This window comes from Sarcophilus harrisii, chromosome 2 (genome assembly GCF_902635505.1).
Source record: "Sarcophilus harrisii chromosome 2, mSarHar1.11, whole genome shotgun sequence".
In the NCBI taxonomy this organism is placed as follows: domain Eukaryota; kingdom Metazoa; phylum Chordata; class Mammalia; order Dasyuromorphia; family Dasyuridae; genus Sarcophilus; species Sarcophilus harrisii.
In genome coordinates, this window is record NC_045427.1 from 175,672,208 (window position 1) to 175,816,386 (window position 144,179).

Genomic DNA, 144,179 nt, shown 5'->3' on the forward strand with positions numbered 1-144,179 from the left:
AAGATCTTTAGTAGATAAAAAAGAGGGTGGATAATGGTTAAGTGTGAGCAAAAAAGGAAATATAAAAATTAATTACAAAGGGAAAATAATTCAAAAAGTCAAAGAATAGAAATATTCAAAACCAATGATAGTATTGGGGTCTGGAACTGAGGAGAAATGAGACATTAAATCTGTAGCTGAAGAGATATAGGTTTAAAAATTCCAATAAAGTTTTCCCACAGAAAGTGGAGCTAAAGGATATATTCTGCTTTCTAAATGGTACTTCCAAAGAATTTATGTATTTATGAGTGCAAAAAGAAATTTTTACTAAAATTTATCATATACTAGGTCATAGAAATATTACAAATAAATATAATAGTGAGGAAATGTAAATACATCCCTTTAAGATCATAACATACAAAGACACACAAAAAAGGAAATGATTTCAGGAACCAAAAACAAAAAAAAAAATCCAGGAAAATAGAGTCTTGACAAAAAAGTTTTAAAGAATAAGTCATAAATAAATGATATAAATAATAATATTTATAAAGAATAAGCAAATATAAGCATAAATTAAAAAGAATTCTATGATATAAATTGATAATGATGAAAAAATGTACCAAAATTCCCAAGATACAGATAAAACAGTACTTAGAAGAAAAGTCATATTTCTACTAATATAAATAAGAAAACAAAAATGAGAAAATTAATAAATTGAATAAACATTTTTGAAATAGAAAGCAAATAAATCAATAAATCTAAAATGAGTAGAATAGTAGAGGTATTAAAATGTGGACAAGTAAATTAAAGACAAAAATATAGAAATATTCAATAAATTAATAGCCAGCTCTTTAAAAAGATTAACATAACTGAAAAATGTTGAATTAATCAGATTTGAAAGAAGAGAATAGAAATTTTCCAACCAAAAACAACTTAGAAGGTCAGCAAGAAAGGTCTATTGCACCCAGACTGGGACTGGAGCATAGTACTGCAGGGAATGCCAGCATTGTGTGGGCCCCAGTAAATGAGAAGCAGACGTTAGGTCTATGAATGAACAGCTGAACAGACAGAAATCTAGAAACTCACAGAAGCCAAAGATAACTTATTAGGGAAGATTTGTTGCCTTAGGATGTGAGGGGAGCCTTGGCAAACCAGGAATGACCTTTGGTAATCAACAAATCAACTGCAGAAGTAGAAGAAGCAACAGAAATTGTGGTGGCTTCCAAAAGTCTCCAGAGACTGAATACCTAGTGACAAGATTATAAGGGTCTGTTTCCTAATACTGAGCTAGGAATCTTTTGCTTTGCCAGTTCTCAGATCTGTATTGTAATATAGACTTACAGTACAGGTCCTTAGAAAAATCTCTGAAAACAGTTGCACAAAATCCTTGAAGCTTGGGATATTGTATTTTCCTACTTGAAAACAGAGTTCTACTTTAACCAAGAGTTAAAAGCTAAATAAAATTCTGGGGGAAATGTGGAAACAACAGAAAAATATTCTGACCATAGAAGTTATTATGGTGAAAAAAAAGAACAAAATATACTCTCAGAAGAAAAGAACAAAATTTAAGCTTCTATTTCCAAACCTGCAAGAAGAATAAGAATTGGTCTGGTCTTGGGTACCAATATGGTGGAGTGAAGCTAGGTAGCTACTTGAGCTCTCCCAGTTTCTCTTGAAAATCATTTGAAACTAAGCTTCTGAACAGTCTGGAACTACAGAACTGATAGATGGGAAAGATATAAATAAAAGTCATTCTCACTGGGTGAAAGGTGTACACAGTCAAGCTCAGATGTTGTCCTGAAAAGCCAGTGGGAAGATCTTAATCACTGTGAACCAGCAACTGAGATCATTGGTCCTGGCTCAGTAAAACAATAACAGAGCAGAGGAGTGGTTCCTTAAGTCTTAGCCCAGAAGGTAAATTGCAGCCTGGAAAAAAACAGTGAACAATAGACAAAACTAGATCAGGTACCCCAGAGCTGTGAGCAGGACATTAAACACAAATGACTCTTGCACTCAAAGCCAAAGGTCAAAGCTGCACAAGAATCTTGGAACAGTGTTTACTGTCCAGAGGCAAAGCTCAACATGTCATGAAATAAGAAAAAAAAATTGGTCTCAGGTCCTTCTGAAGAGCTCAAAAGGAATTTTGAAAATAAGGGAAGAGAGTTAGAGGAAAAATTGGGAAAATGGCCAAATCAACTGAAGAAAGTAATTCCTTAAAAATTAGAATAGAGGAAATGGAAGATAATGATTTTATGAAAAATTCAGAACCAATAAAATAAAACCAAAAATATGAAAAAAAAAAAGAAAACAATAGAGAATATTTCTTTGACAAAAAAACCCACAACCAACCAAACAAACAAAAAACAAAACAAAACAAAACATCTGACCAGGAAAATAAATAGATATAAGAGAAATACTTTTTAAAATATTGGTCTAGGAGGGATGATAGAAAGTAGGACACATATTAAGTCCTAATGCCACTAATTTATATTCAGAATTTTTTACTGCATTTTAGCTACACGTGATTTGCAAAGGAATATTATGTTTTGAATTGTGTACTCCCTGTAGAGTTACATGAAGTGGCTTATATTGCCCATATACTTGGGCCTCACTGATATCACCAATTGATCATTCTTGTTGCCTGTTCAGTACAAAAAATATTTATATAATGACCTTGACTCTTTTATCTCATACTGGATACAATTTCAAAAAGTTTAACCATTTAAAATACATTGCTTTTATTTTACTGATGACAGTTTTATTTTCTTTCTTTCATTTTATTTTACAGTAGGCTAGCATTTCAGAAAGAATGGTTTTATAGTTCAGTTTGAACTGCTACCTATAGTATATGAAATTGTATTTTAAAGACCTTTTTAAAGACATAAATTTATCTTACTAAAACACTGTAAAAGTAAATATTTGAATGGCAATTTAAAAAAATAAAAATAACAAAAAAATTATTGGTCTGAAGAGTATAATTTTTTAAAAAGCCTAGGCATCATCGTTCTTTTTTTTTTCTTTTTAATTTTTGTTAAAACTTTTTATTTACAAAACATATACATAGGTAATTTTTGCAAAACCTTTGCAAACTTTATGTTCCAAAATTTTTCCCTCCCTTCCCTTTACTACCACCACAGAAAGCAAGAAATCCAATATATGTTTACCATTTATAATTCTTTTATACATATGTCCACAATTGTCATGCTACACAAGCAAAATCAGATCAAAAAGGAAAAAAAATAAGAAAGAAAATAAAATGCAATCAAACAACAACCAAAAGAGTGAAAATATGATGCTGATCTACCTCAGTTTTCATAGTTCTCTCTCTCTCTCTGGGTGGAGATGGCTCTCTTCATCACAAGACTTTTGGAAATGGCCTGAATCCTCTCACTGTTAAAAAGAAACAACATAGACATAATTTTTCAAGAAAACTCACCTGATAATCTCAAGCCAGAGGATGAAATAGAAATTGAAAGAATCCAATGATCCTAAAATAAATCCAAAATGAAAGCTCCCAAGAATTTTATAGCAAAACTCTAGAACTCTCAGGTCAAAGAGAAACTTTTTTAACCATCCAGAAAAAAAACTAATTCAATTATAGTGGAGCCACAGTCAAGACAACACAAGATTTAGCAGCTTGTATATTAAAGTATCAGAGAATTTAGAATAAGATATTCCAGAGAACAATGCAACTGGGAGTATAAACAAGAATCATCTACCCAGTATAATCTTTTGGGGTAAAAAGGGATATTCAATGAAATAGAGGACTTTTAAGCAATTGTGATGAACAGACCAGTGCTGAATGGAAAATTTAATTTTTACATATAGGCCTCAGGAGAAGAGATGGGGGATAATCAGGAAAGAAAAATCATAAGAGAGTTAATATATGTTAATCTGTTTACATTGCTACCTGGGAAGATGATACTTGTAATTCATAGGAACTTATTCATTATTAGGGCAGTTAAGGCAATAAATATAGAAAGAGGATACAGTCTGAGTTGACTATGAAGTGATAATAATGAAAAAAATGTAATTTAGGGGTGATAAAGAATGTATTTGGAGAAAGGAAAAGGGAGAAGGAGGTGGCATAAATTATTTGCCACAAAAGAGACAAGAAAAAAGCTTTTACATTGGAGAAGAAGAGGGTGAAGATCCCTTTACTTAAAAAAAAAAAAAAAAAAAAAAAAAAAAAAAAAAAAAAAAAAAAAAAAAAAAAAAAAAAAAACTATTTTGGAATACATTCCTACTAGTGGTCCTGTTAGATTAAAGGGTATAGAAATGTATCTTATTCTGCTGGAAAGAAGGAGGGAAAGGGGATATAAGAAAAAGGGAGATTGATAGAAAGAAAGGCATATTTGGGGAGAGAGAGATCAGAAGCAAAACACTTTTGAGAAGGTACAGGAAAAAGGAGAGAAAGCAAATAATAAATGGGAAGAAAATACAGTTAGCAATAATAATTTTGAAAAGAATTTTGAAGCAAGCTTCTCTGATGAATTTCTCAAATTTCTCAAATGTAGAGGAAACAGTCAAATGTATATAATAAAAGAGCCATTATCCAATTGATAAGAGATCAAAAGATATTATTTATATCCTAAGGGCTCTAAATCCATGCATATCCTTTAACCTAACAATACTAATATTACACATGTATCCTAAATGAGAATGTGCAAAAATATTTATAAGAGCACTTCTTCCTAGGGCAAAGAATTAGAAATTGAGGGGAAGCCCATCAGTTGTGAAATGGCTGAATAAATTGTGGTATGTGATTCTGATGAAATACTAGTTCTATAAAAGTGATGAGCAAGATGCTCCCAGAAAAACCTGGAAAGTCCTTCATTAACTCATGCAAAGAAACATGTACTGTATCCAAAATAACAGCAGTGTTGTGGAATGATCAGCTGTGAAGGACTTTATTATATTCTGCAATATAATGATCCAAGACTATTCTGAAGGACTTATGATGAAAAATACTATCCATACCCACAGAAAAGAACAGATTTTATATGAATACACACTGGAACATACTTTAAAAATTAAAAAAAAAACCCTGAAATTTTTCTTGAAGCTTTTTTGGGGGCTAGAAAATCTATGTTTTTTCTCAACATGACTTATAGAAATATTTTGCATAATTTCACATGTGCCTTCTCAATGGGGATGGATGAGAAAGGTAAACGGGAGAGAATCTGAAACTCAAAGTTTTGACAACAACAAAAAAATATTTTACATATGAGTGGGAAAATGTTATAAAAAACAAAAGTTTAAAAAAATTAGCTAGACTGCAAGATATATTTGAACATTTGTCCACTTTTTAATAGCCATGGTCTTCAAGTAAATCATATGGTAATATTTATAGACAAAATCAGAGGCATCTTGAAAATAAGTTGACTCTCTCATGCATACTTCTCATTTCCTTTCTCATTTTTTCTTTTACCTCTCTTATTTGGCTTTTAAAATCTTTTATGAGCACTTCCAAGAAGGCTATTTGGGCATGAGACCAATTCATATCATTCTTTAAGATTTCCTCTGTGGACCTTCTATCTTCATCTGAGTTTGTGTTTTGGTCTGCCCTGTCACCATAGTCACTTTCTATAATTAAGGTTCTTTTCTGTTTCTTGCTCATTTTCTTTCCTTTTCTATTGGCATTTCCTCTTTTTTTTTTTGCTCCTAGGATAAAGGAGGTGCTATCCCAAGATTCCTATGCAGCTCGGAGCCTTTGCCTGCTCTTTTAAGGAAACAACCTGTTTTCCCAGATTTTATTTCTGGGCTGGGACTGGAAGGTGCTCCACTGATTTGCTCTTCTCCTGAGTCAGGAATGAAGGTCATAGTTGCTGATCTGCTGTGATTAAGACTCTCATTGGGTTTTGTAGTATGTATCAGAACTCAACTGAACTCCATCTTCACTTCAGTGAGACTGACCTTTCCTGAAGTTTTTTTTTTTTTTTTTTCAGTCTATCTTGAGCTGGAGAGGGGTTTCATTCTGTCAGACTCTTTTCAGAGACTTGATTTTATGTGGTTTTTAAGGGAAACTGAGAAAGCTGAGCAGCTTTCTGGCTTTACCATCTTGGCTCCACCTACAAAAATGTCCCATCTTGATTAGATGATAGAAATAGTGAAGCCAAAAAAATATGGTATGTATATGTGAGATTTAGCATATCACTATGGTTTACATTGGAGATCCATTATAAAACACACATCAAGGACATGCAGAATTTGAAAAGGATACATTCTATTTACTTAGCAAGAAATGGGGATATCAATATACAGCCCAAATGTTGCAACACTATTTATAACAATTTAAAGACCAAAAAACAATTCGGCACAATGAGTATTCATCTATGGAGAATTTATATGTAGTGTAGTGGAACAAAAATTATATTTTCATTTAATGGCCCTGGGTTAATATCCCTTATCTCCTATTATAGTTATGAAGCATTGGGCAGAGCCACTTAACTTCTCTGGGACTAAGTTCCATTTTCTCTGAAATGTGAGTTTGGGGACTAGATGATTTCCAAGGTCCCATCAAGCTTTAAGTACTAAGTTCCTGAGAATACAAGACAAGAATTATAAAGGATTAAAGGGCATTGATGTGTTGAAATCTGCTCCAGTAGAGGAAGATTTCAACCTAACAATACATTATAGTAATATGGGAAGAACTACTTCCTCTGATATCTAACTTATTTGATTTAATAACAAAAAGTAAGAAAGTAATAGAAGTGAAGCTTATGTTAACCACAAAAGTATATCTATGAACTTTTATCCTTTTACACAGTGTGAAAAAAAGTTTATTTGATCCAATTTGAAGGGCAAATAACCATTACAATGCTTGTTTTTTTTTTGGGGGGTGGTATTAGCAGCAAGGGAGATTTTATAAACTGAGTCTTCAAACCTTGATTTAATTAAAGATATGGGGCATTCTCCTTGCATCAGTACAAAGGGGTAGCAAGGGATGAGAAGAATTTTTTTTTCTCCCTTAACATGTAAAGGGCAGGAACTCTGTATGATTGATTTAATCCAACAACAAAGTGTTAACTCACTGGAATTGATAAGACAGTGGTTATCTAGTTTAGCATGTGAGTTCTCTACTTCAGTATGATTGATTTAAGCTTACAACAAATAATGGTTCCCTAGTAATATGATGATTGGTTTATACTCAGTATACAGTGATGTTGTAATTGTAATAGAGTATATAAACTGGGGACAAACTCAGCCAAGGAGAGAGAAGAATTGGCCAGCCTTCTGTTGGGTCTCCTGTCCCTTGTGCTTTGAGAGAGATGAGATTCCATCTTGGACTAACATCTCGTGGCTCTTCTGTCTCCTGGATTTTCTCCACTGAAACCAACATCCATTATGGAGGGCTTTCAGAAAGCTAGCTGGGCCCCAGGTGAAGGAGACAGACTGTGAAGAAGATAACAAAGACTTTGGACTTTATCCCTGACTATTCTCGTGGTTATTATTTTATTGAAATGAAGGCTGGTCCCTAGACTTCCAGAAAGCTAACCAAAAAATCAGACTTCCCAAAAACTATTTTGATGACCTAGAAAAAATAACAACAAAGTTCATATGGAAAAACAAAAGGTCAAGAATTTCAAGGGAATTAATGAAAAAAAAAATCAAATGAAAGTGGCCTAGCTGTACCGGATCTAAAATTATATTATAAAGCAGCGGTTACTAAAACCATCTGGTATTGGCTAAGAAATAGACTAGCTGATCAATGGAATAGGTTAGGTTCAAAGGACAAAACAGCCAATAACTTTAATTATCTAGTGTTTGACAAACCCAAAGACCCCAGTTTTTGGGATAAAAATGCATTATTTGACAAAAATTGCTGGGAAAATTAGAAATTAGTATGGCAGAAATTAGACATTGGCCCACACTTAACACCGTACACCAAGATAAGGTCAAAATGGGTTCATGATCTAGGCATAAAGAATGAGATTATAAATAAATTGGAAGAGCATAGGATAGTTTACCTCTCAGACCTGTGGAAGAGGAAGGAATTTATGACCAAAGAAGAACTAGAGATCACTATTGACTACAAAATAGAAAATTTTGATTATATCAAATTGAAACGTTTTTGTACAAACAAAACTAATGCAGGCAAGATTAGAAGGGAAACAAAAAACGGGGAAAACATTTTTACAGCCAAAGGTTCTGATAAAGGACTCATTTCCAAAATATATAGAGAATTGACTTTAATTTATAAGAAATCAAGCCATTCTCCAATTGATAAATGGTCAAAGGATATGAACAGACAATTTTCAGATGATGAAATTGAAACTATTACCACTCATATGAAAGAGTGTTCCAAATCACTATTGATCAGAGAAATGCAAATTAAGACAACTCTGAGATACCACTACACACCTGTCAGATTGGCTAGAATGACAGAGAAAGATAACACGGAATGTTGAAGGGGATGTGGGAAAACAGGGACACTGATACATTGTTGGTGGAATTGTGAACACATCCAGCCATTCTGGAGAGCAATTTGGAACTATGCTCAAAAAGTTATCAAACTGTGCATACCCTTTGATCCAGCAGTGTTTCTACTGGGCTTATACCCCAAAGAGATACTAAAGAAGGGAAAGGGACCTGTATGTGCCAAAATGTTTGTGGCAGCCCTGTTTGTAGTGGCTAGAAGCTGGAAAATGAATGGATGCCCATCAATTGGAGAATGGTTGAGTAAATTGTGGTATATGAATGTTATGGAATATTATTGTTCTGTAAGAAACGACCAGCAGGATGAATACAGAGAGGATTGGCGAGACTTACATGAACTGATGCTGAGTGAAATGAGCAGAACCAGGAGATCATTATATACCTCAACAACGATACTGTATGAGGATGTATTCTGATGGAAGTGGATTTCTTTGACAAAGAGAAGATCTAACTTAGTTTCAATTGATCAAGGATGGACAGAAGCAGCTACACCCAAAGAAAGAACACTAGGAAATGAATGTAAACTGCTTGCATTTTTGTTCTTCTTCCCGGGTTATTTATACCTTCTAAATCCAATTCTCCCTGAGCAACAAGAGAACTGTTCAGTTCTGCACATATATATTGTATCCAAGATCTACTGCAACCTATTTAACATGTATAGGACTGCTTGCCATCTGGGGGACGGGGTGATGAGAGGGAGGGGAAAAATTGGAACAGAAGTGAGTGCAAGGGATAATGTTGTAAAAAATTACCCTGGCATGGGTTCTGTCAATAAAAAGTTATTTAAAAACAAAACAAAACAAAAAAAAAAAAAAAAAAAAAAAAAGAAGAAGAAGAAGAAGAAGCTGGACCTGCTAATTAGTGTAAGAGTTGTAGCAGATGGCTAGAAAGAAAAGTGTGTGTACTCTCTGCCATTTTGGCTCTGCCCCTGGAAGTCTGCTGATCATTTCTTATAGAATAATGATGTTACATCACATTCATGTACTACATCTTATTCAGCCATTCTACAATTAATGGGTATCCACTCATTTTCCAGTTTCTTGCCACTATAAAAAGAACTGCCACAAATATTTTTGCATACATAGGTTCCTTTCACTTCTTTAAGATCTCTTTGAGATATAATCCTAGTAGAAACATTCCTGGTTCAAAGAGTATTCAGAGTTTGATTACTCTTTGAGCATGGGTCCAAATTCTCTCCAGAATGGTTGACAGATCCACCAACAATGTATTAGTGTACCAGTTTCCCCATATCTCCTCCAATATCCATCATTATCTTTTCCTGTCATCTTAGCCTATTTGTGAGGTATGTAGTCATACCTCAGAGTTGTCTTAATTTTCATTTCTCTGCTGATTAGTGATTTAGAAAACCTTTGCATATGCCTAGAAATTGTTTCAATTTCTTCATCTGAACATGGTTGTTATATTCTTTGACCATTTATCAATTGGAGAATTGCTTAAATTCTTATTAATTTGAGTGAATTATATATTTTAGAAATGAGGCTTTCATTAAAATCTTTGAATATAAAATGTTTTCCCAGTTTATTGCTTTTCTTCTAATCTTGTCTGCATTAGTTTTGTTTGTACAAACATATTTTAACTTAATAAAGTCAAAATTATCAATTTTTTTGTTCAATAATGAATTTCAGTTCTTCTTTGGCCACAAATTCTTCTTTCTCCACAGATCTGAGAGATAAATTATCCTTTATTCTTCTAATTTGCTAATAATATCACTCTTTATTTCTAAATCATGACTCATTTTAATCTTATCTTGATCTAGATTGTGAGGTGTATGTAAATGCTTACTTTCTGCCACATTAGTTTCCAATTTTCCCAGCAATTTTTGTCAAATAATGTGTTTTTAATCCGAAAAGGTGGGATATTTTGGTTTCAAATACTAGATTAATATAGTCATTAACTATGTTGTCCTGTGTGCCTAACCTATTCCACTGATTGACTACTCTGTTTTTTAGCCAATACCAAATGGTTTTGATGACCACTGCTTTATAATATAGTTTTAGTTCTGGTACAGATAGGCCACTTTCATTAGCATTTTTTTCTTCATTAGCTCCTTTGAAATTCTTGACCTTTTGTTCTTACAGATGAACTTAGCCATTGTTTTTTTCTAGATTTGTAAAATATTTTTGGGGAAGTTTGATTGGGATGTCACTGAATAAATACATTAATTTAGGTTGTAAATTAGGTTGAATTTTATTATATTCACTTACCCTACCCATGAACACTTGATTTTTTTTTTTTTACTGTTGATTAGTTCTAAATTTTTGGTGTGTGTGTGGAAAGTGTTTTGTAGTGTTTTCCTATAGTTACTGACTTTGGCTTGGCAGATGGACTCCCAAATATTTTATATTATCATTAGTTATTTTGAAGGGAATTTTTCTTTGTTTATCTCTTGCTATTGGATTTTTTTGGCAATATATAAAAAATGCTAAAAAATTTTGTAGTTTTATTTTATATCTGGCAATTTTGCTAAAGATGTGAATTGTTTCTAGTAGTTTTTTTAGTTGATTTTCTAGAATTTTCTAGGCATACTTTCATATCATCTGCAAAGAATGATAATTTTTTTTCATTACCTACTCTAATTTCTTTAATTTCTTTTTCTTCTCTTATTGACAAAGATAACTTTTCTAATAACAAAACTGAATAGTATTGGTGGTAGTGGGCAACTTTATTTCTCCCCTGATCTTATTGGGAATGGTATTATTTTGTCTTCATTATATGTGATGCTTGCTGACGGTTTTAAATAGATGCTATTGATTATTTTAAGGAAAAGTCCATTTATTCCTATGCTCTCTAGTGTTTTTAATAACAATGGGTGTTGGATTTTGTCAAATGATTTTTTCTGCATCTATTGAGATAATCACATGTTTTTTGTTAGTTTGGTTATTGACATCAATTATGCTAATAATTTTCTTAATATTGAAGCAACCCTGCATTACTGATATAAATCATACCTCGTCATAGTGTAGGTTTTAATTTATTCATCTGGAAATTGTCTATTCATATCCTTTTGACTGTTTATCAATTGGAGATTGGCTTGTGTTCTTGTAAATTTAAGTGAATTCTCTATATATTTTAGAAATGAGGCCTTTATCAGAACACTTAGATATGAATATGTTCTCCCAGTTTTCTGCTTCATTCTAATGTTGGCTGCATTGGATTTGTTTGTACAAAATCTTTTTTTAAAAATTTAATATAACCACATTTATCCATTTTTCATTTCATATTATACTCTGGTTCTTGAATCATGTATTCCTTTCTTCTCCACAGATCTGAGAGACAAACTATCCTTTATTCTTCTAATTTGCTTACTAATTTGCTCACATTATTGATCATTTTAAGGAAAACTCCACTTACTCCTATATTCTCTTGTATTTTTAATAGGAATGGGTGTTGGGTTTTATCAAATGCTTTTTCTGCATCTATTGAGATAATCACATGATTTCTGTTAGTTTACTTATTGTTATAGTCAACTGTTCCAATAGTTTTCCTAATATTGAACTAGCCCTGCATTCCTGGTATAACCCCTATTTGATCATTGTATATTATCCTGGGGAAAACTTGCTGTAATATCTTTGCTAATATTTTATTTAAATTTTTTGCAATATATCCATTAGGAAAACAAATCCAATGCAGCCATATCTGTGTCAAAAAAAAATTTGATTGGACTCCTTCTGTTCCTATTATTCCAAATAGTTGGCATAGTATTGAATTAACTATTCTTTAAATGTTTGCTAGAATTCACTTATAAATCCATCTAGCCCTGGCGATATTTTCTTTTTTTTTTTATTTTCTTAGGAAGCTGATTAATGCCTTGCTCATTTTTTTTTCCCTCTAAAGTGGGACCATTTAAGTAATTTATGCTCTCCTCTGTTAAATCTGGGCAATCTATATTTTTGTAATTTTACATATCTTTTACTGAGATTATCAGATTTATTGGCATGCAGTAGAGCAAAATACCTCTCATTATTCCAATTTTCTCTTCATTGGTGGAAAGTCCACTTTTTCATTTTTGATACTAATAATTTGATTTGCTTCTTTCCCTTTTCTAATCAAATTAAAATGACTATCTATTTCATTGTTGTTGTTTTTTTCATAAAACCAACTCAGTTTTATTAGTTCAATAGTTTCCTTTGTTTCAATTTTATTAAGCTCTCCTTATATTTTCAAAAGTGCAAATTTGATATTAAATTGGGAGGGATAATTTGTTTGCTTATTTTCCTACCTATTTTAGTTGCATACCCACCATATGAATCTTCTCTTTCTCTATCTTAGTCAAGTAAGCATCAAAGTATTAAACTTCTTCTAAGAACTGCTTTGGCTGCATCCCATAACTTTTGGTATATTATCTCATTATTGTCATTCTCTTGGATGAAATTATCAACTGTTTCTATGATTTATTATTTCACCCATTCATTTTTTAGGATTAGAATTTTTTTTTAGTTTCCAATAACTTTTTATTTTTTTGATTCTTTATTACATGTAATTCTTATTGCAGCATGATCTAAAAAAGGTGCATTTACTATCTCTGCATTTGGCTTTAATGTTTTATGCTCTAATACCTGGTCAATTTTTGTGTAGGTTCCATGTATTGCTAAGAAAAAAAATTATATTCCTTTCTGTCCCCATTCATTTTTCTCCAAAGGTCTATCATATCTAAATTTTCTGAAATTCTCTTCATCTCCTTAACTCATTTCATATTTCTTTTTTGGTTCATTTTATGTAGAAATGTAGAAAGAGGTTGACATCCCCTACTCATATATTTGCAGCTCTCTTAACATTTGGATTAGAAATTTGGGTGCTATGCTAATTGGTGCATACAAGTTCAATACTGATATTACTTCATATATAGTGATGTTTAACAAGATGTTTCTCTTTAATTAGATCTATTTTTGCTTTTGCTTGCTCTGAGATCAGAATAGCTACCTCTTTATTTTTTTTACTTCACCTGAAGCATAATAGATTCTGATCCAGTCTTTTACCTTCACTCTGTATGCATTACTCTGCTTTAATGAATTTTTTATAAGTAATATATTGCAGGATTCTACCTCTTAATCCAGTATGTTATCTGATACCCAAGTTCAATTCTTATCTCCAATATTAACTAGCTATGTGATCAAAGGTAACTCAACCTTTCTGGATTTCAATTTCTTATTGCATAAAATAGCTGGCCTCTAATATTCCATGATACTCTTCACCTATTGTCCTATGATTGTAGTGATTAGAGTTCTCAAAAATGACATAGTTGTAAGACAAAATATTTGGAGAAAGTAACCTTAGTTCTGCCTCTTACTACTTTTGTGACTTCGGACAATTCAGTAAACTGTTCCCCAATCATATTAAATTGCATATAAAATGAAAAGCTTTGAGAAAAGAAGAAATTCTCAAACTGTAGTCTAGAGAGTCCTGGAGATACCCGAATCACTTGAAGGGAGTCAGGAAGACCAAACTCTTTTTATAATAATTTTAAATGCTTTAATTTCTAATGTACTTGTTTCAATAGATATGAGTCCCTTTAAGAACTGAACCAATAGAAGCAGCTAGTAGGAGGAGTGAATAGAACACCAGCTCTGAAGTCAGCAAGACCTGAGTTCAAATCTGACCTCAGACACTTAACAATTCCTAGCTGTGTGACCCTAGACAAGTCACTTAACCCCAATTGCTTCAGAAAGAAAAAAAGAAATGTGCCAATAAACAATAGCTTATTAGTGTTCTAATTATTTTTTTTAGAAATGTAAAGGATTAATGAGAAGAAATTTCAATAATCAACAGACTAGAAGATGTATAAAGTTTGTTTCATATTTAAATTCATAATCCTAAGATTCTGGAATTTTTTTTTAGAGAAATGTTTTCAGAGAGTCAAAGTGTTATTTTAGTGAAAAAATTATTGCCTTTAGAGTCAGAAGGTATGAAGTAGAATTTTGGCTTTGCAACTCACTGTTGTCTGTGAATACTTGGAAGTTAAATATCACATTTTAAGCAAATCATTAGAAAATTTTCCATAAATATTAGAAAGTGAAGGTAAATATAGAGCAGGAGAATCTAGAAGAAATTGAAACTCAACTTCAACTAATCTGGGGAATTTGTGATCAAACAATATAATTTTGTTATTGTTGTTGTTTCTTTGTTTGTTTTTTTTTTTTTAACCCATAACCCATAACCATGTCAATTGGCTTTTTTTATTTGGAGGTAATGGGGGTGTGGGCTTAACAATGAGAAGGGGCAGCAGGAGCCACTGGAGAGCTCTGGACAAGTCCACTGCCCCAAATAAAAAACAAAACCAACTAAATGGGGAAGCGAGAGGCTGGGACAGAGCCTGGGGAGAGGGGGCAAAGCTGAAAGGGGAAGCAGTGAAGAGAATTTGCATGTGCTGGGCAGCTGCCAGGTGGCAGCATGGTGGGGGATGGAAGTCTGTGTTCTCTCTCTTTCTCTTTCTTTCTCTCTCTCTCTCTCTCTCCCTCTCTCTCTCTCTCTCTCTATATATATATATATATATATATATATGTATATATATATATACATATATATATATATATATATATGTGTGTGTGTGTGTGTGTGTGTATGTATGTATGTACATGTATATGTATAAATATAGAGACAAGGTGGGGGTCTCTTCAGTCCCCTTCTCTGTTCTGTCTGTGGTCCCAGCTTCTCTTTGCATAGAAAATGGGGGAGGGACAGAGGCTCCCCAAGTCATCATTGAATTGTGATAAGACCCATGTTCATCAGCTTCTATATCTTCTGGGTGATTACAGGGTTCTTTAAGTGCTTGCTGAGCTCCTGTGGGTCCTTCTGCGTCTGCTACAGGATCAACCTATGGCTGGGTCACTCATCATCTGCTGCACCTCGGGATCAGCCATGGCTCACTGCTTTATGTCCTTGGGATTGTCCTGATGGTTGTACTTGCTTATCACACAGCACTGGTAGCTGTTGGTCATCTTTTGCTAGAAGTCCATTGCCTTTGTGTAGTCCTTCATGGCTTTGAGAGCAGCTGCTTTTTGAAGATCAGCTTTGGCTGGATGCATTCTTCTCAGTCCTTGAGCACCAACTGGAACTCCAGAAGCTTGGTGTAACAAACTGTGTGTTTACTGTACAGTTTTGTGTTATGAACCAGAACTCTGTGCTTGAAACAAGAATTCTTACAAGGTGCTAACTAAGTGCAATTGATGAGACAATGGTTATCTGGTTTAGCATGTTGATTAATAGTTTTCCAAATTCATTTTTGATTGATTTAATCTTACAACAAATAATGGTTCCCTAGTGATGTAATGATTGGTTTATACTCAGTATACTGTAAATGATCTAATTATAATAGAGCATTTAAGTTAAGACAAACTCAGTCAGGGTCAGACTCGGAGAAGACAGAGGACTGGAGGCAGGAACTCAAGCTCCCCAAGCCAAGGAGAGAAATTCACTCCATCTTATGCCACCATGGCAAGGAGACGATAAAGTATTTGGACTTTAACACCTGGCCATTCTTGTGGTGATTACTCTGCTGAAACAAAGGCTGCTTAAGAGATCTCCAGATACAGTTTGGCTCCTTGGGGTTCCTCTTGATGGCTTCTGTGTAATGCTTCATGGCCTGAGGGTAGTTTCTTTTTGGAAACACTCATTGCCTCTGCTCTTCTCCTCCAAGGTCAGGTATGGGTTGATTTAAACCAGCCTCTCCTGCTTCTTTAGGATTTTCTCAGCCTGCTAGCATTTCTTGAGGACATCTGAGGTCCTGTGCTGGGTTAGGGACTTGTTATAGAAGTTGATGGTTTCCTTGTATTTTTCCTCTTTGAAGTAAGAGTTGCCAATTTGGGCATAAACTTTTGCAATCTGCTGATAGTCCTCAATTCTCTCTTCCCAGCTCCATGGCTTCCTTACAGAGTTCTCTGCACTTATTGTAGTCTCCTTGTTCAAAGTACACGGCTACCTGATTGGTAAGGTAGGTTACCACATGTTTATGGGGTCAAAGTCCCTGACGTGGTCATAATGTTTCAAGGAATTGGCAAAGCCCCTCTTCTTGTAGGCACCATTTCCTCCCTCTTGTTCTTTCAGAACTTGCTTCTTGTTCTCAGGAAGATCTTCCTCCATGCGTTCCAGCTTGATTTCCTTCTTGGGGGGAGGAGAAAAGGGGAACACCACCTCCTCTTCTTCATCCATGCTGCTCAGATGCACACCAAAGACTACACTCAGTATGGTCATAACATGGGCGTCCTTCAATTTCCTGCTCCATGGTCTGGGCTGGAGCTGAGAATTAGCTCCGAATCAATCAGCCCCCAAGCAAATGACAGAGAACAAATATTTTAATATGCTAAATGAAAAAAAAATCACAAGTCAAAGAAAAGCACTACTAAAAATTCAAGACTATGTTGTAGGTAAATAAGTTAAGATATAAAATATGAAAAAAAGCAATAGCTGTATTAAGATTCACATCCTGAAGTCACATCAAAGCAATCAATCAAAATGCCTGCTATTTGTGAAGAAACAGCAAAATGTTCTGGATCTCTGAACAAAAAAAGTGGAAGTGTTGCTCCTCTCATAAGGCAGATAAATTCGATTTATCTATATACATAATGTAATTTCAGAAGTCAGAAATGAGAGAAGTAATAAGAATAAGTAATAAGAAAAGGAAGTAATAGCATTTAAGGTGAGCATTACAAGGAACTAGAGATTTCAAATATGCTAATAAGCAATGATTTTATTATAGGTATTAAAGACAGCTTGTGCAAATGCAGAGAAAAGTACTTTAATATTATATATGAGGAATTAGTTGACTGGTTACTTACTTTAGAGTATATAAAATGAAACAATGTATAATACTCCAGGAAAAGTGAAAGAAGACAATAATACAGCATTTAAATATTAAAGACATTTAAATTTTCTCCTAGTTTTGTTAGAAGACTTTTGAATAGGGAGATGATATAATCAGAATTGTTATAAAACACATATTTGTCAGTTGTATAATGGAGAAATCGAAGAGAGGAGAGACCTGGAATTATGAGATCAGCTAGTAGAACACTATGATAAGCCAGGAGAGAATTGATAATGACATCAAGTGGTGGCTCTGTGAGTGGAGTCTAGGAAACAAAATGATTGCTGAGCCTAATCATTGAAGAAAAAAGAGGCAAAAAGACACACTTTGAGAAATTTCTTCAAAAGAATCTAAAAGTTTCTTTGGTTATGAGTTACGTGATTTGATTATATAGATACCAAATAAAGAATGATAAAGTTAAATAAATATAGCTACTGAGAAAAAAATAAGCATTTAAATGAATATTTTCCTGATTCTGTGATGCAAAGATCATCTTTGTTATTTTATCTTCTATTTACTCTCACTTTTTAGGACCACTAAATGATAAAAAGTCCATCATTGAGTAAATTTCAAAAGAGGCTAAAATATTTATTTGGAGAAAAGGAGGAAACAGTTGAATAAATATTATGTAGATGAAAATACAGATTTCTTCATGATTGAAACACTATTTGGAGAGAATGGAATGTATAACAAAAATTTCAAAAGAGAAGGAAGGAATGATAATGGTTATATTTCTGCCCAATCATGTTTAAAAGGAGAATTGTTGTCATTGCTGTTAGTTTTATCTCTGCACTCTTCCTTGTTGGCTTTTGGATATGCAGAAAAGAGATAAAGAGAAGAAATTAAGGATAAGGGAAAGATTCCTTTGGAAAGATTAGTTGAAGAAGGCAAGAATCATGTTTTATTCATAAAAGGAAATAGAAGTTTTCCTGAGTTAGAAGTGGTGATAAAATGGAATACATTTTATTCAATGATCAGCATGAGTATTGCTGGCAACATTGTACTTTAGACAGTTTCTAGTATCTCAGTGATGAAGGAATTTAGCATATGTACACTGAGGAAATTTAGATGCATAAAGCTTAAAAATGAATAAGTTGCAATTCAATTCTTTCCTGGATTTAGAGATCTTTCCATCATACTACCCTCCATTTTTCTTAAATTATTCTTTATGTAAACTAAATTATAACATTGTAAATTTGGAATGATTAGTCTGGAAAGTAATTTGGAACTATATTCAAAAAGTTACTAGATATTGCCTTTCATTTAATCCCAGAATAACACTACTCGGTCTATAACCACAATAGATGAAGAGACAAAAAAGAATCAATTTTACACATAGGGGTAGAGATGCAGACATAGAGGTAGATCTATACACACACATACATACATACACACATAAACTGAAAGAGATAGTGAGATAGAGAGATAGAAAGAGAGGAAGAGAGAGACAGAGAGACAGAGAGGGGGGGGGAGGGAGAGAACTAGTTATGCTTTGTTCTGTTAGCAACTCTTTTATAGTATTAATGAACTAATAAACTAAAAATGAAAAAAAAATTGAGGAATGACTAGACAAATTAGGAAATGTTATTTTAACAGTATTATTTTGCTAAAAGCAATGATGGAAGAAGTGGTTTTAGGTATAACTGGTGTGAATTAATATAGAGAGAAATTTGTAAAATTAGGACAGCAATTTAAATCATAATATCAAAATTGCAAAAATAAACAAAAAGATCTAAAAATTTGTTCAACCCAATGTACAATTATCATACCAGATCATTTATTAAGACAGCAATCAATGTCTTGTAAAGAGATATTAGACTAATATGCTTAATGGAACATGTATTTTAGACAGGCCATTTTGGAATTTTTTTGCTTCAATATGCTTATTTGTTTCCAGTATTTTTTTTTTTCTATTTTCCTCGAGTTTTTTCCTTTTTTTTTTTTTTGGTGGAGAGTGAGAGGAAGAAAAATGAATTCTTAATGATTTAAAAAAACACAACAACTTAAAACAAGACTGAAAACATAATGATCACTCAATCAAGTGCATTGTAAAAAAATATATTTTGACGAAATCTACGATTGATCATTTAGATTTGCAATTATTGTTTCTGAGTTCTTCCACTATTTAATTAAATTTTAATGGAATAAAATAAAACTACAAGTGGCATTATATCTAAATATGGTTAAATAGAATCAAAGTAGCTATGACATATTAGAAGAGCTTGTTTTACTTAAACAGTTTTCTTGTTTCTACTATCTGACACAAATATATCCATCTTCCCTCCTTGCTCAATTGAATTAAACTTTGCTTGGTATTTGTCATAGTGTATGTGTGTATGTGTATGTGGGGAGGTGTTTACCCATATTCATCCTAATTAAAATTGTGCTCTACAATAAATGCCACCACATCAAACTTTTGTTGTAATGAGTTTCAAATATAACATTCCAATTTTTTTAAAAAAAGACCTCAGTCAATAATCTCTCTGTCTTCTATACTCTAGGACAATTCTCTCTGGGTATTCTTCAAGAAACTATCTCATAGAATATTATTGTTAGTAAGAAATGACCAACAGGATGATTTCAGAAAGGCCTGGAAAGACTTACATGAACTGATGTTGAGTGAAATGAGCAGGACCAGGAGATCATTATATACTTAAACAACAATACTATTTGATGATCAATTCTGATGGACCTGGCCATCTTCAGCAATGAGATGAACCAAATCAGTTCCAATGGAGCAGTAATGAACTGAACCAGCTACATCCAGCGAAAGAACTCTGGGAGATGACTAAGAACCATTACATAGAATTTTCAATCCCTATATTTTTGTCCACCTGCATTTTTGATTTCCTTCACAAGCTAATTGTACACTATTTCAGAGTCTGGTTCTTTTTATATACCAAAATAACGGTTTGAGCATGTATACTTATTTTGTATTTAATTTATACTTTAACATATTTAATATGTATTGGTCATCCTGCCATCTAGAGGAGGGGGTGGGGGGAAGGAGGGGAAAAATTAGAACAAAGGGTTTGGCAATTGTCAATGCTGTAAAATTACCTGTGCATATAACCTCTAAATAAAAAAAGCTATTAATAAAAAAAAAACATTAAAAAAGAAACTATCTCATAGCTGTTGCACCTTTGACCCATAAGTGACCCTTAGACAAAATTGAAATTAGTTTTGTCTTTTCATTATCTCCTTTTCACGTACTATTTCTTTTTGTATATTTTTATTAAATTTTTTTCACTGAGACTATTTAAAAATCAATTATTATACCTAGTTTTCCCAAGAAGAATAATTATAAGTTCCTGATTCTAATGAAAGTAGTATTCCTTACATAAAGATATATACATCTTTGAAATGCTCATTTTTATTTAGTGGCAGTTATTTAACATGGTTTCTTTATTATAACAAGTCAGTCTTTTCTTGGATGCTATTGTGGAACTAAAGTTCTTTGAAGAAGTTAATTATCTGGCATTTTTGAAAATATTTTCTTTGACTCCATAATTTATAACTTGTTAAAAAGCTTTGTTTTCCTTTTACTTCCCCTTACCTTTGAAGACAAAAGAGCCTCAAGTTAACCAGCTGATCTTTCAAGGATAGAGATTTTGGTTTATAGAAACATTAAGCATTTATCTATTTTTTTTTTACTTTTCTTACTATTTTTATTATGTTTTTGCATTTTTGTATTCTCTCAGCTATTTTCACTGTCTAAGCAACTACAATTTTACTACAGTTTTTAATTTATTATAAACTATTAATTCTGTGTGTCTTTTCAAATCTTTCTTTAAAAGGCAAAGTGAGAGCTTTCAGTTAGGATTTAAATTGTTCTCAATAAATATTCCTTTTATTATATCACTGAGCTTCTGATCTATACCAATGTTAATTTGTTCATTGGTTTGTTATATGTTCTGATTTTTCACTTCTGGGAAACTAATGATTTTAATACGAGATTTGTTCTCTTTCTCTGTAGATGTTATCTTTTTATTTACTCTAAATATTTCCTTATAATATTAGAGACCCTCTTTGTTTTTACCAATTTATTAAAAAATTCTTCTGATTCATCAGAAGGATTTCTTTTTAAGACTTTATTTCATTTATTCTCCCATTTTTCCTTGCTTTAGAGCATTTTTCAATTTTTGAGATGAAGGGGAAATTGGTTTATACATCAAAACTTACTCTGCAATCTTACCAGAAGTCAATAAAAGCATATATTTTAGGAGGAGGGAATCTTTCAAAAATTTGAAAGATCATGTGATGATAGAACCTACAAAGGTTTCATGATAAAAGGATCATGATAACATTTTAAATAAAGATTTATAAAATTCACAGAAATAATAGTTTCATTTCTGTTAAACAATTATATTCTCAATGCAAGGGTAAAATCATGACCCTTGTCTGTATGTGTGTGTGTGTGTGTGTGTGTGTGTGTGTGTGTGTGTGAGAGAGAGAGAGAGAGAAAGAGAGACAGAGAGACACAGAGAGAGGTATATATAGAAGAGAGGAGGGGGCCAAATTAGTTTAGTCATACAACTTTAAATAATTTCACCTGGCTTCTACCAGTGCTAAAATGAAACGTAACACGCTTGATCCTTCTTAGAGAGGCAGTAATGATTCCTTGTCAAGTAGATGCTCAATCAGTAAACTATAAACATCTGGTGGTGCATAACCATACCCCTCATTTGAAATTATAGTATCATTTTATTCTATTTTTGGCCAAATTTCCACATGCTCACAAAATTTTGACTATAAAAATATCTTGATTTGCTTTCAAAATGCCTTAATAAAATTGGGGAGAATGTGGTTATGGTTTAAAATGTGTATAATGGTTATGCATCACCAGCTGTTTACCATTATGTGATTGAAGGCCTGACAAGATATTGTCTTTGACTCTTTGCCTGAATAAGATGTAAACTCTCTTTAGACAGGTATGATCCATTGCTAGAAATTTATATTAAAATGATTGAGGTTGTCAAGAACTTATTTGAAATTATAATTATATATTATATAATTATAAATTATAATTATGTATTTGCTGGGCCCTTGCTAAAAAGAAAATGAACTGTATGAAGCATATGTGATGAGGTCATTAAAAAACATACCTGCAAATAAACATTGAAAACCATTAGCACTTGAATCTAATGCTTGAGGATTGTTGTATTTATTCATTCAGTTGTATCTGAATCTTTGTGACTTTGTAACTTCATGGATAATTACACATCAGGCTCTTTTATCCTTAACTATCTCTCAAAGTCTTTCCAAGCTCATGTTCCTTCCTACCATAATACCATCTATCCCTCTAATTCTCTTCTGTTCCTTCTCTTTTTGTTTTCAATCTTTCCCATCACCAAGGCCTTTTCCAATGCATCTTTTCCTTTCATTTATCATCAAAGATTTTAAGTTTTCAATTCAGTATTTTTCCTTCCAATGAATAACATCAAATAATTTATTATGTATTAACTGATGTGAAATCCTTGCTTTCCAAATTACTCTCAAAAGTAGAAATATCACCACTTAAACATGTTAATTCTTCTTTTTCTGATGACAAGGAATTGAAAATTTAAGGGATGCTCATCAATTGGGAAATGGCTGAATAAGATGTGGTATTTGAATGTAATGGAATATTATTATTTTTTAAGAAATGATGAGCAGATTAATTTTAGAAAAAAGCCTGGAAAGATATGCATGAACTGATGTTGAGGAACCAGAACATGGTACACAGTAACAAGATTATGTGATGATCAACTATCATAAATTTACCTCTTTTCAGTATTACTGATCCAAGATAAATTGAATAGACTGCAGATGGAAAATATCATCAGTATCCAGAAAAAGAACTATGGAGAATGAATGTGGATCAAAGCATACTATTTTCACTTTTTGTTTGCTTCTTTTTTCTCTCACACAGTTTTTCCCTTTTGTTCTGATTTTGCTCTGATCCTTTTACAGTATGGAAATATGTTGAAAATAGTTGTCCATGGGTGACATAGCCAAGATGGCAGAGAGGAGACATGTCTTTTTTTGAGTTCTCTCAGATTTCCCTCAAATTAACAGCAAATCAAGCCTCTGAACTGGTTTTGGAGTGACAGAGCCCCCAAATATTTGGAATGTAACAAATTTCTAGTAGAAGATAATTTGGAAGATATTCAGAAAAGGTCTGTTTCAATCAGGCATGGAGGGAGGTAAGTTAAGTACAGGCAGTGCAGAGACCTAAGGCAGTGTGGTTTCCTCCATGCTGGGGAATCTACTGGCAGGAATCTACAATGTTACTGGCTACTCTGTGCTGGTTGCAAGCCAGTAGATCAGTACATTAGGTGTAAGACATCCAACACAAATGCAAAAGGTAAATAGTGAACCCCTAAACTCCTGAATATCATGAGACCTGGCCACACTCACCCAAAACCAGATGTTAGTCAGCACTAACCTAGCACAGCCACTGTTGCCTGTAGAAGAAGTTTGGACAATCTCCCCTTTGCCTTAAAAGCAGACCTCAATCTTTTAAAAAATGAACAAAAAAGCAAAAAGGACTCTGACCAGAGCTAGTTTTTATGGAGTAAGAGAAGAACATATTTCAAACAATGAGGACACTAAAAGCAGATCATCTCCAGATGAAGCCCCCAAAGGATAATATGAATTGGTTTCCATCTCACAAGGCTCTCTTCAAAGAATTCAAAAAAGTATCCTAAAAGAGAGTTAGAAGAAAAATGGGGAAAGGAAATGACAACTTTGCTAGGGGATTTGGGGAAAGAAATACAGAAATTATCTGAAGAAAACTTACAAAATAGATTGAGTGAAATGGAAAAAGCATATAACTGCTTACAAATTAAATTTGAAAAAATGGAAATAGAAAATAAATCTTTTTTATTATTATAACTTTTTATTGACAGTACATATGCATGGGTAATTTTCTACAACATTATCCCTTGCACTCACTTGTGTTCTGACTTTTGTCTTCCCTCCTTCCATCCCCTCCCCTAGATGGCAGGCAGTTTTATGCATGTTAAATATGTCGTAGTATATCCTAGATACAATGTATGTGTGCAGATGTGAACAGTTCTCTTGTTGCACAGGAAGAATTGGATTCAGAAGGTTAAAAATAACCTGGGAAGAAAAACAAAAATGAAAACAGCTCATACTCATTTCCCAGTGTTCCTTCTCTGGGTGTAGCAGATTCTGTCAATCATTGATCAATTGGAACTGAATTAGATCTTCTCTTTATTGAAGATATCCACTTCCATCAGAATACATCCTCATACAGTATTGTTGTTGAAGTATATAATGATTGCCTGGTTCTGCTCATTTCACTCAGCATCAGTTCATATAAGTCTTTCCAAGCCTCTCTGTATTCATCCTGCTGGTCATTTCTTACAGAACAATAATATTCCATAACATTCGTATACCACAATGTACCCAAAACCATTTTCCATTTGATGGGCATCCATTCATTTTCCAGTTTCTAACTACTATAAAAAGGGCTGCCACAAACATTTTGGCAAATGCAGGTCCCTTTCCCTTCTTTATATCTCTTTGGGATATAAGACCAGTACTAACACTGCAGCATCAAAGGGTATGCACAGTTTGATAACTTTTTGAGCATAGTTCCAAACTGCTCTCCAGAATGGTTGGATTTATCCACAACTCCACCAACAATGCATCAGTGTCCCAGTTTTCCCACATCCCCTCCAACATTCATCATTATTTTTTCCTGTCATTTTAGCCAATCTGTCAGATGTATAATGGTGTCTCAGAGTTGTCTTAATTTGCATTTCTCTAATCAATAGTGATTTGGAACTCTCTTTCATATGAATGGAAATGGTTTCAATTTCATCATCTGAAAATTGTCTGTTCATATCCTTTGACCATTTATCAATTGGAGAATGGCTTGATTTCTTATAAATTAGAGTCAATTCTCTATATATTTGAGAAATTAGACCTTTATCAGAACCTTTAACTGTAAAACTATTATCTGAGTTTGTTGCTTACTTCTAATCTTGTTTTCATTAGTTTTGTTTGTACAAAGGCTTTTAACTTGATATAATCAATTTTTTTTTATTTTGTGATCAATAATAATCTCTAATTTTTCTTTGGTCACAAATTCCTTCCTCCTTCACAAGTCTGAGAGAAAAACTATCCTATGTCCCTCTAATTTATTTATAATTTCATTCTTCATGCCTAAATCATGGACTCATTTTGATCTTATCTTGGTGTACGGTGTTAAGTGTGGGTCCATGCCTAATTTTTGCTATACTAATTTCCAGTTTTCCCAGCAGTTTTTGCAAATAATGAATTCTTATCCCCAAATTTGGGATCTTTCAGTTTGTCAAACACTAGATTGCTATAGTTATTGACTATTTTGTCCTGTGAATCTAACCTATTCCGCTGATCAACTAATCTATTTCTTAGTCAATATCAAATGGTTTTGGTGACTGCTGCTTTATAATATAGAAAACAACTCTTTTGAAAAAAAAAATTCCATGGAACAAAACATTCAATTGGCCAAAGGCAAAAGGAATTTAAAAAGGCAACTGAAGAAAATATTTCACTAAAAATTAAAACTGAACAAATGGAAACCTTTGCATAATAATTACTTCTAATACTAAATATTTTGAAAAATAAACCAAAAAAAGGTTCTACCAAATTCATTTGTGACATAAATATGGTACTGATAACAAAACTAGGATGAATAAGAAGAGAGAAAGAAAACGCTAGACCAGTTTCCGAAATGAATATTGATGCAAAAAATTGAACAAAAGAGTTGTGAGTAGATTACAGTACCATATCATGATCATGCACAAAAGCAGGTAAAATTCATATCAGAAATGTAATAGGGAAACTATCAAGGTAATTGACCAAATCAACAACAAATACAACAAAAATCAAATGATTATCTCAGTAGATATAGAAAAACCTTTTTCATAAAGTATAATAGTCCTGTTAAAACAATAGAGAGCATATGGGCAAATGGAGCTTTCCTTAAAATCAGTAATATATATTTAACACCATTAGCAAGCATTTTCTAAAAAGGGAAAAGGATACCATTAGAATGAGGAGAGATTTAAGAATGTCTATTATCATGTCTATTAGCCACTATGTTAATATAAATTCTAGGTATAACAATTAGAAACAAAAAAAGAAAATAAGTGAATTAGAATAGGAAATGAGGAAACAAAATAATCATCCATGCAAATGATATGATGGAATACTTAGAAAATCCTAGAAATTACTAAATAAATAGTTGAAATGATTAGGAAATTCAGGAACATTACAAGTTATAAAATAAGCCCACATAAATCATCATCACATCTACATTTTAAAAAATCCAACAGAAAGAACATGAAAGAGAAATTCTATTTAAAATAACTATATATCATATAAAATACTTGAGAGTGTACTTGCTGAGACAATTCCAGGAACTATGTGAAAACAATTATAACACATTTCACATAAATAAAGTCAAAGCTAAACAATTAGAAACATGTTAATTGTTTATGGGTAGGCTGTGCAATATAATAAAAATAATAATTTTAACTAAATTAATTTTCTTATTCAGTGCCAAACCAATTAAACTACTAAAATATTTTATAGAACTAGAATAAGTAGTAGTAAAATTTATTTGAAAGAAGCAAAGTTCAAGAATATCAACAGAATTAATTAAAAAATGAAGGGAGGTGTCTTAGCAGTACTAGATCTCAAATGATTACAAAGCAGTATTCATCAAAATAATCTGGCACTGGCTAAGAAATAGGGCGGTGAGAAGTAGAATTCATTAGACGAACAATGTACAGAAGTAAATGATCATATTAATGTAGTATTGGATAAGCCCAAAGACCCATGTTTTGCAGGCAAAACTCACTATTTGACAGAAATTTATGGGAAAACTGGAAAGCAGTTTTTCAAAATCCAGGTAGAGACCAACGTCTCATATCATATACTGAGATACAACCAAAATGGGTATGTGCTTCAGACATAAATTGTCATGTAAGATAATTTGAAGTGCATGGAATATAATGCCTGTCACATTTATGGAAGAATTTATGACAAAACAAGAGTTAGAGACTATTATGAAAGGCAAAATAAATAATAATGAGTAAGTTCACAAAGTTTGTACAAATACAATGCAAATAAGATTAGAAGTAAAAAAAAAAGCAAAAAAGATTAGAAGAAAAAAATACTATAATTTTCTCAAAAGTCTCATTTTTCAAATATATAGAGAACTCAATTTAATCTGTAAGAATATTAATCATTCTTCAATTGAAAAATCAAAGCTATCCTTAGTGATATGAAAAATTAGAGAAATGCAAATTAAAACAATGCTAAGGTAACATGTCAGACTATCAGTTAGATGTATAAGAAAAGGAAAAAGACCAGTGTTGGAAGGAATGTCTAAAAATTGGGTCATTAAATATGCTGTTGGAGAAATTGTGAAATGATCCAACCAGCAATTTGGAACTATCCCCCAAAGAGTATAGAAAGCCTGTTTACCCTTTGATGCTGTAATACCACTATTAAATTGTTCCAAAGAGATAAAGGGGAAAAGACCTATCCATAGAATCATACTTGTAGCAATTCTTTTGTGGCAGTAAACAATTGGAAATTGAAAAGATATCCTTCAACTGAGAAATGACTTAAAAATTTGTTATGTGATTGTGATTGAATATTCTTGTGATATAAGAAATAATGAGCAAAAGGTTTCAGAAAACTCTTCAAAGATTTATATGAGCTAATGCAAAATGAAGTGAAAAGAACCAGGAAAGAATTACACCTAAAAGTGTGATGGAAACATGCTTCATTGGAATATTTGGGAGTGCTATAATAGTTTACTGAGTCTTCTTAGATAAAAAGGAACCTTTTAAAATAAAGCGGCATAATCGATCCCAGTGGGAATGGTTAGAGAAAGGCTTACCATCAGTACAATTTTATAAGAATCTAGTGCTCCCTTGAAGAAAATGGGTTTAATTGGAGGTTCAACATAACATTTATTCTGATTGTCTCCGAATTATCATATAATATATGATGATTAACTGTGTATGATTTGGCTGTTTTTGGAAATGCAATAATAATCTGAAACAATTCCGAAGAACATGAGGAAAAATCCTGTTGACTTTAAGAAGCAGATAAGTAGGTGAATGCTGGTCCTGAAGTCAGGAAGACTCAACTTCATGAATTCAAATTCAGCCTCAGATACATACTTGCTATATGATTGTCATCAAATTATTGAACCATTTGCCTGAGTTTCTTTATGTGTAAAATGAGCTGAAGGAAATGGTGAATCACTCCATTATGTTTGCCAAGAAAACTACAAACGGTAACATGAACTGAAATAATTGAACAACAACAATACTTCCAGAGAAAGAACTTAAGGAGTCTGAAGCACATTATTATTATTATTATTTTGATAAGGCAATTGGGGTTAAGTGACTTACCCAGGGTCACACAGCTAGGAAGTGTTAAGTGTCTGAGGACAGATTTGAATTCAGGTTCTCCTGAGTTCAAAACTGGTCCTCTAACTACTGTATTACCTCGGTATTTCCAAAAGCATATTATTTTTAAATTATATTTTTCTTGTTTTTTTTTAAAGGGGAGAATTTGGATTGCTGTTTCCTTTTGCAACATTTTTAACATGCATTTATGTTTTGCATAACATATAGAGGCTATAACAAATTGCTTTCTTAGGGAGAGGCAAAAGAAGACAGAGAAAGAGAATATGAATCTGAAAAATTTTAAAAATGCTAAAATTGTTTACACATACTTCAAAAATGTACATTTTTAAAATACAGATCCAATTGTTATCACTGAACTACAGAAAGGGGCTTGATGCAAAGTGCCTTCATCATACAAAAGCATAGGTAGACTGTAGAACATCTGTTACTGGGTCATTTTGTATTACCCTAGAAATCACAAATCTTAATTATATAACATATAATTTAATATAATATGTGAGTTAAATTATAATTATGCCATCCCAGTGTTTTAGAACAAAGAGTTCTGTTTTGAGAGAATGAGATTCTAGTTTTTGTTATAAATTTTGAACAAATCATTTAATGTCTATGAATCTCAGCCTTTTTCTTTCTTTGTAAAATGAGGATTGGAGTGGAACATATGAAGCTTTATGTCCCCTGAATTTTTTTTATATTAACAAGATGATTGTCTTTATATTACATGTGTTATGTAAACTTCCAGTTTTTTTTTTTTTTTATATTCACATGACCACTAGAGGTCTCTTCTATCTCTGACATTTTCTGTTAGCAAAACTTAGATTTGCATCCTGGCACTGTTACTACTTCTTGATCAGAAGCAAGTTACAAACCCATTGTAGGTTTTGTTTCACCAATCTCTAAAATGGAAAAATACCACTTATATGATTATCCACTCGAATAATTTGTTAGTAAAAACACTATATATGCATTAAAGGGACAGATAGATCTAAATTATTACATTTTATTAATAGCTAATAATAACCAATGGAAAGGAGATTCAACACTCACATTCTGGTCATATTCCTTGTGGTTTATCCCTTATCCAAAATCTTCATGTAGTGCTTGCTTTTATCAATCATCCTTGTACTTTAAGTAATAAGAACCTAGATGTCAGACTTATTAATAACATCAACAACAACAACAAAAGTATCATATGTCACCATGACTGGTCTTTTATTATGCATGTCCAGAATGCATTAAAATTAGAGTAATAGTAACATTTAATCTTGTAGAACAAACAGTAATAATTCAATTCAATAATCATTTATCATGATTTGGATAATATGAAAAAAGGGAGAACGGGGGAAGAGAGAATGAAATTTGACAGCTCTTCTTACCACTGAAAATTGTATGCAGAAACGTAATTAAAATATTGATATAAAACATAAAAATGTGCTGTAAACATGCTTCATTGGAACATTTGAGAGTGCTACATTAGCCTACTGAATCATCTTAGATAGAAAGGAACCTTTTAGTATAAAATACCATAATTGATCCCAGTGGGAATAGTTAGAGAAAGACCTACCAGCAGTACAACTTTATAATGGTCTAGTGCTCCTTTGAAGAAAATGAATTTAATTGGAGGTTCAACATTACACTGGTAGATGGATACCATTTGGTTTAAATTCTGATTGTGTTCAAATACAGCAACTTTTACAAAGATGGTATATTTTAAGAAATGTGTAATCTAAGCCTATAAAACCAAACATGTCAAATTGTCAAAGAATTGTCAAATTATTACTTAAAATTTCTTTTTAAAAATTGTGTTTACAAGAAGAAAAAAAGAGCATGAAGAAGAGGTGATATAGGAGGAGAAGAAGAGAAAAAGACATAGAAAAACAGAGATTTAAATATATGCCTAAATTGTAAACTCAGAGCAAAATTTTAGAATGAGGACAGGGAACAAATGGGATATAATTGAATTTAGCCTTCTCAAAGCAGGAGAATATAATTAACAGAGTCAAGACTAAGATTCAAATCAGAAATAATAAACCAAAATAAAATTTATTGTCACAAAATATTGGACCTTGTAAAGACCTAAGAGCTAACACAAAACATTTCTTTCACAAATGAAAAAATGAGATCCAAATAGAGAAAATATATATTTTTCTAGGTTATGTGGCTAGTTAGAAGCAGTGATGGGAAAGCATGATAATATGGGGAATCAATCAAACTGGAGAAAGAACATTTCATTTAATAAACAAAATATCAGAAAGTGTGCTTTTTGAACATCCCAGTGTTCCTGGAATTATTTCCCACCTATTAGGTCACATATAAAAATAGAGAAAGGAGCCAACTTCTTTTAAATAATGACTATAAACAATTTTAGAGCATCAGAACACCTTTCTGGCCAAAGGAAATTTAGAAGCTCTGCAGAAAATGTCTGTGACACCAGGATGAGAATTCAGCATTTAGTCCTAGTGCAGGGTGCCCTATGCATCCCCAACCCCAGCTCCAAACCCAGGTCAGGCTTGACTTCTGAATAAGTGATGATATTGCTGGCTTCTAGACCTCTGAGCCCAGAGACACCAAAGAGGACCTGAAAGATCAGCACAAAAGGTCTGTGGAATCAGAGTGGTGCCCCAAGGCACAATTCCAGTGCAAATCCAACTTTGGCCCCAGCTACCACCCAGACCCCACTGTCAATGAGATGGTGTAGAGGTCTGGAACGCTGAAAAGGTGTACTTGATTCTAAAGACAGCAGAATGATTGTGCTAAGTACCTCCTCAATGTGAGATAATGATTCTATAAGCATACTTAGATGATAAGATGATGTAATGACTCTCCTCACATCGGTGCTTGCTGAATGTGTTGTGGTGAGATAATTGTAGGCAAGGATTAGAGGGCTGAGAGAGAGTGTCAGAGTCTCTCTGCTGCAGCACACTGAGGAGAGAAGACTTCAAGTTCCAGACTCCAGAGTCCAGCATTCATCTTTGATGAGTCGCATGGCAGTTTGCCTGCCTCCTTCACTTCTCCTCCTAAAGACGAAGGAATTTGACTTATCCTGACTCTGATTGATCCTGAGGCCCTCCAGAGAGCTAGCCCAGACATAAGATGGGATCTCTGAATCAGCAGTGGGGTACTGGAGGCTTCTGGACCTCTCAGCTCAATCAGTGGAGGGAGGACTCAGAAGGTCAGTGGAGAGGATCTGTGCAATGAGTTGGTAGTCTGGTGTGCAGTCACAGTGCAACCTCAATCAGAGCATTCCCAACTCCAGCCAGCACACTAGAACTTATAGCTACAATAGAGCTAGGACACACCTAACAGCTCCAGGATGGAAAAGAGTGCTTATGGTCACATTCTTAGAAACATTTCTGAAAACAGCTGCACAAAATCCCTGAATCTTGAGACAGTTCATCTTGTACCCTGAAAAGAGCCCTACTTTAACAAAGAGTGAAAAGTTGAATAAGAGTAAGAAAATGAGCAGAAAACAAAACAAAAAAAAAAGTTTCTGACCACTGAAAGTTATTATGGTGACAAGGAGGATCAAACACACACTCAGAAGATGATTACAAAGTTAAACCTTCCATATACAAAGACTCCAAGAAAAATAAGAATTAGAATCAGGCCATGGAAGAGCTCAAAAGGGATTTTGAAAATCAAGTAAGAGAGATAGAGGAAAAATTAGGGAAAAAATTGAGAGAAGTGCAAAAGGAAATAATGGAGAAGAATGCCTTAAAAAGCAAAAATGGCAAATTGTGAAAGAAGGTAAAAAGCTCATTGAGGAAAATAATTATGTAAAAAAAATTAAATTGAGCTAATGGAAGATAATTATGAGAAATCAAAATGCAATAAAACAAAAGCTTCCAAAATGAAAAAAAAATAGAAAAAATTGAAATATGTCTTTGACAAAAAATCTGACCTGGAAAATATATTCAGGAGAGAAAATTTTAAAATTTTTATCTACCTGAAAGCCATGATCAGAGAGAGAGAGAGATAGAGAGAGAGAGAGAGAGAGAGACAGAGAGAGAGAGAAAGAGACACAGAGAGAGAGAGAGAGAGACAGACAGACAGACAGACAGAGACAGACAGAGAGAGACAGAGATAGACTAGGGATCATTTTTCAAGAAATTATTAAGGAAAACTGTCCTGATATTCAAGAACAAGAGTGTGAAGTAGAAATTAAAAGAGTTGATCAATCACTTCTTAAAAGAGATTCCAAAATAAAAAATCCCAGAAATATTATAGCCAAATTCTGGAACTCCCAGGTAAAGGAGAAAATTTTGTGAGCCTCCAGAAAGAAACAATTCATGTAAAGTGGAGCCACCATTAGGATAACATGAGATTTAGCAGCTACTACATTAATTATAGGGCTTAGAATATGATATTTTGAAGAGAAATAGGGCTAGAATTGCAACCAAGAATCACTTACCCAACAAAACAGTATGAATTCTTCAAAGGAAAAGGTACTCATTCAATGAAACAGAGGATTTACAAGCATTCATGATTTAAAAGACCAAAGCTAAATGGAAAATTTGATTTTCAAATATAGGACTCTGGAGAATCATAAAGAGGTAACCAAAAAAGTTATATCATAAGGAATTAATAATATTTTATCTATTTACATTCTTACATGTGAGGATGATATTTATAACTCATTAGAATGTTCTCATTATTATGACAATGAAAAGGAGTATATATAAATAAAGGGCACAGGCATGAGTTGAATATGAAGTAATAGTATCTCTTTTAAAAATATTTTTTAAATTTATTTAAAATTAAAGGGTGAGAAAAAATGCACTGGGAAAAGGGGAAAGGTAAAAGTAGAATGATGCAAATTATCTGCCTTTAAAAAGAGGCAAGAAAAAATATTTTATAACTTACTTACACACAACAGAATTGGCTCAAATAGGAAATAACATACATACTCAATAGGGGTATAGAATTTATCTTACCCTGCAGGAAAACAGGAGGAGTATGGGATATGGAAAGCAGAGAAGGGTGATAAGAGAAAGGGCATATTTGTACAGGGAGTGGTCAGTAACAAAACACTTTTGAGGAGGTTCAGGGTAAAAAAAGAGAAAATAAATGAGGAGGAAATAAAATTAGCAATAGTAATTATATAAAAAAAAAATTGAAGCAAGTTCCTCTGATGGGATATTATTGTTCTCTGGGAAATGACAAGCTGGGTGCTCTCAGGAAAAACAAAAACAAAAATAAAAAACAAACCTGGAAAATTTACAAAGTGAAATATACTGTATACAAAGTAATAGCAATGTTCTGGAATGACCAGCTGTAAATGACTTTGTTATTCTCAGTAGTATAATCATCCACAACTACACTGAAGGACTTATAATGGAAAATTCTATCCATATGCAGAGAAGGAATATAGATCAAAGCATTCTCTATTTCTCTATTTTTATTTTTAGCTTTGTTTTTCTTGAGGGTTTTTTGTTTTCATTAGGTTGGAAGATCTATTTTTGTTTCTTTAGGCAATTAGGGTTAAATGACTTGCCTGATCACACAGCTAGGAAGTGTTAAATGTCTGAGAACAGATTTGAACTCCTGTCCTCCTGACTTCAGGGCTGGTGGTCTATCCACTGTGCCACCTAGCTGCCCCCTAAGATTTACGTTTTCTTTCACAAATTGACTTTTATGGAAATGTTTTATATAACTTCATATGTGGTTTTTTAATTGTGGGTGGAGATAAGAAAGGGAAACTAGAACTCAAAAATATCAACAACAAATGTAAAAAATGTTTTGAATATAATTGAGGAAAATATTAAATAGACAAGCTAATTAAATGAAATTTTAAAATATTGAAAGGCATTATGGTGAAAGGAAATGTCAAAAAAAAAAAAAACTCAGAAGAGGACAACACTTTCAAAATGCCTACATGTGCAGCCACAAAAGAGAATATGAATTAGTTTCATACCCCCAAAACATGAATTAGTTTCAAGCTTTTGGAAGCCCTGGATTTAAAAAGTTAAAAAAAATATGAGAGGTAGAAGAAAAATTGATGAAAGAAATGAATTTATACAGGAAAATTATGGGGGAAAGTCAATAGCTTGCAAAAGCAAACACAAAATTTCATTGAAAAAAATAGCAATTTCTTAAAAAACTGAATTGGCAACCAGCAACCATTATATGTAATGGGGATAAGGTAGAAGCATTCCTAATAAGATTAGAAGAGAAACAAAGTTGCCCATTATCACTACTATTATTCAATACTGTATTACAAATATTATCTTTAGAAATAAAAGAAGAAAAAGAAATTGAAGAAACTCAGAGTAGGTAATGAGAAAACAAAACCAACATTCCTTGCCAATGATATAATGGTATATTTAGAGAATCAACCAAAAGTAGTAGAAATAATTAACAACTTTACCAAAATTGTAGAATATAAAATAAATCCACATAAATCATTGACATTACTATATATCACCAACCAAATATAGCAACAAGAGATAGAAAAATACTACTTAAATAAGTTAATAATACAAAATATTTTGGGGTCTACCTGCCAAGACAATGTCAGGAACTATGTGAATACAATAACAAAACACATTTCAAATAAATAAAGTTAGATCTAAACAATTGGAATATCAAATGCTCATAGACAGGCTGATAATTCTACCTAAATTAATGTATTTATTTAGTGCCATAACAATCATCTGCCAAGAAATCACTTTATAGAGCTAGAAAAAAATAATAACAAAATCCATTTGGAAGAGCAAAAAGTAAAAAAAAAAAAAAAAAAAATCAAAAGAATTTCTGGGAAAAAGTATAAATAAAGTGCCCTAGCTATACCAAACATAAAACTATAGTATAAATCAGGTGTTACCAAACCATTTGGTACTGTCTGAAAAACAGACTAGTGGATCAGTGGAATAGGTGATCTTATGCTAATATGCTAATCTTAGCATAGGCTTTTCACCATGTTAGAAATTTGCTTGACCAATAAATCTTAAAATCATAAGCTTTACTTGACTCAGGTCAAGTGTTGCCTTCTCTTCAAAGATATTCATGATTTCTTAAAATATTAATGTTCTCTCTGTCCCCTCAAATTATTTCACACTAATAGGTATGTGCATAGATATTTTATATCCCTTTTAAATTTTAAATCACTCTTAGGAAGCAACTATTTCCTATTTGTTTGTTTTGTTTTTTAAATCTTTGCATCCTGTGTGTCTGACATATAATGCAATTGATGATCAATAAATATGTTGAAATAAATTTCTAGATCAGACATATTCAAAAAGAAAATCATTATCTATATTCTACTAAATTCACTCCTCCTCTAGCTCTCATAGTTTCTATTTATGGGTCCCCTATATTCCAGTAACCGATTGACACTAGAAACAGATTGAGTTTGGAATAATTCTTGTCTCTTCTTTTATGCTACTCTCCCATCCAGTTAGTTTCTGAATCTTGTCAATTCTATCTCCAACTGTGTTTTTCACATCCTGCTTCTCTAAACTCACATACTCATGGCTTAGTTCATGTTTTATCATTTATTGCTGGGAAAAGTATAATTACTTTACAATTAGTCCCAACTTTTCATTTTATTGCTTTCTCTAATTGATCTTGCACAGAATCACCAAAGTTATTATTCTAAACCATAGCTCTATTTTTTTTCCCCTGGGGTATCTAGTGATACCCCATTGTCTGCAGGAACAAAAATATTAATGCTCTCCTGTCTCGTTGCTTCTACCATGATTCTGTTCTTATGAATATTTCGTTCTTGAAGTGTGAGATATCCACCAGACAAAGTTTGTTTCATGATTTTATGAACAGGCCCTATTATGGGACCATCTTAACTAGAAGTCCCAAACTGAGAGACTCATTAGGTTTGCCCTAGAATAAATATGCATCCTGGGAGGGAAGTGTCAGGGGGAAACCACATAAGTTATTTCTTATATCATATTTTCCATTCTGGAAGTTCTAGTCAAACCAAAAAGAACAAACATCTAAAGAGCACACACTGCCAGTTTGAACTATGAAAATGTAAGAGATGCAAAACTCTAACTTTGCCTTTAAAAAAAAAAAAAAGAGTTCTGCAGAATTCAAGGTCTGTTACAACTAGGAAAGGTATTCCTTACAATAGGTTTGAAATTTTCCATTTTTATTGCTGCCTTTTTTGAGTGCTTAATAAAACATTCAGTTGAAAACAATGTACTCTATTTGCTATAAACAAATACTTTAATTTCCAGGGCTTAGTAATAAAGACCTTGATTATCTGGATCCTACCTAGATTTCTAGCATTGTTTCATACTACTCCTCTCATGAAATTGTAAATTACAGGCAAACTGAATATGGAAGAGACTTACATACTGTATTCCAGAAATAATTTATAACTAGAATTCACTTTCTGCTAAAGTCTGTCTCTGTGTTTTTAATTTTTGTTTGCCTGTAGGGCTCAGCTTAGGTGAGGCTTTTTCACCTGAAGTATTTCCTTATCCTTTCTTAGTGATGCTCCTTTAAACTTATTTTTATATATTTATTTGTTTTGTATTCTTCCATCCCAGGAGAATATAAACTCCCTAAAGATAAAAAAAAACCCAAAAAACTTTCACTTTTTTCTTCTAAATACTAGTAACAGACTTGCACATAGAAGATTCTTAATAACCACACACAAACATGCATATATTTGTGTATTATATATATATATATGTGTGTGTGTGTATATATATATATATATATATATATATATATATATATATGCATAGTGTATTAGTAGCTTTACACAGTGCTTTACAATTATCTCATTTCATCTTCTCAACAATAGTGGGAGGTAAGTGCTATTATTATCACTATTTTACTGATGAGGAAACTGAGACTTGTAGAACTTATATGACTTGCCCAAGTCTATACATATAATCTTTATGACTAGATTTGAATTTGGGTCTTCATGACTCTAGATCCATTGGTCTGACCAATATTTTGCTTACTGTTAAATAAGTTTAATAATATTTTTATTCTTTTATATCCTTACTACGACTTAATTTTCTTATGTTTTGTCTGCAAATACCTTATTGCCTCTACTGGATTACAAATTCCATTCAGGTTAAGGAATCATGTCTTATTTTTTATATCTTCCAGAGACTTAGTGAAGTTTTTTTTTTTCCTTAAATCATAGTAGGCACCCGATAAATGTGTTGCCTGAATGTAGAAATTATTTTTATTCCATATTAGTACAAACAAAATTATATATTATCAAGAAGGTTTCTGAACAGGATAAAATTATGAAGCTGCCAAAGTTCAGGATCAATGGTTTCCCAACTTTGGGCTACTGCTTCCCCATGGCTATATCCATACTTTCTTGTCTCTCCTTTACAAAACCCACTTTCAGATTTTTTATTCACACTGGCATCTAAATGACTAAAACATCAATGAATACTTCTCCAAGGAGCACCTACAATCTAGCAAATCTGATGCTTATGGAACAGAGTTCAAAAAAAAAAAAAAGAAAGAAAGAAAGAAAGAAATTACAAATAGTAGACTATAGGTAGAAAAACAGGGCATTTCCAGGTCACTACTTTTCTTTTAGAGGAAAACTTAGAATATATAAGGTGACTAGCTAACTTGATGGCCAGTAGAAAGGATTGGTAGACCTTATCCTTGCTTTTTTAGGTTGAGTAACTTCAAATAACATTCATGTTCATATTAATACCTAATCTTCCTTTGAAATTTACAGGCTCACTTATTTACCTAGGAAATATCCTGTGGAGATGAATTCCACATTAATTGCAAATTCTGTTTATTTCCATTTCAAATATGTGCCTTTTAATTTCATTTGTGCCATCTAATCATAATATTAGTCAAAAGGACAGGAAAGTTGATACTTTTTGGTCTTATCTTAAACCACACACACACACACACACACACACACACACACACTCACACACACACACATACATACACAATCATGTTCTTAGACATTTGAGCAATTACAAGTTTTATGGGTTTTTTTCTCTCAGTTCTGATATTGCAGTATTTAGTCATTATCATTATTACTCTAATACACTAATAATACACTACATGTCAGCATAAAGCTGGCAAATTTTAATATGGTTGTCCCCCAAGAAAAATTGTCATTTAGGTTAGGCAATATGGCCATATTTTATTACATTATAATTAGACAAACATGTAATAAAATTGACCTTATTCAATTTCACCTTGCTTTTTAGACTTTTCTGTAAAGACACTCTTTCAAAAACCTATTAACACATGAGAGTAATTTAAATTATTCTTTCAGAAATCATTAGTTGCATTCTTGTCTTCTAACTTTGTCATCTTTCACATTATCCAATTTTGTCAGGCCCTTGGCACTCCAAAAATACACTTGTACTTTCAAGGTTACTGAGGCTTAATTTGGTTACCCTGATTTGAAGTGACTTTTCCCAACACATCCCACAGGCAAATGTCTTGAGAGAATGAATCACTTATAGACACCTGCCTGGCACCCAGGTGTGGAGGCATGCTACACTAACTTCACTTCTGGAAATGGCCACCATGGGAAAAGTTGTCTGCTGCCTAGCAACAGTCACCAAAGAGGGAATGGCAGCCTTTTCTTAGGATTATTTCAGAAATTCTGAAAATTTTAGTTTGGGGGTACAGTAACACAAATAGAAAACATAACCAAAATATACATTGAAGATCTAATTCAAGCAAAAGGGTTTGAGATTTTTTTGGCAACAATATCTTAGATGAGTTATGTTTCATGGAAATTCTTATAGAATTTATTGAACACATAACTGGTTCACAGGATCAACTCTGTTATATAACATTTGAGGGAATTATGGTATTAAAAGGGAAGGTAGAGGATGATTTGAATCTTAGCCCTGTGATCTACTTACCTTTGTTACCTTGAGGAAATTAAATTCCTCCCTAGTCTTTTTTTCCTTAATCATAAATTAAGGTTTTAAATTATATAATCTTTTACTTTGGATAATCCAAAACCTTTCTTTACTCTCTTTTTTTCCCCTATTCCTGTTTTATGCCTTCAGGCTATTTCACAGATCATTAGCATACCATTAGCAGGCAAGGGTAAAGAAAGTGGTAAAATTCAAATCAGTACCTTTGCTGATTAATGACAGTTCTCAAAAGAACACTGAAAGTAACAGGACACAACAATTCACCACAATAAAAATTTCCTTTTCTATGGATATTGCCTATGCTGTCTCTTTCACCTACTGTAATGCATGATAAAGAATTAACAGTCAATAACTTTTGAGATTTTTAATCAGAAGATGTCCAAGTCAAATAACATGTATTCAGTCTAGAGAATTTTTCAAAACAATAGTCTTTGAAAGTTGAAATTTAAAAAAAAAGCTTGAATTTAAATTATTTATAGGTCTCAGATAATAGAAAGAAAATTAGATTCACTAAAAATATGGACTTCACTAAAATACAGTGGGAAAAGAAGAGTATTTGTGCCCTTCAAAAAAAGGTAGATCCAAGGGTGAGCAACCTAGGATCAAGGATCAAGTCCCAGCTCTGATGTACTTTGATGTTTTTTCTTGAGAAAATCATTTCTGTACTTCAGACTATGATTTTTTTATCTCTAAAAGAAGTGGAAGGATTAGAAGATTGCTAAAAATATTTCCATCTCTAAAATTTTAGATGTAAAAATATAGGATCTGAGAATTTTTTCAACTATGTGTGGTCTTATACCTATTTATAAATTCCATATTATTTGGTTATGCAACTAAGTAGTTACTGCTTTGGATTCAAGATATACTATTGGAGAAATAAATGTGCTATTCCTCTATTACAGGTCCTTATTTCAAAACAGTATCATATGTCCTACAACTTGACACTGAAAAGCTCCTTAATCTGTAACACTTATAGTCCACTGTGATTCCCCCTATAGAAACAACAACAAATACAAACTTTCTCTTTGCCATTAAATCCTATATGCCCTGGATCCCACTTCCTGAGAAATGTAGTTGGTGTGTTCAAGCTTATCTGGTCAGTGTGGGGAAATGATTTAGTTAACTAATAATCAATTAATAATCTCTCAATTTAAAGTGAACATCAAGATGCTCAGATGCATTGTCATGTGAAAACAATAAATTATTCAGTTTTTATAACTAAGTACAAGAAAGAAAATAATATTCCTTGATTCATTTAAATGTCCCAAAAGGCCAGTGGAAGAACTGGAATGATTTTATATAGCTAGTTCATTTGTATTAATTCAAGAGGAAAGGAAATGAAAATGCCTATTCTATGCTAGATATTATGATAAGTACTTTACTAATATTATCTTTCTGATTCTCACAACAACCTTGAGAGATAGATATTATTATCTCAATTTTAAAAGTGTGGTAAGCTAGAAATTAAATGATTTGCCTGAGGTCATACAACTAATAAGTGTCTGAAGCTGGATTTGAACATAGATCATCCTTGCTCCAGGCCCAACATTTTTTTCCACTGCATCACCTAGTTGTCTCTTAAAACAAGAGTAGATTTGGTGGTACCATGTGAGTCATTTTATAATGACTTACAAGTCAACTTAGGATCCAGGAGATTCAAGTATTTGGCAATTCCTTGAGAAAGAATCTCTGGAAAGAGAAAAGTCTTGGATTTTGCCTTAGTGCCAACTCTCATTTTCCTCTTGACTGGGCAAGGATCTTGTAAAGTTTTAGAGGGCCAGAGGATTTGAACTTCATCCTAACATCCTCATTATTACAATATTCTCATAATAGCTGACAAAGTACATGCACCTGGTACACTAAAAGAAAACAGTTTCAAGATTCTTCAAGAGTCCAACAAAAAAGTTATACCATAGCTAAGGGAAATTTCATTGATATCCTAAAAATGGGAAGAAAATACTTCCTATGACCAAAAATATTTCCAATGGTTTTGTGATTATTCCCTTTCTCATGTGAATTCTCTAAAATTGAAGTGGCTTTTTTTTTTTTTTAACTAGGTAGAGTTAGAGTTATTTCAACCAACTATTCTTGCTATATCACCTGTTTCTAAAGGCCAATTAATTCTAACACATATAAATTGAACAGTAATTTCAAACTGTATTTCTAATAGAATTACTAGTTACTCTTCTATATTACCACCCTTTAAATACATGAAAAAAAATCATCATGTCACCCTCCAAATGTTTTCCTGTTCTAAATATCAAAACTTATTTTAATGAATCATTATATGACATTTACTCAAAGCCTTTCACACTTCCTTTCCCTGAGAATTCTCTAGTCATCTCTGTTTGTATATATGTATGCATATATACATGTATATGTATCTACACACACGTGAACTTGCATATATACATATGTATATGTGTGTTTGTAATGTCTTCATATAAAAGTACTCAGACCATGTGATTGAAAGTAAGGGAGGAAGGGAAGGAAGAAGAAAAAAGGAAAGAAAGGAAGGAAGGAAAATATAGACAGAAAAGAAAAGAGGAATAAGAAAAGGAAGAAAAGAAGGAAAGAAGAAAAAAATTCAATAGTCCCATGTGCCAGTAGAGAAGGAGTAAAGAAAAACTTCTTCTGTTTCAAGTACTGACTTCCTTTAGCTATATTTAGATATAGATCTTCATAGTTATAGGTTTGTAACAGTACCAAAAGAGTCTTATTTCTAGAAACTTTACTTCTGAAGGTATATGTTCTGTTCAACTTCAAAGAAGGACAAAATCCAGGTAATCCCTTTAATTAGTCTCATTTAGATAAGACTATAAAAGGAAGTTAATTGGCTGAAATCTAAGTAGCAAATTTCTGGCATATAATAAATTCTAAGCTTCAATTGTCTAGAGGAAGAGAAAATGAATGAAGGAGCAGGGATATCTAAGTATCAATCAAATCAGTAAATGTGCTTACAGAGAGAATATCTCATTTTTCTATTGGAGGAATTTTTTTTCACTGTATGCTTTTTGTTTTAAACTTATCTTTGCCTTTTAAAAATGATACTTATTTCTAAGAATTTCATGATCAAGATTGATATTAGAACATATCTGGAAATTTCTATAATTTTTCAATTGCGTTACACTGCTCTTTTTGACACCATTTGGAGTTTTCTTGTTAAAGATACTAGAATGGTTTGACATTTTTTTACTCCAGCTCTGTGAGAAAAATGATGAGAAGACTGAGGCAAACAGGATAAAATGATTTTTCCAGAGTTATAGGGCTAGTAAGTGTCTGAGACCAGGTTTGAACTCAGGAAGATAAGCTTTCCGGACTCAAGGCTCAGCATTCAATCCACTTTGTGAGCCAGCTGTACATTCTGATACTGTGACTATCAAATACCAATGAAGTGCTAGTGCATTTCCTTTAGCGTATTGACATGGAAGAAATAATTGCTTTTCTCTGGGTAGCTAGACTACACTGTATGACCCTCTTATACTATTTCATATTTTCAGAGGAATAAACATCTTAAGACTGTTCCCAAGAACAAATGATGAGAGCATATTAAATCTCTGGTAGATTCTCCATCTTATTATATTTTTTTAATGTTCCATCACTTGCTTAGAAATCATTTATGCCTTTACCATTTTTGGAAACATATCTGAGGGAATTTAGTAGGAATTACATATTCTAGGGGATTAAATATACCTACTAATTTTCTGGGAAACCTAGTTATTTCAAAAGATTTTAGCTTCAAATAATAGCAACATAAAATTTCAGTGTTAGAAAGGATCCTAATGAATATCTAGTTTAACTCTTATCTGAAGAATTCCTCTATGATAACTCTAATAATGTCCATTTTGCATTCCCTTGAAAATGTCTAAGGAAGGGGAACTTACTGCCTCCAAAAGCCACTTTTTCGATTTCTGAATTACTTGAATTATTATGAAGACTTTCTTTAAGTTAAATCAAAATTTTCTATTTCACAATTCTCCATCAAAATGAGTTCTTCCTTTGGGGCAAAGCAGAATAATTCTAAAGCTTCTTTCCATTTAAGATCCTTTAAATATACAAAGAAATTATCATATCTTCACATACAATATCACATCAATGAACCAAAAGTTCTATTCTTCAAGCTAAACATCTATAATTTCTTCAACTACTCCTATATAGTATTCATTTAAAAAAAATCACCATTTTTTTTTACCACCTGTTAGGTTCTTTTGTTTTTATTAATATTGCTCTGATGCTCTAAACTAACTAAATAAAATCATATGCAATCTGGCTAAGCCAGAACATGGAGATAATAACATTTCCTTATTCCCCAAATCTATATCTCTATCCATCAAAAGACATTAATATTCTCAGTTGCTGTATTACAATATTGACTTTCTAGTACACAACTTCAAATAAATTGACAAATAGATCCAAGAGTTGGATTTTTAAACACCAGTGTGGAAGGGTTTGAGCAAACAAATGGAGTGAAAACACTCTGTGTGTGTATGTGTTTGCATACAAATACAAATTGTATTTGTACCATTAGAATGACTCCAAACATCAATATCTTTGCTCCAAATTGATGGCTATCTGTACCTACATGTTTATAGGTCCATTCATTTAGTGCATTCAAATTATTATTTGATTAGATTTAGAATTATGAATGTTGGATACTATTTCCCTTCGCCACATATTAAGAAAAATGATATAGTTACATTTTATCAATATCTCAATACTTTAATGAAGCTGTGAGTAAAAATATGGGAAATTATGAATTGGTGAAAATCTTAATCTGTTCACATTTCTCCTACAGTGTATTTCTTGTCCATGCTTTCTAAGAACTTTTCCAGAAAACTCAATATTAATAAAGATTTTTTTACTAGATTGTTTTTAGATTTTTAAAAAAAATATTTCAGGGTACAAACAGAGAAACTATATGAACACAATGACAGCACACTTCTCACACAATGAGGTCTAAACAATTGGAAAAATATCAATTGATCATGGATAGGCCTGAAATAATATAATAAAAAAGGACAATTTTACCTAAATTGTGTACTTGTTCAGTGCCATAATAAACTGCCAAAAATTATTTTATAGAACTGTAAAAAAATAATAAAATTCATCTGGAAGAATATCAATGGAAATGATACAAATTGAGCTTCTAGATGATATAGTGGATAGAGCATTGACCCTGGAGTCTGATGGACCTGAGTTCAAATCTGACCTCAGACTGTTAATAGTTGTTAGATATGTAACCTTGGGCAAGTCACTTAACCCAAACTTCCTCACAAAAAAATTACAAAGGATGGTTACCTCACAGTACCATTCCTAAAATTGTGTCATAAAGCAACAGTCATAGAAACCATTTAGTAGTGGCTAAGATGGATCAGTGGAATAAATTAGATACATATGAAACAATAAAATCAATGGTTAAACTCCAACTTCTTGGATAAGAACTTAATTTCACAAAAATTGTTGGGAAAACTAGAAAATGATATGCCAGAAACTTGGCATAGACCTATATATCATACCCCACATCAAAATAAGGTCAAAAAGGATAAATGATTTGGACATAAAAGGTGATATGATCAGCAAATTGGGAGAACAAGGAATAATTTACCAATTGAGATCTTTGAAAAGGGAGGAATTTGTGACCAAAAAAGAACTAGAGAACATTATAAAATGAAAAATGGACAACACTGATTACATTAAATTAAAATTTTTTTTCACAAAAAAATTAATCAGAAATAAGATTAAAAGGGAAGTACAAAGCTAGGAAAACATTTTTACAGTCAATATTTCTGATAAAGGTATCATTTCTAAATATATATAAAGAATGGTGTCAAATTTATGAGTACAAGTCATTCCCCTATTTATAGATGGCCAGAGAGTATGAAAAGACAATTTTCAGATGATGAAATTAAAGCCATCTATAGTCATTTGAAAAAATACTCCAAATAACTATTGATTAGAGAAATACAAATTGAAACAACTCTGAGTTACCACCTTACACATATCAGAATGGCTATGAAAAGAGTAAAAGGTAATGATAAATGTTGGAGGGGATGTGGGAAAATTGGGACACTAATGCATTGTTGGTGGAGTTGCAAAATGATCCAACCATTCTGGAGAGATATTTGGACTATACTCAAAGGTTTATTAAACTGTGCATATCATTTGATTCAGCAATGCCACTACCAAGGAAATCATAAAGGAGGGAAAAGGCCTCACATGTGATAAAATATTTGTGCTTCCTCTTTTTGTGATAGCAATATTTGGAATATGAGCAGATGCCAATCAATTGGGGAATGGCTGAATAAGTTGAGGTAAATGAAGATAATGGAATATTATTGTTTATATAAAATGAGGACCAAGATGATTTTACAAAAGCAGGAAAAATTTACATGAACTGATGCTAGGTAAAACAATAGAACCAGGAATATATTGAACACAGTAACAGCAAAATCTTGCAATGGTCAATATGAAAGATTTGGTTCTTCTCAGTGGTTCAGTGATCCAAGACAATCCCAATAAACTTAGAACAGAAAACTCCATCTGCATCCAGTAAAAGACAATGGAGATTGAATGTAAATCAACACATGGTATGTTCACTTCTTTTTTCCTGGTTTTTTTTTTTTTTTCTTCTGTGTTTTTTCCCTTTTGTTCTGATAGTTCTTTCCCAACAACATGATTCATAAAGAAATGTGTATTTAAAAATTTAATGTAGATGTATAACCAGAAAAAGTAAAGTAATTAATAAATTAAAAAATAAAACCAATCAGGGTAATAGAACAGTATATGGATTGCCTATGTCCTTTTCTGGAAAAAAAATACACACATACATACCAAATTGTACATATTTATTTTCATGCTATCTCCACCATTACATTGTAAACTCCTTGAGGGAAAAGACTTTCTTTGGACTCTTTTTGTATCTTTAGCACCTAGAAGAGTATCTGACACATATTAGGCCGTTAATATATATTGATTCATTCTTTTTATCATATGTTTTTGAAATATAATAGAAAATTGTATGTACATAGGGTGAGTAGAAGAAAGCAACCTGGCGTGTCCTAAGTGCATGATAAGGGTATGGGGTTAGTTGAGGAGGTTGTGCAGCATTTTGAACATTCTTAACTCATTCCTTATACAAGCATTAAGCATGATTTCCTTGAATTATAGGAATATAATAAATATTACAATTTCTGAGGGATCAAATTGGCAGATGAAACAATGGTCAAAGGGAGACATATGGTAACAATAAGTATCCTATATCATATTTTCATTATCTATGTTAAAACAAAAACATTGTATCATTAAGTTGCTCCCACAGAGTTGTTAGTTGTTACTATCAAAAAGTAAAATAAATCATCTAAATTTTCATAGTCACATGTAACGTAAGGTAAAATAATTTATATATATTTGTAAAATTTTTCACATTTTCTTCTCTTTTTAGTGTGATACTTGTAAATTTTATTCTGATGCTATAATTATGACTTAGTATTATGATAATAGTTTGATTTTATATTTCTAATGAGAACACTCAATATATAATCTCTTAATCTAATTGGTCCTAATAGTCATAGAAGCCTATTGTCAGGGGGATAAGGCTTATAGCATTGTGATAAGATGGATTCTTGACCTTTTGCAGGGGTCTTGAGTTATTTTCATTCTATTATCTTAGATGACTAATCTACCACCAGTTTGTTATCCCAATAAACTCCCTTCAACATAGGTTTTATAAAAGCCTTGTATTGACAGTTGACCTCATGTCTTCTGACACTTGATAAATTCAGTTTAATAAATATTTTTATAATAAACACTTAATATGTATAAAACTATTTTCCCCCTCAAGAGTAGAACTACTGGTTAGAAGTTTTCATTTAGTTACACTATTTAATAAAATTAAATGATAGAACATTTAGAATGGGTAAATAAGTGAGATATATACAATACATATATATGCATATAAGTATATATGTGTATACATAGTTTTAAGATGCCTATCTTTCTGTTCCTAAGACCTATATCTTATTTTAGCTAAATAGCAATTTAGCAATTTAACTATGATTTTTATCATTTTCATGTTCAAAGAAATGTAATCCTTGCTGATGAGACTAAATGATAAGATTCCAATTACTTTAGAAATTGGGATGTTTGTCTTATACTACAAATTTCATAATGTGGTGCTATCACTACTCTAAGAAGCAAAAACATATAAACAGTAATTTTAGGATTATTAAATTATAATTTAAACATCAATTATTTTAACATTATGATGTTAAGATGCAATTACTCTTAAATGATATAATTTTATAAGAGTAATTTAAAATGTAAGGAAAGGGAAATAAAAGTTTTTTTTTTTTTTTAGTTTTGGCCATTAAGAATAAAAAAAAGGTTATTTTGTATATACCATATGATAAATTAACAATTAATCATCATAGTCGATAATATTGTTATATTACTATTATTTGCACTTTATTTTAGTGAATATTCTTCTAGGAAGCAAATAAATATCAAGACAAATGAGTAATGAAAAAATAAATAAGGGAAGACTAGTAACTATGGATGACTAACAATAATATAAAACAGTAATCATCAAAAATAACAAGCACTTATTTGTGCATGTACACACATATATGTATACATACATACATATACAGACATATATAGCAAATACATAGACACATATATAAATGTATACATACATGTGTAAATATGCACACACATATACATACACATATTTATAGATACATTTGTATATTTTCTATAATTTTATTTCATTAAATAGTATAACTGAAATAATGATATATATGGACACATTCATTTCATCAATTGAATTAGCATGGTAAGAACAAAATAAACAAAAGCAATTGATTAATGTATCCAATATCTGACAAGCACAAGCAAATTACTAATTGAAAATTCTTTTGGGGAAATGAGAAAAATTTTAGCTGAATTTAAGTTTAGACATATCTATGTCTCACTCTTCTTCAAAAAATCCTCAATCTTTTTATTCCACCCTCGTTGTATATCTTTTCTGGTCTGTATGGCTAACCTCTCTGGGAAGGCCATTTAAAATACGTTAGCTCTACTTCCTTTCCTCTCATTCTCTTCCTATCTCCCTAGACTCAGACATTTTTAACTTATCATTTCATTGAAACCATTTTCTCCAATTACTAATTATTTCTTAAGCAAATGCAGACTTTTCTTGTTTCTCTTTTTGTACTTCTTTGTAGCCTTTTATAAATTTATTCTCTTCTTTCTGAAGGGTCAACATCCCTTCTTAATAGATATTAAAGGATATGGACAATGAGGTTTTTGTTTGTTTTTAATTTTGTTTTATTTTGTAATACTGTTTTTTTTTTTTTAACCTTGCCCAGGCTAGGCAGTCAAACACCTGCATTGATCTGCACTGTAACTTTGACCTGTTCTACTTATTACCTAGGGCTATTCACACTTCCTTGGGCAATCTGGCTTTCTTCTGCCCTCATGAACTTTCACATGATTGACACTAAACTTAGGGGAAACTTGAGATCTACAAAGCTCATTGAAGCTCAGTACTAAAGTTCAATAGAGCCACCAGCCTAAAATTCCCAGATAGTTGGCATTCTAATAGTCAATCATAATTCCTGGGAACAGTAAACTTTAACAAAAAGAAGAAATAAAACTCAGTAATCATATACAATAATGCATATGCAAATGATTAATAATAAGAAAAAATGAAAATTTAAATAACTCTTCTTGAGCTCATATCTAAGACTGAAAAAACAAAAGTGAAAATAATCTTATGAGTTGAGGGAAGAGATTCACTAAAACACTATTTTTGGAGCTATAAATTGGCTAGATTTCTATGAAAATAATTCAGAGTTGTAGTTACTAAACTACCTATATCACATACTCACTCCTTGATAAATCTACTAATATGCCAAGGAAATCAAAGAAAACACAAATTTTCATACTTTCAAGTATATTTATAAATGTACATCTTAGCTTCTTTTGTAGTAGCAAAGAACTGGAAGAAGAGCTGTTGCATATTGATTAAGGCATGACTAAAAAAATGTGTTGTATACATGTATACAATAGCATTGTTTTTTAGAATAATAGGATTCAGAGAAATTAGTAAGAAATATAGGTGTAATCAGAAGCAACACAAAAAATTGACCCAAAGATCATAGTGATGTAATGGGAAACAACATCAAAAGAAATAAGATAACTAATAACCTGTAATCACAAATTATTAATTACAAAACTGATAATGAATTATTTTAGCAAAGAAATTTTCTATTATAGATGTAAAATGAGACATGTTTTAGACATAGAAGACATGTTAAGTTACTTTTAAAATTATATTTTGTTAAAAATTAGAGTTAGAGTGCTACAAGATAGAAAGAAAACAGTAAAATAGGATGATTGGAGAGTAGGAACAGTGAGAAAAAATAAAATAATTTTAAGAGGTTATAAATTTTCTTGAATGTGTAGTAAATTAGGCATGATCTGTTTGTATGTTTAATGACATTAGGTTAAATTAATAACTATCTATATCCAATGTCTTTAGAACATTTATACTTGTAGAAGAGACAATGTTCCCAACAGAGAAATCAGGCAAATTTAATTAATAAAGAAAACTATATGTGGGATGGGTCAGGCAAATACAAATATTCTCAGTTAGAACTGAGAGGAGCTATATAAAGTATGTTTCATAATCGATACGGTTTCCAAGGTGAACCCAATCAAATCAACAATTAACCTCATCAGAGAATGGGGGAAACAGTAAAAGTACTCTCCTTCTTATTCCTTTTTTATGCTATTGCAGTTATAGGTGGTAAAGTGGATATAGTACATGACCTGAAGTCAGGAAGACTCATATTCTTAGATTTATATCTGGTCTGAGATACTTACTAGCTTTGTGCCCCTGAGCAAATAACATAACTCTAAAGAAACTCAATTTCTTCATCTGAAAAATGACGTAGAACAGGAAATGCCAAATCCAGTTCAGTATCTTTGCTAAGAAATGGGGTCACAAAACACAACTGAAAACAACTTTTTTTCACATTTCATTTTTCAGTACAGAGGTTTATGGATGTTGGTTTCTTTAAAACATACAATTAAGTATTGTTTCATAGTCCCAATTACCCATTAAACAAAAGCCAAAAAGCAATCACTTGACAGCCTGTTTGCAAAATGATGACTGGATCCTTCACTTTAATGTTCCTCATTTGTTTTCTTCTGCGTCTCTGAATATCCCCCTTTAGTCAACTCAGATCATGTTTGCTGACATTTCTGTCCGCTTTCTTTGTCTTTGGTTCTTCTAATTTTTCCCTCATTTCTACATATACCCAGTTTGATCTTTGGTTGCTGACTTCAGCAATCATAACTTTCCCACTGGCACTTTTGCAGTTCTGGCCTCCACAGAATTTGTGGCTTGTTAACTCTTCACATACAACTGGTAAATGCTGGTCCAGACTCCAAAACTACTAAATTATACTACCAAGGATAAGACCTATAAGGCAAAGGTAAAGGACAATTGGGAGGGAGAGCATAGTGTCAGGAAAGCATTATACATTATGTTTAAGGTATAATGTAAAACAGCTTGTATATATAATACTAGATATATTTATGAGATCATATAGAACAAGGCTTTTGCATGTTAGAAAAAATGTGCTAAAGAATAAATTACTTAAACTTCATCACAAAATGGGATTTCCTACCTTCTTCACCAATAATTGCTGTCAGGTATTTTCTCTGGATTAGATGTTGCCAGAAAATCAATACCTAGTACATTTGACAATCAGATCACAGAACTTCTGTTGAGCCATTATTCAGTTGAGTTTATAATTACTGTCAATATCAGAAAGCTATAAGATGTCCTCAGAATCAAGTGAAGGGCAGGATTTTCAGAGCTCTCAGAAAGTTTTCTTACTTTGAAGGGGGAAAGAGCACATCAATTTGATGAGAAGTAACCCAGGGAATAAATTAATTGAAAGAGAGCTAAGTAACTAAAATCAATCTTCTGTGCAGATACAATATGTTCTGTTATAGTTCAGGAGTGATGGAGAATGAGAATCAGATTCACAAGTTCCTTCCTGTTGCTATTGAAGACTATTGAAGATTCACTGAGAAAGTTTTGTCAATCAATAGAGAATCATTTGTTATCAATCCTAACAATATGCTTGTTTGCAGAAAAAAGCTAATGGTACTATAAATACTCAATTAACTACAAAGGGCCTATTAAGAATGATGCTATCTGTATGCAAAAAGGAAACCTGATAAATAGATGTATAGGATTATTTGTATGTGTATATAGCTAGGTATAGATTTAAATACACACATATTTGTGTATAATGGTGGCCATGTGAGGAGGAGGAAGAAAAAAAAGAAAAAGAAAGTTATATGATAATTTTTTTTATATATTGAAAAGGAAGAGCAAGTTGTACATGATGGATTTGCATTCTTATGTGCAAAACCAAAATAAAACAAAATAGTAATTGAGGCAGTAGAGTATCATCAAAAGTGTTGAGAACAACTGATTTCCATTATTAAAAATTTCCTTTTCCCAGATAACATTTTATTTTTAAAAATTCTGCATGCTTTTAACTAAAGCTGCCTCACTGGACAGCCCTTGCCTAACAAAAAATTCATATCATTCCTATTGTTCAGGATTTTTACTGTCTACAAGTTTTGATTCTTAGAATGTTCTTCATGATTTTTCCCTTTTGAATTCCTACCCAGATATTAAAGGCAAATTAAAAATCTATTTACTCTCTTAAACTTTTCTTCTTGCACCTAATTACTCAGTTTGGGCACCTAAATAGTGAAGGAGAAAAAAGAACAGCCCTGGAATCAGGAGGACGAGAATTCAAATATGGCCTCAAATACTTACTACCTGTGTGACCCTGATCAAGTCACTTAACCCAGTTTGCCTCAGATCCTTATTTGTAATTGAGAATGAAATGAATATAAACTCTATGTTTGCCTAGAAAACCACATGGAGAGTTGTTCATGACAGAAATGATGTAACAATTCATTTTATTGAACATTTTAATAGGGTTATTATAAAATATTATTATCTATTATATTTTTCATGTTTTTATCTTGGGCTCCCAAAAGACACCTTCATAAAGGCATGGATTAAGACATATAAAAACAAAAACTATATTATAGGACTTTTGGGGGCAAAGACAAAATGATGGAAACAACACATGTTTCTTTCTGACCTTCCCTACAACCCTCACACTGATTATGTAATACCGACCCTGAATTAACTCTGGACCAGCAGAACCCACAAATATTGGGAGTGTAACTCTGATGACCGTGTATTTTAAAATCAGCCAGAGTTAAGAATTCAGGTTAAGGGAAAATCTTCAATCTTTATTCTCAGTAGAGGTGAAGAAAGATCATAGGTGAAGGGGGATCGGAGGTGAAGGGAGGATCACAATAGCAATGTGTGCAGCTACATCAAGAACCCAGCCAGCAGTCTCTCTCCACTCCTCTCCGCCCCTCTGCCTCCACCCACCAAAATCATCATTTCCTGTACAACACATCAGGACTTGCACAAAGAGTGGGTGGGGGTCATTCTTTCTCCAAGCATATATATTAATAGAGTATGGTCCAATTACTATTTAGCCTCACATGCTTGGACCTCACTGCATCAACTCAAGCTTCAGCCCATTACATGTAACAATTTTTTCAGTAGAAGACAATTCCAAAGATCTCCAGAAAAGGTCTGTTTCAACTGGAAACAGGAGAGAGGCCACCAAGTAAGGCTGAGCACAAATGCCAGCACAGACAGCACAGAATCTCAGGATGGTGCAGTCTCTGCAGGCAGGGCAGTCTCCACATAGTGGAGAATCTACAGTGAGGAAACAGACCAGAAAAAGTCTGTTTCAATTGGAAATGGGAGGCAGGCAGCAAAGTACAATCACCAGGGCAGAGAGCACAGAGTCCTAGGGTAGTACAGACTCCATGGGGCAGAGAATCTATAAGGATGCATCTACAGGAATCTACAGCAATATTGGCCAATCTGCCCTGTTTGCAAGCTTGTAGATCAGCAGAGAAGTTATAAAGCATCAAACACAAAAACAAAAAATCGATAGTGAACCCCAAAACACCAGAAGCTCACAGGACCTGGTTACGCTTACCCAGCACTAGGAGTGAATCAGCACTGACCCAATGCAACTTCAGCCACTTGGAAAACCTGCCCCGTCCTATAGGCAGACCTTAACTTAAAAAAAAATGAGTAAAAAAATAAAGAGGATTCTGATAATAGACAGCATTTATGGTGAAAGAGAAGAACAAATTTCAAACCTTGAGGAGAGTAAAAGGAGATTGTCTCAAGATGAAGCCCCAAAAAGTGATATAGCATTGTCCCCATTGCCAAAGGCTCTCCTAAAAATTTAAAAGGATGATAGAAGAGAACTAGAAGAAAAATGTGGAAAGGAAAGGAAAAATTTACAAGAGGGTTTGAAAAAGGCATATAACTCATTGAAAAATAGATTTGATAAAATGGAAAAAGAAAGTAACTTCCAGAAAAGCAGAATTTGTGAAACAGAAAAAAAGAAAATAACTCCTTAAAAAACAGAATTTGTGAAATGGAAAAAATTCCACATAACAAAGCAACTCATTTAAAAATGCAATTGGACAAATACAAAAAAAAAGAAGTAAAAATATATAAATGAAGGAAAAATTCACTAAAATTCAGCACTGAACAAATGGAAATGAATGACTCAATGAGACAAGAAGAATCAGTCAAGTAAAACCAAAAATGGAAAAAAAATAGAAAAAATGTAAAATACCTAATTGGGGATACAACCGACCTGGAAAACAGATCCAGAAGAGACAATCTAAGAATTATTGGACTTCTGAAATACATGATGAAAAAAAGAGCCTAGACACTATCAGGAAATCATCAAAGAGAACTGCCTGAATATCATAGAATCAGAAGGTAAAATGACCATTGATAGAATTCATTGAACACCTCCTGAAAGAGACCCCCAAATTATCATGGAAATCTTTGAGAACTGTCAGACCAAGGAAAAATATTAGAAGCAGACAGGAAAAAAAACCAATTTAAATACCAAGCAGCCATAATAAGCATTACTCAGGACTTAGAAGCTTCCATTTTATAGCATCAAAGAGCCTGTAATGTGACATTCCAAAAAGCCAAGGAACTTGGAATGTAGCCAAGAATAAATTACCTACCCTGCTAAACTGAGCATTTTATTCCATAGAAGAAGATGGACATTCGATGAAACTGGTAAATTCCATTTATTTTTGATAAAAAGACAAAAAAAATTGACCTCCAAATATTGAACTCAAGAGAAACATTAAAAAAGGTAAAAAGGAAAAAAAAAAACTCTTGAGAACTGTATTTCTGTTATGGGTATACATTGAGAGTACGTGTATAAACTGATTTTACTGTTATATAAAAAAGAAACTAAAGATGGAAAGCAGTTTGTAACAGACAAAGAGGGAAAAGTGAAGGTAAAATGAGGAAAATGACATCTCAGGAATAGGCAAAGAAAACATAACTGAGGAAAAGAAGAGAGGGTGACAAATGTTGTGTGAATCTTACTCTCATCAGATTTGGCTCAAAAAAAAGAATATTAGCTATATTAGGTTTCAGTGAGAAACATCTCTCATTTTAAAGAAAAGAGGGAAGGGAAAGGGGAAAAGGGAAGGGACAGGCTAAATAGCAGGGAAAAGAGGAATTGTGGGGGAAAGATATAAGAAAGGGGAAGGGTCTCTAAAGGGGGAGGATTGCTTAAGGCAAGTAGTGCTCATAACTAAGATGTTGGGAAGGGGGGAAAGGGGAAAAAGAAAGAGAAAAGTATAATTTGGGGTTAATAAGATGACAGGAAATACAGGATTAATAATTTTAACTGTAAATGTGAATGGGGTGAACTCTCCCATAAATCATAAGCAGATAACAGACTGGATTAAAAGCCAGAATCCTACAAAATGTTGTTTACAAGAAACACATTTAAAACAGAGTGATACATACAGAGTAAAGATAAAAGGCTATAGCAGAATCTATTTTGCTTAGGGTGAAGTAAAAAAAAAAAAAAAAAAAAAAAAAAAAAGCAGAGGTAGCGATACTGATGTCAGATCAAGCCAAAGCAAAAATTGATCTAAGGAAAAAAACAATATCTTGCTAAAGGGTACCATAGATAATGAAGCAATATCAATATTAAACATATATGCACCAAGTGTTGTAGCATCTAAATTCCTAAAGGAGAAGTTAAAAGAGTTGCAAGAAGAAATAGTAAAACTATAATAGTGGGAGATCTTAAACTTGCTCTCTCAGAACTAGATAAATCAAACCACAAAATAAATAAGAAAGATGTTAAAGAGGTAAATAGAATACTAGAAATACTAGATATCATACAGAAAGGCATATACTTTCTTCTCAGCAGTTCATGGAACCTATACAAAAATTGACCATATATCAGGACATAAAGACCTCAAAATCAAATGCAGAAAGGCAAAAATAGTAAATGCATTTTTTTCAGATCATGATGCAATAAAAATTACATTCAATAAAGGACCAGGGAAAAATAAACCAAAAACAAATTGGAAACTAAATAATCTCATCCTAAAGAATGAATGGGGGAGGGCAGAGCCAAGATGGTGTAGAAGACACAGGCAACAGTCTAAGCTCCTCTCATACCCTCACTACTAATTACCAAATCCAACCTCAAAAATAGTGCTTGAATGGTAAAATCCATGAGTACTGCAAGTACAACAACTTTCCAGCAGAAAATAATCTGGAAGATCACCAGAAAAGGTTTGTCCTGATCGGTGGGAGCAGGCTAGCACAAGCAGGGAGATAGAATCAGAGTCTAGCATACTGAGTGGATCAAGGCAGAGGCTATCTCTGGGGGGTGGAGATTTTACAGGGAAGACTCTACTACAGATTGGCTGCTCTCCTTTGACTTCAAAGCAGTAGATCAGCAGAGAAGTTACAAAAAGGCCAAAGGAACTCCAAAAAACACCAGACTCTAAGAGGATCTGGCTACATCCACACAGCACCAGAAGTGACTCAGCACAGACCACAGCACAGCTGTGCAGCTGCATTCTGCAGCAAAGAGGTTTTGCCCAGGGCACTAACAGTTTTGCAAGATAGAAGGGCTCAGCCTGGGGCAGGCTCTACTATGCACAGTGTGGGGGGGGAGGGTCTGCCCAGAGCAGCCACAAATCTGCATAGCAAGAGGGTTCTGCCCAGGGCAATAGAACTTCCACAGCACAGCTGTGCTTCCCAGGGCAGAAACATTACCAGCGTGGAGCTCTTCCCAGGGTAGCCACTAATCTGCACACAATGGGATTCTGCCTGGGGCAGTGACACTATCACCTCTCAGCTGCTAGCCCCAGAGTAGCCACTGATCTGTGAGACTATTTCCAGGGCAGAGACACTTTCTGTGTGGGGCTTTTCAAAGGGCACTCCTGTAGTTCGGCCTTTCTTAGCAGCCCATTTGCAGGACAACTACTGTCCATATATCTATCCCTGTTCTGCAGAGGAAGCTAGTAACCTCCTTATGTTGAAGGCAGACCCTAAGGATTTTTTAAAAAGCCAAAAGAACTCTAGCCATTGATAGTTTCAATACAGAAAAAGAACAGGTTTTCAAACCTGAGGAGACTATTAGCAGACAGTCTCCAGACAAAACCCCAAAGGGGGACGTAACCTTCACACAAGGCTCTTTTAGAAGAAATTATAAAAAATCTTTTAAAAAGAGCTAGAAGAAGAATGGGGAAAGGGAAGAAAAGCTATGCAAGAGAGTCCAGAAAAGGCTTATAACTCACTTAAAGAAAAATTTGATAAAGTGGAAAAAGAAAACAACTTCCTGAAATATGAATTGGAAAAAGGTAAAAAAAAAAAAAAAAAAAAAAAAAAAAAAAAAAAAAAAAAAAAAAAAAAAAAAAAACTCCCAGGGACTTCAGGGAAGCAGAATTTGTGAATTGGAAAAGATAAAGAACTCCCAGGAAAGCTGGACTGGACTGATGCATTGGAAAAGATGAAGAACTCCAGGAAAGTAGGATTTGTGAATTAAAAAAAAAAAAAAAAAAAAAAGAAAGAAAAAACTCAGTAAAAAAAAAAAAAGTGAAATGGAAAAAAAAAATTCCATAGAGCAAAACAACTCACTTAAAAACTCAACTGGTGTATCTAAGATATACTGTAACCTATTTAACATGTATAAAACTGCTTGCCATCTGGGGGAGGGGGTGGAGGGGAAAATTGGAACAGAAGTGAGTGCAAGGGATAATGTTGTAAAAAATTACCCTGGTATGGGTTCTGTCAATAAAACGATATTTAAAAAAACTCAATTGCACATATACAAAAAGAAATTTAAAAAGCTAATGAACAAAATAAGTCATTAAAAATCGTAACTGAACAAATAGAAATGAATGATTTGTTGAGATACCAAGAATCAGTCAAGTAAAAGTAAAAAAATGAAAAATTAGAAAAAAAAGTTCAATATCTACTCAGAAAAACAACAGACCTGGAAAATAGATCTAGGAGAGATAATATGAGGATTACTTAACTTCCTGAAAATTATGGTGAAAAAAAGAGCCTAGACACTATTTTATAGGAAATAATCAAAGAGAACTGCCAAAGGTAATAGAATCAGAAGGTAAAATAGGCATTGAAAGAAATAATCAAACACCTTCTGAAAAAGACCCTAAAATAAAAACCACAAGGAATATTGTGACTAAATTTCTGAACTATCAGACTAAGGGAAAAAATATTACAAGCAGCCAGAACAAAAACAATTTAAATACTGAGGAGCCACAATAAGGATCACTCAGGATCCAGCTGCTTCCACATTAAAGGATTGAAGGGCCTGGAATTTGATATTCTGAAGGGCAAAAGAGGTTGGAATGCAGCCAAGAATAAACTACTCACCTAAGCTGAGGATTTTTTTTCAGGGAAAAAGATGGACATTTAATGAAACAAGTGAATTAAATTTGTTTATAAAGAAAAAGCAGTACTAAACAAAAATTTGACCTCCAAATATAGGACTCAAAAGAAGCAGAAAAAGGTAAAAAGAACCCTTGACAAGTGTTTTTCTGTTATGGACATACATAAAGAGTGCATGTATAATTTGATTTTACTTATATAATATAGAAATGGAAGGAGGAGTGGGAAAGGGATAGTATCAGAAAAGGGGAAAAGGGGAGATAAAAAGAGGGAAACTACATCCCACAAAAAGGCAAAGGAAACCTATCATATCTGAGGGAACTTAGGGAGGGGGAGGAACATTGTGTGAATCTTACTCTCATTGGATTTGGCTCAAAGAGAAAATAATTGACATATTTGGAATATAGAGAAACTTCTCTCACCTTGTTAAAAAATGGAGAGGAAAAGGGAAAAGAAAAAGAGTAAAAAAGGAAAAGTATAAGAAAAGGGAAAGGATTCAAAGAGGATGGGAGGAATTATAAAGAGGGAGAGCTGTGTGAGGCAAGTGTTGTCCATAAGTATAATATTGGGGAGGAGGGTAAGGGTAGTAAGAAAAAGAAAATCATAATCTGAGGATAATAAGATTTCAGGAAATAAAGAATTAGTAATTTTACCTGTAAATGTGAATGGGATAAACTCTCCCATAAAGCAGAGGCGGATAGCAGACTGGATCAAAAGCCAGAACCCAACAATAGTTGTTTACATGAAACACATTTAAAGCAGGGTGATAAATACAGAATAAAGGTAAAAGGCTCGAGCAGAATCTATTATGCTTCAAGTGAAGTCAGAAAAGCAGAGTAGCCATTTTTATCTCAGATCAAGCAAAAGGAAAAATTGATCTAATTAAAAGAAATAAGGAAATTATACCTTGCTAAAGGGTAGCATAGACAATAAAGCAATATCAATACTAAACATATATGCACCAAGTAGTATAGCATCTAACTTTCTAAAGGAGAAGTTAAGAGAGTTGCAAGAAGAAATAGACAGCAAAATTATAATAATAGGAGATCTCAATCTTGCACTCTCAGAATTAGATAAATCAAACCACAAAACAGGAAATTATAAACACAATAATTTCACCTAAGAGAATGACAACAATGAGAAAACATACCAAAATTTGTAGGATGCAGCCAAAGCGTTAATAAGGGGAAATTTTATATCTTTAGTGGCTTACTTGAATAAAATAGAAAAACATTTTGAATCATCAATGAATTGGGTTTGCAACTTAAAAAGCTAGAAAAAGACCAAATTAAAAACCCCAATCAAATACTAAACTTGAAATTCTAAAATTAAAAGAAGAAATTAATAATATTGAAAGTAAAAAAAATTATTGAATTAATAAATAAAACTAAGAGTTGGTTTTATAAAAAAATCCTCCCAAAATAAATAAACCTTTAGTTAATTTAATTAGAAAAAGAAAGAGAAAAACCAAATTCTTAGTCTCAAAAATGAAAAGAGAGAACTATCCACTACTGAAGAGGAAACTAGAGCAATTATCAGGAGTTACTTTGCAGAACTTTATGCCAATAAATTTGACAACCTAAGTGAAATGGAGGAATGCCTAAAAATATAGATCGCCCAGATTAAGAGAAAAGGAAATAAATTACTTAAATAGTCCCATTTTATAAAAAGAAATATAGTGAGCTATTAATCAGTTCTTTACTAAAAAATCCCCAGGACCAGGAGGATTTACATGTGAGTTCTACCAAACATTTAAAGAACAATTAACTCCAATATTATATAAATTATTTGAAAAAATAGGGAATGAAGGACTCCTTCCAAATTTCTTTTATGACACAGACATGGTACTGATAACCAAACCAGTAACTTGAAGACACAGAAACAACATTAAAAAAAATCTCCCTAATGAATATTGATGCAAAAATTTTAAATATAATATTAGCAAAGAGATTACAGCTAATCATCCCCAAGATAATAAACCTCAACCAAGTAGCATTTGAACCAGGAATGCAGAGCTGTTCAATATTAGGAAAAACTCTTAGCATAATTGACTATATCAATAACCAAATTAACAAAAAACTTATGATTATCTCAATAGATGCAGAAAAAACATTTGATATAATTTAACATCCATTCATATTAAAAACACTAGAGATTATAGGAATAAATTGACTTTTCCTTAAAATAGTAGCATCTATTTTAAACCATCAGAAAGCATCATATGTAATGGGGATAAACTAGAACCATTCTCAATAAAACCAAGGGTGAAACAACTTTGCCCACTATCACCACTTCTATTCAATATTGTATTAGAAATGCTATCCTTGAAAATAAGAGAAGAAAAAGATATTAAAGGAATTCGAGTAGGTAATTAGGAAACCAAATTATCACTCTTTGCAGATGTTATGATGATATACTTAGAGAATCCCAGAGGATCAACTAAAAACCTATAGAAATAATCTACAACATTAGCCAAGTTACAGGATACAAAATAATTCCACATAAATCATTAACATTCTTCTACATCACTAACAAAATCCAGCAGCAAGAGATACAAAGATAAATTCCATTTAAAAAAACTGTTCATAATATAAAATATTTGGGAGTGTAACTGCCTAGCAAAAGTCAGAAACTATATAAGCAAAACTACAAAATACTTTCCACATAAATAAAGTCACATAAAAGCAATTGGAATAATATCAAGTGTTCAATAGTTGACCAAGCAAATATAATAAATATGACAATACTCCTGAAACTAATCTATGTATTTAGTGCCATACCAATCAAACTCCTAAGACACTCTTTTACTGAACTAGAAAAAATAACAACAAAATTCATTTGGAAGAATAAAAAGATTAAGAATTTCAAAAGAATTAATGAAGAGAAAAGGAAATGAAGATGGCCTAGCTGTACCAGATCTAAAACTATATTACAAACAGCATTCATCAAAACTATTTGGTACTGGCTAAGAAATAGAGAAGTTGATCAGTGGAATAAGTTAGGTTCATAGAACAAAATAGCCAATGACTATAACAATCTAGTATTTGACAAACCCAAAGGCTTCATTTTTGGGATAAGAATTCACTATTTGATAAAAACTGCTGGGAAAATTAGAAACTAGTATGGCAGAAAGTAAGCATAAACCTACACCTAACATCATCTACTAAGATAAAATTGAAATGAGTTCATGATCTAGACATAAAGTATGATATTATACACAAATTAGAAGAACATAAGATAGTTTACCTCTCCAGTTTGTTGAGGAGGAATAAATTTTTGACCAAAGAAGAACTAGAAATCATTATTAATCATAAAAAAGAAAATTTTGATTTTATTAAGTTAAAATTTTTTTGTACAAAGAAAACTAATGCAGACAAGAGTAGAAGTGAAGCAATAAACTGGGAAAACAATTTTACATCCAAAGGATCTGATAAAGGCCTCATTTCCAAAATATAAAGAGAATTGACTCAAATTTGTAATAGTTGAAGCCATTCTCCAATTAATAAAAGGTCAAAGGATATGAAAAAATTTATTTATTTATTTATTTTGAAAAAATAATTATAACTTTTTATTGACAGAACCCATACCTGAGTAATTTTTTACAATATTATTCCTTGCACTCACTTCTGTTCCGACTTTTCCCCTCCCTTAATACATATCTGCCCCAAGATGGCAAGCAGTCCTATACATGTTAAATATGTCACAGCATATCCTAGGTACAATATATGTGTTCAGAATCAAACAGTTCTCTTGTTTGCACAGGAAGAATTGGATTCAGTAGGTAAAAATAACCCAGGAAGAAAAACAAAAATGCAAACAGTTTACATTCATTTCTCAGTGTTCTTTCTTTGGGTGTAGTTGCTTCTGTCCATCATTGATCAATTGAAACTGAGTTAGATCTTCTCTTTGTCGAAGAAATCCACTTCCATCAGAATACATCCTCATACAATATCATTGTTGAAGTATATAATGATCTCCTGGTTCTGCTCATTTCACTCAGCATCAGTTCATGTCAGTCTCTCCAGGCCTCTCTGTATTCATGAACAATAATATTCTATAACATTCATATACCACAATTTAGCCAACCATTCTCCAATTGATGGGCATCCACTCATTTTCCAGTTTCTAACTATTACAAACAGGGCTGCCACAAACATTTTGGCACATACAGGTACCTTTCCCTTCTTTAGTATCTCTTTGGGATATAAGCCCAGAAATAACATTGCTGGATCAAAGGGTATGCAGTTTGATAACTTTTGGGGCATAATTCCAGATTGCTCTCCAGAATGGTTGGATTCATTCACAACTCCACCAACAATGCATCAATGTCCCAGTTTTTCTGCATCCCCTCCAACATTCATCATTATTTTTTCCTGTCATCTTAGCCAATCTGACTGTGTGTAGTGATATCTCACAGTTGTCTTAATTTGCATTTCTCTGATCAATAGTGATTTGGAACACTCTTTCATATGAATGGAAATAGTTTCAATTTCATCATTTATATATACATATATATATATATATATATATATATATATATATATATATTAATCTTCACTAAGACATACAAATGTTCCAGGTAAATGTGATATATTGTGAAGTCATAGTTGTTATATCAGATTGGTTATGTAGATGAATCCTTTATAGATAATTGGTAAATCAGAGAGTACCTAGAAAGAGAAAACCATAGTAGTGTGTGGTTCCATCTCTTGAAGGAACTAGGAATGTTTAGTGTAAAGAATAAAACACATAGGAATGACATGAGAGTTTTTTTCAAACATTTTAAGGGCTGTCAGATGAAAGACCCAGCCTTCCCTTCTTTGATAAGAGGGTCAAGAAATAGTTGCAATTAATAGAACTCTACTAATGTAGAACAAATGTATTTATACTGTATTCTGCATTTATGCAAAAGTATTCATTTAATTTACTATCATTTTATGAGTATAAATTTTTATGAGAGAAAGAGAAAGTGAGAGAGACAGAAATCGGAAACAGAGACAAAGACAGAAATCAGAGAGAGAGAAACAAAGACAGAGAAAGACATATATACACAGAGAGAGCAAGTGAAAATTGGAGATGGTCCAGGTTCTAAGTACCTAATTAGAATTTTAGAAGAATTTTACTTTTTATTTTGTCATTTTTAGAGGAATTTTAGAAAATATTCTTTACACCTTTATTGTTGAGGACAGATATTTTGGAAACTTGGTATTCAGAAAATTCCAGAATGGTGAATTATCAACTTCTGGCAATTCATCCAGATGCTATGTTTGGGATAGGGTGGATGGGGGAACAGCTGTATCAGATTAAGTAAGAAGGCTGAAGTATTGCCATTACTTAATTTTGAAAATCAGGATGAAGTGCAACATGTCCCATACCTGTTCCTATTATACCTACAGTGATCACAGCGCAGTTTTCTTTTCTTTTTTAGGAAAAAAGTTTTTACAATAAAAATTGAGGCAAAATCTCTCTTGGGAAAATGTTCTGTTACTTTTCTACTATGTAAAGATTGCATGCAGACATTGTTCTTAGGATCAGTAATCATTACTGAATTGCCTGGACCCCACAGATGGCTCCTGTGATGTTCTCTATCTGGTCCAACAAATGAACCTAAGTGTACAATTCAGTGTAGAGAAATTAGCATAAGAATAGGACCTTGTTGCTAATTCCCTTCTTGAGAAGATTCCTGTTTATCTGGTCACAGTGACAATAGAAGTAGGAGTACACAGAGGGAAAGGACACATGGAAAGGGGGAAGGACAGAAATAAATGGAAAAGGAGACAATGGCAAAGATGGAAAATATAATCAAGAGAATGAATAGCCAATAGGACATAATGGATCAGAGATTAATGTCTAACAATTGGAAGAGACAGTGGAGAACATTTAGTGTAAGCCCTTCATTTTGTGGATGAGGCCCAAAAATATTAAAACATTGATCTAAGGCCCAAAATTAGCATAAGATTCCAACTGAGGGTTTAACAAGATTTAACTAGTCTCATACTGTTTTGGTAGTTGGAATTCTTGTTTGTATTTTACAGACACAATAGTGATAATAATATTGTGTACCTCTATCAAGACAATTCTGAGGCTTCAGTGATATAATAAATGTAATTCTCTTTGATAACTTTAAATTTGGACATAAATGTCAGTCAGGACTAAGAACTATCCAAGATGCTAATGGTAGATAACTTCATGAGAAAGAGAAAAAAATAAGGCAACCTAAACTGGCTAGTCAGAATAAATCATTGTTCATAGGAAGAGAGATAGACTTTAGAGATAGAGTGCCAGAGTTCATATCTGAAGAATTATACTGCTTCTGTGACCTCAGACAATTTCCCTTTTGTTTCTAGTACTCCCTTTTCTTCAATTCTTAAATGAAACATTAGAAAAGGCTATGGAATCCAAGGTCCTCCAGATTTATATTTGTAATACTATTTTATTTGGTTGTAGGGCAGCTATGGACTCACTGGATACAGTGCTGGCCCTAGAGTCAGGAAGACTCATCTTCATAAGTTCAAAGCTGGGCTCTATCACTGACTAGCTATGTAACTCTGAGCAAAGTAACTTAATCCTGTTTGCCTTATTTTCCTCATTTTTAAAATGAGCTGGAGAAGGAAATAGCAATTCTCTCTAGTAGCTTTGTCACATGGGGTCCCAATGAGGTAGACATTACTGAAAGAGATCACATACTTTCATGTACTTTAAATTTCTTTATCTGTGCTCCTGGTTTTCCCTTCCTCCCAGTATAACATAAATTCCTTGAGGATAATCACTGTTTCACTTGTTATTGTTATCATTGTTACTCTTAATCCTCCTGACTTCTAGACTTCAAAAATATTTCCCTCATGTTATCTTATGTTGGAATTTTCCTCAGAATCTTGGGTCTGTTTGACTTGGGACACTACAAAATCTCACTACCTTCCTAAGTTTAAATATACTTCAGTGAGAGCTGCACCCTTCTCCCATTGGTGAGTTCCTCCTGAGGAACTTTTATATTTTGTCATGAGACTCAACCTAACTGTCATTTATCTCCTGGACCTATTTCCAAATATCCAGACTTCAAAAGATTTCATTCACCCTGGGTAGCTTCATCTATTCCCAAACACTATTCCAGGTCTCTCTTATTTATTGTATCTGCATCACTAGAATATAAATTCATTGAGGGTAGGAACCCTCTGCTTACAGTTATAAAACTAAAGAGCTTAATATAGGACCCAAAGTATTTCCTTCCTCTTTCCTTTCTCCCTTCTCTCCTTCTCTCTCTCACTCTCCCCTTCCCTTTCTCCCTTTATTCCTTCCTTCCTTGCTTGCTTCCTTCTTTCCTTGCTTGCTTTCTTCCTTCCTTTCTTCCTATTTTTTCTTCCTTTCCTTTCTACCTTCATTCCTACTTTATTTTTCCCTTCCTTGCTTCCTTCCATTCATATTTTCTTTCTTCCTTCTTTCCTTCCTTCCATCTCCTCTGACCAGAACAATGCCTGAAATGTAGCAGTTACTTTATACTTACACAATATAGTTACCTTTTGCAAATTTATTGTTTTAGCTGATCTTCAACATTTCTAAGTATTGAGCAATCTGTCTGCATGAGTATACTATCACAGATGCCAATTATGCCTGAGTAGATTATTTATTAATTATGACAGACAGTATAAAAAGAAAATAAATTCACTTCTTAACCTACCTTTAGCTCTACCTACATAGTCAGTGATTTGCAACTTAAAATGCATTCAATATATGTGATCATTGTCATTTTAACTTTTTAATTTTCTTTGTAATATGAACTTTAAAAAGAATTAGAATTCTATTTTTACATCGCATGTATGATCTACAAGCAAAGAAACTATATGGAATTGATAAGTAAAGGAATGATATGCAATTCAAAAATTTGAAAACTCATGAATTAATTTGTTTCCAATTTTAAAGACGAGGAAATGTAATTTAATTTCCAACAGCCATCTAGCCACCAATGAAGGCTACATTTTATTTTATTATTATTTTTTTTTACTTAGGCACTGAGAAGGAAAAAAAAAATGCTCTCGATGAGTGGACTGCTGATTTCATGTTCTTGAGAATATTCTCTCTATGAGTTTAGTAAGCAAGGTCAATCAGCTTTACCATCATACCCCTTCAATAGCCTTCAACTATTAATAAAGTGCAATATAAACTGGTTTCTATTTTTTAAAGTAGGTCTTACCTTCATGAATCCACTCAATCACCCTATAAATTAAAAAAAAGCTGCTTCATTAGTTTTGAGATTTCCATATATCTATATCGATATCTATATCAATATCTCTAAATATCCATTGAAAGGAATTTTGGTAGACCTTGACAACTAATGAAATGATTATTTAAAAAGGAAAAATAGATATAGTTCCTTTTTTCTCTCATTTCTCTCTCTCTCTCTGTCTCTCTCTCTCTCTCTGTGTCTGTCTCTGTCTCTCTCTCTCTCTCTCTCTCTCTCTCAGTGAATAATGAGTGTATTTATCTTTAGTTTCAATCTATTATACTTTTTTTCTTTGAAGATTCTTGTCAATCTTGATTTCATGAAATTATAAACTTTTAATTCTAGAGAAAGAAAAAAAAAGCCATAGAAATCATTAGGGCAATTATATTGCCCTAGTATATGTACTCAGTCCCACAGAATAAATGAATAACTGACTTTGTGGTCCTAAAGAGATATGGTAAAAAATCAAGTCAAGGTACCCCAAATTAATGATAGTATAACATTTCTTTCTGGGATGGTATATCTCTGGCCATGAATCTGAAGAGTGATGAAAAAAATTCTGTGCTGGTAAAACTTTAGGTTGTTCTTTTTCTGGATAGAATATTAAACCCATCTTCTGGACAGCATAATAGAGAAGTAGATATTAAATATCTTGTGACAACAGTTCTATGACTGTGGTTGACTCCTTCTAGCAGAAAAATGAAGGAGATCTGAGAGGATTGAAGGATTAAAAAAATAACTCTCCGTTATTTCAAAAGGGATTGAAAAATTTGGACAGAGATGTTACAATAGAATTGTGTCAGTTTATTCTTCCCTAGCTTTATCAGGAAGAATGAAGTTTTTGCCAGCAATAGATCAGAAATGTACTGGGTGGTTAAAACCATTTTTGTCCTATGTTTTTCTCGAGTCCATGCCTTTTTTCCATGAGGAAGAGCTATAACTTTTTCTAAAATCTTCTAAAATGTTTCTTCTAAGTGTTAATATAAATAAGTCAGCATCTGTGGACAATTGCGTATTTTATACATTTGATAGACAATAACCAGAAGAGAAACCAGGCATTTTATACAACCAAAATATGTTTTTTCTGGAACTACTGAGATTAGAAAGGCTTGTATACTAACCAGAAATAGTTGCAGGCACATAATGAAGTACTAAATGTTTTGTTATATAGTATTTATGATTCTTCTTTCCTTCCTTTCTTTTTTCCTTCATTCCTTTCTTTCTTTCTCCCTCCATCTCCTCATTTTTTCTTTTGTTTTCTTTGTTTCCCTTTCCCTACCTTTGTCTTCCATTCCTTCTTTTCCAAATAGTACCAGGTTTGTGGCTTGCAGTGCTACTTGGTAATTAAAACAGTACAATTCACTAGATCATGTGGTGAGAAATAAATAATTTTAATAAATAAGTTGTGAAAGCAGAGTAAATTCAAAATATACTTTGGGCATATATACTTGAACAGCTCAGATCTAACTCCACTTTCAAAACTATTGTTTAATCTCACTTTGGTATTAAAAAGAATATAAAAAATGGTCTCTTCTTAGATTATGTTTTAGTGTGCTGCCAAAAATTGATAATTAGTCAGGGAAAATTATCAGCTACAATATCAGGACTTAGAATGGGAAGGATTCAGCCCCACTCACAGAATTTAAGAGTAGACAGGAACATTGACAGCAAAATAGTCCAACTCCTATGTGAAAAGAATATCTACTACAATATACACAACAAGTAGTCAACTAGGTATTTCTTAAATATTATTAAGTATAATCTATTACCTCTTGAGATATATCTTTCTACTTTGAGACATATTTAAGTGTCAGAAAATTTTTGTTTGGGTTCTTACTTTAAAAATAATATTCACTGTAATAATATCTCTATTCTACTTTGATAAACACTTCCTCCAAGGTTTGCCCCTCTGAAGCTAAACAGGATAAATATAATGATCTATTCCATCATTTACTACATGTTTTAATATTTAAAATACACATCAAGTACTTCACTGCCACCTCCTTCTCTTCTACTTCCTTGAATTTTTTTTAATATTTTGTATAGTTATCAATCACTTTAAAGCTCATTAAGAATGAAGTAAAATATTCTAGATGAGGATGGACAAAGGAAGAACATTGGGACTACTGAAGGAAAATAAGATAACCTACCTAACAATAACTGGGGGGAAGATAAGGCAAAATAAACCCTAGGAGATCTAGAATGCCAAGCTTTTAGAATATTTATTTAATAACTGGAACTGGGAAAGATAAAAGAAAAGCAATTTCCTCCTAAAAGGGAGTCATAGTCTGAGTTGCGGTACAATCTTGCATAAATCAAAATGGGGAAGAAGGAATAGTTTTTCTGGAGAAAAAATAATTCCAAAATAGAGACATAAGAAAGGAAGCACAATTTAAGCTTGGGTTTTGGGGAATACATATCAGGACTAGTTGAAGAAAAAAGTTTCTGAATGTCATGTTTTTGACTGTGTAATTCAAACTGTATCTCAGGATTTTTTTCCCTTTTAAATTAAGTTTATTTTTCCTTATCATTTCCCTTCAGATCTGTTAGTCTAGCCACCTAAGGACATCCTATATCCTCTCCCCACAGCCTTGATTCAACAATATGCACTTGGATAGTAGCCAAAATATCTACTGGAATTGTCCAAAAGCATTGAAAATGGAAATGCTAGACTAGGTCATTCAGTCAAGTTGGACCCAAGATCAAGGCCCAGTAAGATATTAAAGTCAAATGTTCAGGAAGCATTTCAATATGATTTTCAGCATATTGAAAGATAACTTGTTTTTCTTTTATTGGAAAATAAAAATATCCTGGATATATGCTATAACTTTTATTTTATGAAGGAATAGTTTAATCCAAAATCAAGAGGCAGGTGGATATAAATATAATCCTTCCAGAAAATGGCTCTCCATCCAGGTAACTCTTTTATTTTTTTTAATCTATTAGGAAGCCAAGAGACTCCAGGCATGCACACCACTCAGAAAGTAAAGTAGCTTTCCTGACCTTTGCAACATGAAGCACTCTACTTAAATGAGATTCATTTCTGGTAGGGTCAGTAATTTAATGCAGCCATGGGTTAAAACCATTAATAATAAAAATGATGCAGATCCTGTTATGCTCAGAATTTGGATTAGATTACACATTGGGATTCAATGTTTTTTAATCAATTTGATTATTACATTGATTTTATATAGTTGAGGATGGAAAGCCTTTAAATTCTTGATGTGAAATATAATTAACAGTTATTTTGGATAGAGTAATAGATAAAATGGCACATTTATCTCCCAGGAAATAAGAATTGCTCTAACATGGTGTGGTGGTGGGAAAGACAGGGTTGGTTCTTTGAAGTCAATTACTTGATTTATATCCTGGAAAAGCCATAACTTGAAAGGAATATTTAGGACTTTGCCCCCAGAGTGATGCATTTATAGAAAAGTTAATGTAAATGCCATTTGCAACCTCTGGAATTAAAAACAAAACAAAAGAGAACATAATAAACAGCATATAATTAAAGATAATAATTAGTTGAAAAAGGAAAATACCAAATGCAATTTTGAGCTGGGATGAACCCTCGCGAAATTTGTCTTGCTTCCCCTCTCTTTACCCGACATATTAAATGGGCTCACAACAATTACATGGGGCTTTTATTTCTCTTCTCTCGTGCTTCCTTTAGCCTCAAATGAAGATGTGCTTTGCTTTTCTGGCTACGGTCAGATTTGTTTTTTGCTAAAATAAACAACTAAATAAATTTCTAGATTCAGCTCTACTTTCTGCTTCAACTTGCTGCCCCCCCCTTAATATTGTTCACTAAAAGACATGCATTGCTATACATGATTGTACATTGTTGTTTTGGTGTGTACTCCAACGAATGTGATATAAAAATAAAGAGGAATAGAATATGAGTGCTAAATTTAGGGTCGGAAAGGCCAAAATTCAAATTCTATCTAGCTATTTCAATCTGTGTGAACAATGTCAAGTAACTTCTTCTTTGGGACTAAGCTTCCCTATATGTAAAGCTGACTTCACTGACCTCTAACTTCCTGTCTAATTCTAAATTTCTAATCTTATTATTTTAAGACCTTTTTTTTTTCTCTATGCATCAAGTGGAGGCAAATTGAATTTACTTTATTTATACAAGATTTTCATTCCACTAAACATGTTCTAGTCAAAAGTGAAGATCAACTGAAATATTTGAAAACGTTTTATTAGAAGAAGAATTGACACATTATGTTGCAATGAAACTAGGGAGACAGTCTGCCCATCAACTGTAGGTTTTTGTTGTTGTTGTTGTTATTGTTGTTGTTGTTGTTATTTTGAATAATATTTGACATCAGAAAGCAAAGAACAAAAAGGAGAAAATATGCTATCCCCAAATTAGCCTCAAAGTTGTCTGTAAAACTTAAGTGGATTCATAAAAAATAAATTAAAAAAAAAAACTAACTAACTAACAAAAGACCCAGGCAGTTTTCTCTTCAAGCATATGTTTGGATTAGGAGTGAATAAAATTCAATTGAAAGGGGAGAGAGGATTCAAAAATACTCTGTAGTTTATGTATGGAGAATGAAAATCCCAGTTTGGATGGGGAATTCTTGGCTTGATAATAATTAATTCAGACCCATCTCACTGGGGTAGTTTGTAGATTAATGAGACAGCATCTGGGAAGTACTAGCCAATCATCACAGAAAGGTATTGTATGTGAATAAATTGCCTAGCAGAATCACTTTTTTGCATAAACATTTTGAGAATGTTAAAAGGCTGACATAAGAAATATTTTATACATATGTGATTTTTCATGGAGAAATTAGTTTCTCTAAATAGTAATATTTTCCCAAGTAGGTATTTTACATTTTCTTGTATTTTTCTTTCTTTTTTTTTGGTTTTGCTTGACTGATTCTTGATTTTTCATTGAGTCATTCATTTCCATTTATTCACTTCTGATTTTTAGTGAATAATTTTCTTCATTTACTTTTTTAGTTCTTTTTGTATTTATCCAATTGAAGTTTTTAATAAGTTGTTTTGATCTGGGGAATTTTCTTCCATTTTACAAATACTGTTTTTCAGGGAGATGTTTTCTTTTTACATTTCACAAATTCCATTTTCAGGGAGTTGTTTTCTTTTTCCATTTTGTCAACTCTATTTTTTAAACAGCTAGTTATGTGCTTCCATTTTACTGTGTATTTTCTAATGAATTTTCTTCAGATAATTTCTGTTTGAGAAATGCAAGTTAAGAAACTCTTAGATACCACTACACACCTGTCAGATAGGCTAAGATGAAGGAAAAGATAATGATGATTTTTGGAGGGGATGTGGGAAAAATGGGACCCTGATAGATAGTTGGTGGAACTGTGAATGGATCCAACCATTCTAGAGAGCAGTTTGGAACTATGCTCAAAAAATTATCAAACTGTACATACCCTTTGATCCAGCAGTGTTTCTACTGGGATTATATCCCAAAGAGATCTTAATGGAGGGAAAGGGACCCATGTATGCAAAAATGTTTTTGGTAGCTCTCTTTGTAGTAGCAAGAAAATGGAAAGTGAGTGGATGCCCATCAATTGGAGAATGGTTGAATAAATTATGGTATATGAATGCTATGAAATACTATTGTTCTGTATAAAATGACCAGCAGGATAATTTCAGAGAGGCCTGTAGAGATTTGCATGAACTGATGCTAAGTGAAATGAGGAGAACCAGAAGATCATTATACATGGTAACAACAAGACATTATGATGACCAATTCTGACAGTCATGGCTCTCTTCAACAATGAGACAATTCAAACCAGTTCCACTTGTGCAGTGATGAAGAGAGCAATCCACAGCCAAAGAGAGTGTGGAACACAACATAGTATTCCCAGTCTCTCTGTTGTTATTTGTTCAGTTTTTCTCTTTCTTCCTTCTTGATCGGATTTTTCTTGTGCAACAAGATAACTGTATAAATATATATACATATATTGGGTCTAATATATATTTCAACATATTTGATATGTATTGGACTGTCAGCTATGGGATGTGGTAAGGGAAAGGAGGGGAAAATTTGAAACAAAAGGTTATGCAAGGATTAATGCTGGAAAAATTACCCATTCATATGCTTTGTAAATAAAAAAAACTTTTATATTAATAAAAAACATAATTTCTGTTTTCCTTTCCAATCCCTATTATAAAGTTCTCATTCCTTTTCCCCATTTTTCTTCCAACTCCCTTTTAAGATCTTTTATAATTTCTTTTAGGAGAGCCTTGTGTGATGGGGACCAATTTATATCACCCTTTAGGGCTTTCTCTGAAGACAACCTGCTTTTAGTCTCTTCAGGGTTTCAAATCTATTCTTGTCTTTCATCATAAAAATTATGTATAATCAGAGTTCTTTTTGCTTTTTTACTCATTTTTTAAAGTTGAGATCTTCTTTTAGTTCAAGGGAAATTGTCCAAGCTTCCTCTACAACTGGTAGCAGCTGCACTGATTGACTGACTTTAAAGGTTGGGTGGGCATGGACAGGTTTCATGGAGTTTTGCCGTTTTGGGGTTCTCTATTTACTTTTTGTATTTGTGTTAGATGTTATAAAACATCTTTACATCTTCTCCATTGATCTACTAGATTGCATCTAGAGCAGAGTAACCAACATTGCTGTAGGTTCCTGATAGTAGATTTTCCAGCATGTGGAGCTCCTACCACCCCGAGTCTACACTGCCTGCACTCAGTATCTGTGCTCAGCCTTCTTGCACTTCGGTTGCTTCTCTCTATGCCAATTGAAACAGACCTTTTCTGTCTATCTTCAAAATTATCTTCTGCTGTTAATTTGTTGAACTCCCAATATTTTTGGATTCTGTAAGTCCAGAATTAATTCAGAGACTGGATTTTGTAATTAGTATGAGGGTCATTGGAAAAGATCAGAAAGAAACATATCCTATCCACCATCTTGGCTCTACCTCCTAATAGTAATATTTGTTAGAAATATTGCTTACTCTAGTATAGGGTATAACTATAATTATATTAATTGTCCTAGTATTCTCTGACACCTCATTCTAAGATAGAGATGATGCAATATTAATGTTAGTCAAAAAAATTAAACATATTTATTAAGAATTTACTATGTGCCAGGCACTGTACACATCTTCTGGGGATGCAAAAAAATGGAAAAAAAAACATTTCTTGCCTTCAGGGATTGCCTACAATCTGATGTAGGAAAAAAAAAACAAGTAAAAAAATTAGATATAGGATAAATAGAGAACAATTTAAAACAGGAAGATATTAGATCTAAAACTTATTAGAAAAGATTTTCAGTAGAAAAACAGGATTTTAATTGGGATTGAAAGGAAGCCAAGGAAATACATATGCAAAGATGAAGAAGGAGACAATTACAGACATGGAAAAAAATTAAAAGGATATGCCTAGACTTTAAAAATAGAATAGATGCAGCTAGGTAGTCTAGTATTTAGAGTACTGAGTTTGTAATTCAGAAGACCGATCTTAATGAGTTCAAATATGACCTCAGACACTTACTACCTGTTTGGTCTTGGGCAAATCACTTAACCATGTTTGCCTCATTTTCCTCATCTGTAAAATAAACTGGAGAAGAAAATTGCAAACCACTCCTGTGTTTTTGCCAAAAAAATCACCAAATAGAGTCAAAAAGAGTAAAACACAACAGAAAAATGACTGAACAAAAATAAAAATAATAAAGGCAAACTGATAGTTGTAAAAGAAGAAAAAAGTTCAGTAACACTGTATTAAAGATTATATGGTGTTTCAAAAGTATATAGTGGTAAGGGACCAGAATTTTGTCCTCCAAAATATAAATAATTCTAACAAAAAAAAGTAGAAAATAAAAAAATGAATAACATTTGGGCAAAAGTTAGATGTGATAGATCTCTGGAGAAAATTGAATGAAAATAGCAATATATCCTTTTTTTCAGAAGTACATAACACCTACACAATAACTGGTAGTTTTTTGGTATTTCACGTTTGGTATTTGATTAGTGGGTTTATTTGTTCTTTTTCTAGATTTTTCAGTTGCAAGTCCAATTCATGGATTTTCTTCTTCTTTATTTTATGCAAGTAAGCATCTAGATATCTAAAATTTCCCCTTAATACTGCTTTAGCTGTATCCCACAAATTTGGTATGTTGTCTCATTATTGTCATTCTTATGAATGAAATCATTAATTATGTCTATGATTTGCTGTTTTACCTATTCATTCTTGAGGTTGTGATTATTTAGTTTCCACTTAGTTTTTGGTCTATTTTCCCCTGCCTTTTTATTGAATATAATTTTTATTGTTTAGTGATCTGAAAAATGCATTTACTATTTCTGCCTTTCTTCATTTGATTTTGAGATCTTTATGTCCTAATATGGTCAATTTTTGCACAGGTTCCATAAATCGCCAAAAAGAAAGTATTTTATGGGCCAGAATTCTGTATTTAAAACAAAGATTCTTACAAAGTATTAAGTCAGTGAAATTGATAAAGACAATGGTTATCTAGTTTAGTATGGTGTTTAATAGTTTTCTAGTTCAGTACATGAACTTAGTACTTAATATAGCTCCACAAGATTCACACCTCTCAATGTAATTATAATAGAGTATATAACAGTCAGCAGTGATGCAGAGACAGATTCATTGTCCACCTATGTGATGATTAGAGGCTGAGCACAAGCCCTCAAACTCAAAGAGATTCATTCCATCTTTGGTCAGGCTCCTAGTGGCTCTCCGGGGGGACTTTTAACTACTTTCTTATTTATTTTATGGTTTGATTTATTTAGTTGTGAGAGAGCAAATTTGAGATCTCCCACTATTATATCTTATTAACCCCAAATTATATTTTTCTTCTTCCTTTTCCCCTTTCCTTCCTTCCCAGTATTTTAGTTATGAGCACTACTTGCCTTAAGCAGTCCTCCCCCTTTAGAGACCCTTCCCCTTTCTTATACCTTTCCCCTACAATTTCTCTTTACCCTTCTATTTAGCTTTTCCCCTTTCCTCTCCTGCTTTTCTATAAGGTGAGAGAAGTTTCGCGGTGAAACCAAATACACCTCATAGTATTTTTTAGCCAAATCTGATGAGAGTAAGAATCACACAATATTCATCACCCTCCCTTCTTTTGCTCAATTATAATAGGTTTTCTTTGCCTATTCCTGAGATGTAACTTCCCTTATTTTACCTTCACTTTCCCTTTACAATTCCCTTTCCCCCTCTAGTTTCTTTTTTATATTATAACAGTAAAATCAGATTATACATGTACTCTCTATGTATACCCATAACAGAAAAATAGTTATCAAGAATTTTTCTTTTTGCCTTTTTTATGCTTCTCTTGAGTTCTGTATTTGGAGATTAAAATTTTTGTTTAGCATTGGTCTTTTCATCAAAAATAAATGGAATTCGCCAGATTCAATAAATGTCCATCTTCTTCCCTTAAAGAAAATGCTCAGTTTAGCAGGATAATTTATTCTCCGCTGCATTCCAAGTTCCTGTACCTTTTGGAATACCAGATTCCAGGCCCTTTGATCCTTTTGGAAGCTGCTAGGTCCTGAGTAATCATTATTGTGCCTCCTCAGTATCTGATTTTTTTCTTTCTGGCTGCTTGTAATATTTTTTTCCTTGGTGTGATAACTCTTAAATTTAGCCACAATATTCCTTGGAGTTTTAATTTTGGGGTCTCTTTCAGAAGGTGTTTGGTGAATTCTTTGAGTGCTTATTTTACCTTGTGATACTATGACATCTGGGTAGTTCTTTTTAATGATTTCCTGAAAAATATTATCTAGGCTCTTTTTTTTTCATCAAGGTTTTCAAGAAGTCCAATAATCCTTAGATTGTCTCTCCTAGATCTATTTTTCATATCACTTGTTTTCCCAATTAGGTATTTTTTTTCCTATTTTTTCATTTTTTAAAATTTTGCTTGATTGACTCTTGTCTCATTGAGTCATTCATTTCCATTTGTTCAATTCTGAATTTTAGTGAAATATTTTCTTCATTTACTTTTTTTTACTTCTTTTTTGTATTTGTCCAATTGAATTTTTAAATGAGTTGTTTGGGTTCATGGAATTTTTTTCTATTTCACAAATTCTGTTTTTTTGAGGAGTTTTTTTTCTTTTCACAAATTCTGTTTTTTAAAGAATTATTTCCTTTTTCTGTTTCACAAATTATTTTTGGGGGGTTGTTTTCTTTTTCCATTTTATCAATTCTATCTTTTAATGAGTTATATGCTTTTTCTAAGCCTTCTTGCAAAGTTTTCATTTCATTTTCCCATTTTTCTTTTAGCTCTCTTTTAAGAACCTTTGAAATTTCTTCAAAGAGAGCCTTGTGTTATGGGGAACAGATTATAGCACTTTTTGGGGCTTCATCTGGAGATGATCTGCATTTAGTGTTCTCAGGATTTGAAATCTGTTTTTCTCTTTTACCATAACAACTGTTTATGGTCAGAGTTCTCTTTGCATTTTTACTCATTAAAAAAAAATAAAGTTAAGGTGTGCTTTTAGGGCAAGGGAGGTTTTTCAAGCTTCCTCTACAAGCAGCAACTTCCTCTATAAGTGCCCATCTGCACTGGGTCAGTGCTGACTCATTCCTGGTGCTAGGTGAGTGTGCCCAGGTTCCATGAGATTCCCACATTTCGGGATTCACTATTTACCTATTATGTTGGTGTTGAATGTTTTAAACTTCTCTGCTGATCTACTGGCTTGAAACCAGAGCAGAATAGCCAACACTGTCATAGATTCCTGTAGATTCCTCCCCATTGATTCTCTTCCATATAGGGTCAGCATCATCCCCAGACTTCATGCTGTCTATGCTGGCATTTGTTCTCAGCCTGCTTGCACTTGGTTGCCTCTCCCAGCTTCCCATATTGGAATAGATCTTTTCTGGAGATCTTTGAAATTATATTCTACTGTAATTTGTTGCACTCCTAATATTTGTGAATTCTGCCAGTCCAAAGCTAATTCAGAGGCTGGATTTGCTAATTAGTCTAAAGGTTGTAGGGGAAGGACAGAAAAAAAAAACATGTCTTCGTCACCATCTTGTCTTCATGCCTGGAAGTGCTACATTTTATTTTCAAAATACATGGAAAGATAGTTTTCCATATTCACCATTGCAAAATCTTGAATTCCAAGTGTTTTCTTCCCCCTTTCCTCTCTCTTCCCTTATCAGAAAATAATTCAATGTGTGTTAAACATGTACATGTTATGCTGCACAAGAAGAATCAGATTAAAAAACACAATGAGAAAAAAGAAAAACAAGCACACAACACCAAAAAGATTAAAATGTATAATTTGATCCACATTCAGTCCCTACAATCCACTTTTTTGATGCAGATAGCTTTCTTTAGCACAAGGCCATAAAAAGTGACCCAAATTACCTCATTGTTGAAAATCTATTCCATCAGAATAGATCATCATATAATCTTGTTACTGTGTATAATGTTCTCTTGGTTCTACTCAATTCATTAAGCATCAGTTCATGTAAGTCTTTCCAGGCCCTTTCTTAAATAAACCTGATAATTGTTTCTTATAGAACAAAATATTCCTTAACATTCATATACCATAACTTATTCAATAATTGCCCAAATGATGGGCATCTATTGAGTTTCCAGTTCCTTGTTAATACAAAAAGGGTTGCTAACAAACATTTTTGCGCATATGGGTCATTTTCCTTTTTGTATGTTCTCTTTGCTATACAGGCCTTAGTAGAGACATTGCTAGATTAAAAGGTATATAAAGTTTGTTAGCTCTTTGGGCATAATTCCATATTACTCTCCAGAATGGTTGGATCAGTTCACAAGTCCATCAACAATATATTAGTGTCACACTTTTCCTACATTTCCTCCAACATTCATTATTACCCATACCTATCATTTAGTCAATTTGAGAGGTGTATAATGGTACCTCAGAGTTGTCTTAATTTGCATTTCTCTGATCAATAATGATTTAGAGCATTTCATATGACTATAAATGGTTTTAATTTCATCTGAAAATTGTCTGTTCATATAGTTTGATTATTTATCAATTGGCAAATGGCTTGAATTCTTATAAATTTGAGTTGATTCTCTATCTATTATAGAAATGAGTTCTTTTTAAAAATTCTTAGGTTTAAGTGTTTTTCTCTGTTCATTGCTTCCCTTCTAATCTTGTATGCATTGTAAAACCTTTTTTTTAAATTTAGCATTATCAAAATTATCCATTTTGCACTCCTTAATGTACTCTAGTTCTTCTTTGACCACAAATTCCTTCCTTCTCCACATCTGATAGGTAAACTATACTTTGTTCCTCTGATTGCTAATAGTATCTCTCTTTATATCTAAATAATGAATGCATTCTGATCTTATCTTGCTATAGGGTGTTAAGTGTGGTTGATTCCCTGGTTTTTGCTATACCAGTTTTCAGTTTTCCCATTTGCAATTTTTCGTTAATACCTGGACATACAAATGTTTTAAGAGATGTTATTAATTTATTTTTATTAAAGCTTTTTATTTCCCAATGATATATGTAGATAATTTTCAACATTCATCTCTAGAAAACCTATTCTAAATTTTTTCTCTTCCTTACCTTCATCCCTTCCTCTAGTCAGCAAGTAATCCAATATATGTTAAATATGCACAATTCTTCTAAACATATTTCTACAATTTTCATGATTTGTGAGAAAAATCAGATCAAAAAAGAAAAAAAATTGAGAAAAAAATAAAACGAAATCAAACAACAATAAAAAGAGTAAAAATATTAGGTTATGATCTACACTCAATCCTCACAGTCCTTTCTCTGGGTACAGATGACTCTCTTTGTTACAAAACCATTGGAACTAACACGAATCATCTCATTGTTGAAAAGAGTCACATCCATTACAATTTTTCATCACATATTCTCGCTATTCCATGAACAATGATCTTTTGGTTGTGCTCATTTCACTTAGCTTCAGTTTATTTATGTCTCTCTAGGCTTTTCTGAAATCATTCCGCTGATCATTTCATACTGAACAATAATATTCCATAACATTCACATAACATAACTTATTCAGTCTTCCCGCAACTGATGGACGTCCACTCAGTTTCCACTTTCTTTCTGGACATGTAAATTTAAAGAACTGACGAGAAAAAGAATAAATTAAAATTAACCATTTTTTTCTTTAACACAAAATTGGAAATCCTGCAAAGGAGAAATTAATAAAATTTTTAAAAAACTGAACAAATAAATAAAAATTGTATTATGTATCATAATATCATAATAATGTAATGAAAAATGCCATGAAAAAGTTAAACAATTGGTTCATTTTATTTTTAAAAGGATAGAAGAAAACCATTTTTTTTTTTATGAAACATGAAAGGGAGAAACTCAGTACCAAAAAAGAGATAATTAAAATTATTCTTAGGAGTTATTTTGTCTAAGTATATGGCAATAAATTTGACAACTTAAATGAAATAAAGATCTACAAAATTATAAATTAGTAATATTAACAAAAGATGCACTAAAATGCTTAAATAGCGCAGTCATATGAAAAAGATCTAAAGAAGCTATCAATGAACTTTCTGAGGAAAAATCTACCAGAATCAGATGGATTCACAAATGAATTCTATCAAATATTTAAAGAAAAATTTTGTCAATATTATATAAATTTATTGTCAATATTCTATATTCTATATTTCTAAAAATATGCTTGGAAAGGGTCATAAAATTTTCTTTTATAACAAATATGAGGCTGATACCCAAACACAGGAACCCCCCCAAAAAAAAAGAAAATCCTCCACAAATGTCCTTAATTTAATAATTATGCAAAATTTCAAATAAAATTACAGCAAAGAAATTATAGCAATATATTGCAAACATCATATGTTACAATCAAGTGGAATTTATTCCAGGAATGCTGAGCTGATTCAATATTAGTAAAACTTGTAGTATAATTGACCATATCAATTAAAAATCAAGTGAAATGGTATAATTATGTTAATAGATGCAGAAAAAAACACTTTGACAAAATAACAATACTATTAAAATATAGAGTATAGGAATAAATGAAACTTACATTAAAATGATAAGCAACATTTGCACTAAATTTTCAGGAAGCATTATGTATAATGGACAAAGCTAGAAGCTTTCCCAATTCAAACAGAGATGAAGCAAAATTGCCTGTTCTCACATCTATTATTTAATACAGGACTAGAAATGGTAGTTACAGCAATAAGAAGAAAAATAAATAAAAACAGTTAAATAGGAAATGAGGAAACAAAATTGGCACTCTTCAGAAAATATGATGTTACAGTTAGAAAAACACTTTTTTATACTTAATGGAAAATTGACTTGAAATTATTAACAACTTTAGCAAACCATCACACAAATCATCAGCATTAGAGTTTTTATTATATTAAACTATATTTTGCCCTATTAAATATAGTTTCAAAAATAGTTTTCAAGATTCAAATTCCTCCCTCCTTTTCCTCCCCCCTCCTCAATATACCAAACAATTAGAAAAGGGTAAATATGTTCAATCTTCTAAATATATTTCCATATTTTTCATGCTGAACAAAAATATCAAATCAAAAGAAAAAAAACAAGAAAGGAAAAAAAAACAAAAACAAGCAAACAAACAACAAAAATAATATTAAAATATTATGATTTGATCCACATTAAGTCTCCATAGATATCTCTCTGGATGTGGATGGCACTTTCGATCACAAGCCTATTGAAACTGTCTTAAATCGCCTCATTGTTTTTTTTAAGTGTTTTATTTTCAAAACATATGCATAGATTATTTTCAACATTCACTCTTGCAAAATCTTATGTTCCAATTTTTTTCCCTCCCTTTCCCCACTTTCTCCCCTAGACAGCAAGTAATACAATATATGTTAAACATGTGCAATTAAGCTTCCAGGAATAAAGCCAAGATGGTGGAGTAAAGCCAGGAAGTTAATCAAGCTCTCCCAGTTCCCTTCAAAAAAAAACACATGAAACCAAGTTTCTGAATAGAGTCTGACAGAATAACACCATTCTCCAGTTCCAGATGGACTAGAAAAATTGCAAGAAAGGTCAATCTCAATGGGATGAAAAGGATGTTTACCCCAATTCAGATACTCTCTGGGAAAGATGGTGAAAGGGTCTTAACCACAGCAAAACAGCAACTAAGACCCTCAGTTCTGGCTCAGCAGAAGACCAAATCAGTGGGAAAATTTCTAGTCTCAGCTCAATACACAAAATCTAAGAAACCAGGTTATTTCCTGAAAACAACAGCAGGCTACACTATGTCCTGCAACCACAAGGGGCCCTTGTGCTCAAAGCCGAGGCTCAGAGCTGCATAGGAAGCTTGGGACAGAGCCCACTCTATCAGAAGAGAATGGCTCAACCTTAAAAGAAAAAAAAAAAAAAAACACATGATATACCAAAAACAAAACAAAACAAAACAAAAATCAAAAACAAACAAACAAATAAAAAAAAAAATTGGGTAAGGAAAAGAAAAGAAGCTTGACCAGAGAAAAATATTATGATGGGAAAAAAAAAAGAACAAAACACCAATTGAATGCAGGACAAAATGTCCACAAAGAAAATCTTAAAGTGATATGATTAGGTCTCAACCCCAAAGACTCTTTTAGGAAATGCACGTAAAATACTTTAAAAGCAAATAAAAGAGGGAGAAGAAAAAAATGAGAAAGGAAATGAGTTATACATGAGAGGCAATGGTTTGAAAGAAGAAGGAAAATAATTGTCTGAAGAAAACAACTCCTTAAAAGTAGAATAAACCAAATTAAAAAAACATGCAAAAGATATCTGATGAAAATCACACATCAAAATCTAAAAGATGGCAAATGGAAGATAATGACTTTTGAGAAAGGGGGGATCAGTCAAATAAACTAAAAAGAATGAAAAAATGGAAGAACATTTCAAATACCTCATTGAAAAAGCCACGTGGAAAATAGATCCAGAAAACAAAATTTGAAAATTATTGGCCTTCCTGAATGCTTTGGTACACCATATTCCAGAAGGCAAAGGACCTTGCATTACAATCAAGAATTAACTACCTAGCTAGCTGCAGCATCATGTTTCAGGGGAGGCAATGGAAAAAAAAAAAAGCAGAACTTAAGAGAAAATTCATTGTACCAACACAAGACTCAAGAGAAGATTACAAAGCCAAACAGGGGAAAATACATATTATTTAAAGTTTAAACTGTTTACATCCCTAGACATAAAAATAATATCTGTAACTATTAAAAATTGCATCTGGCACTGGGGGAGATGAATGGGGGGATCACATGGACTCAGGGTGTGGTTGTGAATGGACTCTAATGTGATGACATTAAAGAAAAAGACATTGAGGGTTGGGAAAAGATTTGTATTTGAAAAAGTGGAAAGAAGAAGTATGATGGGAAAAATGGTTCATATGAACAGGTATAAAAGATCTATTACAATGGAGGGAAAGGGGGGGAATAATCATTGTCTGAACCTTGATCTCATCAGTTTTGGTTCAAAAAGGGAATAACTTCATAATTCACCTTGATATAGAAATTTATCTAACCTTACAAAGAAGTAGGAGGAGAAAGTGGAAAGAAAAGAAAGGGACAGAATAGAAATGAGGGCAAAAACACTATGGAAAAGGTAAAAGAAGAGGGAAAGAAGTAATATAAGATAAAGTAGTGGATGGAGAGGGTAAAAATAAACATTACTAAGACAAAGAGGGAGGGGTGATAAGAGATAAGGTAGTGGATGGAGTGGGTGAAAAATACAAGACTAAGGACAGCTTGGAAAGACAGAACAAATGTATATATAGTGAAGAGAATAGAATGGAGGAAAATGCAGAGCTGGGAATCTTAACTGTAAATGTGAATGCGATTGACTTTCCCATAAAAGGGAAATGAATATTAGAGTGGATTAAGAAACAGAATCCTACAATATGTTGTTTACAAGAAACACATTTGAGGAAATAGACACATACACAATAAAGGTAAAAGACTGAAACAGAATTTATTATGCTTCAACTGAAGTAAAAAAAAAAAGGCAAGGATGCAATTCTGAGCTCAGATACAGTCAAAGTAAAAATACATTTTATTAAAAGAGAGAAGGAAGGAAAGTACATCTTGATAAATTATACTGTAAACAATGAAGTAATAACAATGCTAAATGTGTATATATCAAGTATTAGGGTGGCCAAATTCCTAGGGAAAATAGTTATAGGAAGAAACAGATAGCAATACTGTATTAGTGTGAACCTCAACCTTCACTCCTTTTTTTAAAAATAGCTTTTTATTTACAAGATATATGCATGGGTAATTTTTCAGCACTGACAATTGCAAAACCTTTTGTCCCAATTTTTCTTCTCCCCACTACCTCCCCCAGATGACAGGTAGACCAATATATTTTAAATATGTTAAAATATATTAAATACAATATAGAAAGGAATACAACTTTTTTTCTCAGCAGTACATGGCACCTTCTAAAAAAACTGACCAAGTAATAGAGAATACAAATCTCACAATCAAATGCATAAAGGCAGAAATAGTAAATGCTTCTTTTTCATACCACAATGAAATAAAAACTATATTCAATAAAGGGGCAGGCAAAGATAGACTTTAAAAACAATTAGAAAATAAATCATCTAATTCTAAAAATGAGTGGTTCAAACAACAAATCAGAGAAACTATCCCAAAAATGGCAAATAATGAGAAAACTTACCAAAATCTATGGGATGTAGTCAAAGAAGTTCTTAGATAAAATTTTATGTCTCTAAATAGCTACATAAATAAAAGAAAGAGGCTATCAATGAATTAGGCATGCAACAAAAAAAACTATAAAAATAACAAATTAAAATCCCTAATTAAAAATCAAATTTGAAATTCTGAAACTCAAAGGAGAGATTAATAAATCTAAAACTAAGAAAACTATTGAACTAATAAATAAAATTAAGAGTTGGTTTTATGAACAAACAACAAAATATACAAACTATAGGCTAATTGGATTAGAAAAAAGTCCCAAATGAACAGCATCAAAAATGAAAAAGTGGATTTTTTTAAAATAGCCTTTTATTTACAAGTTATATGCATGGGTAACTTTATAGCATTAACAATTGCCAAACCTCTTGATCCAATTTTTCACCTCTTACCTCCCGCCCCCTCCCCCAGATGGCAGGATGACCAATAGATGTTAAATATATTAAAATATAAATTAGATACACAATAAGTATACATGACCAAACCATTATTTTTCTGTACAAAAAGAATCAGACTCTGAAATATTGTACAATTAGCTTGTGAAGGAAATCGAAAATGCAGGTGGGCATAAATATAGGGATTGGGAGTTCAATGTAATGGTTTTTAGTCATCACCCAGAGTTCTTTTTTCTGGGCATAGCTAGTTCAGTTCATTACTGCTCCATTAGAAATGATTTGGTTGATCTCGTTGCTGAGGATGGCCAGGTCCATCAGAACTGGTCATCATCTAGTATTGTTGTTGAAGTATATAATGATCTCCTGGTCCTGCTCATTTCACTCAGCATCAGTTCGTGTCAATCTCTCCAGGCCTTTCTGAAATCATCCTGTTGGTCATTTCTTACAGAACAGTAATATTCCATAATTTTCATATACCACAATTTATTCAGCCATTCTCCAACTGATGGGCATCCATTCAGTTTCCAGTTTCTAGCCACTACAAAAAGGGCTGCCACAAACATTCGTGCACATACAGGTCCCTTTCCCTTCTTTATGATCTTTTTGGCATATAAGCCCAGTAGTAACACTGCTGGATCAAAGGATATGCACAGTTTATAACTTTTTGAGCATAGTTCCAAACTAGTCTCCAGAATGGTTGGATTCATTCACAACTCCACCAACAATGCATCAATGTCCCAGTTTTCCCGCATCCCCTCCAATAATCATCATTATTTTTTCCTGTCATCTTAGCCAATCTGACAGGTATGTAGTGGTATCTGAGAGTTGTCTTAATTTGCATTTCTCTGATTAATAATGACTTGGAGCATCTTTTCATATGACTAGAAATAGTTTCAATTTCTTCATCTGAGAATTGTCTGTTCATATCCTTTGACCATTTTTCAATTGGAGAATGGCTTGATTTTTTTATAAATTAGAGTTAATTCTCTATATATTTTGAAAATGAGGCCTTTAGCAGAACCTTTGACTATAAAAATATTTTCCCAGTTTATTGCTTCCCTTCAAATCTTGTCTGCATTCGTTTTGTTTGTACAAAAACTTTTCAGTTTGGTATAGTCGAAATTTTCTATTTTGTGATCAGTAATGATCTCTAGTTCTTCTTTGGTCATAAAGTCCATCCCCTTCCACAGATCTGAGAAGTAAACTATCCTGTGTTCCTCTAATTTATTAATAATTTCATTCTTTATGCCTAAGTCATGAACCCATTTTGACCTTATCTTGGTGTACAGTGTTAAGTGTGGATCAATGCCTAGTTTTTGCCATATTAGTTTCCAATTTTCCCAGCAATTTTTATCAAACAGTAAGTTCTTATCCCAAAAGCTGGGGTCTTTGGGTTTGTCAAAGACTAGGTTGCTATATTTGTTGACTGTGAAAAGGTGGATTTATCAAAAAAATTAAAGAAATAATTAGGAGCCATTTTGTCCAACTACATGGTAGCAAGTCTAAAAAACTAAATGAAATGGATGAACATTTACAAAATTATAAATTACTCAGATTAGCAGAAAAGGAAATAAATGATTTATGCAGTCCAAATTTAGAAAAAGAAATTGAACAAAACATTAATGAACTCCCTAAGAAAAAATCTCCAGGGCCACATGGATTCATGAGTGAATTCCCCCAGACATTTAAGAATAATTAATTTTAGTAGTATGTAAACTATTTGGGAAAACAAGTAAAGAAAGGATGAAACAAAAATGCCCATTATCACCATTATTATTCAGCATTGTATTAGAAATGAAAAAAAATACAAAGGATGGTGGCTTAGCAGTAGCAAATCTAAAACTATATTAGAAAACAACAATCAGCAAAACAATTTGTTACTGGTTAACAAAAAGAGGGTTGGATAAGTGACATAGATTAGTTATATACAATAATCAAGATCTATAGTAATTTACTATGTGATATACACCCAAACTTCAATTTTTGGAATAAGAACTCATTATTTGACAAAAAGTGCTGTCAAAATTGGGAAATAATATGTTAGAAATGGCATAGACCTATATCTCACATCCCATACCAAAATAAAAGCAAAATGGTTATGATTGTGGCATAAAGGATGATACTATAAACAAATTGGGAGAATAAGTAATAATTTACCCATCAGGTCTTTGGAGAAGGGTGGAATTTATGACTACAGAAATAGAAAACATTATGAAAGGCAAAATGGACAACTTTGATTACATGAAATTAAAAAGGTTTCACATAAACAAAACAAGATGAAAGGGGAAGTACAAAGTTGGGAAAACATTTAAAGCCAGTATTTCACATAAAGATTTTATTTCTAAAATAATAAATAACTTTGTCATTTTTTTATTATAATAACTTTTTATTGACAGAACCCATGCCAGGGTAATTTTTTACATTATCTATTGCACTCACTTCTCTTCCGATTTTTCCCCTCCCTCCCTCCACCCCCACCCCTCAATGGCAAACAGTCCTATATTTGTTGAATATGTTGTAGTATATCCTAGATACAATATATGTATGCAGAACCAAACAGTTTTCTTGTTGCACAGGGAGAATTGGATTCAGAAGGTAAAAATAACCCGGTAAGAAAAACAAAAATGCAAACAGTTTACATTCATTTCCCAGTGTTCTTTCTTTGGGTGTAGCTGCTTCTATCTGAAATGAGCAGAATCAGGAGATCATTATATACGTCAACAATGATACTGTATGAAGATGTATTCTGATGGAAGTGGATTTCTTTGACAAAGAGACCTAATTCAATTTCAATTGATCAATGATGGACAGAAGCAACTTTGTCAAATTTTTAAGAATACAAGTCATTTAACAATTGAAAAATGGTCAAAGACAATTTTCAGATGACCAAATTAAAGCTTTGATCTCAAGGAACTTACAGTATAATGGGGGACACAGCATATGACAAATATGTGTATGTGTGTATACATACAGATACACAATACCCATATATTTCATATTTGATGTGTGTATATATGAATACATATACCTTGATGTAGAGGTTTATATGTATGTATGCGTATACTTGTGTATGTATAATAAATTAAAAGCAATCATCAAAGGAAAGACACTAGAATTAAAAGAAAATGAGAGGGTTTCCTGTAGAAGGTGATATTTCAGCTGGCACTTGAGGGAAGTCAAGATGGAGAAATTAATAAAGTTGAAAAGAAGAAAATTATTGAAATAAATAAAACTAAAAGTTAATTTTATGGAAAAAAATTGACAAAATAGATAAACTATTGGTTAAGTTGATTAGAATAAATAAAGAAAAAACAGAACAAATCACCAGCATCAAAAATGAAAAGATTGAATTTACCAACAATAAAAAAGAAATTAAAGCTATTAGTACAGGTTATTTTACCCAACTACATGGCAAGTCTGACAATTGAATAAATTGGATAAATATTTACAAAAAATATAAGTTGCCCATATTAACTGAAGAGGAAATAAATTACTTAAATTTCATTTTAGAAAAAGAAATTCAACAAGCCATCAATGAATTCTACCAAACATTAAAAGAATAATTCATTCCAATACTATGTAAACTATTTGGAAAAACAGGTAAAGGAGTGCTGCCAAATTCTTTCTATGACACAATATGGCACTAATAGCTAAACCAGAAGAACCAAAAAAGAGAAGCAAAATTACAGGCCAATTTCCCTAATGCATATTGATGCAAACTTTTAAAATAAAATATTAGTAAAGAAATTACATTAATTTATCAGAAGAATAATACACTATGACCAAATGGGATTTATAACAGGAATTCATGGCTTGTTCAATGTCAGGAAAATGATTTAACCGATCATATCGATAACAAAACCAGCAGAAATCATGTGATAATCTCATAATAGATGCAGAGAAAGCTTTTTACCCATTCCTATTAAAAATACTAGAGACCACAATTATGAAGAGAGGAGTTTTCCTTAAAATAATAAGCAGTATCTATTTAAAATCAACGGCAAACATTATTTGTAATAGAGATAATTGAACACATTCCCAATAAGATCAAGGATGAAACAAGGATGCTCATTATGACCACTATTATTCAATATTGGTGAATACAATGGAAATGTTGGCTTTAGCAACAAGAAAAAGAAAGTAAATAAATTACAATAGGCCATCAGGATGTAAAACTCTCCGTCTTTGTAGATGATATGATGATAGAAAATCCCAGAAAATCATCCAATAACATACTAGAAATAATTCACAGCTTTAGAAAAGTTGCAGGATATAAAATAAACCCACACAAATCATCAGCATTTCTTTATATTAGTTTCAAATATCATCAGCAAGAGATAGAAAGAGAAATTCCATTAAAAATTACTGTGGACAAAATAAAGTACTTGGAGTCAACCTGCCAAGTTAAACCCAAGAACTGTATGAACACAGTTACTAAACACTTCTCACACAAAGTCAGATCTAAAAAAACAGGAAAAACAACAATCTATCATGTGCAGAATGAGCTAATATAATTAAAAATAACAATTCTGCTTAAATTGGGCTACTTGTTCAGTGACATATAGCCAATAAACTGTCAAAATTATTTTATAAACTGGAAAAACAATAACAAAATTCATCTGGAAGAACAAAAGGTCAATAATATCAAAGGAATTAATGGAAAAAAGACCAAAGATGGCAATTTAGCAGTATTAAATCTAAAACTATATTATAAAGCAGAAGTCATCAAAACCATTGGTACTATCAAAAATTATAGTGGTTCAGTGGCATAGACTGGATATGCATGACACTATAATCAAAATTTATAGTCATCTAGTATTTGACAAAACCAAACTCCAACTTCTAGAATAAGAATTCAGTATTTGAAAAAAATTGCTGGGAAAAATGAAAATAATATATCAGAAACTCAGCATAGACCTACATCCCACACCCCATACCAAGATAAGGTGTAAACGAGTGCATGATTTGGGCATTAATATAATACTATAAAAATTATGAGAGCAAGGGAAATTTTACCTATTAGATCTTTGGAAAAGGGAGAAATCTATGAGTAAAGAACCAGAGAACATTATGAAAGGCAAAATGGACAACTTTGATTACATTAAACTAAAAAGTTTTTGCACAAATAAAACCAACATAGCCAAGATTAAAAGGGAAATACAAAGCTGGGAAAAATATTTACAAATAGTGCATCTGATAAAGGTCTCATTTATAAAATATATAATGAACTATGTCAAATGCATAAGACTAAATGGATTTATGCATTGATAAATAGTCAAAGGATATGAATAGACAATTTTCAGAAGATGAAATCAAAACCATGTATAGTTAGTTATATGAAAAAAAATGCTCCAAATCAATATTTATTGAAATGCAAATTAAAACAACTCAGATATTACCTTACACCTCACAAAATGGCTAAGATAACAGAAAAAGATAAGGATAAATGTTAGAGAGGATGTGAGAAACCTGGAACATTAATTCATTACTGGTGGAGTTGTGAAATGATCTAACCATTCTGGAGAGTAATCTAGAATTTTGTGTCCAGAGAGTTATAAGACTGTGACCCTTTGATTAAGAAGTACGATTTACTGACTTGTATCTCAAAGGAATCATAAACAAGGGAAAAATATCCACATGTGTAAAAATGTCTGTGGCAACTCTTTCAATTGGGGTAATGAATATGAAAGTAATAGAGTATTATTGTTCTATAAAAAATAAGAACAAGGTTATTTTAGAAAGGCCTGGAAAGATTTTCATGAACTTATGCTGAGCAGACAAATATGATTTGGAATACATTATACACAATAATAGAAATAATATGGAGGAGGAGCTGTAAAACAGGGTATAATATATTTTAAACATTTATTTTAAAGGCTTAATTGGGATAACGTTTAGTAGAACTGTGAGAGAAGTTTCCTACATTAGAAATCTTTGAAGTGAAGAACCATAGAATACTAAAAATCAAAGTTGGGCCCCTTTAACTCTCTCACTAAAAGAATATAAAGATAAAGGTCAATGGGATTTAGAACTATGAGGGATCACAGCCTTTAATTTATTGTTAGTCAATCAACATGAAAGTTGTAGTCATTTTAAAGTGAGAATGGTGTAATGTAGATAAAGGATTTTTTAATTGAAATATAACAAACAAATATATACATGTATGTAGAGGACCAGAACTATGAAAAGTTGTACTTTAACCTAGGTCAGCACGGTGCTTATAGTTAAGTACCTACTCAGTGTGAGATAATGGTTCTCTGGTGATGTAATGGTTGTGCATGCTCAGTGTGTTACAGTAATGTAATCCTACTGAGGTATTTAAGGGAATCTCAGATACAGAAAGTTCTCTCAGCCACAGACACAGAGAAGATTTCAGACTCCAGACTTCAGATGCCAGATTCTATCTTTGACCTACCTCATGGTGGCTGTCCTGCCTCCTTTATTTCTCTACCTAAAGACCAAGGACTGGGACTGATCCTGAGGTCCTCCAGAGAGATAATTTGGACATTACATTTTGGCACCACCCTACACATGTATATATAATAATCATGAGATTCCATAACTAATATGTTTTTTGTGACTCAAATTGCAGCAATACATATGCAGGCCTGAGATTAGGAACTTTTAAAGGAATAAGACTATATATTTTAGATGATCTCCAGATCAAAAGCTTCAACTATGAACACTCAAACTGTTAATGACTCATTATATTATTAGTTCATTCCTTTACTGTGTTCAGCAAAAATTTTATGTGTATATTCTGATATTTACATATAAATAACTAATGCCACATTTTTGTTAATGAATTAATTAGTATGAGACCATCTAATTTATAGAATTCAGAGAAATGTATTTTCATAAGTTTGTTTTCTTGCAGCCTAAAATTCTAAAATCATAGGCTTATATAACTAATTTGTCAACAGTAATGAGTAATACAGAAACATAGAACATTTCAACATTTTATCATCTATTAGAAAAGAGAAACTCAGAATCTTCTTTCACTAATACCTGCAATTGTGGAATCTTCTCCAACAAAGTATACCAGTTCATTTCTTTTAGGATCACAGTTAGAGACACAAAATTCCTTCAGAACTGTGAAGAAGTCACTTCATACTCTTTGAAAGATGACACTTAGGGAGTGGGTGGAGGGAAGGAGGGGAAAAATCAGAACAGAAGTGAGTGCAAGGGATAATGTTGTAAAAAATTATCCTGGCATGGGTTCTGGCAATAAAAAGTTATTTTTTTAAAAAAAAAGAAAGATGACACTTAGCACTCCAAGTCTCTCATAGACTTTTTGTCATTGACAATTCATTCTACTCGTCTCCTCAGAAAAGACTTTATCTTAGGCTTCTTTCTGGAATCCCAAAAACTCACAAAATGACTAATAACTAATATTCTTCAAAATGTTATTTCTCTGGGAAAGGTTATTTAAATTGGACAACAGTTAGCTAAGAAAAAAAATAAGTCTATAGTGGGGGTAATCTGGCAAAGCTTTAATGAAAGACAAAAATGAGGAAAGTATAGTGTCTTCAGGGAAACATTTTTTTCCTTCTGTAGAACAGAGAAAGTAAAAAGGTATGAATTGGGAGGAAAGAAGAATTAAGAGAAAATTTGCCCAAAGGAAAAGATAAGGAAATAAATGAAAGCTTAATGAATTTGGAGAATTAAAGTATAAATGAAGTTATACAGCAATGTTTAATAATTCCCACAAAAATCTTTAGAGATGCATATGAGTAAGGCACTAATAAGGCTCCAAGTCTTCTATCACAAAAGATAGTAGAGTAATTCCAATGGGAGAATTTCACTTTCTATAATCTAAAATGGGACAATCTTCTTAGAGCATTGCCATAAACCTTTGGAATAAAAATAAACTGTTATAGTTGGTGACAGGTTTTCCAATCCTTATCTTTTCCATGCAGCTCAGGGCCTTCATTTTGTAGCTTGGGGAAAGGCATTCAAATGATTTTTCTTTATTCTCTTAGAGACTTGGTATGTGTTCCTAGTTTAGACCTTTTATCTATCATGCTTTTTGGAGGATTTGTTCTATGACACTCATGCCAAGCATCAAATCTAGCCATCTCCAATTTACAATTGTTCAATGGCTAGATTTTGATATAAGAACTATACATGCTTTATTGCACTGGTGAATTAAAACAAATATCCTTGAAACTTGGCTGAGTTTTTGACAGCCTGTCATCAATTTATAGCACTGTTCAACCCCAGAGGAAAAAGATCTCTGAGTTGTGGAGTGTCATTCAAATATTTCACTGGGCATTTTGGTCCAATTCTACTTTAGTAGGAAATGGGTTAGGGCTTTTCAGGATGGAGTGCTGCATTGAAGTGGAGTGGCCTACCTGTTATGATAATTTCTTATATTCTTTTGCCTTCATGTTGAAGCAAAAATACACTCTTCCATTAATACACAGGCCTTGCTCAAATAACCAAAATGTGATAGGACTTCAGAAGAGCCCTTATCCATATCTATGTATTTCATCTACCTTTAAGGTTTGGCATATCACAAATTGACATATTCTTCTGGAAATAGGGAATGTTTTTAGAGTCTCAGTATGATAATCCTTAATAAAATAGGAATGATGCTTTGATATGCTCATATGTTAATGAGGCATCATAATATCTGTCCCAATCACCTTAAAGAATAATTAATTCATTTAAAATGTATTTTAACCTATATTTTCATAAACCATTTTTTGTGTTCTGGGAATATACAGAAAAATTATTTTTTAAAAAGTCTCTACCATTAATGAGTTTGAATTATGTTAGGAAAATACTATAGAGTTTCAAAGAAGTAAGGACAATAATCCTAAGAGGGAGGAATTGCTATCGGTGATGGGGGATTTGTAAATGTTTCCAAAAAGTGATGGCACCTGAACTGAGCTGGAAGAATTTGTGGGTTCTAAGAAACAGAAATTATAAGGGAAAGTGTTCTAAACATAGGTGATAATCTACATATAGGGACTAGATAATGGAGTGCTAAGTAAATGGAACAGCAAATACAAACAGTCCACTTTGTCAGGAATGTGGAATGCATGAATGAGAATACTGAGAAATGACAGGAAAGATGGCTAGTACCAGAATTTACATGTTAAGGTGAGAAATTTAAATTGTTATTCTATAGGAAATAGAGGAAACAATCAAGAACAATAAGGGGGAGACTAGTAATGTAAGATTTATTCTTTAAGAACATGTAAGTTCTTCTAAAGCAGAAAAGGAGCCCTACGTGCCTCAAATATTTAAATAAGCTTTTTATAATAGCAAATAATTCATGCAAACAAAGGGTGTGCTCATCCATTTGTGGGAAATGAAAAAAATTATTGTATCTGCATATAATGCAATATTATTGTTCCATAAATAATGATGAAAAGTGAAATATCTGAAGATTTTTTGGAAACGATGAAGAGTAAAATTAATGAAACAAAAAGAACAATTTATATGATAACAAATAACCTGTGACTCTATAGAATTCTCTTCAATGAAATGATCAACCATGTAGTGTTCTCTTTTCTAATTTATATCATTCTCTGAAAGCAGGTTTCTTGGGGGCTTCTGGAAGCATCCTTGGGTTCAATTCAAAGTAATAATCACCTCAAATGCAGCCAGCTGTTAAAGTTCAGATCCTTTATTGTCTCCTTCAAAATAACTAGGTTAGCTTTCTTTGAAACCTATCTCTCTTTTTGGTTCTGAGAGCTCTTGCCACTAGTCCTTTGCCTCTGTTAACTTCAGCATCTCGCTCTCAGAATCCAAAGCCTCCAGCCAGCACAAAGATGGAAGTTGGAATTAATTGACTCTGCCTCCCAGAGAGTGGGCTTGTGGGTTTCTGACTTGTGAATCTCCTGGACTTGTGAATCTCACACTGAAACCTGGCTCAGAATCTCCTGGGGTCCCTAGTGGGCTTGTTCTTTAATGGGTTCCTCCTTATATAAATTTTCTTAAAGGTGTGAACTCTAAAGGTGTGAACTAAGTACATAAGCATTGTCTATCATTTCCAGTGACTTAGCACCTTGTTTCAAGTTCTGGCCCATGACACAACCATGATTCCAGAAGACTGATAATTGTGTATGCTTTCCTGACAGATGATCAGCTCAGGGTGTGGAATAAGACTGTTTTGGGACATAGTCAATATGGGATTTTTTTTTTTTAATTCACTATGCATATTTCTCACAAGGCATTGGTCTTTCCTTTTGAATTTATTTTCACAAGAATAGGAAGAATAAAGAGAGAAGATTGGTTTTTATTTCATTGAAAATAAATTGTAAAATTTGTTTTTCTTTCATCTTTTATTTTTAAAATACTTTTTATTTCTCAAAATACATGCAAAGATAGTTTTCAACATTCACCCTTGCAAAACCTAATGCTGTATTTTTTTTCCTCTCTCCCTTCCCAACTCACACCTCCCCTAGACAGCAAGAAAACCAATAGAGGTTAAATATTTGCAATATTTCCACATTTATAATGTGGCACAAGAAAAAATCACATCAAAAAAGGAAAATGAGAGGGGAAAAAAGCAAGTAAACAACAATATCAACAATAATGAATGCTTGGATCAGATATTCAATATTCATCATTAGCTTTTCCTGTCATGTTAACCAATCTGAAATGTATGAGGTGGTACCTCAGAGTTCTTTTAATTTGCATTTCTCAAATCAATAATGATTTTTTTAAATGACTAGAAATTGTTTTAATTTTAATTTTAATTTCTTCTTCTAAAATTAGTCTGTTCATATCTTTAGCCATTTATTAATTGTAGAATGGTTTTTATTGTTATAAATTGAGTCAATTCTTTATATATTTTAGAAATGAGGCCTTTATCAGAATCATTGGGTATGAACATTTTGCATCATTTTTCTGGTTCGCTTATAATTCTTACTGCATTGATTTTGTTTGTACAAAAAATTTTGAACTTAACATGATCAAAATTATGCATTTGCATTTCAAAAAGTCTTTTAGTTTTTCTTTAGCCATAAATTCATTATTTCTTCCCAGATAGGAGAGATAAATTACCCCTTGTTATCCTAATTTGCTTATAGTATTACTATTTATATTTAAGTCATGAGCCCATTTTGACCTTATTTTGCAATAGAGTGTTAGATGTTGGTCAATGCCTAGTTTCTGTCAAGAGAGCAAAGAGGAGAGGGTCCCCATTACCCTCACACTAATCCAATCTGTGAAATGGTTTTGGAGTGACAGAACCCACAATTTTTAGAAGTATAACAAATTACCAGTAGGAGATAATTTCAAAGCTCTCCTGAAAATGTCTATTTCAATCAGGCATGGAGGGAGGCTGGCCAAGTGCAAACAGGCTGAGCATAGACACACAGTTAAGAGAGCAAATGATTCTGGTACAGTATGGGATCTACGCTGGAGAATCTACTGGGAGGAATCAATAGGAGTGTTGGCTACTCTGCCTTGGTTGCAAGCCAGTAGATCAGCAGACTAGTTATAAAACTATCATCAAAAATATCATTGAAAAAAGCTGCCCTGCTGTTCTAGAATCAAAGGTAAAATAGCCATTGAAACAATTCACAGATCACCTCGTGAAAGAGACCCTAAAATGGCAACTCCAAGGACTATTGTGGCTAAATTTTAGAGTTATCAGACCAAGGCAAAAAACTATTGCAATCAGCCAAAAATCAACAATTCAAATACCAAGGAGCCAATATTAGGATTATCCAATACTTAGCAGCTTCCACCCAAAAAGGATTGAAGGGCTTGGAATCCGATATTTCAAAAGGCAAAGGAACTTGGAATGCAGCCAAGAATTAACTACCCAGATAAATTGAGCATTTTTTTCAGGGAAGAAGATGGATATTCAATAATACAGGTGAATTTCATTTGTTTCTGGTGAAAAGACCAGAGCTGAACAAAAATATTGACCTCTGAATATAGAACTCAAGAGAAGCATAAAAAGGCAAAAAGGAAAGAACTCTTGAGAACTATATCTCTATTATGGATATACATAGAGAGTGGAGGGATAATTTGATTTTCCTGTCATAATATAAAAAAGAAAGTAGAGGTGGAAAGGGAAAAATGGAAGTAAAATGAGGGAAATTACATCTCATGAAGAGACAAAGAAAACCTAGTATAATTGAAGGAAAGAAAGGAGGGGAATGAACATTGTGTAAATCTTATTCACATCATATTTGACTCAAAGAGAGAATAGTACACATATTTAGTTTCATAGAGAAACTTGTTTCACCTTACAATGAAGTGAGAGGGGAAAAGGGAAATGAAAAAGCAGGTTAATGGAAGAGAAAGCAGAAGTAGTAGGTAAAAGTTAAAAGAAAGGGGGGGGGGGTGAAAAAGAGAAGGGATATTTGAGGGATGGGATGATTAGTGTCAAAATACTGGTGAGGAGGGAAAAGGAAAAAGAAAAACATAATTGGGGGTAAACAAGATGGCAGAAAATGCAGAGTTAGTAATTTTATCTGTGAATGTGAATGGGATGAACTCTCCCATAAAACAGAAGTGGATAGCAGATTAGGTTAAAAGCCAGAATCCTATAATTTGTTGTTTATTTTATTTTATTTTTTGTTTTATTTTATTATAGCTTTTTAATTATAGAACATATGCATGAGTAATTTTTCAATGTTGACCCTTCTGTTCTAAATTTTCCCCTCCATCACCCATTCTCTCCCCTAGATGGCAGGTAGCCCAATTCAGGTTAAATATGTTAAAATATATATGTCAAATCCAAATATATATATATATATATATATATATATATATTTATATATTTATATTTATTCAGTTATTTTGTTTCACAAGAAACATTGGATCTAGAAAAAAAAAAACCTGAGAAGGAAAACAAAAATGCAATCAAACAATAACTGAAAGAATGAAAATGCTATACTGTGGTCTACACTCAATTCCCATAGTCCTCTTTCTGGGTGTAAATAACTCTCTTCATTACTGAAAATTCGAACTAGTTTGGACCATCTCATTGTTAAAGACTTTTTTCTTCAGCCATTCTCCAACTGATGGGCATCCATTCAGTTTCCAGTTTTTAGCCACTACAAAAATGGCTGTCACAAACATTTTTGCACATATGGGTCCTTTTCCCTTTTTTAAGATCTCTTTGGGATATAAGCCCAGTAGTAACACTGCTGGGTCAAAGGGCATAAACAGTTAGATAACTTTTTGAGCATAGTTCCAAATTGCTCTTCAGAATGTTTGGATCTGTCCCCAGTTCCACCAACAATGTATCAGTGCCCCAGTTTTCCTACATCCTATCCAATATTCATCATTATTTTTCCTTATCATTTTATCCAATGTGAGAGGTATGTAGCAGTATCTCAGAGTTGCCTTAATTTGCACTTTTCAGATCAATCGTGATTTGGAGTGTCTTTTCTTGTGGCTACAAATATTTTCAATTTCTTTGAAAAATGTTTATTCATATCATTTGACCATTTATCAATTGGAAAATGACTTGATTTCTTATAAATTTGAGTCAATTCTCTCTATGTTTTGGAAATGGGGTCTTGATCTTGACCTTTGAATCTAAAACTATTTTCCCAGTTTATTGTTTTCCTTCTAGTCTTGTCTGCATTAGTTTTGTTTGTACAAATATAATACTTCATATAATCAAAATTTTTAACTTAATATAATCAAAATTATCTATTTTATAATCAATAATGATCTCTAGTTCTTCTTTGGTCACAAATTCCTTCCTCCTCCACAGGTCTGAGAGGTAAACTATCCTATGTTCTAATTTATTTATAATATCATTCTTCATGTCTAAATCATGAATCCTTTTGACCTTATTTTGGTATACTGTATTAGATGAGGGTCAATGCCTACTTTCTGCCATATTAGTTTCAAATTTTCCCAGCAGTTTGAATTCTTATCCCAAAAGCTGGGGTCTTTGAGTTTATCAAACACTAGATTGAGATAGCTATTGACTAATTTGTCCATTGAACCTAACCTACTCCATTGATAAACTTCTCTATTTTTTAACCAGTACCAAATGGTTTTGATGACTGCTGCTTTATAATATAGTTTTAGATCTGGTACAACTAGGTGTTGTACTACCAGGAACTGTTGGAATAGACAGGACCCACCTGACAGTGGCTGCTGGAGATCCAACCAAGACATGCAGAATGGATCTCGCAAGTGAGAGGATGATACAAGAAGAGTGAGAGGCCATTGCATTGTTTGAGCTCTCTCCTCTTTCCTCTGCCTCCAATTTATCTCATGCCCAATCTGCTACATCTAAGTCAGCAAAGGCAGCCTTGCAACTCATTCAGGGATGTTATGATTCACAGCTGTGGAGGCTCTCGGAGAATTGACCTGGCCCTTAACAATTCCCTGTTTTTTTTGGGTTTTTTCCTGTTATTTTCCCTTACAGCATGGTCCTCACATTGAGGAATGCAAGCAGCACTATCATTTCTGGATGGTTATAGCAGGTGTTGATCTTATCATAGAGGCGAACTTTCAAACAGAGAAGAGGACTATAGTCAGAACAGACATTTAAGTCTCTCATCAGTCTCCTGGCTTGGCCCTTTGATGTATTGGCCCATTTGATTACCCAGACTAAAAAAGTCTTACCAAGGCTCTTCTACCTTTCCTTCCCCATGGGTTACTGAAGGAACTCTGGAAGGATCCTTTTCATGAACAGCTCTGGTTGTTCTTGTAATTCTTATGCTTTTTATACCCTATGTTCAAACACCATATGCTGGAATACACAGGAACTGTTGGAATATCCTGGAGCCTGAATATCCTGGAATATCCTGGAGCCACCTGACAGTGGCTGCTGGAGATCCAACCCAGACCTGCAGAATGGATCTCCTTTTGTGAGAGGATGATACAAGGAGACTGAGGCAGTTGCTGTTCTTTGACTTCTCTGACTGAGAGGCCATTGCATTGTCTGACCTCAATCCTCTTCCCTCTGCCTCCAATTTATCTCATTCCCAGTCTGTAATACCTTTGTCAGCAAAGGCTGCCTTGCAACTCCTTCAGATGTTATGATCCACAGTTATGGAAACTCTTGGAGAATTGACCTATCCCTTAACAGCTAGGCCACCTTCATTTGATTTTTTTTAATTCCCTTTAAATTCTTGATTTTTTCTTTTTCAGATGAATTTTGTTGTTCTTTTTTTTTTTTCTAGGCCAGTAAAATAGTTTCTTGGGAGTTTGATTATTATAGCACTAAATAAATAGGTTATTTTTGGTAGTATTATCATCTTTATTATATTTACCTGACCTATTCAAGAGCACTAGATATTTTTCCAATTGTATAAATCTGACTTTATTTGTTTGGAAAGTAATTTGTAGTTTTGTTTTTGTTTTTTTTTTTTTTTTTTTTTTTTTTTTTTTTTTTTTTTTTTTTTTTTTTTTTTTTTTTTTTTTTTTTTTTATACAGTTCCTGACTTTCCCTTGGCAGATCAAATCCCAAGTATTGCATATGATCTACAATTATTTTAAATCCATTTTGTATCTCTTACTGTTGGATTTTGTTAGTGATGTCTAAAAATGCTGATGATTTATGTGGATTTATTTTATATTCTGAAAATTTGCTAAAATTGTGGATTATTTCTAATAGCTTTTTAGTTGATTCTCTGGGGTTCTCTAAATATATCCTCATATCATCTGCCAAGAGTGATAATTTGGTTTCCTCATTACCTATTCTAATTCCTTTAATCTATTTTTCTTTTCTTACTGTCAAAGTTAGCATTCCTAATAAAATATTGAATATTAATGATAACATGGGCAACCTTGTTTCACCTCTGATTTTATTGGCAATGGTCCTAGTTTATCCCCATTACATATGATATTTGCCGATCATTTTTAATAGATGCTACTGACTATTTTAAATAAAAGTCCACTTATTCCTATATATTTTTTGTATTTTGAATAGGAATGGGTTTGGGATTTTATCAAATGCCTTTTCTGCATCTATTGAGATAATCATATGCTTTTCATTAATTTGATTATTGATATAGTCAATTATGCTAATATTTTTCACAATATTGAACCAGCCTTGCATTCCTGGAATAAATCCTATTTAGTCATGGTGTATTATCTAGGGAATGATTTTTTTGTAATCTCTTTGATAATATTTTTATTTAAGATTTTTGCATCTATTCATTAGGGAGATTGATCTATAATTTTCTTTCTCTGTTTTTGTTCCACCTGGTTTAAATATCAGTACCATGGTGGTGTCATAAAAGGAATCTGGTAGGAGTCCTTCATTCCCTATTTTTTCAAATAATTTAAATATTATTGGAGTTAATTGTTCTTTAAATGTTTGGTAGAATTTACATGTAAATCCATCTGGACCTGGGGATTTTTCTGAGGATGTTGATTAGTAGCTTGTTCTATTTCTTTTTTTCTAAAATGAGACTATTAATTTGTTTCCTCTTTTGTTAATCTGGACAATCTTTATTTTTGTAGGTGTTCATCCATTTCACTTTGGTGTTCAAATTTATTGGCATAAAATTGGGTAAAGTAACTCCTAATTATTGTTATAATTTCCTATTCATTGGTGGATAGTGCTCCCTTTTTATTTTTAAGACTAACAATTTGATTTTCCTCTTTCCTTTTTCTAATCAAATTTACTAAAGGTTTATCTATTTTGTTATTTTTTTCACAAAATTAACTCAGTTTTATTAATTCAATAATTTTTAAAATTTTCAATTTTATTAAAGTATTTTTTTTATTTTTTAGAATTTCACATTGGGTATTTGATTGGGGATTTTTAATTTGCTTTTTATAGTTTTTCTTTAGTTGCAAGCCCAATTTATTGATCTTATCTTTCTCCCTTTTATGCAAGTAAGCATCTAGTGATATAAAATTTCCCCTTATTACTGTTTTGGCTGCATCCCCAAAATTTTGGTATGTTGTCTCATTATTGTTATTATTTTGGATGAAATTATTAATTGTGTATATGATTTGCTGTTTCACCCATTCATTCTTTAGGATGAGATTATTTAGTTTCCAATTACTTTTTGGTCTATTTTCCCCTGGCTTTTTATTGAATGTAATTTTTCTTGCATCATAATGTGAAAAAAAATTCATTTACTACATATGTAGACATCTGATTTTGCAGTCTTTATGTCCTAATATATGTTCAATTTTTGGACAGATTTCAAGAATTGCTGAGAAGAAAGTATACTCCTTTCTTTCTCCATTCAATTTTCTCCAGATTTACCATAACTAATTTTTTCTTGTATTCTATTTACCTCTTTAATTTCATTCTTGTTTATTTTTGTGGTTTGATTTATCGAGGTCTGAGAGAGCAAGATTTTTTGAGATCTCCTACTATTGTAGTTTCACTGTCTATTTCTTCTTGCAGCTCTCTTAACTTTTCCTTTAGAAATTTCCATGCTATACTTCTTAATGCATATATATATATATATATATATATATATATATATATATATATATATATTTAGTATTGATATTGCTTCATTATCTTTGGTACTCTTTAGAGAAATATAGTTTCCTTCCTTATCTCTTTTAATTAGATCAATTTTTCCTTTTGCTTGATCTGAGATCAGGATGGCTACCCTTTTTTTTCTTATTTTTTTTTTACTTCAGCTGAACCATAATAGATTCTGTTCTAGCCTTTTACCTTTACTTTGTATGTAGCACTCTGCTTTAAGTGTGTTTCTTGTAAATAACATATTGTAGAAATCTTGCTTTTAATCCAGTCAGCTATCCGCTTGCACTTTATAGGAGAGTTCACCCCATTCACATTTACAGTTAAAACTATTAAAATAAAATTAATTATTTTCTTCTGTCTTATTATCCCCAGATTATACTTTTCTCTTTCCTTTTCCCCTTCTTCTCCCCATTATTTTACTTATGAGCACCTCTTGCCTCAAGCAGCACTCCCCCTTTTGAGTCTCTTCCTCTTCCTTATCCCTTTCCTCTACTATTTCTGTTTTCCTTTCTATTAGCTTATCCCTTCCATTCTCACCTTTCCCCTCTCATTTTTCAATAAGGTAAGAGAAATTTCTCTGTAAACCAAATGTGTCTAATATTTTCTCTTTGAGACAAATCTGATGAGAGTAAGATTCATACAAGGTTCATTCCCCTCCCTTCTTTCTCTCAAATATGATAGATTCCCTTTGCTTCTTTGTGAGATGTAATTTCTTTAATTTTACCTCCACTTTTCCCCTTTTCTGGTATAATCCCCTTTCTACCTCTAATTCCTTTTTTATATTAAACCAGTAAAATCAAATCATACATGCACTCTCTCTGTATATCCATAACAGAAATATAGTTCTTAATACAGTTCTGCATATCCATAACAGAAATACAGTCCAATAATCCTTAGGCTGTCTCTCCTAGATTTATTTTCCATGTCAGTTGTTTTCCCAAGTAGGCATTTTACTTTTTTTTTCAATTTTTTTTTTTTTGGTTTTGCTTGACTGATTCTTGAGGTGTCATTGAGTCATTCTTTTCCATTAGTTCAGTTCTGATTTTTAGTGAGTTATTTTCTTCATTTACTTTTTTTTTTTACTTCTTTTGGTATTTGTCCAATTGAGTTATTAAATGAATTGTTTTCTTCTATGGAATTATTTTACACTCCTCTAATTCTGTTTTTTAAGAAGTTATTTTCTTTTTCCATGTCATAAATTTTGTTTTTCTATGAGTTGTTTTCTTTTTTCATTTTGTGAAATCCATCTTTTAATGTGGTAAATGCTTTTTTCCATTTCACTGTCTGTTTTGTGTTGCCTTTTTCAAACCCTCTTGTAAAGTTCTAATTTTCTTTTCCCATTTTTCTTCCAGCTCTCTTTTTAGATTTTTTATAATTTCTTCTAGGAGAGCCTTGTGTGATATGTCACCCTTTGGGGCTTCATGTGGAAATGATCTGGTTTTTGCCTCCTCAAGATTTGAAATCTGTGCTTCTCTTTTTCCATAAAACTATCTATGCTCAGAGTTCTCTTTGCCTTTTTACTCATTTTAAAAAAAAAAAGTTGGGATCTGCTTTTAAGGCAAGGGTTTTTTTTTCCCCAAATTTCCTCTACAAGCAGCTGTGTTGGGTTCATGCTGACTCACTCCTGATGCTAGGTGGGCTTAGGTAGGTCCTGTGAGACTCCAATGCTTTGGGATTCACTATTTACCTTTTGTGTTTATGTTGATGTTTTATAATGTCTCTGCTCATCTACTGTGTTGCAACTGGTGCAGTGTAGTTAACACTGCTGTAGAATCTTCCCCTTATATTATCCGCTGCACAGAATCTGCACCACCTGGCAGAGTCTGTTCCCAGTCACAGGTCTGCACAGCATGAGATTGTGTCCATGGTCGGCCAGTTTGGGCCTGGCCACCTCCTTCCATGTCCATCCAAAACAGACCTTTACTGGTCATTGTTGAAATTTTCTTCTGCTGGTAATTTGCTGCACTCCCAATATTTGTAGATTCTGCCAGTACAAACTAATTCATTGGCTGGATTTTGGAATTACCTGAGGATCATGGGAGAATATCATAAAGAAACTTGTGTCCTCTCTGCCATCTTCCCCTGATTTGTTGTTTAAAAGAAACTCATTTAAAACAGAGTATATATATCAAGGTAAAATGATGGAGCAGAATCTATTATGCTTCAGGTGAAGTTAAAAAAAAAAAAAAGCAGGGGTTAGCAACCCTGATCTCAGATCAAGAAAAAGCAAAAAATGATCTAATTAAAAGAGATAAGGAAATTGTATCGTGCTAAAAGTACCATAGATAATTAAGTAATATCAATAGTTAACATCTATGCAGCATGTGTTATAATTTTTACATTCCTAAAGGAGAAGTTAAGAGAGTTGCAAGAAGAAATAAATAAAAAAAAAAGTTAATGTGGTAAATAGAATATTAGAATATTTAGGTATAATAGATCTTTGGAGAAAATTGAATGGTGACAAAAAGGAATACATTTTTTCTTGGCTGCTCATGGAACCTACAAAAATGGACCATGTATTAGGGCATAAAGACCTCAAAATGAAATGCACAAAGGCAGAAATAGTAAATGTACTTTTTTTTCTGATCATGATGCAATAAAAATTACTTTCAATAAAAAGGAAAATTGAAAACTAAATAATCTCATCCTAAAAAAAGGAACAGGTGAAATAGCAAATCATAGACACAATCAATAATTTCATCCAAAAGAATGACAATAATGAGATAACATACCAAAACTTGTGGGATGCAATGAAAGCAGTAATAATGAGAAATTTTATATCTCTAGAAACTCACTTACATGAAAGAGAGAGAAGATCAATGAATTGGCCTTGTGACTAAAAAAAGCTAGAAAAATTACAAATTAAAACCACCTAATAAAATATCAAACTTGAAATCCTAAAAATAAAAGAAGAGATTAATAAAATTGACAGTAAAAAATGAATTAATAAATAAAACTAAGAGTAGGTTTTATGAAAAAAAGAACAAAATAGATGAACCTTTAGTTAATTTTGTTAGAAAAAGGAAAACCAAATTGTTAGGCTCAAATATGAAATGACAGAACTTTTCAACAATGAAAGGAAATTAGAGCAGTAATTAGGGATTATTTTGCTCAGCTATATGTTAATAAATTTGATAATATAAGTGAAATGGAGGAATAGCTACAAAAAAATCGTCCAGATTAACAGAAAAGGAAATAAATTATTTAAATGATCCCATTTTAGAAAAAGAAATACAATAAATTTTCAAATCAACTATCTAAGAAAAAATGTCCAGTGCCAGATGGAGTTATATGTGAATTCTACCAAATATTTAAAGAACAATTAACTCCAATATTATACAAATGATTTGGGGGAAAAAAGGGAAAGAAGGATTTCTATCAAATTCCTTTTGTGACACAGGCATGTACCAGATATTTAAACCAGATAGGATGAAAACAGAGAAAGAAAATTATAGACCAATTTCCCTAATGAATATTGATGCAAATAAAATATTAGCAAAGAAATTACAGAAATTCATCCCGAGGATAATGCCACTGTGACCAAGTAGAATTCATACCAGGAATCTAGAGCTGGTTCAATATTAGGAAAACTATTAGCATAATTGACTATAGCAATAACTAAACTAATAAAAACCATATCTCAATTGATGCAAAAAAAGCATTTGATAAAATCTAACAACCTTATTAAAAACACTAGAGAGTATAGGAATAAGTGGACTTTTTCTTAGCATCTATTTAAAATGATCAGCAAGCATCATATGTAATGGGGACAAACTAAAACCACTCTCAATAAGATTGGGGGCAAAACAAGGTTGCCCATTATCATTATTGCTATTCAATACTGTATTAGAAATGTTAGCTTTGGCAACAAGAGAAGAAAAAGAGATTATAAGAATTAGAGTAAGTAATGAGGAGACCAAATTATCACTCTTTGAAAATGATATGATGGTATACTTAGAGTATCCTAGAGAATCAATTAAAAAACTGCTAGAAACAATCCCCAACTTCAGTAAAGTTTCACAATATAAAGTAAATCCCCCAAAATCATAAGCATTTTTATATATTATCAACAAAGTACAGTAGGAAGAGATACCAAACAAAATTTCATTCAAAATAACTATTGATAGTATAAAATATTTGGACGTCTACTTGCCAAGGCAAAGTGAGGAAATATATGAACACAAGTACAAAATATTTTCTACGCAAAGTCAGATCTAAATATTTTGAAACATATCAAGTGTTTTTGGGTAGGCCAAACAAATATAATAAAATGACAATACTACCTAAATTAATCTACTTATTTTGTGCCATATCAATCAAATTCCCAAGACTTAGAAAAAATTAATAATAAAGTTCACCTGAAAGAACAAAAAGTCAAGAATTTTAAGAGAATTAATGAAAAAAATTTCCAATGAATGTGGCCTAGCATTGCCAGACCTAAAATTATATTATGAAGTAGTGGTCATCAAACCATTTGGTATTGGCTAAGAAATAGAGTAGTTGATCAGTGAAATAGTTTAGGTTCACGAAACAAAATAGTCAATGACTATAGCAATCTAATGTTTGACACACCTCAAAACTCCAGCTTCTGTGATAAGAATTTGTAATGTTCTCTTCTGAGTTTTCTTGGGGTCTCTGGGAGCAGCCTTTGTTTCAGTTCAGAGTAATAATCACACACACAGGATAGGCAGGAGGACTACCACTACTTCTCTGTCTTCCCTAGCTCTGATTCTGGCCGAGGTTATCTGAGTTTATGCATTCTCTTATCATAGGTATGAAACTTATAGAACTATATTAAGTACTAAGTACATGTACTGAACTATCATTGTCTTTATCAATTCCACTACTTAACACCTTGTTTCAAGTTCAGAGTTCTGGCCTATAACAAGAACTCACTATTTGACAGAATCTGCTGGGAAAATTGAAAAATAGTATGGCAGAAATTAGTCATTGACCCACAGGTAACATCCTATACCAAGGTAAGGTCAAAATGGATTGATGATTTAGACATAAAGAGTTGTATTATAAGCAAATTAGAAGCACAGGATGGTTTATCTCTTTGATTTGTGGAGAATGAAGGAATTTATGACCAAAGATGACCAAAGGAATTCATATTGAACACCAAAAAGGTAATTTTTATTACATTAAATTAAAAAGTTTTTGTACAAACAAAACTAATGCAGACAAGAGTAGATGGGAAGCAGTAAACTGGAAAATATTTTTACATTTAAGGGTTTGATAAAGGTCTCATTTTTTTATTATACCTTTTCATTGACCTAATATATTCATGGATAATTTTCACAACGTTGTTCCTTGCACTCACTTCTGTTCCAACTTTTCCCTTCCCTCCCTTCACCCCCTCCTCTAGATGGGAGGCAGTCTTATATATGTTAAACATGTTAAAGTATATCCTAGATACAATATATGTGTGCAGATCTGTACAGTTGCACAAGAAATATTGGATTCAAAAGATAAAAACAACCTGGAAGAAAAACAAAAATGAAAGTAATTCACATTCGTTCCCAGTATTCCTTCTCTGAGTGTAGCTGATTCTATCCATCACTGATGAACTGGAACTGAATTGGATAATCTCATTGCAGAAGATATCCACTTCCATCAAAATATATCCTCATATATTATTGCAGTTGAAGTGTATAATGATTTCCTGATTCTGCTTATTTCACTTAGCATAACTTCATGCAAGTCTCTCCAAGCCTCTCTGTATCCATCCTGCTGGTCATGTCTCACAGAACAATAATATTCCATAACATTTATATGCCACAATTTACCAAACCATTTTCCAATTGATGGGCATCCATTCATTTTCCAGTTTCTAGCCACTATGAAAAAGGGTTGCCACAAACTTTTTAGCACATAAGGTCCCTTTCCCTTCTTTAGTGTCTCTTTGGGATATAAGCCCAGTAGTAGTACTGATGGATCAAAGGGTATGCACAGTTTGATAACTTTTTGGGCATAATTCCAGATTGCTCTCCAGAATGGTTGGATTTGTTCACAACTCCACCAGCAATGCAGCAATGTCCCAGTTTTCCCACATCCCCTCCAACATTCATCATTTGAAAGATTAGGAAAATAATAGGAAAAGATAACAATGAATGATGGAGTGCATGTGGGAAAACTGGGACACTAATCCATTATTGGTGGAATTGTGAATAGATCCAATTATTATGAACAGCAATTTGGAACTATGCTCAAAAAGCTGTCAAACTGTGCATAGACCTTTGATCCAGCAGTGTTACTACTGGGCTTATATCCCAAAGAGATCTTAAAGGCATTAAAGGGACCCACATGAGCAAAAATATTTGTGGCCATGCTTTTTGTAGTATCTAGAAATTGAAAACTGAGTGGATTCCCATTAGTTTGAGAATGGTTGAATTAATTATGGTATATGAATGATATGGAATATTATTGTCCCATAAGAAATGATAAGCAGAATGATTTTAGAGATTTAGAGATAGAGATTTTCCTGGAGAGAGTTACATTAACTGATGCTTAGTGAAATGAGCAGAACCAGGATTTCATTGTACTTGACAATGGCAAGATTAAACAATGATCAATTCTGATGGATGTACCTATGCTCCACGATGTGACAATTCAGGACAGTTCTAAAAATCTTGTGATAATGAAAACACCCAGAGAAAGAATTGTAGGACCTAAGTGTGGATAACAACATAGTATTTATACTTCTTTTGTTGTTGTTTGCTTAAATTTAATTTTCTTTCTCACTCATTTTCCTTTTTGATCTGATTCTTCTTGTGCAGCTAGATAATTGTATAAATATGTATACCTATATTGAATTTACATATATTTTTACCATATTTAAAATTGTAATGTCTGGGCTAGCTCTCTGGAGAGCCTCTTTATCAGTCAGAGTCAGGATTAGTCAAAATCTTTGGTCTTTAGGAGGAGAAGTGAAGGAAGTAGGGAACCTGCCATGTGGCTCATTAAAGATGAATCTTGGACTCTGAAGTCTGGATCCTGAAATTTCCCTTCCAAATCAGCTGCAACAGAGAGGTTCTGACTCTCTCCCTCCACCCTTCAATCCTCCCCTAAGATTACCTCACCACAACACATTCAGCAGGTGTCAATTTTGAAGAGAGCTATCACATCACTATATCATCTAAGTATATGTTTATAGAACCATTATCTCACATTGAGTAGGTACTTAGCCTTAAGTACTCTCGTGTCTTAAATTCAAGTACACCTTTTCAGAGTTCCAGTCCTCTGCAATCCTTCCAGCTCTCTATAATGTATTTTGGATTATTTGCCATCTGGGAGAGGGGGTGGGGGTTAAGAGGGAGAATTGGAACACAAGGTTTTGCAAGGATCAGTGGTGAAAAACTATCCTTTCATATGTTTTGAAAATAAAAAATCTTTGATAAAAAACAACAAACATGATTTTAAAGGGTTCTAGCACACATTAAGTATGAATAGTCTGTATTAACATTTGAGAGAGAGATGTTTCTAAATTTGCCTAATCTTTTTTTTTTGAACTACATAAATTCTGCACTGTCCAAAAATGTCTTATTACTCATTTCAATCTATACTTTTTTAGTATGACATGGGTTGTATGTCTCATTTTCGATCCTTCATACATTTTATGTGTTCTAAAGTTTTTTGAAATTAGCGTTTCTCTTTAATATTAGTATTTTTGTATAAATTGCATTTTCTCTCTGCTTTGAATCTATTGAAATTGACTCAATTTCAGTCACAGGACCTCAGTGTTTTCATTTATAAAATGAAAGATTTGGAACAAATATTCTCTAAGGCCCTGATTAATTCTAAATCCAACAATTTTCTGTTTAAAGGAATGATAAGCAAAAGACAGAAATAGCTAGTTCTGAACATCACAACTTAGGTACCAAATTCTAAAGAAGCGCCGTATAGAGAACCCTGAATCCCCCTGTCAGCTTTAAAAAGTCTGAGAAATTAGAATTACTTTTTAAACTCAATCCACATGCCATGGAGAAACTAGCAAAGCAAACAAGTCAGCATGGGAGCACAGTTCTCCTTTGAGAGCACTAATAACCACCCTGCTGCTGTATCTATGTCAGGTGGTATTTTCTTCTTCCACTTCTCTTTCTGCTCTGCATCTCTTTTTTTTTTTTTTTTTCTCTTTCATGTAACTCCAGTGGTGCTGACTGCTGATGATAAGGGGTAGCATTTGAAGTGAGAAAAACCCATCTTAGTCACATAGTTTAATATATTTTTTTAAAGATTTAGGATACATAGTGGGTTGAGAGGACATAATTTTTTTTTTTGAGAAAAAAAGATTAGTTATAACTCCAGCCCCAGTAGTTTAGAAATATAGAGATTTGGTAACCTAGAAGTGCTGATTTTGCAAAGTTCTCTCCATTTCTAAATTCACCACCACTTGAGAGAAAAATACAAAGAGAGAAAAAGAGAGAGAGAAAGAGAAAGAGAGAGAGAGAGAGAGAGAGAGAGAGAGAGAGAGAGAGAAGGAGTGGAGAGAAGGGTAGAGGGAGAGGGGAGAGAGGAAGGGAAAGAGAGGCAGGAGAGAGATTCATAATGTCATGTGGGGACTTGGAAGCTCTCCTCTGAAATGGAGAATATAAAGCAGTTTCTTGGTGAAGGTATTTTTGTAAGCTATTTTTGAGGAAAAATTAAGTCATAGTTCCAATTGTATGCTATCCTTCCTTTAGAAGCATGTCACCACTCCCAATGTAGTATAGATTTGAATATTATTCTGTAGGATGATTTGGGGTTCTTTAAAAAGCAATGCATATTCATCATTGTGATTATAAAATAAGAATTAGGCAAAACAGAGGTTGTATCTGGAAAAACAGTCTCCAGGCTTGGGAGTATTCTGTGATAGCTGAAACAATGAACTTTTACTTTATTTCTTCCCCCCTTTGAATTATTAAAGATAAGAAAAATGAATTAAATTTAAATTAAATGAATTTGTTTTACTATTTCATTTTCTTAAAAAGGGTGGAGAGAGTGAGACTGAGAATATAGAAACAAATTGAGGTAAAGAAAACAGGTAATATTGTTTGTCCGATATGTGTAAAACACTCAAAACTTTATAAAGTACAACAAGGTGCATCATTTCTTATAATAAAATAGTGCTAATATAGGTAATTGGAAAAGAAAAGGATTCTTCTCTTCTATCTTCTTTTATGATCAGATTTCAACAGGCCAACCAAAATTGTTAGTATTTCAATGCCAGCTCCTCTCTCTCTCTCTCTCTCTCTCTCTCTCTTTCTCTCTCTCTCTTTTAACATTAGCACTTCTCCTGAATCATATTTCTTTGTTTGTTTAGGTATTGTGTTATGTTACACAACTAAAATGTAGCAGAATGAAGGGTGTAATATGATTTTTAAAAATTTCCCCACCTCTACCAATTTATTCTAAATTATATCTTTGGGCTTTCTAATAAATGGGTCTTTTGTACTATGGAAAAGTATACACTAAAACTAATCAGTTGCAGATTATAGTCCTTAAAATACTTAAAGAAAAAAATCATGTGCTCTAGTCTTTTCTTCCCAAGACCAATATCCCTAGTTCTTTTAAACTGTTTTCAAAAGTATGACCTGAAGGAATTAAGTTTCTGATTACTCTCCAGTTCAACAATATTTCATAGAACTGAGAAACTTACAAATTTTGTGTGAGTAGGGCAGAATGAAATATAATAGTTTTCCTTATTGGATCCTTGCAACAAAATGTGAGTACATGCTATTATTATGCACATCTTATAGATAAAGTTGATTTTGAGAGAAATTAAGTAATTTGTTTACCTTAACAAAGTTAGATAATGTCTGTGACAAGTCTGGAATTTAGATCTTCTTGACAATGCCAACATCAAAAAAAAATTATTATAAGACTAATATAAAGCATCAATATGATAAATTAGGTGTCATGTCATGGCATAGGGGAAACTGAGTCAGGTTAACTTTAATTCATTCTCTGAATATGGTTCTGTGACCTCATGCAGTTCATGTATTTATGGTAGACATGGTGGTCAATTATGACAGTAAGTTACAGAGAAAGTGCTAACATGTCTTTTTGGAAGAAGTTTCCTCATAAGGAAATTTTCTACGTAAGTCAATGTACAGATCTATTCTCTTCCTCTGGCATTTATTAGAAATGAAATGTACATTTTAGTTATTTTCATTCAAGAATTAACATTTATTGTAAAATGCAATAAATATTTAATTTAGTCATGTTATAGCTTGTTTATGTATTCATTTTATTTAATTTTGCATTCTATTTGTTTCCCTTAGTGCAGTGTTTGTCCTTTAATTTGAGTTTTTACAATTTTTATAAAATATAGTTTTTTTCTGTAGGTTTTTTAAAATAATTTTCATAATTTCATGTTAATTGAAATGTCATTTACTTATATCATTGTATCAGAATGCATTTAACCATTCCTCTATTATGAATAAAATCTAATGATTCTAGATTTTTCTAATTATAAATAATGGTTCTAAAAATAATCTTGAAGAGAATGTTGATTTGGAAATAATTTGCATTTAGTTATATGCATATTTTTGGACAGTCTTTAAAGTTTTATTTTCAATACATATGCAAGGATAATTTTTCAACACTGTCCTTTGCACAGTCTTGTGTTTCAGATTCCCCCCATCCCCTACACTCTCACCTAGATAGTAAGCAATCCAATATATATTATACATGTTAAAATATATTGCTTTATGTCTGATCTTGTTTGCATTAGTTTTGTTTGTGCAAACACTATTTAACTTAAAATAATTAAAATGATCTATTTGGTGTTCAATTATGAGTTACAGTTCTTTGGGCACAAATTCCTTCCTTCTCCACAGATCTGAGAGGTAAACTATCCTATGTTCTTCTACTTTGTTTATAATATCACTCTTTATGTCTAAATCACGAACCCATTTGACCTTATCTTGGTATGTGATGCTAGGTATGGGTCAATGTCTAGTTTCTTCCCTACTATTTTCCCAGCAGTTTTTGTCAAATAATGTGTTCTTATTCCAAAAGCCGGGGTCTTTGGATTTGTCAAACACTAGATTGCTTTAGTTATTGATTATTTTGTCCTGTGATCCTAACTTATTCCACTGATCAACTACTCTATTTCATACCCAGTCCCAAATGGTTTTGATGACTGGTGCTTTGTAATATAGTTTTAGGTCTGGCACATCCTAGCAAAATTCATTGGCATTTTTTGTCATTAATTTTCTTGAAATTCTTGGCTTTTTGTTCTTCCAGATGAACTTTGTTTTATTTTTTTCTAGGTCTATAAAATAATTTGTTGGGAGTTTGATTGGTATGGCACTATATAAGTATATTAATTTAGGTAGAATTGTCATTTTTATTATATTTTCTACCCATGAGCAGCTGATATATTTTACAACTGATTACATCTGATTTGATTTATGTGGAAAGTGTTTTATAGTTGTGTTCATATAGTTCCTCACTTTCCCTTAGTAGATAGATGCCAAAATATTTTATATTGTTGACAGCTATTTGGAATAGAATTTCTTATTGTATCTCTTGCTGAAGGACTTTGTTGGTAATATATAAAATGCATATAATTTCTGTGGATTTATTTTGTGTCCTCTAACTTTGCTAAAGTTGTGTATGCCATCATATCATCTGGAAAGAGTGATAGTTTGGTTTCTTCATTACATATTATAATTCTTTGGATCTCTTTTTCTTCTCTTATTGCCAAAGCTAACATTTCTAATACAATATTGCATAGTGATGGTGATAGTGGGCAGGTTTCTTTGACCCCCTATTTTATTGGGAATGGTTTTAGTTTGTCCCCACTACATATGATACTTACTGATTGTTTTTAATACATGCTAATGGCCAGTTTAAGGAATAGTCCATTTATTCCTATACACTCTAGTGTTTTAATAGGAATGGGTGTTGGATTTTATTAAATGCTTTTTAAACATCTATTTGGATAACCATATGACTTTTATTAGTTTGGCTATTGTTATAGTCAATTATGATAATATTTTCCTTAATATTGAACCAGCCCTGCATTCTTGGTATCAATCCTACTTTTTTATAGCATATTATCCTATGGATGACTTTTTGTAATCTTGCTAATATTTTATTTAAGATCTTTTGCATAAATATTCATTAGAGAAATTGGTCTATAATTTCCATTCTCTTTTTCACCCTACCTGGTACTACAATTGTGTCAAAAGGAATTTGGTAGAACTCTTTTCCTTTTTCAAATAGTTTATATAGTATTGGAATGATTGTTCCTTAAACGTTTGGTAGAATTCATGTGTAAATCCATTGGGCCCTGGAGATATTTTTCCTAGGGAATTGATTAATAACTTGTTCTATTTATTTTTCTAAAATGGGACAATTTAAATAATTTATTTCCTCTTCTGTTAATACGGGAAATCTATATTTTTATAGATATTCCATTTCATTTAGATTATTATATTGACATACACTTGGACAAAATAACTCCTAATTATTGTCCTTATTTCCCCTTTATGGATGGAAAATTCTCCCATTTCATTTTTGAGACTAACAATTTGATTTTGTTCTTTACTTTTTCTAATCAAATTAACTAAAAGTTTTTCTATTTTTTCCCATAAAACCAATGCTTAGTTTTATTTAGTAATTCAATACTTGTCTTATTTTCAATTTTATTAATCTCCCTTTTTATTTTCAGAATTTCAAATTTGGTATTTAATTGAGAGTTTTTAGTTAGTTCTTTTACTAGCTTTTTTAGTTCAAAGCCCAATTCATTGATTTTCTCTTTCTCTATTTTATGCATGTGAGCATCTAGAGATATAACATTTCTCATTATTCCTGCTTTTGCTGCATCCCACAAATTTTGGTACGTTGTCTCATTATTGTCATTCTCTTCGATGAAATTATTGATTGTGTCTATGATTTGTTGTTTCACCCATTCATTTTTTTAGAATTAGATTTTTTAATTTCCAATTAATTTTTGGTCTATTTTTCTCCTGACCTTATATTGCATGTGATTTTTATTGCATCATGATCTGAAAAAAAAATATTTGTTTACTATTTCTGCCTTTCTGCTTTTGATTTTGAGGTTTTTATGTTCTAATACATGGTAAATTTTTGTGTAAGTTCTATGAACCACTGAGAAAAAAAGTAAACTCCTTTCTATCTCCATTTAATTTTCCCCAAAAATCTACCATACCTAACTTTACTAATATTACCTTTTGCCTCCTTAACTTCTTTCTTATTTAGTTTGTGGTTTGATTTATCTAGTTCTGAGAGAGCCAGGTTAAGATTCCCCACTAGTGTAGTCTTGCTGTCTTTTTCTTCTTGCATCTCTCTTAACTTTTTCTCTAGGAATTTGGATGCTATTCCACTTGCATATCTGTTTAGTATTAATATTGCTTCATTATCTGTGGTACCCTTTAGCAAGATATACTCTCCTTCCTTATCTCTTTTAATTTTCATCTACCTTTGCTTTTACTTGATCTGAGATCAGGATTGTACCTACGCCTGATTTTTTAACTTCATAATATATACTGCTCCACCCCTTTACCTTCACTTTGTAGGTATCACTCTGTTTTAAATGAGTTTCTTATAAACAGCATATTGTAGGATTCTGGCTTTTAATCCAGTCTGCTGTCTACTTCCATTTTATGCAATAGTTCATCCCATTCACATTAACAGTTAAAATAACTGATTCTGTATTTACTGCCATTTTATTTACCTTATGGTATGCTTTTTTCTTTTCTTTCCCCTTCCATCCTTCCCAGACTTTTGCTTTTGATGTTCACCTCCCTCAAACAGCCCAACCCCCTTAGAGCCCCTTCACCTTTTTTATACCTTTTCCCTATCACTTCTGTTTTCCCTTCTATTATGCTTTACATTTATTTTTCCTTTTCCTCTCCCACTTCCCTATAAGGTGAGACAAGTTTCTTTGTGAAACCAAATATATATGATATTCTCTCTTACAGCCAAATCTGATGAGAGTAAGATTTACACAATGTTCATCATCCCCCTTCTTTCTTTTCCTCAATTTTGCCTCTTCATGAGATTTAATTTCCCTTATTTTACCTCTTTTTGTCTCTTTTTCCAGTGCAATTCCCTTTCCATCTCTACTTTCTTTTTTATATTATGACAGAAAAATCAAATTATACCCACACTCTGTAAGTATACACATAAAAAATATAGATCTCAACAGTTCTTTCCTTTTTACCTTTTTATGCTTCTCATGAGTTTTGAATTTGAAGATCATTTTTTTTTTGGTTCAGTTCTGGTCTTTTCATTAGAAATAGGTGAAAGGGGTTCAAAGGTTATTTTTACCTTCTGATTCTAAGGCATCAGGGCAGTTTTCCTTTATGTTTTCCTGTAACATGTTTTCTAGGTTCTTTTTTTCCTTATGCCTTTCAGGAATTCCAATAATCCTTGGATTGTTTCTCCTAGATCTATTTTCCAAGTCTGTTGTTTTTCCTAGGAAGTATTTCATATTTTCTTGTATTTTTTCATTTTTTTGTGTTTGTTTGACTTATTCTTGAAATATTATTGAGTCACCCACTTCTATTTGTTTAATTCTAATGTTTAGTGCATTATTTTCTTCAGTTACCTTTTTTAATCTCCTTTTGTATTTGGCCAATTGAATTGTTTTGTTCATTGCATTTTTTTTTTTTTTTTGGTTTCACAAATTTTATTTTTCAACGAATTGGTATTTTTCATATATCTTTTGTAAGGAGTTCTATGCTTTTTTCCATTTCATCAGATCTATTTTGTAGGGAATTGTAATATTCTCCTCCAAGATATAATATTCTCTTGTTGGGGTTTCCTTGGGTTCTCTGGAGCAACCTTCATTTCAGTTCTGTAATCACTCCAAATGCAGTCAGTATTTAAAGTCCAAATCCTTTATTGTCTCCTTCAAAGTCTTGTCTCCTTCACGTGGGACTTGTCTAGTTTTCTGGAGGCCTTCCAAATCTTGGTTTCAGTGTTCTCAACGGGACAGCTTGCCACCACTTCTTTGTCTTCCTTAGTTCTGCCCAACTGAATCCTGGTTGAGGGTCTTAGCTTATATATGCTGTCTTAAAGGTGTGAATATTGTGGAATTATAGTAAGTACTAAGTACATGTACTGAACTAAAGAACTGTTAAGCACCCTGCTAAACAACCATTGTCTCTATCAATTCCACTTAGCACCTTGTTTCAAGTTCTGGACCATAACATCTCCCACTTTCTTTTGTTTTTAGAACATAGGTGGTTATGACCTCCCTGACTTCTCAAGGAGGTGAGAACCCCAAAAAGGAGGTGATCATGCCTTCTGTGACTGCTCAAAAAAGGGATGAAACACAATAAAAGGAGGTGATCATGCCCTCCCTGACATCTCAGGAAGGGAGATGAAAACACCAAAGGAAATGGGAAATAAAATCAGATTAGCAGCTTTGTGAAGGGGCTCATTCTTAAAACAGGTATACATAAATTTATCAATATGGTAGGTATTACATATAATTACATAAATTACATAAGCACATAGCAATATAACACAGGCTAGTAGTGATGTACCAAATAATATGAATCAACATGAGGATATTATACATGTCCATAAGTCCTACAAATAGTCCAAAAGGAATCTATTGTCCATTACTTCATGTGCCAGGAATGCAGCAATTCCTGAAAGCTTTGAAGTCCTGCAATAGTCTCTTTTTGTCTTAGGGAATCCAATGATTCTTGCAGATTTTGTTCTTAGGTCTTCTCCTTTGTTTTGAGGTTTTTCTCTTTTTCTGTCTCTCTCCAGGTGCTCGTTAGCAATCATCTGATTCCTTCTCCATCTGTAGAGATACAAGCAAACCCTTTCTCCCAAGCAGTTAACCTATCTAATTCCCTTCTATTTACCACTTTCTAGATCTCTCCTCATCAACTGGCAATTACATTGGGGCTGCTCATTATATTGGAGCTGCTCTTACTGGACACTGCCCTTCTGTTGGATTAAAAAGCCTGTATTCTCTCCAATTGTAATCCCTTTTTCCTATCTGATTGCTTTTCTGCCTATTGACCAGTCATCTGATTGCTATTTTGATCATTGATTACATCAGAGCCCTAAACTTCTAAAGACTCTCTGGGTGTAAATTCAGCTACCATCATGCCCCACCTATCTTTTGTATGATATTTTTGGGCTGGGCCCTGCCTCTCATTTCATTGGGTCAATCTACATTTTGAGGCCCAGCTGAAGCTCTTGTGGCATTTTGGATATAGGGTTTTAGGTCTTCTCTCTCTCTTTCCTCTCACTCTATCTCTTTGCCTACATTGGGCTCTCAGATGTCCTATTTTTCCACATTGAAAACATCTACGAATCTCTTTAGAAGTCCCTTGCCAAAAGAAACTCTGTCTTCCCATGTTCCTCATAATCTGGATATAATAAGCATCTGAGCCCATTGTGGCACAGCATCTTATGATCTTTTTTTAAAGGATCATATTTGTGTAGTCCCCATATAATTCTTCTGCAAACCTCATTGGCATTTTTCTTAGCCAACTGTCTGATCATTATTTCTGTAGCTGCATTTTCTCCAATAGTTCTTGTAACAGCTATCTGCAGATGTCCCAAAAATCCTCAAAGGGTTCATAAGGACCTTGCTCTATTTTTGTGAAGGCTTCCCCTCAATCTTTTCCTGGGACGGAACCTCAAACTTTTACAGCAGCAGTTACAATTTGCTCATAAGCTCCTATGGGACAATTAATCTGTGCTGAATTCTCTGCATACTGACCTTCACCTGCTAGTTGGTCAAAGGTGATTTGTACATTAACTCCAGTTTGCTTATTGCATTGGGTTTGAACTCTACATAATTCATGATACTCCAAAAGCTACAATAAGTTTTATCCAGTTTCTAAATATGTCCTTGATATGGATTTCCAATCACTAGAGGTTAGTATTTCATCAGCCAAATTATCTAGTAACATCTTTTTTTTTAAAAAATAGCTTTTTATTTACAAGAAATATACATAGGTAATTTTTCAGCATTGGCAGTTGCGAATTCTTTTGTTCCAACTTTTTCCACCTTCCTCCCACCCCTTTCCCCCAGATGGCAGGTTGACCAATACATGGTAAATATGCTAAAGTATAAGTTAAATACAATATATGTATACATGTTCAAACAGTTAATTTGTTGTATAAAAAGTTGAACTTTGAAATAGTATACAATTAGTCTGTGAAGGAAATCAAAAATGCAGGCAGACAAAATTAGGGGGATTTGGAATTCTATGTAATGGTTCATATCATCTCCCAGAGTTCTTTCCCTGGGTGTAGCTGCTTCAGTTCATTACTGCTCTATTGTAACTGATTTGGTTCACCTTCATTGTTGAAGAGGGCCATATCCATCAGAATTGATCATAATATAGTATTGTTGTTGAAGTATATAATGATCTTCTGGTCCTGCTCATTTCACTCAGCATCAGTTCATGTAAGTCTCTCCAGGCCTTTCTGAAATCATCCTGCTGGCCATTTCTTACAGAACAATAATATTTACATACCACAATTTATTCAGCCATTCTCTAATTGATAGGCATCCACTCAGTTTCCAGTTTCTGGCCACTACAAAGAGACCTGCCACAAACATTCTTGCACATACCCGCCCCTTTCCTTTCTGTAAGATCTCTTTGGGATATAAGCCCAGTAGTAACACTGCTGGGTCAAAGGGTATGCACAGTTTGATAGCTTTTTGAGCATAGTTCCAAATTGCTCTCCAGAATGACTGGATGTCTTCACAATTTGATGAACAATGTATCAGTATCCCAGTTGTCCTACATCCTCTCCAGCATTCTGCATTATCTTTCCCTGTCATTCTAACCAATCTGATAGGTGTGTAGTGTTATCTCAGAATTGTCTTAATTTGCATTTCTCTGATTAATAATGACTTGGAGCATCTTTTCATATGGCTAGAAATAGTTTCAATTTTTCATCTGAGAATTGTCTGTTCATATCCTTTGACCATTTATCAATTGCAGAATGGCTTGGTTTCTTATAAATTAGAATCAATCCTCTATATATTTTGGAGATGAGGCCTTTGTCAGAATTGTTAACTGTAAAAATGTTTTCCCAGTTTATTGCTTCAATTCTAATCTTGTCTGAATTAGTTTTGTTTGTACAAAAACTTTCCAATTTGATGTAATCAATTTTTTTTGTTTTGTGATCAATAATGATCTCTAGTTCTTCTTTGGTCATAAATAGTTATTATTTGCAAATTCTGTTTCTTGGAGAGTTTATTTTTTATCCACTCTATCTTTTTTTTTTAATTAAAGCTTTTTATTTTTCAAAATACACATGTGATCAATTCTTCAACATTAGCCCTTGCAAAACACTGTGTACCATTTTCCACCCTCCCCCCAAGCCCTACCCTAGATGGCAAGTAGTCCAATATATGGTAAGCATAGTAGAAATATATGTTAAATCCAATATATACATACCTATTTATACTATTATCATGCCACACAAGAGAAAAAGTGAAGCAAAATAAAATGCAAGCAAATAACAAAAAAGAGTGGAAATGCTATGTTGTGAACCACTCAGTTCCTGCAGTCCTCTCTCTGTAGATAGCTCTCTTCGTCAATGAACAATTGGAACTGTTTTGAATGATCTCATTACTGAAGAGAGCCATGTCCATCAGAACTGATCATCATATGATCTTGTTGCCGTGTATAATTATCTCCTGGTTCTGCTCATTTCACTTAATATCAGTTCATGTAAGTCTCTCCAGGCCTCTCTGAAATCATTCTGTTGGTCATTTCTTAGAGAACAATAATATTCCATAGCATCCATTTATCATAATTTATTCAGCCATTCTCCAATCGATGCTCATCCAGTCAGTTTCCAGTTTCTTGCCACTACAAAAAGAGCTGCCACAAACATTTTTGTATATATGGTATCTCTTTGGGATATAAGCCCAGTAGAAACACTGCTGGATCAAAGGATAATGCACAGTTTGATGACTTTTTGAGCATAGTTCCAAGTTGTTCTCCAGAATGGTTGGATCCATTCACAGTTCCACCAACTGTGTATTATCCACTCTATCTTTTAATAAGTAACATGTCTTATCCTGCCCCTCTTGCAAAGCTTTCCTTTCCCTATTTTTCTTATAGCTCTCTTTTAAAATCCTTTTTAATTTCTTCTATGAGAGCCTTGTGTGATGGGGATCATATAATATCCACCTTTGGACCTAGAGATAAACTGTTTTTAGTCTACTAAGGGTTTGAAATCTGCTCTCTTTCCATATAGAAGGTATCTATAGTTAGAACCTGCTTTGTCTTTTTGCTCATTTTGAAAACAAAAAGCATATGGGGGGCAGTGGGGTATTTCCAAGCTGCTTCTACAGACAACAGGAAGTGGTAGTATAGGGGCAGTGGAATAGCACCCACCCCAGTTGTGCTGAAATAAGCGGCAGCAGAAAAGCGGTAACAGGGACTGTACTGGTACCAAAAACTGCAGCTGCACTGGGAACAGCAACTGTGGCTGCACTTGGATCACGCTGAATCACATCAGGTATTGGGTGTGTGGGGCCAGGTCCCAAGAGACTCTAATGTTTTGGGGTTATAGTCTTTACTCTCTGTTAAATTTAGTCTTTACCCTCTGTTGACTTTTTGGCTTATCTACTGGCTTGCTGCCAGGGCAAAGTAGCTCATACTGGTGTAGAGTTTTCCCCTCAGATTTTCCATCAGCAGAGACATACCCTGTCCCTCCTCTGATCTGCTCAGCATGAGCTGTTCTCCATTGCCTGCCTGAGGTCTGTGCCTAGCCTAACCCCATTTTTTTCCACAAGAAAAATAAACTTTTTCTGTTGAATTTTGAGATTATATTCAGTTAGTAATGTGTTTTACTCCCAATATTCATAGGTTCTGACAATCAAACACTAATTCCGAGGCTGAGTTTTGTTAAAATAGATTAAAGGTAAAGGAGAGTTTAGGAAGACACACGTGTCCTTTCTGCCATCTTCGCTCCACCCCCCACCCAATAGATTTTTAATAGAAAATGTCATTTGCATCCACAAAAAGAACTATGGAGATTGAATGTCAATTAAAGAATGTTCAATTATTTTTCTGTTTTTTTTTCCTCTAACATGGTTTTTCCCTTTTCTTCTGCTTTTTCTCTCCCTGCATAATTTATTAAGCAAAGTGTATTAAAATAAATAAAGTAATTAATAAAATTAATAAAAAATAAATTATGTAATTAAAATTAAATTTAAACATTAATAAAAATAAAGTAATTAAGTTTTAAAAGAAAATCCACTTCATTAAAAAAAAACAAAGAAAGAAAGAGAATAAAAGTAACAGAAGCTGTATAGTTTAGAATTAAACAAATAAAATACAAGAGTTGGGGGCACCTAGGTGATGCAGTGGAGAAATCACCAGCCCTGAAGTCAGGAGGATCTGAAGTCAAATATGACACTTTTAACACTTCCTAGCTGTGTGACCCAGGTCAAGTCACTTAATCCCAATTTCCTCAGGAAAAAAAAAAAACAGAAAGAAATAAAAGAAAAAAGAGAGAAAGAAAGAAAAAGAAAATGAATCCTTACCTCAAAGCAAGAGAAGGAATAATGTCAACCAAAGAAGGATCACTCTTTTCCAGTTTTAGATTTGCAAGCTTCTGAATCCCAGGCATTTCCCTTTACTATAAGGGCAGGCTCCAAGGACTCAGTACTAACATTTGAAAAGGCTGGTGGTCTGTGTCTTCTGCTCTCTTTTTTTTTTTTTTTAAATATTAGTTTTATTTTAAAAAAATGAAGCTAATTAATTCAGTGACAATAATCCTTATACTTAGGGGAACTTTGTTAAAGCATTTCATTTAACAACACAACTTATTTGTTTAATACTGAAGTATTAAAACTGAAGATAATGATAGAATGAGTTCTATTTTCTAAAGACCTGGAAGGAAATATCCCAGGAAATAATGCACTTTTGATGAATGTGTGCTTCATTTTACCCTAAACTGTCTAGTTGATAGTTTTAGGCCTGTCTTTTCTTTTTTTCACTTTATCTTCCATGACTCTTAACTTAATCCCTGGCAATATAAAGCCCTCAACTTGATGGCTCTGCTTTATTGGTTGTTTTCATGCCAAGTCAACAAAATTCCAAAGTAAAGAGATGGCTCATTTCCAGGGAATTCTAGCCACTTACCAAACTAATCTGAACAATTAAGGTCAATAAATTCACTTCTTTTTCATCAGTCATCTCGGAAATTTTGGACAAAAGCCAATGTAGAATATTTTTTTCATGAATTACTACAGCTAAGTAAGTCTGTTGTAGAATAAAAGAATTTCACAATTAAGAAGGATCATAGAAATCATCTTGCCTGATTTTATTTTGAGAAAACAGTCTCAGTGAGAAACTGATAAGACCAAGTTCACTCATGGGTTTGACAAATCAGCCAAAGAAAGTGAAAAACTGTGATCCACATTCAGTCCCTAGAGTCCCCAAAGCACAGCTTTTCATGAGCAATTTTAATTTTTCTGTGAGCTGAAATAATCTCTCTCACTAATAAAATTATTCCATGCTTCAGGTTATAAAAACTTATTTTATTTGCTCTGTAGAATCTGCATGCCTTTGTGTATAAACTTATTATCTCCCTTGATTTTTTAATAGACATTTTTTTTCTGCATTAAAGCCCCATGCTTTAAAACTTTCTGTCAAAGTGATCATGTCAGGGGAACATATGACTAGAAAAATGGTTAATTATGTATTAAGAATAAGTAATCACCAAATGGTATCCTTTATGCTCCATTGATGTCAACCCAATGCCAAAGCATATTATAGAAGGAACACAGTGAAATAAATCAACATTCTGATATGGATTTATGAGAGAACATGATCAAGAATCCCATGATATGAATGGACTATGAGAAAGGATCTGCATCACTAGCGCTATTGATAAACTTACAGTAAAGCAGCATAGTATTAGAATCATATGGGGCTCTTCATTAATATTAAAGAAGTGACAGAAATTGGAATTTGTTAAAATATTTGAAAAATAAACATGTAAAACAGAAATATATTCTTGTTTAAATATTTATTTAAAATATTAAATATTAGAATAATAAATAAAAATGATAGTGTTGGATAAGGACTAATTTTAGCCTTTTACAACTGAACTCTTTTATTGCAGGGTTTTTTTTTAATATTACCCACAGTATTGTATATGTTATGATGTTACACATGATTTAATTGCATGATAATGACTAGCATTAAAAAAGTGATCTGTTTTCGGTTATGGAATAATAATATCAATGGTAACATTCTTTCAACAATTTGAATTTCATTAGTTCTAAACAACTAGGTAACTTTTAATGGTTACTTCTCTTGTTAATCAAGAAATCAATAAACATTTATTAATTAGATACTATGAGAGAAGCACTGAGATAAATGATGGACCAATCTCCTGTTTGACTACTTTAATGTTTCAGTTTAAGTAGTTTGGCAGTCTTATTCAAACATGCAAGTGTTATTCAAACATGCAAATCTTATTCCAGTACTTGTGTTGAATTAGTTCCTGTAATGAAGTACAGAAAGATCTACTAAATACAATTTTTCAGGCCATGAAAGAACAAAAGTTTTGTTGTTGTTGTTGTTTGTTTTTGTTTTTGTTTGGTTTTTTTTTTCCTTGTGGAGAATCTAAATGCCTTTGTGGACAACTGTACTAAAAAAATCAGAAGAATTTGTGAGGGAGAAGACTTTAGGAAAGAAGATCACAAAGGCAGAAATCCAGTCATAGTAAGGTAGAGGTGAGATTTCTCTAGGTGAATGAAGCTGAAAAGACTGGAACATTATACAGTGGCTTTCTTCTGTGTTAACTAGTTATTCCTGTTGTAGGCGCTAAGGATACACTGAACACAGACTACATACTACATATACAGATTTTAGGAAAATAAAATTGTTTTTTGTTCTTCATTTTCAAAGAGGACCACATATATTAGAATGGTGATGTCTTGACAAAAACAATATTGATGGAAGAGAGCAATCAATATTTCTACCTTTTTAAATTTCAATGAATTGAAGGCAAAATTGTCTAATTTGCTTAAAGCCCACAGAAATTCATGTCTTTTAATATATGAAATCTCTCCATTTTCTAAATATTTAGATAAAAAAGTTTTACCCTGAATAATAAAATGAAAAGAACAATGAATATCATAATGAGAACAACTGAATTTGAATTATGGCAAGTATTTTTTTTTAATTAGTGTGACTTTATGTTATTTTTTCTGGGCCACACCTTCTTTAGTTGTAAAATAAGAGAGTTGGGTTAAATGATTTTTGGTATCTTTAACAACTCTTAGTTCTATGATCTTATTAATATATTCTTGTAAGTGTGAAGAAAAATGATTATGTAAAAAAGATGCTAAACAAACTACTTCTATATTTATATTGAGAGGTTTATGAATATATCACTATGGTGCATACAGAGAACTGAAGAATATTTTATAGATATTTATTTCAGTCACTGAAAATTTTGAGAGATGCAACTCCATTTTGATTTTGGTATAGTTTAGCATAGTCAATAGAAGACTAAACTTAAATCCAGGAAGATATGGATTTGTAAATATAATGGCTATCTGGCCATAGACATGCCATTAAATTTCTCAATGCCTCCAAGAGCTAACACTATTAATTGTAGAAAATAGGTTGTGGTGGGATATTCATTTTTGTTTGTGTGGGAGTCCCTGTTATAAAGGAATTCAATTTTATCCCAATTCTTAGTCCTCATATAAATAAATGTGAAGATAATTTTTGCTAAGGTGGAGATTGGAGAAGAGGAAGCATTATATATTATATTATAAATCAAAGAAATATTTAAATTGATTCTCTTAAAACATTTTAGGAAACAGAATAGCAAAACCATCCTCATAGTGTATGCAATCATCCCCAAATTTAGGTGGAAATTTAACAGACTTTAGCAAATGTCCTTTGTTTTTTCTGCTATTAAATCCCACCAAAATGCACATCTAGTCATGCAAAATGCTGATTTTTTGAAAATTGATTATTTCTCAGTTGTGGAGGTTACAATGAATATTTTAATTTTATTTTGTTTATGCCACAGTATGAGCCATTAATTTCACATGTATGAATATCCTTTCTATCTTTCTGCAGGAAACTTAATATTTTTAAGGTCCAGTGCAAATATATATATATATATATATATATATATTTAGCTCTGGCCTAATGGGATCCAGCTTCAAAATACTAAAGAAAGGAAAAATGAGAAGAGGATAAGGGAAGAGAAGTGAGGCTATTTAGACTAGACATGAGCCAGCAGAGGAGTGACCTAATAAATGATTTCAAGTATCTTGGGGATTATTATACAAGATCAGCTTAACAGCTGTGCGCATTCTCTACTGAGAGCTAAACAACAACAACAAAAAAAGAGCCAATGAGATTTGAGTTAGGGAAAAGGAAGAACATCTTCAAAGTAGGGGGTGTTAAATACTGGAATTAGTTTGTTGAAGGAGTTTATAGATATATTCCTTTGAGATGATTTGGAGTTGGATAGACTTTCATCTATCTCTGTTTAATATCTCTGTAGGCCAGAGCATAGTTAAGCCATATGTGTGCTTATGTAAAATAGCTTAGTTATAATTGTCAATCAACAAAGCATTCAAAATCAATTTCTGGAAACTTTACTGCATATGTGAAGATGAATTTTATTTGAGTTTTTTTTTTTCAAAATGCAGATGAGTTCTGAATGTAGATTACTTGCCACAATTGTTGCTCCATCACAATTTCTTAAAACATCATATATTATAGTTTATTTTTCCAATTTGGAAGCTTTAATTTGACAAAAAAAATGGACAAGAAATGATTTATAGTTTCCCATGTTTATATCATGAATTGTTTTCTAAATAAAAAAACTTCAATAATTCATTCAGATAAAGATAACAACTGTATTTTTGTGAAAATGGGACTATGAAATGATAAGATGTTAGCTAATAATGTTACAGAATATGCATATGTTAATTTTTTCGACAATCACATATTAATCAAGAAACAGCATTTTTGTAAAAACAAAAAGGTATAATGAAAACTTTAACAATGAATGTGAATGCACTTTCAAGCATTTATTAGGTAGTTGTTGATGCTAAATGTTGATAAATGTGATTTTAACTGCCTAGGTCACTAGGAAATGAGTGAGTAGATATTTATTGATTTTATTGATTTTTATTTTTTATTGATACAAATTTATTTTATTTTATTTATTTATTAATTATTTATTTTATTTTATTTATTATATTTATTTTATTAAACAAATTTATTTTATTGATACAAATATAAATACATAGATACACAGATAGAGCTATGTGTGTGTATGTGCATGTGAGTGTATATGTATAAATTATGAAGGTTTGCATTATATACTGCTTTAGAGTTTAGAGGTTTCTAAATCAGATGTTTATTAAATAACCCATTATGTGAAAGTCAGTGAGAAACAGTTTGTAAGACTGAAGAGATGGTGGGTTTTGGAGTCAAGACGATATATGTTAAATCTCCTATATGTAGTACTTGTGAAATTCTGACCAAGAGACTTAGCTTCTCCATGCTCCATATCACCCTGAAGGTAGTCAGTGATCTGTGTCAGCGCAAGGAGAAATTTCCACAAAGGAAGATGTGAATTAAATCACAGGTTAGATAGAAAGACAGATAGAAAGTAAGACAGAAGGAGACAGAAAGAGAAGGACATACAGAGATTGAGCAAGAAGCAAAGATAGAGAGGCAAGAAAAGAGACAAAGACCAAAAAAAAAAAAAAAAAAGGGAGAAGGAGGAAAAAAGGAAAAGGAAGAAGAAAAAAGAAAAGGAAAAGAAAACTGAAAACAAATGTTCTGCCTGATCTTCCATAGCCTTTAGAATGAGAATAAATTATCAATAACCAAAAATATTAATTTTGTTTTCACACCACAAAATGAATAGTTAAACTAATTGTTATTCCTCTCACTACTGCCCTAGTTGTTTTTAGCCTGATCTATCTTATGCTGTCAGCTCCACTGTAAATTCAATTGTGTCATACAAAAGATTGCGGACATTTGTGTGATATGGGCAATACAGCACAGTCTAAGAAACTAGTGACCTTGACTAAAAATTTGGCAGCTTTGCTGGTGCATTAATTCTCCATTATTTTAGATGAAAGGCAAACTTAAACTGATAGGGAATTTTGGATATTAAGTTACATGAAACATGCAGAAAACATAATTTTCTAGTTATTGTTAACATATAAAGCTATTTTCTAATTATTACTTACAAATGAAAGTAATTTTTCCTAGGTTAAAATCAGGATGAAAAGAATATAAGAAGAAAACATCAGAACAATAGTAACATTTTTGTCTCATCAATATCTGCTCCTATTGTTTTCAGTCTATTCATCTCACCAGAGACAAGAGGGAAATAAGATAACTGATCTCACAGAGTTTATATAGGATGCTCTGACAACAATGGATACAGCTAGAAGTGACTAGAAACTCTATTTCACATATGCATTTCACAGGCTGAAAGTTTTCATGCTGCAAAGATGGTATGATTCTGTGAGAAGAATAGTTATAGCATCCCTTGGCTGAGTTCTGGTCTTTACCAGAACTTCTCATTATCTGCACTTACAAACCCTATCAGTCTTCTCCTTCCTGGTAAATAGGATCTCCAAAAGAGTTGTTAATCAGTACTAGCTATACAAAGTGCTAGCAAAGAATCTTTGAAAATTTCTGACCAATTGTACAAACCTCTTCTCTTCTCAGAAAGCTGCTGAAGGAACCATAATATGTGCACTCCACATAAGTGTCTACTCCAATGCTGCAGAACTCTTATAGTCCACATAATTTTCTTAATACAAAAAAGTCTCATTCTGATCTTATGTTGACTCAATATTTCAAAATTCATTTTGAGATGCTATTTCAAAATTGTTTAGAGGGGAATGCTGAGAGATTTTAGGTGTGTTATTAACTCTCTTGTCTTGTCTTTCTTCTTCTATCCTGAATATAAATATATTATTCAATGCCTGAATATAAATATATTATTCAAGTATATCTGGTAACATTCATAACAATATCTATTTTTGTAGAAGTAAGACCCAATTTCAGTGTCAAATTTGCAAAAGTGTGCAGTTTTGTAAACATGTTTAATTGCCCTCATTTATCAAGCTCGAATGCTTCCATAGAATCCCTATCTCTATTGTTCTGTCTGTCCTTTAGTTGTCTCTTATTATTATTTTTAATGATTAATTATGTGCTTATAAATGCATATATAAATATGGATATAAATATTGCATAAATTACAACAATGCATGTATATGTGTGTATGTGATAATTTATTCCTGAATAGGATCCATCTCCTTGAAGGCAAAAGTTATTTCATTTTTCTTCATAGCTCCATCAGCTAACATAGTACAGGAATATAGTAAATGTGAGATAATTCTTGAAATTTTCCAGTAAGACTACAAAACAAACAAATAACCAAACCCAAAACACTTTAAAATATATTAGATTTTAAGACTACAGTTCATTGTACTATCAATGCACGCCATCAATCAGATATCCAAGTAAAAAAGCTAATGTAATCTAAGTTGAAATATAACTGCAGAGAACCATTAATGCTTCTTTTTAATTACCTACATCATGAATAAGTTTTTTATACCAGGTAATAAATACTCATTCAATGTCAAAAATATAACAATTAAAATTGATTATGTAAGTACAAGAAGAAAAATACAATATTCATGACTTTGTTTTTATTAAAATTGAAAAGGATGTGAATATCTTTTTGCTTCCTTTCAATGCAATTTTTCATCTTGTTTCCCTCAACACAATGAAAACTGAATATAATATTCTGTAGAGGGCCACAGAGTTAGGAACCTAGGTGAGGTATAAGACCTTTTATTCCAGTGCATCTCTACTGATGTCTAGTTTGGCTCCCAGGAGTGTCTCAGTCTTCCTAAGAAGTCAGGGGGTGTGGCAACTTGTGTTGTAATTAAAGCAGAGTTATACTAAAATGGCAAGGTGACATTTGCACATAACAGCAAGTTGGTTATGTGGTCCTGCAAGCACAGTATCATTATAGTTAGTGTATGTGCAGTGTACTATAGTTATGTAACTGTTTTAGGTTATATAAGACTGAGAAAATTTTGAATAAATGAACTCCTGTTTTGATTATCCACATGAGTTCTACTCCTTCATTCCCCACCCATGGTCAGGATTTGGGTTGGTACGGAAATACTTCTGTAAGCAGATCTGGACATTACATTCGGTGTTCAATGTGGGGCCCTGCAAAGCAGAACACACAGCAACTCAACTGATGCTATCTGCAAGTTCAGGAAGAAATCCCCATGACCCACACAGGGAATATAAAGATAAATAAGCAGGAAGACTTCTGTAAGGACTAATCTAGTCACTTTCCTTTTGCAGCCAAAATGGGGCAAGTGCTAACAAAAGAGCTTCCCTCCTGAGGAAAGTATGAAGCATGCTTAGTTAGGTTGATAAAGGAGCAAGGTTTGTTGATAACTCAGAGCAGATAACTGAGTTCTTAGATGTTGTGGAGTGTACATCTTCATGGCTCTCTGGGGAGGAGAGGTTGAAGCCAGAAATGTGGAAGGAAGAACACTTAACTGAATATTATCAAGCTATGGGTCCTGACTCAATCCCTCAATTCAAAAAATCCCACATATAAGGAAAAGAAAAAGAGAGTTTTTGTTGTAGGGTGTGAAAAAAGGAAGTGTGAGGAGACAACAAGCAGGGGGATGGTGTCCACAGCCCAGGAAGGTAAGGGGCAGGGATGGAGCTAAGGAAGTCTTCTATAGTATCTTGCTTATACATATTGTTTGTTACTGTGCTGAGAGGTTTGAGGGGCATAGCACTTGTCTGTTTCTCAACTTTCATCACCGTAGCCTAAGCCCCATGCACGTGCCCTTATAGTGACTTCTGCTTCCTGATCCTCCTTCCTCAATTCCATTTTCATGGTTAGGAGAAGCAGGAACAGAAGAAATGTTGACACCATTGGCCCTGCCACCAGTTTTGTCCTGGGTCCTGAGGCAAGGCAAAGAAGAAGAGACATTTTACTGTAGTTAGGATTACAATAGAACACTTCTTTAGGCAAGGCTGCTGTTGATGGCCTGCCAGCTCATATACCTATCCTCATCTGAGAGAAAGTTAATACGTTGCTGTTGGTGGAACAGTGGTCCTTAACTAGTGGAAAAAATCAGGCCTTATTAGAGTACAGAAACAATTAGAGCAAGGGCACTTACAATCTTCTCTAAGTTCCTGGAATTCTCCTGTATTTATTATAAAAAAGAAATCTGGAAAATGGAGGATGTTGACTGATGTGAGGAAAGTGAATGAACAAATATAAACAATAGGAACTCTTAAGTCTGGGCTTCCATCTCTACTCAATTGACTAGGGAATGACCTCTTTGGGTTATAGGTATTAAGGATTGTTTCTACTATATCTCTGGATAAGGAGCTATGAAAAGATTTGCATTTTCAGTGCCCATTGTTAATATAGCTGAGCCCTATAAAAGATTTGAAAGGACAGTTTTGCCACAGGAAATGAAAAATAGCCTTATCATGTGTCAGATAACAGACAATAGAATGTGTCAGATGTGTGTGGCTGCTACTCTTACTCCAGTAAGAAAAGCATTTCCAATAGTTATGTTATTACACTACATGGATGATATATTGGGATGTGCACCTGAGGAACAAATGTTAGAAGGAACCACTAAGGAACTACCAGTTATATATAGCTCAGAAAAAATTCAAAGACAAGCTCCTTTTCAATATTTAGGATATGAAATACACCCCAAGGTATTTATGGTACAAAAACTTTCTTTTAAGAACAGAAAAGTTGAATACCTTAAATGACTTCCAGAAATTTGTAGGAGATACACAATGAATGTGTACATTGTTGGGCTTAACTACTTATCAATTACAATCTTTGTATGATATCTTAAGAGGAGACATTGGTTTAGACTCATCCCACCAGCTTATGAAAAAAAGTCCAAGAGGCTCTGAGAGAGGTTGAACTGATTTCATCTAGTGTGGTTAAAAGAGTAGTCACTCAAAAACCCTTGGAAATATCAGTTTTTGCTGCAAAAGAGATACCTATAACAGTCCTTCATCAAGGAGACAGTGTGATAGCATAGGTAAACCTCCAAGCACAACCACTCCAAAGCCTTATTCCTTATCCAGTGGTTGTGGCTTGGATCTTGTTAAAAGCTATTATTATATAAGTAATACAATTATCTATAATAGGGTCCAGTAAGATCTATACCTTTTTATATTAATGTACAAATTAATGTGTGCTGTGAAAATATCCCAGAGTGGTAAATTTTATTGATTACAACTCTAAATTTTACACACAGGTTTCCCTTAAAGATAGCCTGACTATTACATAGTTGGCCACTGATTTTTGAAGAAAAGGTTTTAAGAAAAGGATCCTCTTAAAGGATCAACCATCTTTAGAGATGCATCAAAACATAACATTTGTGCTGTATATTCTCCTGATAGCTATAAAAACAGTAGTCAGAACTTCCTTTCAGTCCACTCAACAGAATTATGCAATTATACTCGCTCTTACTTATTACCAAGGAGATGTAAATAACTCATTTGGCTTATTCAGTAATTGTGGTGCAAAGAATTGCCACAGTCTAAATAAAATTTGTAGTCTCAAACATATTTCAGCTTTTTAAATAACTTCAGGAAAAAATGTGAAACCATGCATGTAAGTATTGCTTCTTGCAGGTCCACTATCATACTGGTATTATAGGTACTATTTTTGTGGAAACTTAAAGACATTTTGCCTTCTCACAATATTAGCCAACACTCCTCTATTTCAGGCCACCTAAGAATCTCATTCTAAATATGATCAGGCTGCACTAGCTTTACATCTGCAATTTGGGATAACAAAAGAGGAAGCTAGGAGCATAGTAACAAACAAAAAAAAAGCAGAGGAGCTGTACAGCTTGCCTCCTTTTTCATGCTCCATCACTCCCTCCAGGGAAGAACTCTCATGGTTTGAGGCCCAATGAAATTTTGTAGATGGATGTGTCCCATTATAATTTTTTTGGGTTTATGTGGCTGTCTATTTTTTAGCTATGTTTTTGTGGACACTAATGCATTGTTGGTGGACTTATGAAATCAATCAACCATTTTGGAGAGCAATTTGGAACTGTGCCCAAAGGCCTATAAACTGTATATACTCTTTGACCCAAGCATGCCAAGAAATAGAGAGTGAAATACTCATTACCTCTGGAAAGAGAAGCAACAAAGAAATCCCCAAGAAATATTATTGCAAAACTCCAAGACTATAATCTTAAGGAATAAAATGCTGCAAGCTGCCAAACAAAAACAATTTAAATATCAAGGACTAACAGTCAGTATTATTCAGGATCTGGTAGCTTCTAAGATAAGGGATCAGAATATCTGGAATATCAGAGGGAAGGCAAAAATCCTGGGGTTATAACAAAGAATTAACTACCCAGCTAGACTGAGCATAATCTTTCAGGGAAATAAATGGATCTTCAATGAAGTAAGAGACTTTCAGTCACTTCTATTGAAAAAAAAAAACAGAACTAAACAGAAAATGTATTCTACCAACACAGGACTCAAGAGAACCATGGAAAGGTAAGCAGTCAAAAAATACATATTATTTAAACTGTTTACCTTCCTAGATGGGAAAGCAATACCTGAAATTCTTTAGAAATGTATCTGTCACTGGGGCAGACAGAGGGAAACATCACATGAACTGAGAATGTAATTATAAATACCACCTGATGTGATGATATCAAAGAAAAAGATATTGAGGGGTAAGAAAAGGTTTGTATGGAAAAAAGAGCAAAAGGGATATATAATGTAACAATTAGCTCACAAGCAGAGGTACAAAAGACTATTACAATCCAGGGAAAGATTGGAGGGAAAGAGCATTGTCTGAAGCTTGATCTCATCAGTTTGGGCTTTAAGAGGAAATGCTTTAATCATTTGGTTTGGTATAGAAATTGGTCTAAACCTATAAAGAAATAGAAGGAGAAAGAGGAAAGAAAAGGGAGGGACAGAATAGAAGAGAAGACTTAAAAAAAACTACAGAAAAAGGTAAGAGGAGCAGGAAAGGGTTGATAGAAAATAAAGCAGTGGGTGGAGTGGGTAAATAAACACTATAACTAAGAAAAGGGGGAGGGGAGGTAGAAGTGAGTAAGGTGGGTAAAAAAACAACACAGGACTATTTATAGTATAGTTGAATAATAGTGGTGATATTGGGCATCCTTGTTTCACTCCTGATCTTATTGATATTCTACTTAGGAACTATTTTGCCCAACTGTGTGGCTGCAAATATGACAAACTAACTAAAATGGATGAATATTTACAAAAATATAAATTGCACCCATTAACAGAAGAAGAAATAATTTACTTACATAGTCCCTTTTAAGAAAACTGAACAAACAATTAATGAGCAATTAAGAAAAAATCTCCAGGGCCAGATGTATTCACAAGTGAATTCAACCAGACATTTAAAGAATAATTGATTACAATACTATGTAAACTATTTGGAAAAATAGGTAAAGAAAGAATACTGTCAAATTCTTCCCATGACACAAATATGGTACTACTATGTTAGCCAGGAGAGTCAAAACAGAGAAACAAAACCACAGACCAATCTGCTCCTACTAATAAATCCTTCTTAAATCATCTTCATTTTCCTGTCCCATTTCTCTGTCTCTCTCTTCCCAGTGCCTAATTGCTCAAACTTCTCCAAATTACTTTAAACACTCCCAAACCAATAACCTTTCTGACTAGATGATCCATTTAAACAATTAATTGCTTTTGTAAATCAATCACTCTTGTCCCTTTTCTTTAAATAACCTTTTTTTAAAAATTTATTTTTTATAATAACTTTTTATTGACAAAACCCATGCCAGGGTAATTTTTTATAATATTGTCTCTTTCACTCACTTCTGTTCTGATTTCCCCCCCTCTCCCTCCACCCCCTCCCCTAGGTGGCAAGAATTGTTATATATGCTGAATATGTCTCAGTATATCCTAGATACAATATAGGTGTGAAGAACCGAACAGTTCTCTTGTTGTACAGGGAGAATTGGATTCAGAAGGTAGAAATAACCCAGGAAGAAAAACAAAAACGCAAGCAGTTTATATTCATTTCCCAGTGTTCTTTCTTTGGGTATAGCTGCTTCTGTCCATCCTTGATCAATTGAAAGTGAGTTATGTCTCTTTGTCAAAGAAATCCACTTCCATCAGAATACATCCTCATACAGTATCGTTGTTAAAGTAGATAATGATCTCCTGGTTCTGCTCATTTCACTTAATATCAGCTCATGTAAATCTCTCCAAGCCTCTCTGTATTTATCCTGCTGGTCATTTCTTACAGATCAACAATATTCCATAACATTCATATACCACAATTTACCTAACCATTCGCCAATTGATGGGCATCCATTCCTTTTCCAGTTTGTAGCTACTACAAACAGGGCTGCCACAAACATTTTGGCACATACAGGTCCCTTTCCCTTCTTTAGTATCTCTTTGGGGTATAAGCCCAGTAGAAACACTGCTAGATCAAAGGGTATGCACAGTTTGATCACTTTTTGGGCATAGTTCCAAATTGCACTCCAGAATGGCTGGATGTGTTCACAATTCCACCAACAATGTATCAGTGTCCCTGTTTTCCCACATCCCCTCCAACATTCCACATTATCTTTCCCCATCATTCTGGCCAATCTGACAGGTGTGTAGTGGTATCTCAGAGTTGTCTTAATTTGCATTTCTCTGATCAATAGTGATTTGGAACACTCTTTCATATGAGTAGTAATGGTTTTAATTTCATCATCTGAAAATTGTCTGTTCATATCCTTTGACCATTTATCAATTGGAGAATGGCTTGATTTCTTAAAAATTAGAGTCAATTCTCTATATATTTTGGAAATGAGTCCTTCATCAGAACCTTTAACTGTGAAGATGTTTTCCCAGTTTGTTGCTTCCCTTCTAATCTTGTTTGCATTAGTTTTGTTTGTACAAAGGCTTTTTAATTTGATATAATCAAAATTTTATATTTTGTGGTCAGTAATGGTCTCTAGTTCATCTTTGGTCACAAATTTCTTCCTCCTCCACAAGTCTGAGTTAAACTATCCTATGTTCCTCTAATTTATTCATAGTCTTGTTCTTTATGCCTAAATCATGGACCCATTTTGATCTTATCTTGGTATATGATGTTAAGTGTGGATCCATGCCTAATTTCTGCCATACTAATTTCCAGTTATTCCAGCAGTTTTTGTCAAATAATGAATTCTTATCCCAAAAGTTAGGATCTTTGGGTTTGTCAAACACTAGATTGCTATAGTTGACTATTCTGTCTTGTGAACCTAACCTATTCCACTGATCAAATAATCTATTTCTTAGCCAATACCAAATGGTTTTGATGACTGCTGCTTTATAATATAGTTTTAGATCAGGTACAGCTAGGCCACCTTCATTTGATCTTTTTTTTACATTAATTCCCTTGAGATTCTCGACATTTTATTATTGATACGAATTTTGTTGTTATTTTTCCTAGATCATTAAAATATTTTCTTGGAAGTCTGATTGGTATAGCACTAAATAAATAGATTAGTTTAGGGAGTATTGCCATCTTTATTATATTCGCTCGGCCTATCCAACAGCACTTAATATTTTTCCAATTATTGAAGTCTGACTTTATTTGTATGGAAAGTTTTTTGTAGTTTTGCTCATATAATTCCTGACTTTCCTTTGGTAGATAGATTCCCAAATATTTTATGTTATTGACAGTTATTTTGAATGGAATTTCTCTTTGCATCTCTTGCTGTTGGATTTTGTTGGTGATGTATAAAAATGCTGAGGATTTATGGGGATTTATTTTGTATTCTGCAGCTTTGCTAAAGTTATGAATTATTTCTAATATCTTTTTAGTAGAATCTCGGGGGTTCTCTAGGTATACCATCATATCATCTGCAAACAGTGATAGTTTGGTTTCCTAATTACCTACTCTAATTCCTTTAATCTCTTTCTCCACTCTTATTGCTGAGGCTAGTGTTTCTAATACAATATTAAATAATAATGGTGATAGTGGGCAACCTTGCTTCACTCCAGATCTTATTGGGAAAGGTTCCAGTTTTTCCCCATTGCATATGATGCTTACTGACAGTTTTAAATAGATGCCCCTGATTATTTTAAGGAAAAGTCCATTTATTCCTATACTCTCAAGTGTTTTTATTAGGAATGGATATCAGATTTTATCAAATGCTTTTTCTGCACCTATTGAGATGATCATGTTTTTTGCTTATTTCGTTATTGATATAGTCGATTATGCTAATAGTTTTCCTAATATTGAACCAGTCCTGCATTCCTGGTATAAATCCTACTTGGTCATAGTGTATTATCCTGGGGATGATTCTGTAATCTTTTTGTTGATATTTTATTTGAGATTTTACCATCAATATTCGTTAGGGAGATTGGTCTATAATTTTCTTTCTCTGTTTTCAGTCTACCTGGTTTAGGTATCAGTACCATGTCTGTGTCATAAAAGGAGTCTGGTAGGACTCCTTCAATCCCTATTTTTTTCAAATAGTTTATATAGCATTGGACTTAATTGTTCTTTAAATGTTTGGTAGAATTCACATGTGAATCCATCTATTCCTGTGCATTTTTTCTTAGGGAGTTGGTTAATAGCTTGTTCTATTTCTTTTCCTAAAATGGGACTGTTTAGGACATTTACTTCTTCCTCTGTTAATCTGGATGAGCTATATTTTTGAAGGTATTCTTCCATTTCATTTAACTTGTCGAATTCATTGGCATATAGTTGGGCAAAGTAACTCCTAATTATTGCCGTAATTTCTTCTTCATTAGTGGTGAGTTCTCCCTTTTCATTTTTAAGAGTAACGATTTGATTTTCTTCTTTCCTTTTTTTAATCAGATTTACTCAGGGTTTGTCTTTTTTGTTGGTTTTTTCATAGAACCAATTCTTAGTTTTATTAATTAATTCAATAGTTTTTTTTTACTTTCAATTTTATTTATCTCTCCTTTTATTTTTAGAATTTCAAGTTCAGTGTTTGACTAGGGATTTTTAATTTGTTCCTTTTCTAGCATATTTAACTGCAAGCCCAATTCATTGACCTTCTCTTTCTCTATTTTATGAAAGTAGGCTTCTAGAGATATGGAATTTCCCCTTATTACCACTTTGGTTGCATCCCACATATTTTGTTATGATGTCTCATTATTGTCATTTTTTGGGTGAAGTTATTAATTATGTCTATGATTTGCTATTTCAGCCAATCATTCTTTAATATGATATTATTTAGTTTCCAATTATTTTTTTTCCACTTTCCCTTGGCTTTTTGTTGAATGTAATTTTCATTGCATCGTGACCTGAAAAGGATGCATTTACTATTTCTGCCATACTGCATTTGAGTTTCAGGTTTTTATGTCCTTATATGGTCCTTTTTATGTCCTTTATATGATCAATTTTTGTATAGGTTCCATGAACTGCTGAAAAGAAACTGTACTTTCTGTCTCCATTTCATTTTCTCCAGAGATCTTTCATGTCTAACTTTTCTACTATTCTGTTTAACTCTTTGACTTCTTTCTTATTTATTTTGTGGTTTGATTTATCTAATTCTGAGAGTGCAAGGTTGAAATTTCCCACTAATATAGTTTTGCTGTCTATTTCTTCTTGCAGCTCTCCTAATTTCTCTTTTAAGAATTTAGATGCTACACCACTTGGTGTATATATGTTTAATATTGATATTTCTTCCTTATCTATGCTAGCCTTTAGCAAGATATAGTGCCCTTCCTTATCTCTTTTAATGAGATCAATTTTTGCTTTTCCTTGATCTGAGATCAGGATGGCTACCCCTTCTTTTTTGACTTTACCTGAAGCATAGTAGATTTTGCTCTAATCTTTTACCTTTACTCTGCATGTATCTCCCTGCTTCAGGTGTGTTTCCTGTAAATAGCATATTGTAGGATTATGACTTTTAATCCATTCTGCTAACCACTTCCTCTTTATGGGGGAGTTTACCCTGTTCACATTTATGGTTAAAATTACCAATTCTGTATTACTTGCCATCTTGTTAACCCCTGTTTATGCTTTTCTCCCTTCTTTCTCCCTTATCCCCCCTTTCCAATATTAAACTTGTGAGCACCACTTGCTTCTCACAGCCCTCCCTTTTTAGTATTCCTGCCTCTGCCTTAGGGTTCCTTCCCCTAGCTTACTCCTTTTCCTCACAATTTCCATATTCCCTTCTGCTTAGCTTATTCCTTTGCTTTTCACTTTTCCTTTCTCACTTTTCAATGATGTGGGAGAAGTTTCACCATAAACTGAATATGTCTACATTTTTTCTCTTAAAGCCAATTCTGATGGCAGTAAGATACCCACTATATTCATCCCCCTATTCTTTCTCTCAGATATAATAGATTTCCTTTACCTCTTCATGAGATGTAATACCCCCACTTTACCCTTTTTCTGGTACAATGTCATTTCCACCTCTAGTTTCTAGAACAAGGTATACATGTATTCTTTATACATCTTTATAGCAGAAATATAGTTTCAAGATTTCTTTTTACCTTTTTAGGTTTCTCTTGAGTTCTAAATTGTAGATCAAACTTTTTGTTAAGTTCTGTTTTTTTAATCTGAAATAGATGAAATTCACTTATTTATTTCAATGTCCATCTTCTTCCCTGGAAAAAGATGTTCATTCTGGCTGGGTAAGTTAATTTTGGTTGCATACTGACTTCCTTAGCCTTTCGGGATATCATATTCCAGGACCTTCAATTTTTTAATGTGGATGCTGCGAGATCCTGGGTGATACTTATTGTGGTTCCTCTATATTTGAATTGGGTTTTTCTAGCCGCTTGCAGTATTTTTTCCTTCGTCTGAGGGTTCTGGCATTTGGCCACTATATTTTTTGGTGTTTTGATTTTAGGATCCCTTTCAGTAGGTAATTGATGAATTCTTTCAATATCTATTTCATCCTCTCTTTCTATGACTTCTGGGCAGTTCTCTTTGATAATTTCCTGGAAAATAGTGTCTAGGCTCTTTTTTTCATCATATTTTTCTGGGACTCCAATATTTCTCAGATTGTCTCTCCTAGGCCTATTTTCCAGGTCTGTTGTTTTCCCAAGAAGGTATTTCACATTTTTTTCCATTGTTTGATTTTTTTTTTTGTTTTGCTTAACTGATTCTTGTTGTTTCCTTGAGTCATTCAATTCCATTTGTTCGATTCTGATTTTCAATGAAGTATTTTCTTCACTCACTTTTTTTTTAGTCTCCTCAGGGTTTAGAGCCTGCTCTCTATCCATATAGAAGCTATCAATGGTTAAGGTCCTTTTCAATTTTTTGCTCATTTTGTCAGAGGAGAATCAAAAACAAACTAGCAAAGAAAAAAAAGAAAAAAAAAAACAAATGGAATCTGCTTTTTTGGGGGGAGGGGCTGGGTCATGTTACCGAGCTTCCTCTACAGACTGTTGGGGCAGCAGGGAGGCACTAGCAGGACTGTGCTACACCTGCACTCTGAGACTCTAAGAGCGTGCTGGGACACTGTGGGGGAGGGGTGTCCAGGTCCTGAGAAACTCCAGCTGTTTGGGGTTGTATTCTTCACCCCCAGTTTTTTTAGCTTCTCTGCTGGGCTACTGACTTGCTGCCAGGGCAAAGTATCCAAGCCTGTAGCAAAGCTCTCCCCACAGAGAGAGGGCTGAGCTCACACCCCAACCCCCTCCGGTCTGCTCGGCTGTGAGCTGCCTGCTAAGCTCTTGCTGCCGCTGCCCTCAGCCTGTGCCCGATCTAAAACTGTCCTGCCCGCGAGCAAAAACAGACCTTTCCTGAAGAATTTCAAGGATGTCTTCTCTTGGTAACTATTTTTGTTTTGTTTTTTTTTTCAGTCAAGCATTAATTCAGAGTCTTGTCATAAAATGAATTCTGAGAGAAAATGCAGGGCTTACACAGCTGTGTGCCTCCTCTTCGCTATCTTGGTCGGAAGTCCTTTTTTTAAACTTTAAACTTCAATATTCACAATTAATTTTGAACCAAATTTCATAAAACTTATAATATAGTTTACAATTTACCCTATACTTTTAAAAAGCAACATATCATTTAAGTAGGGAGATGCAAACATGACCTCCTCTAAGGTAAGCTACTGGCATTTTGTTAATAACTTATATTTTTTAATTTGATGTCTACCCAAATTGTGGTATATTAATATTATGGAATATTATTGTTCTGTAAGAAATGATCAGCAGCATGATTTCAGAAAGGCCTGGAGGCATTTATATGAACTGATGCAGAGTGAAATGAGAAGGACCACTTCAACAACACTACTATATGATGTCAATTCTGATGGACATGGCTCTCTTCAACAATGAAATGAACCAAATCAGTGCCAATAGATGAGTAATAAATTGAACCAGCTACACCCAGCCAAGGATCTCTGGGAGATGACTATGAACCACTACATAGAATTCTTAGTCCCCCTACTTTTGTCTGTCTGCATTTTTGATTTCCTTCACAGGCTAATTGTACAATATTTCCAAGTCCAATTCTTTTTGTACAGCAAAATAAGTATTTGGACATGTATACATATATTGTATTTAATTTATACTTTAACATATTTGACATATATTGGTCAAACTTCCATCTGGGGATAGAGGTGGGGGGAAGGAGGGAAAAGTTGGAACAAAAGGCTTTGAAATTATCAATGCTGAAAAATTACCCATGCATATGTCTTGTAAATAAAAAACTATAATAAAAAAATAAAACATTAGCCTCATCTCATCAAGTTAAACTATTTTCAATTTGGCATTTATTTTAATGTTACACATAAAGAAGTTTGCACATTTTCATTCATGTACATGTACACATTCATTCATAGAAATATATGTCTAAATATAGATATATGTATAGATAAATATCTATACATTCCTACCACATATATAGACAATAGATTCATGCATATATGCATGCATGCATGCATACATACATACATACATTCTTGCTCATTCAGACTAGACTCAGATTGTTGGCTTCCCAGCTTTAAATATGTTAGTATTTGAATGAGGGATGGTGGGGTATTATTATATTATGGGTAAGGTCCCTGAGAGTTTGTGATTTTTTTTTTCTTAACCCAGAAAAAGATGAAGCGATCAAGGACTCAATGAGAAATGAAGGATTGAATGGTATAGAGTCAAGAAGAAAAAACAGAAATGAGCACTATAACACCAAACACTAGCCTATTTAGAAACATGTCAGGAATAACAGCAATTTTATTGCAATCTCTGCTTCTCCTTTGTATTTTATTTCCATAGCCAATGATAATAATATAAAATTTACCTTTTTAAATTTGCTAAATGGATTTTTGTAATTTGAGACTTTTTTTTTATAATTCTATATAATGAATGTGTGCCTGTACATGAAGTCACCCCCTCCCCTAAATGGCAAGCAATTCAATATATGTTAAATATGTTAAAATATATGTTAAATACAATAGGCATAAACATATTTACACAATTTTCTTGCTGCACAAGAGTAATATGATTAAAAAAAAGAAAATACATGAGTAGGAAAAAAAATGTAAGTGAACAACCACAAAAAGAGTGAGAATGTTATGTTGTGATGCACATTCAGTTCTGAAAGTCCTCTCTCTGAGTATAGATGGCTGTCTTTATCACAAGATTATTGAAACTGGCATCAATCATCTCATTGTTGGAAAGAGCCATGCTCATCAGAATTGATTATCACATAATGTTGATGTTTTCATGCACAATGATCTGTTGGTTCTGCGCATTTTATTTTGCTCATTTGCATCGGTTCATGTAAGTCTCTTCAAGTCTTTCTAAAATCATCCTCCTGACCATTTCTTATAGAACAACAATGTTTTTGGAATTGATTCTTAAACATTTTATAAATTTGTCTCAGTTCCCTATATATTTGAGAAAAGATACCTTTATCAGAGAGACTAGCTTTATTTTTTCCTTTCATTTTCCTGTTTATCTTCTAATTGTAGCTATATTCACTTTGTGTAAAAACAAGTTTTTCATTGCATGTAATCAAAATTATCCATTTTTCTTCCTGTGCTTAGTGAATCTTTTCTTTATTAATAAATGCTCACATTTTTCATAGATTTCACAAGTAAATTTTTCGACACTATCCTAATTAATTTATCATATCACCATTTATGTCAAAATCATTTATCTATTTTGACCATTTTTTGGCTTTCATATAGTATCTAGGTAATTTGCTACTGTCTAATGTATATTTAATCTATTTCATTTATCCACCAAATTATTTTTCAGCCAGTCTGCTTTGTAATATATATTTTGAACTCTCATATTATCCTAATTTCTCATTTTCCCCATTTATTCTCTTGAAATGTTTGAATTTTGTTCTTCCAGATGAATTTCATGATTTTTCTACTTCTATAAAGTAAATATTTGATGTTAATTAATATGACACTGAAATCTTGTTGTTTCTGTGAACAATGTTTTCTTGGTTCTATTCACTTCACTTTGCATCCATTCATGTGAACACTTTTCTAAAATCACCCTGCTGATTGTTTCTTATACAACAATAGTGTTCCATAATATTTATATACCACAGCCTATATTGTATATAAGCCATTTTGAATGTTCACTCAGGTTTGAGTTTCCTCGCCACTACAAAATGTTCGTGTAAATCTTTCCTGGTTTTTCTAAAATCAGCTTATTCATCATTTTTGCACATATGGGTCATTTTCTTCTTTTTAATCATCTTTTTGGAGTACAGGCCCTCTATAAACACTGCTGTATTAAAGGGTTTGCACTGATTGATAGCCCTTTGAGTATAATTTCACATTGTTTTCTAGAATGGATCACTTCATATATCCACCAGCAATATATTACTGTTCCACATTTCCCACATCCTTTCCAATGAAATACACATTTCCTTATGAATCATGTTGGGAGAGAAAAATCAGAACAAAAGGGAAAGAACATGAAAGTGAGAAAAAACAGGGAAAAAAGATCATAGGCTGTATTGATTTATATTCAATCTCCATAGTTCTCTTTCTGGATGAGTTTTCTATCCAAAGTTTATTGAAATTTCCTTGGATCACTTACTTGCTGAAAAGAACCAAGTCTT

General features: G+C 32.7%; 1 pseudogene; it reads right to left on the reverse strand.

Moving 5' to 3' along the window:
* Positions 1 to 15,132: 15,132 nt before the first annotated feature.
* Positions 15,133 to 104,035, reverse strand: LOC100916260 (annotated as a pseudogene).
* Between the last annotated feature and the right edge of the window lie 40,144 nt (positions 104,036 to 144,179).